Source organism: Schistocerca gregaria, chromosome X (assembly GCF_023897955.1).
Source record: "Schistocerca gregaria isolate iqSchGreg1 chromosome X, iqSchGreg1.2, whole genome shotgun sequence".
NCBI lineage: Eukaryota > Metazoa > Arthropoda > Insecta > Orthoptera > Acrididae > Schistocerca > Schistocerca gregaria.
In genome coordinates, this window is record NC_064931.1 from 512016518 (window position 1) to 512160696 (window position 144179).

Genomic DNA, 144179 nt, shown 5'->3' on the forward strand with positions numbered 1-144179 from the left:
AGCTACTATCACACAGGAGCTGCTCTTTGACAGGATGCATTGCACGCTGATACAAGCAATAATAGTCTTCGAACAGTTTCTCTATCATACACAGAACACAATGCTGTAAAACGTGTTCATCTGTTTCCCCGTTTAGTGTTTACTTGAGCGCAATAAGGGCAACATGCCCTTACTACAAAAAACTCCCCCACATTGCAACACCATCTCTTCTGTACTTAACTGATGGCACTAGACATGGTGGCAGGTAATGTTCTCTAGGAATTCTCAGAAACAAAGCCTACCATCGGATTGCCACAGTGTATAGCGTGATTCATTATTCCAAATCACTCGTTTTCAGTCATCCGCTGTCCAGTGGCGTCGGTCTTTACAACCTATCAACTGTTACTGAGCATTGACAAAATTATGTGGCTTACGTGATGCTACACCACCATTGTACCCCATTCCTTTTAATTTCCTAGGCACAGTCTTTCTGCTTGCTGGACTGCTGGTAGCACTGTGGGACTCACAGGTGGTTCCCACCGTTCATTTCATGCGATTTTTTACAACGACCCCCCACAATGCTCAACGCTGCCTGTTCGTCAGTACATGAGGTCTGCCTGTTGCTGATTTAGCTGTGGTTATTTCTTCGCGTTTCCACTTCACAATCCAGTCATCAACAGCCTATGTGGGTAGCTTTTAAAACGTTGAAACGTTCTAGATGAATTTGTTACTCAGGTTACATCCAATGATTTTGTCACATTCGAAGTCACTGAACCCTCCTGACTGACACATTCTGCTGTTACTGCTTTTCTACTGGCAACAAAATACTCCTCGCCCCCTTTTAAGAGGGGCGTTTGAAAAGTCCGTGCAAAAATAAAAACTTCTTACGTGTTTGAGGTAAACCTTTTTTATTTTTCTACATAGTCTCCTTTTAGACTTATACACTTCGTCCAACGCTGTTGTAATTTGTTGACCCCTTCCGAATAATAGGAATTGTCCAAGTCTGCAAAATAGCTATTAGTTGGTGCAATCACCTCCTCGTTTAAATAAAATCTTTGTCTTGCCAGCCATTTCTTCAAATTGGGGAACAAATAGTAGTCTGAGGGATCCAAGTCTGGAGAATAGGGGGGATGTGAAACGAGTTGCAGTCCTATTTCCAATAATTTTGCGATCACAACTGCTGAGGTGTGTGCTGGTGCATTGTCGTGATGGAAAAGCACTTTTTTGTGGTCCAATCGCCAGCGTTTTTCTTGCAGCTCGATTTTCAAACGGTCAAATAACGATGAATAATATGCACCTGTAATAGTTTTACCCTTTTCCAGATAGTCGATGAGGATTATCCCTTGCGAATCCCATAAGACAGTCGCCACAACCTTTCCGGCGGAAGGAATGGTCTTCACTTTTTTTGGTGCAGATTCTCCCTTGGTAACACACTGTTTAGATTGTTGTTTGGTCTGAGGAGTACACTAATGTATCTATGTTTCATCCACAGTGATGAAACGATGCTTAAAGTCCTGCGGATTCTTCCTGAACAGCTACAAACCATCCTTGCAAACACTTCACACGATTCTGTTTTTGGTCAAGCGTGAGGACTCGCGGAACCCATCTTGCGGATAGCTTTCTCATGTCCAAATGTTTATGCAAAATATTATGTACCCGTTCATTAGAGATGCCTACAGCACTAGCAATCTCATGCAAATTAACTCTTCTGTCATCCATCACCATATCATGGATTTTATCAATGATTTCTGGAGTCGTAACCTCCACAGGGCGTCCAGAACCTTCAGCATCACTTGTGCCCATATGCCCACTCCGCAAATTTTGAAACCACTTATAAACTGTCCTAATCGAAGGTGCAGAGTCACCGTAATGTTCATCAACCTTCTCTTTAGTCAACAGAGCCGTTTTGACTTTCAGAGAGTAATGTTTAATCACCATACGAAATTCTTTTCACCATACGAACTTCTTTTTCGTCCACTTTTTGACAATCACTCGACTTTCTTGATTCACACGAATGCCAAACACGAAGAAATAGACCAATATGGCTGAAACTTGGTGTGCGTTCTTTCCAAAGGTGCTACTAACTAAACATGTCCTCGATACACGCCGGTGGTGCCATCTCTCCGACTCTGCACGGACTTTTCAAACGCCCCTCGTGTAACGGCGGATCCGCCTCCTATGACATCTAATGGTCCTTTCCGCATTACGTAGAGGTCGTGACCAAAATGTTGCAACTTCACTTGCATACAGTGTCGTAAGCAGGTCTTCTCATGCGCAAAGTGCAGAGCAAAGCCGACAATCCAGTAGATGCACCGTGGTCTTTGGTTCTCCGCAGTCACAGTTGGTGGTCTCCACAGGAAGGTGTCATTTTAGGAGGTTACTCCTAGATCTTCTAACTCCAAAACCAAGGCAGTTGAGTGACCTTCGCACAAGCCAGTTCTCTTCATGCCCAGGTGGGAGGGCTGCCTAAGGAAGAGGCCTGGTAAAGTTATTCTCAAGTCGAGAGATCCACAGTTGCTTTCTTGCTGTAGCTGCTGCTGTTTGCAAGACTGAAGTGGTATTGAGGAAGCTTATTCTGGCTCTTAATCTTGGAACTGCGGAAACGTGTCCATGTAGTGGATGGTACTTGTTATAGGCCAGATTTTATCTGTATTTCACGATGAATCAGCGCTCACAACGCAATTCAATCACCAACATGCCCTTTTCAGTCTCAAAACTGGCCATCATCTCAATTAATGTTGAAGGTGTTACCTAACAAAGAATAATTACTTAAGAGTTTCCGGATACTTTCGATCAGATAACATACTTTTCGGAGGAGGGGAGAGGAATGGCTGCTGGTTGTGAGAAACGAGGTGTGCGCGATGTTTTTGGTGAGGTGGGTGAAGGGTAGAGGGAGGAGGTGTGAATATGTAATTAGTGTGGCGATTGATACTGAACTGCTAGAACGCAGAAGTGATGTTGAATATGAAAAAGTAGTTTTAATCAGATGTGCATACCGTTCTGTTCCACTCTGCGTTAACCACAACTCTGAAATCCCACACCTGCACTATGAAGACTGAATAGCAGTGTAACACTATGAGGTCAGTAGAAAAAGTTTGTTGTTCAGTTAGCATAATTATTTTAAGCAGAGGTAATCATAGCGATACAAATCACGATATTCAAATATATGTGTTTTTGGTCGTACTATATTGATTTTTTAGTGCTTCGCGTTACCAATATTTCTCCCTTAGGCCTTGAATAAATGATAATTTAAATGACATTCGGTTTTTGCATGCGAAAGTCTCATACTGCTGTTTTTTGGATGAGTGATTTATATTCTGAGCACATTTTTGCGCGGTTCTGAGCGTTCGATGTGAAGCTTTTTCATTATGATGACCTTATATATTTTATCTACACTTTAGAAATTTCTCCCAAATTTTATCTCCAAACGTCTGCAACTCTTTTTCCCAAATTTGTTTCGAGTTCGAGGCCTGGCGAGCTAAATATTCGTCAACTTCTGATTTCAAGCTTTTGAGCTCACTAGCCAAATTATTTACGCTACCAGACTGTTGATCCGTATTTTGTTCTACATCAGTAAAAGTTTTGTTCATTGTAAACATTAATGCTTTAAGCATTTCTTACATGTATTCCATGTTATACTCCGCTTATAGCACATCCAGTCTAACTGGCTCTACACGAAACAACGCAAATTTAACATCAGATTCCATTGTCTTGTGCTGATTTGTTTCACCGTGGTTATTACACATCAGATCAGAGTAACTAAAGTCATTCAATCGATTATTGCCAAAATTAAAACCGTCAGTCACAGTTGCATTCATCGATGAATTCTGTTACAATTTTACCCCCACAATCTAAGACAACTGCAGGTAATTATCAATCGAAATATCAGTAGTTTCTATTTCCCCTCCCAGTATTTGTTTTGTAGCTCTAGCTTGACTTATGTTCACACTGAAGGGGACTACATCGCTTTCCTTCACTGTCACACGTTTATCGTCCGCCCCGATAGCTGAATGGTCAGCGTGACGGACTACCGTCCTAAGGGCCCCTGGCTCGATTCCCGGCCGTGATTTTATCCGCTCAGGGAATGGATGTTGTATTGTTTTCATCATCAATTTATCCCAATCGACACGCAGGTCGCCAAATGTGGCGTCGAATGTAATAAGATCTGCAACAAGGCGGCCGGACCTGCTCCGAAAGGGGCCTCCCGGCCAATGACGCCAGACGCTCATTTCTGCAGGTTTATCACTCCCTTCAATCCTGCTAATCCTATTAATGCCATCAAGCACCAAACGGAATAATTTACACTTATCTTTCTTTGTCTGCGGTAGACGCGACACGTAGTCACTACGAGTCCGGAGATCGTGCTCGGTTGTCAGTGATGCCGGAGTACGGGCTTTTGCCGGTTACGGAAGCAGTAAACGTTCCCTCCAGTTGCCCAGCCGCTTAGCTGCCTAATCTTCCGCTCCAGTCATGTCCTGCTACTCCTGCCAGAAGTATTAGGATGTAGCGAAAGTATTTCGGCACAACATTCCTCTATTTTTCTTACTTGCTCACTACGGTTGAACAGTCTCATCACAGTCATTTTCTTCCTACTTTTCTGAACTATAACAGCTTTTCTCTGTTCCACATTTGGAATAATTTCACTTCCTAGCACAAGATGCACCACGTGCGATGGCTTCTGTTTCGTCTGAATATTGAAATTGAATCATTTACAAACAACTTTCTGGGGAGCGCAACCGCAGCTCATTAAAATTATAACAATTACAAAGTCAAGAATGAAGAGGTGTTTCCAAAAGCTGCATAGCCGTATGAAGGTGCTTTATTCCCAACTAACGGTTTCACGTCAGTATAGACGCATCTACAGGTTTATAATGGTTGTAGTGTTGTTGAGGTATTCACTCCAAAGATGGATTTGATGCAGCTCTCCACGCTACTCTATCCTGTGCAAGCCTCTTCATCTCCGAGTAACTGCTGCAACCTACATCCTTCCGAATCTGCTTGCTATATTCATCTCTTGGTCTCCCTCTTCGCTTTTTACCCCCCATGATCCCTTCATGCCTCAGAAAGTGTCCTACGAACCTATCCCTTCTTCTAGTCAGGTTGTGCACAAATTTCTCTTCTTCCCACTTCTGTTCAGTACCTCCTCATTAGTTACGTTATCCACCCACCTAATCTTCAGCATTCTTCTGTAGCACCACATTTCAAAGGCTTCTTTTCTCTCCGTGTCTAAACTGTTTATTGTCCATGTTTCACTTCGATACATGGATACACTCCATACAAATACTTCTGGAAACCACTTCCTAACACTTAAATCTATTATATATTCGATGCCAACATCTTTTCCCCAGAAACGCTTTTTTTGCCATTGCCAATCTACATTTTATATCCGCTCTACTTCGTCCATCATCAGTTACTTTGCTGCCCAAATAGCAAAACTCATCTACTTCTTTAAGTGCCTCGTTTCCTAATCCAATTTGCTCAGCATCACCTGACTTCATTCGACTATATTCCTTTATCCTTGTTTTACTTTTGGTGATGTTAAACTAATACCCATCTTTCAAGACACTGTCCATTCCGTTCCACTGCTCTTCCAAGTCCTTCGCCGCTCTAACAGAACTGCAGCGCCATCGGCAAATCTCAGAGTTTTTATTTCTTCTTCCTGGACTTTAATTCCTTCTCCTAATTTTTCTTTGGTTTCCTTTACTGTTTGCTCAATGTATATACTGAATAACATGGGGGATAGGCAACAACCCTGTCTCACTCCCTTCTCAACCATTGCTCCCTTTTCGTGCCTCTCGACTCTTATAACTGCCATCTAGTTTCTGTACAAATTGTAAATAGCCTTCCGCTCTCTGTATTTTACCCCTGCCACATTTAGAACTTGAAAGAAAGCATTCCAGTCAACATTGTCAAAAGCTTTATAATGATTATATTTCCATAGTGTAGATGGGGAATTACGGAGTCCCAGCTTTCGAGAAGTTATCCACGTTAAGAGTAAACCACAATGGTGAGTTGTCATAATAAAATGTGATGTAAGCAGCCCGTGGAGGCTAACAGTGCACTGTTACGTTATGGAAATATAATCATTGTACCGTGGCCTTCCGCCTTGAAGTATACTGCTACCTTTCACGGGCTGCATACACCACATTGACCTATTAGCAATACGGCGGAAGTACGCGTATTATATCGGAATTTAGATCTTACTTCATTGGTTTTATACAGCTGGTATCTACTGGATCTTATATTACATCATAAGGGCCTTACTCATCCGGAAGTCATGCTTCGTACATTTTCACATCCGTCTTTCGTGTGTACTCAATTTTATTATGAAAATCCACCATTGTGGTTTGACTCAACGTGAATAACGTCTCGAAAGCTGGGACTATCTAATTTTCCTCCGGTTGTTGTTGTTGTGGTCTTCAGTCCGAAGATTGGTTTGATGCAGCTCTTCATGATACGCTATCCTGTGCAAGCCTCCTCATCTCCGAGTACCTACTGCAACCTACATCTCTCTGTATCTGCTTAGTGTATTCGTCTCTTGGTCTCCCTCTACGATTTTTACCCCACACGCGTCCTTCCAGTACTAAACTGGTGATCCCTTGATGCCTCAGAATGTGTCCTACCAACCGATCCCTTCATCTAGTCAGGGTGTGCACAAATTTCTCTTCTCCCCAATTCTATTCAGTACTTCCTCATTAGTTACGTGACCTACCTATCTAATCTTGAGCATTCTTCTGTAGCTTTCAAAGGCGTCTTTTCTCTGCTTGTCTAAGCTGTCTGTTGTCCATGTTTCACTTCCATACATGGCTACACTCCATACAAATACTTTCGGAAAAGACTTCCTAACACTTACATCTATATTCGAAATAAACAAATTTCTCATCTTCTGAAACGCTTTTATTGTCATTGCTAGTCTGCGTTTTATATCCTCCCTACTTGGACCATCGTAAGCTATTTTGCTTCCCAAATAGCATACTCATTTACTACTTTAAGTGTATCATTTCCTAATCTAATTTCTTCAGCATCATCTGATTTAATTCGACTACGTTCCATGTTCATCTTATATCCCCCTTTCAAGATATTGTCCATCCCGTTCAACTGCTCTTTAAAGTCCTTTTCTGTCTCTGCCAAAATTGCAATGTCATCGGCAAACCTCAAAGTTTATATTTCTTCTCCCTGGATTTTAATACCTACTCCGAATTTTTCTTTTGTTTCCTTTACTGCTTGCTCCATATACAGATTGAATAACATCGGGGAGAGGCTACAACCCTGTCTCACTCCCTTCTCAACCATTGCTCCCTTTTCGTGCCTCTCGACTCTTATAACTACCCTCTGGTTTCTGCACAAATTGTAAATAGCCTTTTGCTACTTGTAATTTACCTCTGGAACTTTTAGAATTTGAAAGAAAGTATTCCAGTTAACATTGTCAAAAGCTTTCTCGAAGCCTACAAATGCTGTAAACGTACGTTTGCCTTCTTCTATGAGAAGTCGTAGGGTCAGTATTGCCTCGCGTGTTCCTACATTTCTCCGGGATCCTAACTGATCTTCCACGAGGTCGGCTTCTACGAGTTTTTCCATTCTTCTGTTAATGACCTACATTATGGGAACATAAACATTATAAACCTGAAGATGCGTTTATACTGACGTGAAACCGGTAGCTGCGAATAAAGCACGTACAACAGCTATGCGGCTTTTGGAAACACCTCATCATTCTTGACTTTTTAATTGCTATAATTTTTATGATAATTTTAATGATTATTGAGTGTTGACTGTTGCTATTGTTATTCATTAATCATTAACAGTCGTGCGTTTCTCTAGAAGCATGGTCAGCTCTGAAGCGACGTATAATGTGGTTCAACCTGAAAAAATTATTTAAAAGACATGCTGCTCTCTACACGCCAGCAGGATGCCTGAAACGTTCTGCTGCAAAGAGGGCTCTTTATCCTAGGTTTATCTCAAGCTACTGAATGAAACAAGTTCATGGCATCTCCAAAATAAACTCAATATAGCGTTTCTGTAAAACTATCAATCTGACAAAGCAAACCCGTGACCAAGTGTTCAAGCTCTAGTTTCTCTCTCGTTTATCACTTCCATTAATGCAGCTTGATAAGTATTCTAGGTCGGCGAAAAGAACTCAAGGACTGGTCGATCAAGGGTCTTGTAAGCGACCTATTTCATGCGTGAATTACACTTCCATACGATCTCTTGAATAAATATGAATACTGTATCTGCCTTCAGAACTAATATATTTATGCGGTCATCCACCATAAAGCGGTATAAACGGAAACTCTTCGCTAGCTGAAGGTTGTGACAAATTACAGTGACTGATCTCTGATCGCGCAGTTAAAAAACGTCAAATTATTTCGACTGCTTACGTGCAGTGCATCACATTTAACCACTGATTATCTGTAAGTCTCAGCATTGCGTAATCTGTTGCTAAAGAAGTTAACCTTCGCGTACGCGACTGCGTTGTTTGCAAACTGCTTCGTATTGCTACTGACTTTAATCTTCAAGTCATTTATTCAAAATGAGGCATTTAAAACTGTTTTGGGAAATGTGCGGAAAACCACAAATCCGGTAAAGAAAGTTTACGTTTACGTTACTCATTTCTAAGGGAAACAGCCAATGACACCAGGGGTCTAGAGGGGATCAATTTTGAAATCTGATTTAGGACCCCCTTGTTTATAGCGTATTCGCATTCTCCATGAAGAAACACGTAATTGTTATATATAACAATTTTTGTATTTGCGTGACAGAGGGCGCTGTAATCGACAGAAATGAAAATGTGTTAAAAAACCGTTGAAAAATGATAATATCGTAAGCAATACTCATCACATTAGCTTCCTAATAATTTAGGTTGGCAAGACATTTATTCTAAAAAGAGTGGTTTTTGCAGCAAAAAACGCGATTCTGCAGAGCAGAATACATTGCTTTGTCTATGTTATTGGTGTAATCTCTTTCATATATGTCACTGAAATGGAAAGTGTTCGGAAAAATTTATTGGTTTGTTTATCAATGAATTAAAAACTATTTTCTGCGCTATCGAGAAACAACGACGTGGACATAGTAGTATTTTGTTCTCTTCGCGGTGCTTATCTAGTGTGAGTCCCCTTGCCTCCCACCATTGGGGTGCTTCTTTTAGGTGGGTCCCCTTGCCTCTCGTAAATAAAACAAACATCGTCCAGACTAGGGCTGTTGTCAACCTAACGTTATATCGATAATTTTCCGTTAAAAGTTTCGATACAATGCAACGGTTGTATTACCAATATATCGATATTTCGATATCGAAACGGCAATATTTTATATTATATTTTTTCGCAATTTTCGGTAAATATTTGAAATTGTTCTTTTGAAATTGTAGTAGAACATAATTTTACTTTCACTGTGTGAAGGAGTCTTATTACTTTTTGAGCATTCATTATCTCCAGTCTTCGTCTTTGACTGTATGGAGCAAGTATAGGTGGCACAAAGAAGAAGTCGATTGCACTGAGGGGTGGGGTATGAACGGAATAACAAGATTTCCGATGTGAAGAAATAGCACACCAGTTGCGTTAAAAAACAATTTTTAACGCAACTAGTCTATTTCTTCACATCGGCACTCTCCAAGAACAAATGCTGAAAATGACGAGATTGCGGTCGGCGGAGAGTGTGAGGGGGAATGCTGACGTAATCGGCGCTCGGCGCTACCAACAGAAACTGCATCGTTTAACTTCATCACGCAATTTTGACATTGCAGTTGCTGGGTTGCTGGCGTCTGCAGAAAGGGAGAAACAGATAAGTCGACATGAAGTGTTGCACACAAATCCGATATGTGACGAATCCGAACGACTGACCCATCGGACACCTTTTATTTAACCACATACGTGCAGTTATCATTGTGAGCAAAGTGGTTATCGTCAAGCGTTAACGTGCATCGTTTTCCTTTTAGTTCATGTTCTAAGTGGGGTAAGCAGGATGCTAGCTTGTTTATGTATCGAATATCTAATAATAAATCAATGATTAAATATACAGCTATAAAACCGACAGTATATTTACGATGTGCAGCCGATATTTTATAGGTTGTTACGTCGATATCTTCTCCGTCGATATATCAACCCCTCTGTCCGATATATCGACAACCGACAATGATATTTCTCTAAATATCGATATATTTTTAAAAATATACTAGTCCGAACAGTTCTTGAAGGTACAGACCGGCCGTAATATCATCATCAGACCTTACGCGTTACCAGATGGGAATACGGAGGGGCACCGCTCTCTCGGCCGTTGTCAGTTTTCATGACCTGCGCCGCTACTTCTGAATCAAGTAGCTCCTCAATTGGCCTCACAAGGGCCGAATGCACCCCACTTGCCAACAGCACTCGGCAGACCCGGACGGTCACCCACCCAAGTGCTAGCCAAGCCCGACAACGCTTAACTTTACTGATCTGACGGGAACCGGTGTTACAACTGCGGCAAGGCCGCTGTTACGCCTCTCACAAATAAAAGGTTATTAACCCATTTTGATTTTTTTCGATTACGTCGCCATCTATCAAGCAACGAATAAAATGTTAAACACAAAAGTTACGTATTTTTTCCAGAGAATCCGAATCCGCAATAAAAATGGGGGTTCCTATTTACTGTTACAAAGTTGATCCTCTCCCACCCTTTGGGGACGGGGCGAGGAGGTTGGAGTTTCGTGTTATTAGAGGTCCTCCGTCGGGACCAACAATATTTTTTTAAAAATATGATTTGCAGATTTCCAGATACTTTCAAAAACAGTTTTAAATGCCTCACCATGTATACAAGATTATCACCAACGTCGCCAACTAAATTTCTGGGCTTGGTCGGGAATATTTTTTAAGTATTTCGATGTAAGGGACTTGTGGTCTCTGATGGCTACTTACAAAGTCGTACTATCATTTGATTTATACAAGCTTGCCCCATTTATCCGTGTTCCTGTGAAATAACAGTGGCTGGACGAAATTGTTGGAACACCAAAAATAAAACACATTACTACGCAAATACGGTGTAGGAAAACCCTTGGCACTCAAAACAGCTTCATATCGTCTCAGAATCATAAATACACGTCCTGTGTGGTTTAAGAGGGAATCTTTACCATTCTTCTTGCAAAATAGTGGCAAGTTCAGATAATGATAATGGAAGTAGACAGCGATCAGGCACCCTTCTCTCCAAAGTTGGCCACAAAGGCTGAATAACATTGATATCTCATGACTGCGGTGGTCAGGGGAGATGGCACAATTCAACCTCGTGCTCACAAAACCAGTCTCGGACGATGCGAGCTGCGTGAACAGGAGCCCCATCACTCTTAGAATACAGTATTACCATTGGTGTGCAGGCATTGTACCGTGGGATAGACCTCATCAGCCAAAATGGTCGCATAATCTTTGGCCGTCATGTGACCATGCAGAGTAAGCGTGGGGCCAATGGAATACGACGATACAAATGCCCGAATCGTCATACAATCTCCCGCCATGTTCCACTCTTTGGACTTAAACTTAGGAACAAGTTGAAAACAATGTGAAACACGACTCATCCGACCACATAGTACCATAGCCATAGTATGCATACAGGGTGTCTCAAAATAATGTATACACTCTTTGAAACAGATGCCGTGCGGGATTATCCGAGCGGTCTGAGGCGCTGCAGTCATGGACTGTGCGGCTGGTCCCGGCGGAGGTACGAGTCCTCCCTCGGGCATGGATGCGTGTATTTGTCCTTAGGATAATTTAGGTTAAGTAGTGTGTAAGCTTTGGGACTGATGCCCTTAGCAGTTAAGTCCCATAAGATTTCACACACATTTGAACATTTTTTGAAACAGAATATCTCTTTAGTTAAAGGGGACTGAAAAACAATATTTTAGAAGGCGGCGAAAAACATAACAATGCTTTCTTTTGTTTCAGGATTGTCAGCGAACATTACGTTATCGTTTGAACAACGGAAATGGGTGCTAAAGTGTTACTGGAAAACGGAGAATGTGAGTGCGGTACGTCGACGTTGGAGAGCTGAATTTGGTACACCATCACAGGCAAGACTAACAATTACAAAAATCAGAGATAAGTTTGAAGCCGAAGGAACGGTGCACGATATGAAGAAGGGACATAGCGGACGAAAGAGAAGTTCAATGCAGTAATCCAGGCATACACACGATCCCCGAAGAAATCTGTGAGGCAACGGTCTCGTGAGACTGGGATCTGCAGAAGCAGTGTTCATAGAATTTTGCGGTCTCAGAACTTTAAGCCTTACATTCCAAGACTTCTCGATGCTCTTAACGAGGATTATCCTGATAGGCGAAGCGAATTTTGTGAGTGGTTCACTAACAGATGTGAAGAAGGACAACGTTTTCAAGATTGAATTCATTGGTCAGATGAAGCGACGTTAACACTTGATGGAACAATTAACCGCCATAGTTGCATGTACTGGGTCAGAGAGAATCCATACATAACAATGCAAAGGCATATTAATCTACCAGGAGTAACAGTCTGGTGTGGTTTGTCTTCTACAGGGTTAATCGGGTTGTACTTCTTTGACAGCAATGCCACGGGCGACTCGTACTTGGAAATGTTGGAAATGATAACTCCTGGTCTTAGCGTTTTGTTTGGAAATGAAGATTATTACTTTCAACAGGATGGGGCGCCACCTCGCTTTCACCTGCATGTGAGGGCATTTCTCAATCGTACATTCCCTGCCACACGGGTAGGACGAAGAGGGAGTGTGGAGTATCCCGCTCGATCTCCAGATTTCACTCCTCTAGGCTTCTTTCTGTGGGGTACTCTCAAGAGCACAGTTTACGCTGCGAGACGACACACGCTGGATGTTCTTAGAGAGAAAATTGAGCAAGCCTGTGATGCTATTCCGTTGGAAACAATAAAGTTGGGATGTCGCCCAGTCGTAAATGGTTGCCGACGATGCAGTGCGATGGACCGACGCGAGTTTGAACATTTACCACTTTAAATCGGACCACGAGGCACCTAACACCACTAAAATTGTCCTTTCATAAAAGAGATGTTCAAAAAATGGTACAAATGGCTCTGAACACTATGGGACTTAACATCTACGGTCATGAGTCCCCTAGAACTTAGAACTAACTAAACCTAACTAACCTAAGGACAACACACAACACCCAGCCATCACGAGGCAGAGAAAATCCCTGACCCCGCCGGGAATCGAACCAGGGAATCATGGCGCGGGAAGCGAGAACGCTACCGCACGACCACGAGATGCGGGCAAGAGATGTTTAGTTTCAAAGTGTGTACACATTATTTTGGGACAACCCGGTCCATTGTTATAATCGAGAAAGTGGACTGTGATAAATACATAAATCCATACGTACTGTAAAAATTGATGTATGCATGTCCCATGTCTCCTCCTAAGCCACTGGATCTATTTCAACCAAACTTAGTACACATATCACTTACTGTCAGGAAAGATTCACAGTGGCGGTAAGAACCACTTACCTGTCTCAGGGTTGGGGGTGGTGCTGAAAAAGCAGTGTAGTCCACGACGCGGGAACACCCATACATTGTCCATCCACTACTTGACAATGAGAGCACTTAATGACTTGCAACAAATTTTAAACATAATTTTAAACTTTTAAGAAACTTTTCTCGCTGATAACCCTCTCAAAATGGTAAAAGTATAAAAGGTTATCGTTTAATACATTTTCGCTGTATATTTTCGCATCATGCATGAATGTTTAATTTATTACTTCTTTACTACTAACTGTATTCCCAACAAATTTTTCACACAGATTTCACATATAACACTGAATGTACAAGCCACATTATATCATTGCACGACACATAGTTAAGGAGATATGACGTCATAGACACTAAGGTGTGCGAGGAACTGCCACTTCATGAATGATGTTTAAATTTATTACTTCTCTGCTATGGGCTCTGTTCGGAACATATTTGGCACACAGTATCTACATATACCACTGGATGTACATGCAAAATTATATTATTTTATGACACGAATTTCAGATGACATGGCGTCATAAAATACTGACCGGCGTGAAAATGAAACTGCAGGAGGTAGCTGACTTGAGAGACAGGTGAAATGTGTACAAATACGTGTGAAACATGTGAAATATATGTGACACATGCACGTGTGGGCCAGGCCACTTGTAAAAAGCATCTCCTAGGCCCCTGGATCGATTTCAACCAAATTTGGCACGAATATTACTATCTGGAAAGAATTACTGCAGGATTAAGAATCAGCAACCTCCTATTGGGGTGAGGGTGATAACTTGGAAAGAGAGGAGATGGACAGGGAGAAGGGAGAGGTGGTGATAAACTCAGAGTGGGAGGGGGAGGAGGGGTGGAGATGACGGACAGTAGTCAAATCTTCTAACCGCCCACCAGTTCCACATTGACGGTAGTTTATACAGTTGGGAAATAACTTCCCATACAAAATTTTGTAAAGCAGAGTTACAGCAGGTTAAAGCATATAATAATAATTACTTATCAAACACTTTCTGCGAAAATTTAAAAAATGTAATGACGATGGTTTTAAAACACCTATCGCCCGCCAGCCATCATCAAAGCTAGTGGGCTGCAAGGACCAAGTTGACTATCATTGGACTAGTAGAAGACTGGAATAAAGACATAACCAGGCAAAGCAGGGTACATAAAATACAAATAAATAGATGTACTTACTACGCATAAATTTGGTTTCCATATTGAGCACGGATTTCACATAAAGATAAACGAGTTCTCTCGAGTCCAGGTTTTATGGCTTCGGCTCCACGTTTTCCTGGTACGGGGATTTGCGTCACTTATGAGTGATCTTTTGGAAATTTAGAAATTTGTGGTAAGGTCTTATGGGACGGAACTCCTGAGGTCATCGGTCTCTAAGCTTACACACTACTTAATCTAACTTAAACCAACTTACACTCAGGACGACACACACACCCGTGCCCGAGGAAGGACTCGAACCTCCGACGGTGGGAGCCGCACGGACCGTGACAAGACGCCCCAGACCGCTCGGCTATTCCGCGCGGCAGTGATTTTCGCTCGCCCTGTAATTCCATGCTTAGAGACCTCCCTTCGTGTTGTTTTGCTGCTAACAGAGTTCTTATGCACTACATGTAATTCTGCAGTGACTTTTACAGCTGTTGTCCTCTTATTTCTGACCACAATCATCTTCAAAGACGTCCATCGCGACCGCTCAACGCACACTTTCGTCTGCGTTGTGTCTTAGTCGATTATGTTTTTCCGCTTTCTCTGTATGCGGTATAAATCATCGATAAGGTGCCTCTTGAAACATCAAACACCACAACTACCCTGGTTACGGAAGCGTCCACTGTATTTCTATTTACTGAGTCTTATCTGCGCCCTGTATCATCCTGTTATTGTTAGTACTAGCTGCCGCCATAAAATCGGCAATCGGATTCTTGGAAAAATCTACACTGAAGCGCCAAAGAAACTGGTACGAGGGCTATGCCGAAAGTTTTTAGCAGAATGTGTGAAAAAAAATTATTTGCAAAAAAACGTTTACAACTTTTCGAAATACTCTCCATTAGCATGTATACATTTTTTCATTCTCTGAAACAACTTAGAAAATGTGTCAGTCCAAGCTTCTTTTCGGATGTCACTTAGTGCACTCTCATACGCTGCAGTGGCCTCTTCATCTGATGAAAACCGCTGCCCTTGAATCTTTTCCTCAGTCTTAGGGAACAGAAAGAAGTCACAGGGGGACAGGTCAGGTGAATAGGGGGAATGGGGTAACACTCGCACTTTTTCCTTCTCCAGAAAGTCCGTCATTCTGGCAGCCCTGTGAGCAGATGCATTGTCGTGATGCAGCAGAAGGTGCCCACTCTTGGACTTTGGATGCTGTGACTTCCATGTGGCGATGACTTTTGGAAGACAATCGTTCACGTACCATTCAGCATTGACTGTACGAAGTGTGTCCAAGGTCACAGAGGTGAGATGCCCATCTTTGTGAAAAAAGTTGCCACCATCTTTTTTCCAGAGCTCCGACTTCGTCGAACTTTTGTGCGTGGTTCCTCCCCTGGAAAGCACCACAGAGAAGACTGTCTCTTTGTTTCAGGGTCATAATGGTAGATCCACGTTTCATCACCTGTGACGAAATTGTAGGTGTCTTGGGACTTCTCTCCATTGAATTTTTCGAACATGAAACGACATCAGTCCACTCTCGCCTCCTTTTGGCTTTTTGTCAGGGAATGTGGCACCCAACGGGCACATCTCTTAGTAAGGCGTAAATGACTATGAACGATGGTCTGTGCTGCTGTTGATCCAATATTTAGGATCCTTCCAATGTCGCAAAATGTAAGATGTGGATCTTCTTTGATCATTTTCCTCACAGCATCAATGTTTTCAGCAGTCACAGCTGTTGCGGGTGACTGGGACGAGGTTCATCTTCAATTGACTGCCGACCCCTCGAAAACTCGCGAAACCAATTTCCAACTGTGGCCCTAGAAGGGGAAGCTTCACCAAAAACTCGCAGCAAAGAAGAATGGCAGTCTTCAGCACTTAAAATCTTTCTATAATCGTAAAAAGTCATGGCGTGAAAGTCGCGGCGCGACAGCTCCATCCTGCACCGTCTCAGACTCAGCACAGCCTGTTCCTTCTTACCGCGCTGTGGGGGATCACCACTAGCCAGGGGCTTGGCGCGCGCTTCCCAAGGTCAAAAAACATCGCTCTTTCGAATGAAAACAACTCCACTGTCCTCCGCCTTACGGTTTACGGGCTGCTAAAAACTTTCGGCATAGCCCTCGCATAGGCATGAGTATTCAAATAAAGAGATATATAAACAGGCAGAATACAGTGTTGGGGTTGGCAACACAACAAGTGTTTGGCGCAGTTGTTAGATCTGTTACTTCTGCTACAATGGCAGGTTATCAAGATTTAAGTGAGTTTGAACGTGGTGTTATAGTCGGCGCACAAGCGATGGGACGCAGCATCTCCGAGGTAGCGATGACGTGAGGATTTTCCCGTACGACCATTTCACGAGTATACCGCGATTATCAGGAATCCGGTAAAACATCAGATCTCCAACATCGCTGAGGCAGTAAAGAGATCCTGCAATAAGGGGACCAACGACGACTGAAGAGAATCGTTCAGAGTGACAAAAGTGCAATCCTTCCGCAAATTGCTGCAGATTTGAATGCTGGGCCATCAACATGTGTCAGCTTGCAAACCATTCAACAAAACATCATCGATATGGGCATTCTTAGCCGAAGGCCGATTCGTGTATCCTTGATGACTGCACGACACAAAGCTTAAGGCCTTGGATGGGCCCGTCAACACCGGCAGTGGCCTGCTGATGACTGGAAATATCTTGCCTGGTCGGATGAGTCTCGTTTCAGATTGTACCGAATGAATGGATGTGTAAGGGTATGGAGACAACCTCTGGAATCCATGGATCCTGCATGTCTGGAGGGAACTGTTCAACCTGATGGAAGCTCTGTAATGGTGTAGGGCGAGTGCAGCAGGAGTGATTTGCGACCCCTGATACGTCTAGATACGACCCTGACAGGTGACACGTACGTAAGCATCTTGTCTGATCACCTGCATCCATTCATATACATTGTGTATTCCAACTGACGTGGGCAATTCCAGCAGGACAATGCCACACCCCACACGTCCAGACTTGCTACAGAGTGGCTCCAGGAACATTTCTCTGAGTTTAAACACTTTCGCTGGCCACAGACATGCTGTTCAGAAGAGATTTCCACCCCCTCGTACTCTTACGTATGTATGGACTTCCCTGGAGGATTCACGATGTCAGTTCCCTCCAGCACTAGTTCAGACATTAGTCGAGTCCATCCCGCATCGTGTTGTGGCACTTCTGCTTGCTCTCGGGAGCCCTACACGATATTAGGCAGGTGTACCAGTTTCTTTGGCTCTTTAGTGTATATCTGGAGCGAACTAACGTGTAACACTACAAACTGTATGTTAGACTTTGTTACAGTATTTCTTTGCATTGTTCAATGGTGTTCATCTATCTTGAATCTAAGTGTTTCCATTGTTTATTTGTGTAAGACCGATGATAATGTTGTGATATTATTTTATATAGCTACTGAAGACGTTTTTTTAAAGTTTTGTAATGTAGACACACAGACAATGCAAAGGATCTTGCTTTGAATAACGTCAATGGTAAGGTCTGGATGGTAGAAGGATCTGTGGCGTATGAGAGAGAGTCGTGAGTCGGCAGTTAGCTGTAAAAGAGGTTGGGCGCTATGTAGCTGTCGGAAGAAGGCCACGTAAGCGAGTGTGTAAACGTTGACGGAGTGATGGCAATGTACAGTATGTAGCAATGCTTTGTGCGTGTGATGGATCACAGTACAGTATTAATTAACAAGTAGGTTTCAGGAGAACTGTTAAAGGAAGAGTATTGTGTGGCTGAATCACGTTTAAAAGTTATACACAAATGGAAGATGAGTCTTCACCAAAATAACTGTGGTCATCGAACTGTTACGTCGCTGCAGGAGCTTCACACCAAGTAAGACTGTACCATTTCAGACAATCAGAAGCCCAAAAGGCCTGGCAGTGTCACAGAGTTGTTAGTTGGACAATGTATCAAGTGTGTAAAAATCATTCCTAATTCTTTAGAAATTATTTGCTCAAATCATTATTACCATAAGCAGGATTCAAAGCTTATCATCTTAACAACGGAGTATCTCATAACAAAGATGATAAATTCTTAAAGTTAAAAATGATAAATGTGCCAGGAAGTAGTGCTACATTGAAAAAGCCATGCCTGCTAGTTAATCAAAATTATTACGTAATATTGTATTACAACAATTGCAATTATTCTTTCGAAACATAAATTAATTTAATAGTAAAGTCACTGAATCTGGCAAAATATAATAGATTTATATTCTTATTCAAGTATATTATTCAATTTTGTGTGATTAGTGGTTTATGTATTGATCTTCTGGCTTTTGTACTTTAGCATTGCCTTAGTACATTGCTTTTATTTATGAGGTAATTTATGTTGGAACATTGTACTTTTTGATAATAAACTTTTGCTATTTGGAAAGACAGGTTAGTTAAATTCAGTGATAGTGAACACGCTGTTTAATTATTACCCCGTTGCGCGCAGCAAAAGCCAAGCAGTTATGAATTTAAATAATGAAAAAGTGTTGAGTATACTGGTAATTGTAATGATCGTTGTAGCTCATGTACGTATCATTAATTGCTACGAAAGTAAAAATCCAATATAACCTAATCAGTACTGAAACTATTGTCCACTTTTGGTCTGGTGACCGTACTGTTTCACTCAGCAATTAAATTTTCATTAAATTGTATTTACGTAATTCATAACATTCGACTAACTGATCAAAATTAGTCTGTATAATTACGCATGTTTGTAACCGATTGTTATTTGGGCAACGTATTCACGTGTCATAGTATTGATTAGTATTACACCTTCCCGCATCCTTACGGTTTACCATCTTCGAAACTGAAGCCTTTCTTCAGTAGTTACGTGCATTTAATTGCGGTCAATTGCAGGAATACCGAAGGGTGTAGCAGGTTTAGAAACCTATAAGGAAGAACGAAATTCTATGATCCTTCTTCCCAGCCGATCAGGTTGCTTTACTACGCCTGAACACCAAGGCAAATGGACAGAAATATTACAGCGATTTCAATGCAAAAATTCAAGACAGCACCGTGCTGAGGAAGTGGTAATTGCAAACAGTTCAAAAGTCTGGGTGTGGGCAAGCTCCTCGTGGAACTGATTCGCAGTTGGCATCCTGCGACCAGTTTTGAAGTGCCATGTGTACATCGTTACCGTATAGATGTGTGATATTCTGAGTTTTTATGAATGAAAATGGGATTAAGTTAAACCTCATGCTCGTACGTGGCTTACTCCTGTCCAATAGCATCAAAGCTGAACATCACTACCTGAGCAACAAATCACCGAATATGTCGTATCAGTTGAAAATTTGTGCCACACCGGCATTGGAACCATTATTTCAGTCTTTTCGCGAGATGTCGCCTTAATCATTAGAATGTCAGTATACATTGATCAAAGAGAACGTTTTGACCACCTACCTTATAGCCGGTATGTCCAGCGTTGGCACGGATAACAGCGGCGACGCATAGTGGCATGGAAGCAATGAGGCCTTGGAAGGTCACTGGAGGGAGTTGGCAGCAGATCTGCGCGCACAAGTCGCCTGATTCCCGTGAATTCTGGGGAGTGGCACGACGAGCTCTGGCGCCACGTTTAATGACATCTCCGATGTGTTCGATCGGGTTCGGATCTGGCAAGTTGAAGTGCCATCACATCAATTGGAACTCGCCATTGTGTTCCTCGAACCACTCCATCACACTCATGGCCTTGTGACACGGCGCATTATCTTGCTGAAAAATGCCACTGCCGTCGGGAAACATGGTCGTCATGAAGGACTGTACATGGTCCGTAACTAGTGCAGGATACTCCTTGGCCGTCATGGTGCCTTCCACGAACTCCAGTGGACCAACTGACGCCCATGTGAATGTTTCCTAGAGCACGATGGACCCGCCAGTAGCTTGACTCCGTCCCGCAGGACAGGTGTCAAGAAGCTGTTCCCTGGAAGACAACGGATTCGTGCCCTTCCATCGGAATGGTGAAGTAGGTATCGGGATTCATCAGACAATGCAACGCTCTGCCACTGGGCCAAGGGCCAGTGCAGATTGTCACGTGGTGCCCATTTCAGTCGTAGTTGCCGATGTCTTGGTGTTAACATTGGCACATGCGTGGGTCGTCGGCCACGGAGGCACATCGTTAGGAAGGTTCGGTGCCCTGTGTCCAGACACACTTGTGCTCCGCCCCCATTCTACATACGGACGGCAGCCATTCCTCGCCAGGTGACGCTGCTATCGTCTGGACAGGTTTATATCGATAGCAGGTCGATGGTCATAATGTTGTGGCTGAGCAGTGTACCTCCGGGCTTTCCTTAAATTTTTCATCTTTCTACTTATGATTTCCGAACTTTTTCTTAAATATCAACTAACCTCATAGCATATTAATTTATTTAATCCCTATCATTTGCTTCAGTTCATTGCAGAGATTCTATTTCAAACGACACACGCTGTTGAATCAAAATGTTATGACCACTGCCCACCGCGAAGTTGTTCGCAGCTTGTGGTCTAGGGGCTAGTGTTGCTGCCTCTGGATCGCGGGGTCCCGGGTTCGATTCCCGGTCGGGTTAGGGATTTCCTCTACCCGTGGACTGGGTGTTTGTGTTGTCCTCATCATTTCATCATCATTATCATTAGTGACAGTAGCTAGATTGGACTGTGTAAAAATTGGGACTTTGTACGGGCGCCGATGACCGCGCAGTTGAGCGCCCCACAAACCAAGCATCATTCATCACTGCGAGGTTAAATGCCGTTTGGTCACGTTGCGGGCATGCTGCACGGTGAAGGAAGTATGCAGGCTGGTCAAGTCTGAAAAACTTGTAAGTGTGTTGTAGAGTAAGTTGTGGAAAGAAATAATTCTTAAGAAAAAAAAAGGAATTGTTTGCGTCATTTTCGAGTTAATGAGCATTGAAGTTAGCCAGTCAGGTCATTGCGCTCGTAAATTCTAGTGGCCCGTAATACAATCATTAGTATCAGTTATTCTCATAGCGTAGACGATAGCGCACGAGACTTCTCGGCCTTTGGTTGGGTTCGATCCTTACTACCGTCCCATGTCCAGTTTTTGTATCCCCTTCTTGTTCGGTTTTAGGAAACCAAACGGAGACCAAATCTAGCGGCACCGTCTCCGGTGGGTTTCTCGAATTTGCACGCCACGGCGTGATTGGCCAACTTCGACGCTTATTAACTCAGAAATGGGGCAACGTATCGACTTTTTTTCTTAACAATTATTTCTCAACACAAGCTACACTGCAACACCTTTACAAGATTTTGAGACTGTTTCTGATCACCATATATAAGAGGAGACGACAGGGAATTTTTCTAGTGACGATAAGGGTTGAAAATAGGGATGTCCACTGATATAAGTGACAAAGAAAAGATTATTATGGCTCGGCGCCTGGAACGAGCGTCTCGGTATCGGCCAAGCCAGTCAGTTGTTCGCATGCTACTGTCGTGAGCAGCTGAGGAAAGTGATTGAAGGACGGTGAAACCACGAGAAGGCGACGTGGTGTTGGAGGTCCACTCCTCATCACAGAACGTGGAGTTAGGAGGCTTCCCCAATCTGTAAAGCAGGATAGACAGCGATGTGTGACACTCTGACGACAGAGTACACGCACCTTTCAGCGCACATCGCTGAACGTGGGGATTTGCAGCAGACGACCTCTGCTTGTTTCTGTGTTGAGCCAACGACATCGTCAGTTATGACTCCACTAGATTATCAAGACTGGACTGTGGACGAACGGGAACGTATCGCCCAGTTGGACGAATCACGCTTCTTGTTGCACTAGGTAAATTGTCGTGTTGGGATATCCCGTCACCCAGGCGAATGGCTGCTCGACATATACTCGACTCCAAGGAGACAGGCCGATGGAGGCAGTATTATACTACATGGGAAATACACTTGCTCTCCCGCGGGGCCTGGTGTAATCGATAGCAACATGTCAGCTGTGGACTACGTAAACATCGTTGTAAACCGAATGGCGTGATGGTATGATGTGCCATTGGGTGCGTACAACAATGACCTCTGATTTGCGTAGTTGGTTATTTGGGAAGCATCTGTTACATTTCTGACGTGTAAAGGCTGATGGCCGCGCGGGATTAGCCGAGCGGTCTGAGGCGCTGCAGTCATGGTCTGTGCGGCTGATCCCGGCGGAAGTTCGAGTCCTCCCTCGGGCATGGGTGTGTGTGTTTGTCCTTAGGATAATTTAGGTTAAGTAGTGCGTAAGCTTAGGGACTGATGACCTTAGTTAAGTCCCATAAGGTTTCACACACATTTTTTGAAAGGCTGGTGACTGTCCCCTTTCTTCGAGGACTCCATGAAGTTACGCTGCATGTTGCCAGTGCTGTCGTCACCCATCTTGATACAGAGGATGTTCGACTTATGATCTGGTCAACACGCCCTCCAGAAGTCTCACCCACTGAAAACATCTCGTCATGAGTTGTTGAGAGACTGGCACGCCACCCCTCGCCTACCACTTTGACGGACACTGTCATATGGTTAAAGCAGTTTGACGCGATGTCCAGCGGGGTTGGAATCACTGTTACTGTCGGAGGTGGCAGCTCTCCGTACTTTACTTCACTACCTCCCTGCACGCATCTCTCACACAAATTGACTCATATATTCTCTCTCTGTTATACGCCATAGGCAAAATAAGCAAAATTTCGTTATTTGCTATCGTTTCCGTTGTCTCTGTTTTAATGGCAAGCAGTGGACTTCTACGTTGATGTGATATCTACGCTCCTCTGCAAAACTTAAGGACGAGCTACATAAAGTAACATAGCATGTTAACTGATGATGATGGTGATGTTATGAAAATGTAAATATCGTGTGACTAGGGCCTCCTGTCAGATAGACCGTTCGCCGGGTGCAAGTCTTTCTATTTGACGCCACTTCGGCAACTTGAGCGTCGATGGGGATGAAATGATGATGATTAGGACAACACAACACCCAGTCCCTGAGCGGAGAAAATCTCCGATCCAGCTGGGAACCGAACGCTGGCCCTGAGGATTGACATTCTGTCGCGCTGACCACTCAGCTACCGGGAACGGACATGGTGGCGTTGAAGTCCCATACTCCTTGACAGAGCGTAAGGGACGATGCGAGAGACCCGCACCGCCGTACAAGGCAAGGTCCTAGTGGAGGTGGTTTGCCATTGCCTTCGCCGACCGTAATGGCGATGAATGATGATGATGAAGACGATACAACAACGCCCAGTCATCTCGAGGCAGGTGAAAATACCTGACCCCGCCGGAATCGGACTCCGTGCTTCGGAAGCGAGAACGCTATTGCGAGACCACGAGCTGCGGACCAGCATGTTAACTACTCTGTGGAAATGAACGAAAGTGAGAGAGCATTTTTCCAGATGTCTCCCAGTCAGTCACAGATATCTGGCCATGACATGGAGGTGAGGTAAGCGTGACTGTAGCGCCAAATGGGGCTGCCCGCGTACCATGAGGCAATTAAAAGAACTGGAAAAGTCAGTCATCGAGCAGTTACAATACATGACGGTTGTGGTCTCCAGCCGACCGGATTGGCCGTGCTGTTCTAGGCGCTACACTCTGGAACCGAGCGACCGCTACGATCGGAGGTTCGAATCCTGCCTCGGACATGAATGTGTGTGGTATCCTTAGGTTAGTTAGGTTTAATAAGTTCTAAGTTCTAGGCGACTGATGACCTCAGAAGTTAAGTCGCATAGTGTTCAGAGCCATTTGTGGTCTCCGTTACAAAATGGCGCAGAGGCGACTTTTGTTAGACTGCACATCCATAAGTATCCTCAGGCAACTGAAGAAGGACGAAGTGTGGCTATTACAGCCCTTTGGTATTACTCACAGTGTAGTTTCATGTGCATGGGGAGCGTTCTGAACCACAGACGCTGATGCCCGAAGGCGAGGAGGAGGTCGACACTTGTCATCTACAGAAGCAGATGGCAGCTACATTGTGCAACAGGCAAAAAGAGACCCATGGCAATACGCTGGTGGAATTGCAGCATTTAACAGGACTGCAGGATACACAATCTCACACTCCACAGTGGTACGGCGACTTCATTGGGCTGGTCTCTTTGCCGGTGACCATCACGTTGTCTTTCGTTGACACTCGCACTACGACGACACCGTTTGCGATGGTCCCAAGAGCATAGGGATTGGACAACGAGAAGTGGAGTGGGGCCGCGTGCTCTTTTCGGAGGACAACAGGTTGAGCACGAGTACTGATTCTGGACGTGCCCTCATATGGTCAAAGGTGGGAACGCTTAATGTGCCCAGGAACACTGTCGAACATGATCGTTTTGGTGGTCCAGGTGTTATAGTGTGGGGAGACACAATGTTACGTGGGCAGACTGACCTCCATATCTTTGAACACGTTATAGTCACCAGTCAGCGTTTCCATGACACTGTACTCCTTCCTGATGTACGTCTGTTCAGAGATGCATTCGGCCCAGACTTTATATTTGTGGACGAAAATGCGCCACCACATCGAATAGCGCAAGTTGAGGAGCTCCTGGGAAGAGAGGAAATTCGGTGAATGAACTGGCCTGTCAGCGCCCGCATCGAATACGTGTGGGACGCGTTAGGGAGAAGTTTTTCAACGCCTTTATATTCACCTGCGACTACCCAGCAGCTGTCAACCGCGCTGATGGAGGAATGGAACGACCTACCACAAGAGCTCTCTACCAACTTTATGACCAACATGGGAACACCTAGCAGAGCATGCACTGGGGTACATGCTGAACACGCACCTTACTAAGAACCATCTTCCGCCTGTTATATTGTCAAGGGAAGTTTAGTTATTGTCTTTGAATAAAAGTGTCGTTTCTGATCGTCTATTATCGTGTTTCTTTCAGTTATCTTCTGTACTATACCGTAGCAGTTCTTTCCATGTATGGTCCAACCTTCATCGAGCTACGTTACTTGGTAGTGGCACTTAACGCAAAACTTACTTTCGTCCTTCAGTTTTGCACACAGTGTTCTTCTTAGTAGCTAGCTTAGTAGTTCAGTAGCTTAATAAAAATTTATTTTTTTATAAGATTTATTGTTTGTATACAAAGGGTTAGAGGCACTGGGTTCAAGCATTTCGCGAGACTATGGGAGGTCACCTTGAACTAACAGCGGCTGTGAGAGGGTTAAAGCAATAGGCCAGAGACTGTCAGAGGTCACCTTGAGCAAATAGCAGTTATGAGAGGGCTCCTGATATTGTGAGGGCGTCGCTGCTGGATGGGGCAATCAGCCAATCTAGCCAATATCTGCTTTGCCGCCTCTCAAGGAGAAGATTGCATTTGACACCAGTTACCCCATCAGCAGGCGGCCGATGCAAAATACCTAACAACCGCACGCAGCGGGCAGATGCTCGGCGGTCCCAGCCAACGAGGCCGGCGGAGGTGGGAAGGAACGAGGCCGCAGTTTACGACTCGTCCAGAACGAGGTCAGCACGAGTCTCGCTGCTCCTGAGTACACCGTCTCATCTTAAGCCGCCTCCACGCCGGTCGTGGGTGTGGTTTCCGGTTTGGACAGTAAGCGCTTAGAAACGACCACAATGAACTTTTCGACGGTTTTAAGTTGGATCATTATTCGCTAGTTAAAGAAGGATTAGAATAATGGTTGGTCTACGAGAGTTACGGTGCATTTCGTACCCTAACATGAACTGTCACGCACACGATCTCTCTCTATCTGTAACAATAACTTTCCCTCTACAGGTATTACCACTGTGTCCACAGCACTGGTCTTATTTATAACGAAACAGTAGTCGAATCTTAACGCATCAGGAAAGATCGCAAAGTTCTGTAGTTTACACTGAGGTGACAAAACTCATGGGATACCTCCTGATATCGTCTCGGACTCCTTTTGCCCAGCGTAGTGAGCAATTCGACGTGGCATGGACTTGACAAGCCGCTAGAAGTCCCCTGCAAAAATACTGAGCCATACTGCCTCTATAGACGTCCATAACTGCGAAAGTGTTGCAAGTGCAGGATTTTGATCACGAACTGGGCTCTCTATTATGTCCCATAAATGTTCAATGGGATTCATGTGGCAGAGCGGTTCTAGGCACTTCAGTCTAGAACCGCGCGACCGCTCCGGTCGCAGGTTCGAATCCTGCCTGGGGCATGGATGTGTGTGATGTCCTTAGGTTAGTTAGGTTTAAGTAGTTCTAAGTTCTAGGGGACTGATGACCTCAGATGTCAAGTCCCATAGTGCTCAGAGCCATTTCAACCATTTTTTTGAGATTCATGTTGGGCGATCTGGGTAGCCAAATCATTCACTCGAGATGTCCATTATGTTCTTCAAACCAACCGAGAACAATTGTGACCTGGTGATATGACGCATTGTCATCCATAAAAATGAAGTCCAGGAATGGCTGCAAATAGTCTCCAAGTAGCCGAACATAATCATTTCCAGTCAATGGTCGGTTCAGTTGGACCGGAGGACCCATTCCAGTCCAAGCAAACGCAGCCCACACCATTATGGAGCCAGCACCAGCTCGCACAGTGCCTTGTTGACAACATGGGTTCATGGTTTCGTGGGGGTCTGCGCCACACTCTAACCCTGTCATACATTCTTACTAAATGAAATCGGGACAGTTTTCCAGTCGTCTAGTATCCAAATGATGTGGTCTCGAGCCCAGGAGAGGCGCTGCAGGCGATGTCGCGCTGTTAGCAAAGGCACACGCATCGATCGTCTGTTGCCATAGCCCATTAACGCTAAAATTTCGCCGCACTGTTATTTCACGAGACAGTAAAAAGTGAGACCCTCATCCCTCCAGAACCGAACCCTAGATGCGCACTCCTTTTCATCTCATGTAATCCTGGAAAAACGCCCCGAGAAAATCTTGCTCTGTGAACAGCCTGTCAATACTTGTTTTTCTGAGCTAGTCATTCGAATGTAAAGATTTCTAATGTTGTTTAATTTAACATACGTCTAATTTACATGAATTGTAGTTAACTAGTCTGGCGCCCATCTCAATGAATAGTTCGAACCCATTAGCACAAATTAATCCCGTACAAATTAATTACTTCAAAATTTCAAGGTACTATCTGCTGTATTCATCAAATGCTGTTTGTGCCAAATACATAAATGTGGGAGGAAGAGGACCCTTCACCATCGAAAGTGATTGTTGTTATGAGGTGGCCTCGTCACAGTGCCAAACACGATTAGACAACAGCGACAGCAAAATGATGGTGACACAGATTATCAACAATTTATAATTATTTATTAATAGAAACTTTACAAATACTTATCTGTAGTATGCAGATGGTGCGTTACGGTAGTTCATTGATCAACTGCTCTGTTTTATCTTTAACTCTGGTCTAGTCCTGAATCCAGTAAACGACAATTACAGTCATTTGTAAAACAGTTTGGCACACCTTGGTAGTACCGGTACACATGGTTGTAATGCTGTCTTGAGGTACTGTAGCTAATGTGCAGTGCTGAGTGGATACTGACTGAGAGGAGCCGTGTTCCTACTTATGTTTGCGTTGGAGGCTGGATATCCACTTTTGTCTTTGTCCCACAGCGGTGCAGGTTCGGCATGGTCACTAAGGATGTCGCATGATTAATTTAGTGAGCGGTCGGTTGCTACCCCGTCATCCTCTGGGACGGAATTTGTGTACCACCACTGGCTGCATGTTGAAGTGTCTGAAAGTTTTTTTAAATGTGTGCGAATCCTGTAACTGGGTACCAGCTAGGTATTCACCCAGTCGGATGTGGGAAACCGCCTAAAAACCACATCCAGTCTCGCTCGTCGTCCCGAAAGCGGCACTTTAACACGCACGGCTATATGGACGGATCTGGAACTAATTGAGAGACTAGCACCGAGCGAGGTGGGTCGGTGGTTAGCACACTGGTCTCGCATTCAGGAGGACGACGGTTCAAACCCGCGTCCGGTCATCCTGATTTAGGTTTACCGTGGTTTCCCTAAACCTCCTCAGAAAACTGCCGGGATGGGTCCTTTGAAAGGGCACGGCTGACTTCCTTCCCCATCCTTCCATAAATTGATGGGACCGACGACCTCGCTATTTGGCCCCTTCACCCAAGTCAACCAAGAGAATAGGCACAAAACAGTTCCTTCCTGCCGGCAGCTGTGGCCGAGCGGCTCTGGGCGCTACAGTCTGGAACCGCGCGACCGCTACGGTCGCAGGTTAGAATCCTGCCTCGGGCATGGATGTGTGTGATGTCCTTAGGTTAGTTAGGTTTAAGTAGTTCTAAGTTCTAGGGGACTGATGACCTCAGAAGTTAAGTCCCATAGTGCTCAGAGCCATTAGAACCATTTTTAGTTCCTTCCTTGTGCGCCCTCTTTCGGAGGCTAGCCTAAATTCAGCTGCTGCTGAGAACTAGGCACCTCGGCGCTCTTCTGTGTATGGCTCAACGAATGAAATGAGCGTATGGCATTGTTGGCCGGGAGGCCCGATCCGGGGAAGTTCGGCCGCCAAGCGCAAGTCTTATGTCAGTTGACGCCACATTGGGCGACTTTCACGCCGGTGAAGAGGATGAAATGATGACGAGGACAACACAACACCCAGTCCCCGAGCGGAAAAATCCAACCCCGACGGGAATCGAACCCTGGCCCACTTGCATGGGAGGCGAGCACTTTACCGCCCAGCTAAGCAGGCGGAATGTATGGATGAGTTTCATATCTTTATAACAACACAGCACTTTCTACAATATCTCCCAGTAGACAGAACATGGTCACTGACCTTCTCATCACTTAGCAGGAGACTTTTTTAAAGCTGGAAGCTCACTGGCAAGTGACCATTCCGAGGTCATTAACTCGGAAGTACGGCCACCTCAATCCCACTTTCTCCTCAGCCGTCAGCAATCGTAGTTAGATGATGCACTCGACAGACGCCAACAAATATCGCATTAGGCTCTTCGCAATAGTCATCTAGGGTCTCGTTAAAGTTTTACTGTTCATTACTTTGGACACAGCTGCGTGATGATGCCCAAGATAAAGTGCCAACGGTTTAACGCGGGGAGAGCTACTACTTTGCGCAGTTCTTAAGGCTTCGGTCGTACGAAGAGTGTGGCTGCTGCATAATGGTACTCCAGCTCATTGCCCTCTTGTGTGTGGAGCTAAGACACTGATGCAGACAAAGCATTCTCATTTGCCTAGTGTTTTCTCACGTGTGCTTTCAATAACTGAAATCTAAACTATTAAATATCTTTAATCTCCATCTTCACGTGACTGTACCGCTCTTAGCACACATTTCCGGCTATATGGGCTCTTTGGCTCCTCATCCCCTGAGCAATAGTTTCCTATAGTTCATTCCCATTTAACAAAAATCTCCCTGTATACTCGACGCCAAGTAATCTTCCTTCTGCCTGATGTAATGGCATCCGTAAGTATTTGGTATATCCAATGGTTCATCTTAATTATTTTGGAGCATACTATTTATTAGTGTGTAGATGACTAGAAGACGGATGCTTATCCGAAACTCATTGTCGATAAATACAGGGTGACAGTGAAATGAAATGTCGTGTGACAAGCGCCAACCTTCGGGTAGACCGTTCGCCTGGTTCAAGTCTTTCGATTTGACGCCACTTCGGCGACTTGCGCGTCGATGGGGATGAAATTATGATGATTAGGGCAACACAACACCCAGTCCCTGAGTGGAGAAAATCTCCGACCCAGCCAGGAATCGAACCCGGGCCCTTTGGATTGACAGTCTGTCGCGCTGACCACTCAGCTACCGGGGCGCACGGGTGACAATTATTGAACTATATGAAAAAACGTAAATTAGTTACAAACTATGGTGTGTACACACTTTGTTCAACATGTAAACATCACTACAGATATTCGGATTTAGGTTATGACATGTTCGATATGCCTGCCATCATTGGCGATGATGTGGCGCCGACGAATAACGAAATTCTGCGTGACCCGCTAAAGTATTGGAATATCGCTGCTGTCGCTGACCTTTTGAAAGGCTGTTTTCAGCTCAGCAATAGTTTTGGGATTATTTCTGTACACCCCATGAACCATGGACCTTGCCGTTGGTGAGGAGGCTTGCGTGCCTCAGCGATACAGATGGCCGTACCGCAGGTGCAACCACAACGGAGGGGTATCTGTTGAGAGGCCAGACAAACATGTGGTTCCTGAAGAGGGGCAGCAGCCTTTTCAGTAGTTGCAGGGGCAACAGTCTGGATGATTGACTGATCTGGCCTTGCAATATTAACCAAAACGGCCTTGCTGTACTGGTACTGCGAACGGCTGAAAGCAAGGGGAAACTACAGCCGTAATTTTTCCCAGGGACATGCAGCTTTACTGTATGATTAAATGATGATGGCTTCCTCTTCGGTAAACTATTCCGGAGGTAAAATAGTCCCCCATTCGGATCTCCGGTCGGGGACTACTCAGGAGGACGTCGTTATCAGGAGAAAGAAAACTGGCGTTCTACGGATCGGAGCGTGGAATGTCATATCCCTTAATCGGGCAGGTAGGTTAGAAAATTAAAAAAGGGAAATGGGTAGGTTAAAGTTAGATATAGAGGAAATTAGTGAAGTTCGGTGGCAGGAAGAACAAGACTTTTGGTCAGGTGACTACAGGGTTAAAAAACACAATATCAAATAGGGGTAATGCAGGAGTAGGTTTAATAACGAATAAAAAATAGGAGTGCGGGTAAGCTACTACAAACAGCATAGTGAACGCATTATTCTGGCCAATATAGACACAAAGCCCATGTCTACTACAGCAGTACAAGTTTATATGCCAACTAGCTCTGCAGATGATGAAGAAATTGATGAAATGTATGATGAGATAAAAGAAATTATTCAGGTAATGAAGGGAGACGAAAATTTAATAGTCATGGGTGACTGGAATTCAAGCGTAGGAAAAGGGAGAGAAGGAAACATAGTAGGTGAATATGGACTGGGGGTAAGAAATGAAAGAGGAAGCCGTCTGGTAGAATTTTGCACAGAGCATAACTTAATCATAGCTAACACTTGGTTCAAGAATCATAAAAGAAGATTGTATACATGGAAGAATCCTGGAGATACTAAAAGGTATCAGATAGATTATATAATGGTAAGACAGAGATTTAGGAATCAGGTTTTAAATTGTAGGACATTTCCAGGGGCAGATGTGGACTCCGACCACAACAGATTAAAACTGAAGAAACTGCAAAAAGGTGGGAATTTAAGGTCATGGGATCTGGATAAGCTGAAAGAAGCAGAGGTTGTACAGTTTCAAGGAGAGAATAAGGGAACAATTGACAGGAATGGGGGAAAGAAACACAGTAGAAGAGGAATGGGTAGCTTTGAGGGATGAAATAGTGAAGGCAGCAGAGGATAAAGTAGGTAAAAAGACGAGGACTAGTAGAAATCCTTGGGTAACAGAAGAAATATTGAATTTAATTGATGAAAGGATAAAATATAAAAATGCCGTAAATGAAGCAGGCAAAAAGGAATACACACGTCTCAAAACTGAGATCGACAGGAAGTGCAAAATGACTAAGCAGGCATGGCTAGAGGACAAATGTAAGGATGTAGAAGCTTATCTCACTAGAGGTAAGATAGATACTGCCTACAGGAAAATTAAAGAGACCTTTGGAGAGAAGAGAACCACGTGTATGAATATCAAGAGCTCAGATGGAAACCCAGTTCTAAGCAAAGAAGGGAAGGCAGAAAGTGTGGAAGGAGTATATAGAGGGTTTATACAAGGGCGATGTACTTGAGGACAATATTATGGAAATGGAAGAGGATGTAGATGAAGACGAAATGGGAGATACGATACTGCGTGAAGAGTTTGACAGAGCACTGAAAGACTTGAGTCGAAACAAGGCCCCGGGAGAAGACAACATTCCATTAGAACTACTGACGGCCTTGGGAGACCCAGTCATGACAAAACTCTACCAGCTGGTAAGCAAGATGTATGAGACAGGAGAAATACCCTCAGACTTCAAGAAGAATATAATAATTCCAATCCCAAAGAAAGCACGTGTTGACAGATGTGAAAATTACCGAACTATCAGTTTAATAAGTCACAGCTGCAAAATACTAACGCGAATTCTTTACAGACGAATGGAAAAACTGGTAGATGCGGAACTCGGGGAGGATCAGTTTGGATTCCATAGAAATGTTGGATCACGTGAGGCAATACTGACGTTACGACTTGTCTTAGAAGAAAGATTAAGAAAAGGTAAACCTACGTTTCTAGCATTTGTAGACTTGGAGAAAGCTTTTGACAATGTTGACTGGAATACTCTCTTTCAAATTCTGAAGGTGTCAGGGGTAAAATACAGGGAGCGAAAGGCTATTTACAATTTGTACAGAAACCAGATGGCAGTCATAAGAGTCGAGGGGCATGAAAGGGAAGCAGTGGTTGGGAAGGGAGTGAGACAGGGTTGTAGCCTCTCCCCAATGTTATTCAATCTGTATATTGAGCAAGCAGTAAAGGAAACAAAAGAAAAATTTGGAGTAGGTATTAAAATACAGGGAGAAGAGATAAAAACTTTGAGGTTCACCGATGACATTGTAATTCTGTCAGAGACAGAAAAGGACCAGGAAGAGCAGTTGAACGGAATGGACAGTGTCTCGAAAGGAGGATATTAGATGAACATCAACAAAAGCAAAACGAGGATAAATGTAGTCAAATTAAATCGGGTGATGCTGAGGGAGTTAGATTAGGAAATGAGACACTTAAAGTAGTAAAGGAGTTTTGCTATTTAGGAAGTAAAATAACTGATGATGGTCGAAGTAGAGAGGATATCAAATATAGACTGGCAATGGCAAGGAAAGCGTTTCTGAAAAAGAGAAATTTGTTAACATCGAATATAGATTTAGGTATCAGGAAATCGTTTCTGAAAGTATTCGTATGGAGTGTAGCCATGTATGGAAGTGAAACATGGACGATAAGTAGTTTGGACAAGAAGAGAATAGAAGCATTCGAAATGTGGTGCTACAGAAGAATGCTGAAGATAAGGTGGATAGATCACGTAACTAATGAGGAGGTATTGAATAGGATTGGGGAGAAGAGAAGTTTGTGGCACAACTTGACTAGAAGAAGGGATCGGTTGGTAGGACATGTCCTGAGGCATTAAGGGATCACAAATTTAGCATTGGAGGGCAGCGTGGAGGGTAAAAATCGTAGAGGGAGACCAAGAGATGAATACACTAAGCAGATTCAGAAGGATGTAGGTTGCAGTAGGTACTGGGAGATGAAGAAGCTTGCACAGGACAGAGTAGCATGGAGAGCTGCATCAAACCAGTCTCAGGACTGAAGACAACAACAACAACAACAACCTTGTATTTAATACAGCCCCACAAAAAGGAGTCGCATGTGCTCAGATCGCGAGAATATGGTGGCCAATAGAGGCCCATGCCACTGGCCTCTGGCTACCCCAGAGCCAGAATGCGGTCCCCAAAGTGCTCTTCCAGGATATTAAACAATCTGCTGCTTCGATGGGGTCAAGTTCCGTCTTGCATGAACCACATCTTGTCGAAATGGGGGTTACTTTGAATAATGGGGATGAAATTATCTTCCAAAACCTTCACGTACCATTCGGTAGTCACCGTGCCGTCAAGGAATATCGCACCGATTATTTCGTGACTGAACATTGCACACCACACCCGTTGAGGGTGAAGATATTTCTCGATCGCGAAATGTAGATTCTCATTCTCCCAAATGTGCCAGTTTTGCTTACTGACGAACCCATCCAAATAAAATTGGCTTCGTCGCTAAACCAAACCATGCATGCGCATACTAATTCCCATCATGCCTCACGGCCAACCGTGCAGTTTGAACGTCCTGACGTAAACCGTTCAGAAGTTACGTCAATTTTATTTCATATAGTTCAATAATTGTCACTCAGTAAATATACTTTACAACAGCTTCTGACGGTTTCCTGGCGCCGTCCTGTAAATACACTGAAGCTGTGCACCTCTGTTTACAGGAAATATTTGAAATAATTTATGAGTGCAACACACACAACGGACCCTAGCACATGCGATTCCTTTTTGTGGGGCTATATTAAAGACAAATCAATTGCTGAGCTGAAACGAGCCATTCAGGATGCGACAGCATCGATCTTCCGACACTTTAGCAGGTCACGCAGAATTTCGCTATTCAACAATATTTGTTAATTGTTACACAAACGGGTTTTCGGCTGTTACGTCATCATCAGGTGGTACAAAGATTATCATGTGGTGCTGTGAAAATTTTTTGGATCAAAGTTTTTGTACTAGAGCATCTACAGAGTATCTACATTTCCAGAGATGAAAAATTTTAATGTTAGAATTAAGGATAAAACAAGAGAGATGACAGAGATTATTTCAGTGTAAATGCGATGTAAGATTATTATTATTTAAGTAAGATAAAATATGTGACACATTATTAATGAACTCTAGGCAAATTACAACAGTTGTCCACAGAGGAAAATAAGTGAACAATAAACTTTGATGACATATTCAAAAGATGTAGCTGAACAAAATAACCTTGTCGCTAATTGGTTCTAAATTACAAACAGATAAGATATAATAGCGATATTAAGCAGGTGAGTGAAGCAGCTGTGATTATACAAAGTAAAATTTTTGATACGACGAGGGCAATTACAGTAATTGAAGTAAAGGGATATGGGGCACGTGAGTAAGAGTGGTAATTTACAACACAACCTGGATTGGATTATGGGTAGTATATGCAGTTAGAAATAGTGAGTAAGGGAACTGTATCTGGTCATTCAGTACTAAGTTTGAGTTGATAGACATGTGTTTATTAATTTATATTATTTCAAGACAGTTCATCTTCCTTCCTTTATCGATGTGATGTAACGCTTCATGTTCCACCTTGTAACTATGGTCTTTTTTAAGCAGGTGGTCTGCAAAAGTTGAGTCTCCTTTTCTAAGTTTCCAACGTCTGTGGTGTTCCTTATTGCCCTGCCGGACTGACCAATATAGAATTTGCCACAATTACAACTAATTTCATATATTCCACTCTTTTCCAAAGCTGGAGTGCTGTCAATGCATTGTGCGCATAAAATGATATTTTTACGTCCCTGGATTTAAGTTTTTCGGGTACATCCACTGAGACTCTTCCTAAGTATGGAACTGTGCACCATTTATTGCGTTCTTGAGGTTGTGGGTCATGGACAGGGTGAACAACAGAGTACACTTGTTGTTTCTGATTTTTGTGCATTATGACGTCCACTAAGGTAGGAAGATACCCATTGTGTTATTGTATATGTCTGATTGCATTTCATTTCATTTGGAAATTGTCTTCACTCATGGGGATGGATATTAGGGGATGTATCATTGAATGATTGGCGGCTTCTTTGTGGATCACTGGCTGTTGAGAACTGGTCGGTATTACTACATCTGTGGTGGTAAGTTTCCTATAAATCTTGAAAGTATGAATACGGTCACTGGTGTCTACGATAAGATCCAAATAATTTATCTAATTGTCCCCAAACTCCATTGTGATTTTACTGTTGTGTTTTAAATAAATGTACATCTCGTCACGATTTCTTCCCTCAATGTTATTGTTGTCGCTTTGCGAAGAAATATGAAACGTTGTAGTGGTAGATACATTTGTCCTACTCCATCGTTGTTGAAAGTTTGTATCATCGTGAAACGCTCACTACACTCCATAGGTCACTGTGAGGTGCACGGCAGAGACTACTGTTTCTTGTACAGTAGTATAATACAGGATATCTATAAAGTCTCGTTATCCATTGCAAAGAATTCGTAACCTTTTTCTGTTATGCTAGAATTTCAGTGTGTGCCCGACTCGTGGCTCGTAGCACTTACTTACTTGGTTTTTCCAGTGCTAATTATAAGTAGGACATCGAGCTACAATTTTCCTCCAGCGAACTCGATCAGCTACCAGGTTTTCAGGTTCCTCCCAGTTCTTGCCCATACGTTGATGATCCTTTGCAAAAGTTCGTTACCAGCTGTTACGAGGTCTTCCTCTACTTCTAGGCGCGTCAGTCTGGAACCGCGTGACCGCTACGGTCGCAGGGATATTGCTCAGAGCCATTTTGAACCTCTTCTTCTGTCTCCATCCGTTGGTTTCCACAGTAGTGCTGATTTGGAGATTCTTCCTTTTTTTGTGCGTAGTATGTGCCCCCAAGCTTCAGTCTTCTTTCAGCAACGTTTTTGTGCAGACTGCGTCCTTTCAGTACTTCATCAACTGAAACGGCTCGCCCTGATCTTGAAAATTCGTCTCGGGCATCGATGGTGAAAAACATTGCGCTTGTGTGCTGATTCTACAGTCATTTTCAAGGTTGTTGTTGTTGTGGTCTTCAGTCCTGAGACTGGTTTGATGCACCTCTCCATCCTACTCTATCCTGCTGCAACCTACATCCTTCTGAATCTGCTTAGTGTATTCATCTCTTGGTCTCCCTCTACGATTTTTGCCCTCCACGCTGCCCTCCAATACTAAATTGGTGATTCCTTGATACTTTCAGAAACGACTGCCTCACACTTAAATCTATACTCGATGTTAACAAATTTCTCTTCTTCAGAAACGCTTTCCTTCCCATTGCCAGTCTACATTTTATATCCTCTCTACTTCGACCATCATCAGTTGTTTTGCTCCCCAAATAGCAAAACTCCTTTACTACTTTCAGTGTCTCATTTCCTAATCTAATTCCCTCAGCATCACCCGACTTAATTCGACTACATTCCATTATCCTCGTTTTGCTTTTGTTGATTTTCATCTTATATCCTCCTTTCAAGACACTATCCATTCCGTTCAACTGCTCTTCCAAGTCCTTTGATGTCTCTGACAGAATTACATTTTCTAGGCATCACCTTCGTATATGGCCATCGGTAGGACGACAGAGTGGAGCCGAAGCGTTGCCATATGGGTCGCATTCCCATTCGTTGGAAGACTGCAGAAGCTTTCCCAGCTCCGCTGCTGATGTCTGCATCTACGTCCCCGTTATTACAGATAAGGCTGCAGAGATATGGAAATCTATCAGTATCTCGTAGTACCTTCTGTTGTATCGTAATTTGAGTAGGTACATATCCTCTTCTTATACACTCTGTGTTTTCCTTTTGTACCATTTAGTTTTAGCTTTACAGACCTGACCAGTCCGTCTAACTTGGTAGTCATTAGTTGTAAACTTTGTTATGTTTCTGCCAGAAGAATAATGTCATAAGCTAAATACAGATCCGTAAGCCTAGACTGTGCATTCCAACGTGCTGGAACTGTCCATAGTTTTCTACATTATGAAATGTATGAGGGCCTTGACGCAGTGGTTACACCGGTTCCCGTGAGATCACCGAAGTTAAGCGCTGTCGGGCGTGGTCGGCACTTGGATAGGTGACCATCCAGAGCCGGCCGCGGTGGTCTCGCGGTTCTAGGCGCTCAGCAGTCCGGAACCGTGCGACTGCTGCGGTCGCAGGTTCGAATCCTGCCTCGGGCATGGATGTGTGTGATGTCCTTAGGTTAGTTAGGTTTAGGTAGTTCTAAGTTCTAGGAACTAATGACCACAGCAGTTGAATCCCATAGTGCTCAGAGCCATTTGAACCATTTGACTATCCAGGCCGCCATGCGCTGTTGCCATTTTTCGGGGTGCACTTCGCCTCGTGATGCCAATTGAGGAGCTACTCGACCGAATAGTAGCGGCTTCGTTCAAGAATACCATCATAACGGCCGTGCTGACCTCACGCCCCTCCTATCCGTATCCTCCACGGAGGATGACACGGCGGTCGGATGGTCCCGGTAGGCCACTCGTGGCCTGAAGACGGAGTGCATGAAACTATGACTAATAAGAAAATAAATGGTGATAAAATGGGTCAGAATGCTAAAAAAAAGTGTGTTCCCATCATCTGTTCTTATACAGCAACTTCAGTCTTTATACAGTTTTCTGAAAATCTGAGTGAGATGATCAGGGATTCCATACATGCTTGCAATACATCACAGTGATTCTTGGTGTATTCTGTCAAAAGCTTTTCTAAATCAGCGTAGTTTAGGTGCAATGGATAGTTGAATTCCATGCATAGTTCTATTATGTTTCGCACAATGTAGAACGTCAAGGTAATATGGTTGAAATCGCTCTGAGCACTATGAGACTTAACATCTGTGGTTATCAGTCCCCTAGAACTTAGAACTACTTAAACCTAACTAACCTAAGACGTCACACACATCCACGCCCGAGGCAGGATTCGAACCTGCGACCGTAGCGGTCACGCGGTTCCAAACTGAAGAGCCTAGAACCGCACGGCCATACCGGCCGTCCAAGGCGATATGCAAGTTCTGCGCATGTACCAGTCAACATTGCTGTACCAACAGTTCTAATTCATTGATTCATGCACGAAGGGTAGCAATGTCATTGACTGATGATGTGTTCACGTGATCCTTGACGTAACCCCACAGAAGAAAGTCTATTGGTGTGGCACCAGGAGAGAGCGGGTGCCATGCGGTGAGACCATCACGACCCACCCATCTGTCAGGAAATGTGTTTTTCAGCGCAGCCCGCACCTTCATACTCCTATGTAGGGTGCAGAGTGGTACCAGGAATTGTTCGAGCATGTCCAGGTAAACATTCCCCTTGATGGTTTTCTCTGCGAAGAAAACTGGACTTATTACCCTATCGTACATTAATTCTTTGAAGAGCGGGCATCATTGTTACCTACCTCATATGTAGACTCTTTGAAAGGGCGGTGGTCACTGTGGTTAGCCTCTTGTTTTTCCAATTTATCACTCAGCGGGTTAGTTCTCTCAAATAACCAAGTAATTGTTGACTAAAGTTGCACTAGATGGTACGAGATTAACAGTGCAGTACTTTTGCCGCGTGTTTACTACATGAGATGATATTTCATACACTGCTGGTGTTGGTCGTGAAACCGTTGCGCATTTCTCTCTGTAGTTCTTCTTTATACGGCTATTTTTTGTAGTAATTGTTCATATTTGTGTGTTGACTTTCTATAAATTTACGTGTAGTATTTCTTTTTATTTGAATTGAATTTTCTGTACTTCAGAGACGGATTTGTTGTTGGTTAGTGGTGCTACCCACCGTCCTTCTTCTCCATGTAGTACGTCTCGCAAAACAATAACGGAGGAAGAATGTTACCGAATATTATTTGATGAAATTCCTTCTAGTGACAACAGTGTTGACAGCGATGAAACTGATGACAGTGACCCGATATTCACTTTCGTCGAGAGGTGTAAAGAACTTTGTTGCCTCCAAAAATACTTTCAGTTTGCTGCTGCTTCATCCTCTGCATATAAAAATAATGTGCTGTATCATCCAAAATCAAGGCAAACAAGCCATACGAACACGACAATATTCGCCACGAAGGCCGTAAACATCAGGTTATTCACTCATTACCTAGAAGACGTACCCTTATACCTGTGAGCAGGCAAGAACTGTTTCAAGAGATACCAAGAAAATTAAAAGAAAGGTATACCAAAGATGAACTACAAATGCGGTGGCTACATTTAATGCTAATATTTTGTTGCTGCTAAGGTGAATTTTTACAAACTTACTGTAGAAAAGATATGGTAATGATAAAACCAAAGTGTTACAAGTGGAGCAAATTTGAAATCTGTACATTGTCGTTCATACCCCTCTACGGAAAATTTTTTATGGCGTTTACCTGTCCACCAAAGAGTTAAGATTTGGGCTACCACGAATGTGTTCATACGTGTTGTGTGAGTTTTCATAACGCTAAATCCTACTTTTGTCGTGATTCGCATGTCCAGATAGGTAGAAGTTGTTTCGTCTGAAAACGGGCGTTTTCCAGCTAGTCATCATCAGCATCTATGGAGGCCAGAATGGAGCACACCAATGCATACCTTAAAGAAGGATCGTTGAGCTGCAGTGCTTAGACCATTTGCGCCTTGTACGCAAAAACGCGTAACTGTTTATTTGAGACTTTATGGACACGATTTCGCTTCGTGCAATTCGCGTGTTCCACGAGTTGACTTCTGGACGCTGCGTTGAAATACAGCTTCCAGCCTGCCAATACGTGCTTGAGACACGGGGATGTCCACTTCGAGGAAGATTATTGATAATGCTTGTCTCTTTAAATTTTCTGAAGCATCTTATTATGAGTGTTTTTGCCGGTGGTGCCCTACCTCACTGGTGTCGATAATTCCGCAGTAGCGCTGTCACAGATCTGCACTCTGCATATCAGATGACACGCTGCGCCTAGTTCTGGCCTGTCGCCATTTTGATGCGTTCCATGCAAATCTGCATCAAAGGACAAAGGAAAAAATTTCTGAGAGCTACTAAAAGTTTTACAACAAACCACGAATTTCTGCCGCTGATTGTTTTCAAGTTACAATTTTCTGAAATAATAGCGGGACTTTAAGGACTCCTGTATTTCCCTTTATCATTCTCTTTTGGAATGTGTGATGAATGACTGTTTAGAAGCCCCCGTGCGAGCTATTATTTGTCTGATCCTGCCTTCGCGTTCTCTTCAGGAGAAATACGTGGAGCCTGTAGAATGTATATAGATGCTGCCCCCAGAACTGGTTCTTCTAAGTAGGTTCCGTGGGATATTGGACATCTGTCAGTTCAGATTTCACAACATTCCTGTTAAATTCTCGTAACCAAGGTCGTGCTGACCTCCTTTCGTTTATACTCAATGTACCCTGTTAGCCCTACCTGTTACGGACATCAGAAACTTGTACAACTTTACAGCGTAGAGTGTAGAGCTGCTTTATAAGCGTCTCTTTTGCAGAAAATTTACAGTTTGTCATTATCCCATCAAGAAATCAGATTTTTCCGTTAACGTTGCCAACAATTGAGCGTGTGTGTTCTCTTGACCCGTTACCACAGGGATTTATACGAGGGGAATTCAAACTGCAAATTATAAATTATTATGACAGTCCAAGTAACTTCTGTTGAATTCTGGAGTCAGACACACTATTTTTCAACATGCTCGCCAGGTCTCTGGAAACAACGGTCGGAACTTTCTACCCATCGTTAAATTCCTCCAAGATAGAAATCCTCTCTTCGGCCACAGAGCCACTCGAGAACTGCTGTGTGAACGTCCTTATAATTGGAAAATCATTTTCCCTCCAGATGTTATTTCGCTTACCGAAAAGATGGAATTCGTATGGTGCAAGATCTGGATTTCTCGATCAGCATCACCCACGGCCTTGGTCAAATTGTTATCACCATTTCGGCTGCATTGAGTCTATTTACCAATATAATTTCACGACGAATCTGTGTGGAATTTAAACGTTTTGCCCACAATAATAGAACTGACCCGACCACGTCAACTTACAGAGGACGTTTCCAATTGCCGCGCCATTTTGATCGCACACTAGTCTCGGTCTTTAAACCGTACCACAGCAGAACTGTATCTGCAAGAAACGCGGAACATGTACTCTTTTCTGACAATGTGCCACTCCCGTTGTGCAAAGGCCTTAGTGTGGGACGACATGTTAACTTTCCTTCTGAAGTTCCTACGTGACGTTTTGGGCACCCTTTCCAAGAAATTAAAATGGTCTTCGCATCTACTGAAGGTTAAAACTATGGCATCACTGGATCTGTAAATTTTCCACAAATTACTAGTGACTATGGAACTTAACGTGATAAAACGACAAGGGATATCAAATTGATTCATATGACGAACTAGAATTTCTCATTAATGACACAAGATATGGAAACAAGATGTAGAATCACAACTTAGAAATCAAGGACATAATTATTTTTAAAATATTTCTCTACAATAGACTGCCTGTTTCATCGAAAACATAAACAACTGTTAATTTTCTGTACTATTCCTCTAGTAACAACTATCAATATCAATATGTGGTTTGTCTCTGTGATTTCTCTAAGATAAATTCAGTCTCTGTTAACAATTTCAGTAATGTAGTTTTAGAATAACTATATCAGTGTTGAGGTCTAACATTGTAGCAGTACAATTATCTTTGAAAGCTCCAACTACTGCAGGAAACAATGCCATGTGTAAGCTGTTAGTGTTGAGAGATGTATCTCAGATTCCTCTCTCTCTCTCTCTCCCTATCTCTCTTTTCTTCTTTTTTTAGCGTTTCTAAACTGTTCATTTGTTCTTGTCACTTGCTAAATGTTTGCGAATACAACTAACGGCTCGGAAAGCAGTGTTTCGTTGCTTTCTTTAGGATCCATGTTTGATGAATACTAATCTGGGACCTCACTCCTGAAACGTTTCTTAATCCATCTAATATTAAAATCAAATCCAATACCACAGATGACAACGAAGTAAATTAGCAAAGCGAATATAGGAAGATGCTGGCGTATGTCTCACTGTTTGCACCTTGAGCGAGACATCCACCAGGTGTGATTTAAAAGTCGTTTAGGACTGGTTTCTACAAGTGATTTCAATGTGAGCATAAGCAGAGCAGAAGTAATTGCAATCAGCCCGTCTAGTCGTTAGTTCTTTTAAATAGAATGTAGGTAGATAATGAGATACTCCTCTCAACAGGGCAAGGAATAAGAAAGTCAGAACTCTTACTTCAGTCGTGTGCCTCTAAGGGCAGAGTGGCCTTTTGTGTCCGCCAGACAATAGAAACCCTCACACAATGTACACGGGACACTCTGCCTTGGGTGGTAACTTACGAATTCTTTTCAAATCTGCCATGGGTTCGTCACACAAGGATTTTGGTGGAATGTGCTGTGGTGGACAGGCTACACTTCCACACACGCTGGCACCAGCCGCAAGAAGACAGCTTAGAGACTGAAGTTGGGATACGCCGGCGACTCACTTCCCAGCGCCAGCCCAGAGTCGACAGTCTGTTGATTGACTATGAAGTTACGCCCTCACCAGACTAGGCAATGCCAGAGGTGCTTAAGACGACAGTGAGAATTTTTGTGGTGAAGTTAAGATGCTTTCGAAAATAGTCTGAATGGTAGAGGAAGGAGCGAGCATTTTGTGGTGAAGTTAAGATGCTTTCGAAAATAGTCTGAATGGTAGAGGAAGGAGCGAGGATTTGTCCATGTCTCATAGGCTAACACCAAGCCAAGAGTTCTCACAGTCAACGCACAAGCCCGCCCATCTCCCCCCCCCCCTCCCCCCCCACACACAACAAAGCTATTGTTAAACATTGTACTGTCCTGCCACTAAATTTCATTACTTTTATGCTTTACCCCTTTTATATCTTAATGCTTGAATCAAATTCTCTACCGTATTCACAGTAAATTTCATCTCTCTCTGTTATCATACTCCACTAATGATTATATCAAAATATTGTACTGACTCATCATCAGGATATTTAATGTATCACTGTTTATGCCAGATACTGTACCTCTGTCTTTATATTATGTAGAGGTAACTTGCAGTATTTCCAAGTACTTTACAGGATAATCAAGTGTCTGAACGCACTGAATTATTTTATTTTCTCCTATATTCAACGACAATATTACTCAAAGAATGTAACTTGCGATATCTAAAAGTGCTTTACGTGTTGTTAAAAAGTTACAGAACGCTCGGAACGGTTTGTTTTTAGCTATAAAAAACCAAAAAGTTACGTTGAAGGCGTAAATTGCACGGCTGGTCCCGGCGGAGATTCAAGTCGTCCCTCGGGCATGGGTGTGTGTGTTTGTCCTTACGATAATTTAGGTTAGGTAGTGTGTAAGCTTAGGGACTGATGACCTTAGCAGTTAAGTCCCATAAGATTTCACACACATTTGGACTTTTTTTTGTAAATTGCAGTACTTTAAAAACTTTACAGGTTGTATCCGAATGCTCTGAATTACGTTCAGCAGCACTTGAGTACATGCAAAGTTCGAACGGAGCCTCAAATTAATTATTTTCCACTTCTAAATTGCTGTGAAGTGTCACAAGGTAGGCAGACAAACTGGCAAAATCTAATTCGCTGAGTGTTTTGCTTGTTCTGACAATTCACACATCCAGTCAAGTGATACGATACGCAAGCTGCAGTGTAAACCTCACATGCTGATCTAGCTTGTAGCTTTAAGTCCATTTGTCGATGAGAGTAAACAATCTTGTTCTCATGCCAAAGACTTATCTTCATAACTCAGTCATTAACCTTAATTTTGAGCATACCACAGACACTGACCTTACTGTGGAAAAGAACAGGTAAAAGTTGACTGCAAGTAGAAGTTTTCATTCCTGTGTTAATGCCCTAATGTTTGATGCGACAGCATTCAGTACAGGCATTACGCACGTGTTTTAAGTGCAAACGTTTTAGAAAAAGATTTATTGAATAAATTAGATACATGAAACAATTATTGAGGAAAAGGTGAGCTGTAGAAACACAGGTCCAATTACATCAAACAGATAACGTTTCCAAACACTTGGTCCGGATTTGATGATAAACTAGAATTAAATATAAGAACAGACGGACCAAATCGTCTTGCAGAAGCAAAATTTTATGCCCTATCATGCAAGGTAGATAGCAAAAGCTATTTATTGCTTTAAAACGTGTGTGTTCTGTGATGAATTTTAATACTGTAGCCCCATCAGTAACTAATGCTTTACTCGTTTCCACATTTAATGTTTACATCAGATGGTTCAAATGGCTCTCAGCACTGTGGGACTCAACTTCTGAGGTCATCAGCCCCCTAAAACTTAGAACTACTTAAACCTAACTAACCTAAGGACATCGCACACATCCATGCCCGAGGCAGGATTCGATCCTGCGACCGTAGCGGTTTACATCAAATAGTGTGCTGTCTTGTCATAAAATTTCGTCTCACATTTGCCCCATCAGTAAATTTCATGTCACATCTGCCTCATCAGTAAGTTTCATATATATATATATATATACCCCAATGAACCATGGACCTTGCCGTTGGTGGTGAGGCTTGCGTGCCTCAGAGATACAGATAGCCGTACCGTAGGTGCAACCACAACGGAGGGATATCTGATGAGAGGACAGACAAACGTGTGATTCCTGAAGAGGGGCAGCAGCCTTTTCAGTAGTTGCAGGGGCAACAGTCTGAATGATTGACTGATCTGGCCTTCTAACAATAACCAAAACGGCCTTGCTGTGCTGGTACTGCGAACGGCTGAAAGCAAGGGGAAACTACAGCCGTAATTTTTTTCGAGGGCATGCAGCTTTACTGTATGATTAAATGATGATGGCGTCCTCTTGGGTAAGCTATTCCGGAGGTAAAATAGTCCCCCATTCGGATCTCCGGGCGGGGACTACTCAAGAGGACGTCGTTATCAGGAGAAAGAAAACTGGCGTTCTACGAATCGGAGCGTGGAATGTCAGATCCCTTAATCGGGCAGGAAGGTTAGAAAATTTATAAAGGGAAATGGATAGGTTAAAGTTAGATATAGTGGGAATTAGTGAAGTTCGGTGGCAGGAGGAACAAGACTTTTGGTCAGGTGACTACGGGGTTAAAAAACACAATATCAAATAGGGGTAATGCAGGAGTAGGTTTAATAACGAATAAAAAATAGGAGTGCGGGTAAGCTACTACGAACAGCATAGTGAACGCATTGTTGTGGCCACGATAGATACGAAGCCCACACCTACTACAGTAGTAAAAGTTTATATGCCAACTAGCTCTGCAGATGACGAAGAAATTGAAGAAATGTATGATCAAATATGAGAAATTATTCAGATAGTGATGGGTGACGAAAATTTAATAGTCATGGGTGACTGGAATTCGGTATTTAAAAAAAGGAGAGAAGGAAACGTAGTAGGTGAATATGGACTGGGGCAAAGAAATGAAAGAGGAAGCCGCCTGGTAGAATTTTGCACAGAGCACAACTTAATCATAGCTAATACTTGGTTCAAAAATAATAAAAGAAGGCTGTATACATGGAAGAAGCCTGGAGATACTTACAGGTTTCAGATAGATTATATAATGGTAAGACAGAGATCTAGGAATCAGGTTTTAAATTGTAAGACATTTCCAGAGGTAGATGTGGACTCTGACCACAATCTATTGGTTATGACCTGTAGATTAAAACTAAAGAAACGGCAAAAAGGTAGGAATTTGAGGAGATGGGACGTGTATAAACTAAACGAACCAGAGGTTGTACAGTGTTTCAAGGAGAGCATAAGGGAACAATTGACAGGAATGGGGGAAAGAAATACGGTGGAAGTAGAATGGGTAGCTTTGAGGGATGAAGTAGTGAAGGCAGCAGAGGATCAAGTAGGTAAAAAGACGAGGGCTAGTAGAAATCCTTGGGTAACAGAAGAAATATTGAATTTAATTGATGAAAGGATAAAATATAAAAATGCCGTAAATGAAGCAGGCAGAAAGGAATACAGACGTCTCAAAAATGAGATCGACAGGAAGTGCAAAATGGCTAAGTAAGCATGGCTAGAGGCCAAATGTAAGGATGTAGTGGCTTATCTCACTAGGGGTACAGGAAAATTAAAGAGACCTTTGGAGATAAGAGAACCACTTCTATGAACATCAAGACCTCAGATGGAAACCCAGTTCTAAGCAAAGAAGGGAAAGCAGAAAGATGGAAGGAGTATATAGAGGGTCTATACAAGGGCGATGTACTTGAGGACAATATTATGGAAGAGGATCTAGATGAAGATGAAATGGGAGATACGATACTGCGTGAAGAGTTTGACAGAGCACTGAAAGACTTGAGTCGAAACAAGGACCCCGGAGTAGACAACATTCCATTGGAACTACTGACGGCCTTGGGAGAGCCAGTCCTGACAAAACTCTACCATCTGGTGAGCAAGATGAATGAGACAGGCGAAATACCCTCAGACTTCAAGAACAATATAATAATTCCAATCCCAAAGAAAGCACGTGTTGACAGATGTGAAAATTACCGAACTATCAGTTTAATAAGTCACAGCTGCAAAATACTAACGCGAATTCTTTACAGACGAATGGAAAAACTGGTAGCAGCCGACCTCGGGGAGGATCAGTTTGGATTCTGTAGAAATGTTGGAACACGTGAGGCAATACTGTCCCTACGACTTACCTTAGAAGCTAGATTAAGGAAGGGCAAACCTACGTTTCTAGCATTTGTAGAATTAAAGAAAGCTTTTGACAATGTTGATTGGAATACTCTCTTTCAAATTCTGAAGGTAGCAGGGGTAAAATACAGGGAGTGAAAGGCGATTTACAATTTGTACAGAAACCAGATGGCAGTTACAAGAGTCGAGGGACATGAAAGGGAAGCAGTGGTTGGGAAGGGGGTGAGACAGGGTTGTAGTCTCTCCCCGATGTTATTCAATCTGTATATTGAGCAAGCAGTGAAGGAAACAAAAGAAAAATTCGGAGTAGGTATTAAAATCCATGGAGAAGAAATAAAAATGTTGAGGTTCGCCGATGACATCGTAATTCTGTCAGAGACAGCAAAAGGTCTTGGAAGAGCAGTTGAACGGAATGGATAGTGTCTTGAAAGGAGTATATAAGATGAACATCAACAAAAGCAAAACGAGGATCATGGAATGTAGTCGAGTTAAGTCGGGTGATGCTGGGGGAATTAGATTAGGAAATGAGACACTTAAAGTAGTTTTGCTATTTGGGGAGCAAAATAACTGATGACGGTCGAAGTAGAGAGGATATAAAATGTAGACTGGCAATGGCAAGGAAAGCGTTTCTGAAGATGAGAAATTTGTTAACATCGAGTATAGATTTAAGTGTGAGGAAGTCGTTTCTGAAAGTATTTGTAAGGAGTGTAGCCATGTATGGAAGTGAAACATGGACGATAAATAGTTTGGACAAGAAGAGAATAGAAGCCTTTGAAATGTGGTGCTACAGAAGAATGCTGAAGATTAGATGGGTAGATCAAATAACTAATGAGGAAGTATTGAATAGGATTGGGGAGAAGAGAAGTTTGTGGCACAACTTGACCAGAAGAAGGGATCGGTTGGTAGGACATGTTCTGAGGCATCAAGGGATCACCAATTTAGTATTGGAGGGCAGCGTGGAGGGTAAAAATCGTAGAGGGAGACCAAGAGATGACTACAGTAAGCAGATTCAGAAGGATGTAGGTTGCAGTAGGTACTGGGAGATGAAGAAGCTTGCACAAGATGGAGTAGCATGGAGAGCTGCATCAAACCAGTCTCAGGACTGAAGACCTCAACAACAACAACAACAACACACACACACACACACACACACACACACACACACACATACACACACACACACACACACATATATATATATATATATATATATATATATATATATATATATATATATATATATATATTCATTTTCTACTAATGTTTACGTCGAAACACTGTATTCCCTGTCCGCCCCGATAGCTGCGTGGTCAGCGTGACGGATTGCCGTCCTACGGGCCCGGGTTAGATTCCCGGCTGGCTCAGGGACTGGGTGTTGTGTTGTCTGCACCATCATTTCTTCCCCATGCGGACATCAGGTCGCCCAATGTGGCGTCGAATGTAATAAGACCTGCACCAAGGCAGCCTGATCTGCCTCCCGGTTAATGACGCCAAACTCTCATTTCGATTTTTCCACTGTATTCCCTCACTATCACTATTACTATTTTATGTCAACTACTGTATGCATTAGAATTATATATTAATACCTTCAGCTGCTGACGGGCGTTGACATATATCAACGGGGACAGGTGAAAATGTGTGCCTCGACCGGGACTCGAACCCGGGATCTCCTGCTTATATGGCAGACGCTCTTTCGATCTGAGCCACCGGCGGCACAGAGGATAGTGCGACTGCAGGGACTATCTCGCGCACGCCTCCCGCGAGACCCACATTCTGGCCTTATATGTCCACACACTACATTGGCAGTGTCCCTACCCAACATACTCATTACTTGTGGAAGACATTCTTACCAAGTCCCGTAAGAGTTCGGGTAATATGTGTGTATCCGCACAGCGAAGAAGGTCATGGCCGGTATTGCCAGAACTATATACTTATACGGATATGGTGTATGTTCTTCTAATATCGTTCTAGAGGCTGCAGGTCATCAGTGGTGTCTGTCCGAAAGAAAAGACACCATATCCATATAAGTATACTGTATACATTAGACAGAGATGGGGAAGGATAAAACCTCAAACAAAAAATACTCTTCATATAAAATAGAGGAAGATTACAGTACAAAGGAAGTTAGAAACACACTTGGTTGACTGTTACACTCTACCTAAAACAAGGGATATTCAGAGTTTAAATTGTACAATACTTTATTTACGTTTAATAAGTTTTTCACACATTGAAGATGGTTAGTGTTTGAATGATAGAAAAGCTGAACAGTAGCATGGTTGAATGGTGGAACAATTAAAAGCTTGACTGATTGAACAGTAGATTGTGTTGTAAGACAAAGGTTACTGCAATTTTAGTGTCGCTGTGAAAATGTAAAACAGAAAAAAAGGAATGTGATCTATTGTGTGTCGCACACAGGTGATGGAGACCACTTCATATAACTCGCAGCTTGGCGTGATGGGTCAAACATGTTCAAATGGCTCTGAGCACTATGAGACTTAACATCTGAGGTCACCAGTCCCCTAGAACTTAGAACCACTTAAACCTAACTACCCTAAGGACATCACACACATCCATGCCCCAGGCAGGATTCGAACCTGCAACCGTAGCGGTTCCAGACTGAAGCTCCTAGAACCGCTCGGCCACACCGACCGGCGGCAAACATGTTGATTGGGCAAAAGCAAGATTGAATTCATTGATAAGCGTCTTACTTTTTCCAAAAATTCTCATCATCAGCAATCAGAGTAATATGATACACATGTTTATTAGGTGATGGCAAATCTGAACTCACTGGCTACGGATTTTTCAAGCCCCAACTTGTCTGGCTTTGTTGAATCGATGAAATATGAAACTGCATCACTGCGCATGCGCAGACCCTTTTGCTGCTGATTCAGCAAGATGGTTCGGAAGCACTTAGAAGTATTCAGCACTACTTGGCTGACTCAGTTAGAAGGGGGTTGTAAAACTGAGGGAAGACATCTGTAGTAAATGACTAACGCTCAATGATCATAGCTGTCATATCAATACTGTCTTCCCCTCGGAACATGTGAACAACTCTAGAAAAAGAAGTTTAAATATACATATATTACTATTATATTATATCGGTTCTCCTACTGAATCCTTTATGATATTCCCCTTAATTGTACCACAATTTATTTTGGCCAATTTTAAGGTTATATTGGGATGCTGTAGTTAACAGCATAACTCGGTTTGTAAAATGCTACAGCTATAAGTGCCAACGGCCTTGCCGCAGTGGTAACACCGGTTCCCGTCAGATCACCGAAGTTAAGCTCTGTCGGACTGGGCTAGCACTTGGATGGGTGACCATCCGGTTTACCGAGCGCTGTTGGCAAGCGGGGTGCACTCAGCCCTTGTGAGGTAAAGTGAGGAGCTACTTGATTGAGAAGTAGCGGCTCCGGTCTCGGAAACTGACAACGGCCGGGAGAGCGGTGTGCTGACCACATGCCCCTCCATATCCGCACCCAGTGACGCCTATGGCCTGAGGATGACGCGGCGGCCGGACGGTACCGTAGGGCCTTCTTGGTCTGTTTGGAAGGAGTTTATAGCGATAAGTAAGGAGTAGTCCCCAAGTTCAGGTCATAGGCAGCGATAATGGACGCAGCAGCAGGGTGAGGGACTAGAAAGTTGTGAAATCGAATCCTACTCGGAGATTCTGAACGCCAGGGACCCACCAATGTTTAGGGACAAAACTAAGAACTTTTAGTTCTCAAATGTTAGTTATTAAAAGTCACCTCGAGCATATTAAACGCTAGAGGAAGAGTAAGTGCCATGAAAGCTTCGCTGCTACTACGCTAATATGGAATAAACTGTTTATATCAGAAAACAAGTGCAAATAATTACACTACTAACAACACGCAAGCAATTCCAAAGTTTATCAAAGTGTACAACAAATACCTGTTGCCGGCAAAGCTTGTCAATCGGCTTTAGGATGCAATTCAGACCTGATCTCCGTGCAAGCCATGCTCTCAGTTTTACGTAATTCCGAGTTTATGTATATTCAGTAGTGTCTTTGTTAACCGTTTTGCGGCGTGTGCCAATATGTGTACTGTAATGGCATCACAAATTTTGTTCAAAGTGTATCAGCTACGAATACTTCTACAGTTACAACACTATAGATAGACTACTGCTTCTCTGAGAGAATGCAATAGCGCCATAACCCATAGGAACTGCAAGGGACTACATCACAGAGAGAATGGCCCAGAAACAGACAGAAAGGAATTCTAACAGTCAATTCTATAAGTTCACTCAGGAAGCGGTTCTACATCTACATCTACATGGATACTCTGCAAATCACATTTAAGTGCCTGGCAGAGGGTTCATCGAACCACCTTCACAATTCTCTATTATTCAAAACTCGTATAGCGCGCGGAAAGAATGAACACCTATATCTTTCCGTACGAGCTCTTACTTCCCTTATTTTATCGTGGAGGTCGTTCCGCCCTATGTAGGTCGGTATCAACAAAATATTTTTGCATTCGGAGGAGAAAGTTGGTGACTGGAATTTCGTGAGACGATTGCGTCGCAACGAAAAACGCCTTTCTTTTAATGATTTCCAGCGGAAATCCTGTATCATTTCTCTGACACTCTCTCTCATAATACAAAACGTGCTTCCTTTCTTTGAACTTTTTCAATGTACTCCGTCAATCCTATCTGGTAAGGATCCCACAGCGTGCAGTAGTATTCTAAAAGAGGACGGATAAGCGTAGTGTAGGCAGTCTCCTTGTAGGTCTGTTACATTTTCTAAGTGTACTACCAATAAAACGCAGCCTTTGGTTAGCCTTCCCCCAACATTTTCTATGTGTTCTTTCCAATTTAAGTTGTTCGTAATTGTAATATCTAGGTATTCAGTTGAATTTACGGCTTTGAGATTGGACTGATTTATTGTGTAACCGAAGTTTAACGAGTTCCTTTTAACACTCATATGGATGGCCTCACACTTTTCGTTATTTAGCGTCAACTGCCACTTTTCGCACAATTCAGATATTTCTTCTAAATCGTTTTGCAGTTTGTTTTGATCTTCTGATGACTTTATTAGTCGATAAACGACAGCGTCATCTGCAAACAACCCAAGACGGCTGCTCAGATTGTCTCCCAAATCGTTTATATTGATAAGGAACAGCAAAGGGCCTATAACACTACCTCGGGGAACGCCTGAAATCACTTCTGTTTTACTCGATGACTTTCCGTCAATTACTACGAACTGTGACCTCTCTGACAGTAAATCGCAAATCCAGTGTCATAACTGAGACGATATTCCATAAGCACGCAATTTTACTACGAGCCACTTGTGTGGTACAGTGTCAAAAGCCTTCCGGATATCCAGGAATACGGAATCGATCTGAAATCCCTTGTCAATAGCACTCAGCATTTCATGTGAATAAAGAGCTAGTTGTGTTTAACAGGAACGATGTTTTCTAAACCCTTGTTGACTGTGTGTCAATAGACCGTTTCCTTCGAGATAATTCATAATGTTTGAACACAATTTATGTTCTAAAATCCTACAGCATATTGACGTTAATTTAGTGGATTACTGCAACTACCTTTCTTGAACATTGGTGCGACCTGTGCAACTTTCCAGTCCTGTATACGGATCTTTCGTCGAGCGAACTGTTGTATATGATTGTTAAGTATGGAGCTAATGAATCAGCATACTCCGAAAGGAACCTAAGTGGTATACAGTCCGGACCAGAAGACTTGCTTTTATTAAGTGATTTGAGTTGCTTCACTACTCCGAGTATATTTACTTCTACGTTACTCACGTTGACAGCTGTTCTCGATTCGAATTCTGGAATATTTACTTCGTCTTCTTTTGTGAAGGGTCGGCCGCAGTGGTCTAGCGGTTCTAGGCGCGCAGTCCGGAACCGCGCGTGTGCTACGGTCGCAGGTTCGAATCCTGCCTCGGGCATGGATGTGTGTGATGTCCGTAGGTTAGTTAGGTTTAAGTAGTTCTAAGTTCTAGGGTACTGATGACCACAGATGTTAAGTCCCATAGTGCTTAGAACCATTTGAACCATTTTTTGTGAGGCATTTCGGAAGGCTGTGTTTACTAAATCTACTTTTACAGCACTGTCTTCAATAATTAACTTAAATTTTGCAGTCTCGAGTGGAATCAAATTACTATTTCTATTGTACTCGCCTATACTGCTTTCTATGGCTTAAGTGATAACCCTTACGGAGGTTTTAGTACCATGTGGCGATCTTGAAACTTGCTGTAACTAAAGCATACTTTTTTCTCATTCATTGTTGCAGAATCTGCACCGGCTGTCGCCTATAGCACCCGATCATTGGCTGTCATCAAAATACCCGAAAATTCGACACTTCTTGTAACTCTCCAAGAAAAATGTAAGTCTGACATATACATTACTAACAACAAACTTTCATCTTCCACTTACTGATTTTCCTTCAAGAAAAGTTTCTGCGTGTCCACTTCGATCACAAAGACTCTTCCAGTCTTTTCTGTTGTAAGCATGTGCCTTACGATTGCAACTATGCTGTCTTTCCTAAGGCACACTTTTTTCATTCAGTGTTGTAGAATCTGGAACCAGCAGTGACTGTCGATAATACAACTGCCCGGTCGTCAAGCAGTGGAGAGTCTGCAGAAGTTGACAGACTAGTACTTGACTGTGTAAGTAGGCTGTTTAGGTTTTTTTATTGGTAACGCCGCCGCCACGTAGCGCTCTGTATGAAAATCACTGGCTGTGCCGTGTGCAGTCTGTGGCTGGTTTGCGTTGTTGTCTGCCATTATAGTGTTGGGCAGCGGCAGCTGGATGCTAACAGCGCGTAGCGCTGCGCAGTTGGAGGTGAGCCGCCAGCAGTGGTGGACGTGGGGAGAGAGATGGCGGAGTTTTGAAATTTGTAAGACTGGATGTCATGAACTGCTATATATATTATGACTATTAAGGTAAATACATTGTTTGTTCTGTATTAAAATCTTTCATTTGCTAACAATACCTATCAGTAGTTAGTGCCTTCCGTATTTTGAATCTTTTATTTAGCTGGCAGTAGTGGTGCTCGCTGTATTTGCAATAGTTCGAGTAACCAAGATTTTTGTGAGGTAAGTGATATGTGAAACGTATAGGTTAATGTTAGTCAGGGCCATTCTTTTGTAGGGATTTTTGAAAGTCAGATTGCGTTGCGCAAAAAATATTGTGTGTCAGTTTAAGCACATTCGTGTAGAATTGCTCAAAGTGGACGTTACATATGTCGACCCTTAGCCGAGGATACCTCACTGAAATCTTCTGATTTTTTCCTTGTAGTTTGTGTAGTTAGTGTAGCCTTTGTTTATTGCTAGCGCGTAATCATAGAGGGAATTTCCTTTGTAGTTGCAGTCTTTCATTGTTGTACAGTAAAACAGTTGTGTCATGCATGTAGATTTTCACCAAGTATTTCGCAGCGGCGCTTGCAATTAACTAGATATTATTTTCAGTGCTATGTTAATGTGTTCTCTTGTTTTTGCTCTTCGAATTGTGGTTTTCTGTGTTATCGCGTGAAATATTGTGACAATAATGGCGTGTGAAGAACGTAACACTAGGCTCCAAAGTAAACTGAGAAATAATAGTAACGACGAGCGTAGCTTACCAGCACCACTGTGTAGTGAATTAACAGACATTCAAAGTAGTAATTTGGTAACTATGCATAGGGAAATGGAGCGGGATGCGAATAATGGCGTAGGCAGTGAAACAATTAGTGAACAGGGAAGCATTATCATTCGATCGGTCGGCAACAGCTAGCCTCAGGTTATGAAATGACAGGACACAATCTTGCAAATACTGTCGATTCAGATTTTGCGTCCTCACCGTTTTCTCAAATAAGTCAAGACACATTTTCTGCTTTTCAAACTGCAAATATTGCCGGTTCAAATGCACTGCCGAATAGCACTGAGGAACATGTTTCAGACACCAGTGCATTGTTATTACAATTAATGTAGCAAATGGGACAAAAGCTTCAAAAGTTAGACACAATGGAACAAAATCTTCAAACGTTAGACACAATGGAACAAAAATCTTCGTTACTCGAACTACTGCAGTACAGCGAGCGCCACTACTGCCAACTAAATAAAAGATTCAAACTACTGAAGGCACTAACTACTGATAGGCATAGTTAGCAAATGAAAGATTTTAATACAGAACAAACAATGTATTTACCTTAATAGTCATAATATATATAGCAGTTCATGACATCCAGTCTTACAAATTTCAAAACTCCACCATCTCTATCCCCACGTCCACCACTGCTGGCGGCTCACCTCCAACTGTGCAACGCTACGCGCTGTTAGCATCCAGCTGCCGCTGCCCAACACTATAATGGCAGACAACAATGCAAACCAGCCACAGACTGCACACTGCACAGCCAGTGATTTTCATACAGAGCGCTACGTGGCGGCGGCGTTACCAATAAAAAAACCTAAACAGCCTACTTACAACTGACGAGGAAGACCACCAATGAAGAAGTCTCTCGGTAGGTTGAACATCGCTGCCGACTTTGAGACTTTTTTAAATTAGCAATAATGAGTGAACTGTCTCCAAAATGCATTAAACTTGATGATCTTGAATGGGTTGTTGTCAAGTCTGCATTTAGAAGTAAAGCATGTTGAGGTGTGTTAGATAATAGGGTTGAGTTTAAGTAGCCTAGACGTTTCTTGGATGCCTTTTTTCATGTTTGCGAAAACAGAGCTCGTCTAATTCACAAACCTCTTAAAATTACCTTTTCACTAATCTTCAACTTTCTCTTGGCCCAGTCAGAGGAAGAAAAATAAATCTACCTGAGAACAAAGTATGCGAGTTTTATGTCATCGGAAATTAATGATGATTGCTGTTCAATTAATCTTATTAATGAGCTGTTCAAGAAACCTGAAAGACTTTTTAAGAGACAGGTTCCGGCTGGACCTTGCAAGAAACAGTTCAACAGTGTCTTAACGTAAAAGGAAACAAGGGGTTTTATGCAGGATTATAAACAAAAGTGCTCAAGCCGGTAGTAAGTAAACACGCAGTAATAAACGTTACGTCAAAGGATAATGGCCTGTTAAGGAAAATGTGTGTGAAATCTTATGGGATTTAACAGCTAAGGTCATCAGTCCCTAAGCTTACACACTATTTAATCAAAATTATCCTAAGGACAAACACACACAGCCATGCCTGAGGGAGGACTCGAACCTCCGCCGGGATCAGCCGCACAGTCCATGACTGCAGCGCTTCAGACCGCACGGCTAATCCCGCGCGGCTTTGGCCTGTTTTAATTGGTCAGTTCTAGTGGGTTTATATAAGAAAGAATTTTGAGTTATACTGCTGCACATCAGCGGCTCACACAATGGTAACGCCTCTGCTGCTATTTTCAATAACAAAACAATTAGCAATACCAATTAGCAATACCAATTAGCAATACCTATGAGCAGCAGACTATAATACACAAGGAAAAAATTCTACAGAAGTCAGGGTAATGCTTAGATTATAGCCACATTTGACGAGTTAGATGTTTTTAGTGATCCTGATATCTCCAACCAGGATCATGAGTAGACTCTCAATGACACAGATGAATCAGAGGTATGCAGTTTTACAGATCTCTTGTACTTAGTATGTTTCACAAATATAATGGTAAGTACATGTACACTATGTGATCAAAAGTATCCGGACACCCCCAAAATCATACGTTTTTCGTATTAGGTGCATTAAGCTGCCACCTACTGCCAGGTACTCCATATCAGTGACCTCAGTAGTCATTAGACATCGTGAGAGAGCAGAATGGGGCGCTCCTCGGAACTCACGGACTTCCAACGTGGTCAGGTGACTGGGTGTCACTTGTCTCATACCTCTGTACTCGAGACTTCCACGCTCCTAAACATCCCTAGGTCCATTGTTTCCTATGTGATAGCGTACAGGCCGACCCCGTCTGTTAACTGACACAGACCGCCTACAGTTGAAGAGGGTCGTAATGTGTAATTGGCAGACATCTATCCAGAACATTACACAGGAATTCCAAACTGCAACAGGATCCACTGCAAGTACTATGGCAGATAGGCGAGAGGTGAGAAAACTTGGATTTCATGGTCGTGCTGCTGCTCATCAGCCACACATCACGCCGGTAAAAGCCAAACGACGCCCCGATTGGTGTAAGGAGCGTAAACATTGGACCGTGTACAGTAAAAAAAAAACATTGTGTGGAGTGACGAATCACGGTACACAATGTGGCGATTTGATGGCAGGGTGTGAGTAGTGCCAACAGTAAAATTCGGAGGCGGTGGTATTACGGTGTGGTCGTATTTTTCATGGAGGGGGCTTGTACCCATTGTTGTTTTGCGTGGCACTATAACAGCACAGGCCTACATTGATGTTTTAAGCACCTTATTGCTTCCCACTGGCGAAGAGCAATTCGGGGATGGCGATTGCATCTGTCAACACGACCGAGCACCTGTTCATAACGCATGGCCCGTGGAGGGTGGTTAAATGACAATAAAATCCCTGTAATGGACTGGTCTGCGCAGAGTCCTGACCTGAATCCTACAGAACACCTTTGGGATGTTATGGAACGCCGACTTCGTGCCAGGCCTCACCGACCAACATCGATGCCAACATCGATGCCTCTCCTCAGTGCAGCACTCTGTGAAGAATGGGCTGCCATTCCCCAAGAAACCTTCCAGCACCTAATTGAACGTATGCCTGCGAGAGTGGAAGACAAACGGTGGACCGACATCATATTGAATTCCAGCGTTGCCGATGGAAGGCGCCACGAACTTGTAAGTTATTTTCAGCCAGGTGTCCAGATACTTTTCATCACTTAGTGTACGTACCGCCTTAATACCGAGCAGTCTTTCACTGTCTCAGATAGCTGTCATGAAGGGGCGGAACAACAGACGACGAGGTCTTCTGTGAAAATTTTGAGATGCACTTCACAATTAAAGTTTAAGCAGAAGAAGTGTAATACAGGCGTAGAAAATGTATCTCGTTATGGAAAATTTGTACGTAAAATGGATGTAGAATCTAACTGTCACTGTCAACTTAAATTTTTTGAGAAAGATGGTGGGAGCAATGTGAAGCAAACGTTCAAACAATTCTAGGAAATCGGTGACTTTGATGTTCGGAATGCACCTATATGTCAACCTAAGGAATGTATTCAGATGGAAGATGACTTCTAAACACCCATCAGCGAGACATTATGTCATCACATCGGGCGCAAAGTAAGTTTCAGGAAGCGAGGGAGACAAAACCCACTTCTTACTCTTCGATTAAAATACGACCGTCCGAGATTCATTCAAAAGAACGAAATTTCTGACGTGCTGTCCTTCTTAAACTACATGCCTCCAATTCATCATGGATTGTTCTTGTCGCTAAAACCAACACTTTTGGACAATGGACACATCCATGATGAGAGTGATGAGTGATTAAGTACGTTCAAGGAACGAGCTATACAGTTTAATCTTCTAGGAACTCCCTGTAAATGATCTCATATGATTATCTGTCATTATGTTTTGTTGTCAGCGTATGTGATTTGGGAAACCTAATGATACATCCACTGCAGTAATGTGTTTATTTATCTAAATTTCATGTGTTATAATCTGTTTATTGTTCTTTTTGTGTGTGTATGGGAGGATATAGATGTTAAAAGCCATCCAATACAAAATAAATGTTAGAAAAAATATTGAGATTTGTGGAACAACTGCAAACTTTAATCATCTGTATCTCCAAACTATCATTTCGGAGCTTACCGTTTTGTTGCCCAGAACAGCTCATATCACAAAATGCTATCGTGGGGAACATGTAAATGTATTGATGCTGTAAGTTGGTAATACAGATACATACCATTTACATTCCTTAAGAAGTGTCTGTTCCTTCAGACATGCACAAGTAACATTTTTGTGGTTTTGGTCCCTAGGTTTAAGCTTGGATACCTGCCCTTAGATAGAGTGGCTGTAGACCCTGGACTACGCAAGGCACTGATAGATTTCACCGCCGTGAAGAATCGTGATACTATGCGGCGGTAGCCGTTTTAGCAGATGCAGTATCGCAGCAGCTCGTTATGCCTTCAGGTGTCACTTTCATGGCAATTTTGGAAGTTTTTCCTGCATTTTCTTACTTGATAACTGAAAACCTGCGAATTTCACTATCGCGAGTCCTCCTCAAACTTGATAAGCTAGTGCTAAAACTGGCTTAGTATCATCGGTCAGTCCTATTTGGCGTGAATCCCTCACGCTTGAAAAATATTCGAAGGTGGGAAACCCAACTGTTTTGTAGGTAGTCTCCTTTGCAGACGGTGTCTGTAACTGTTCTTGGACCATGCCACATTACAAACCTGAAATTAGTTTCTTCTAAAATCTGGATCTTCCATTTTTTTCAATGTTCGCGTTGTCTACTCTCAAAGTTTGTCTTCATAGTAATACACTGTTACTGACATTGTTACACTGAGATTAAAAACGTCATGGAATATCTTTTAATATCGTTCGGACATCTTTTTTTGTCCGGCGTAGTGTAGCATCTCAACGTGGCATGGCCTCACCAACTCGCAGGAAATCCCCTGCAGAAATATTGAGCCATGCTGCTTCCATAATCGCGAAAGTGTTGCCGGTACTGTATGTCGTAAACGAACTGTACTCTAGATTATGTCCCATAAATATTAGATGGAATTCATGTCTGGCGACCTGAGTGGCCAAATCGTTCGAATTTTCCAGAATGTTCTTCAAACTCATCGCTAACAACTGAGGCCCGGTGACAGGACATCGTTGTTTGGGAACATCAAGTCCACAAATGGCTGCAAATGGTTCCAAGTAGCCGAACATAATCATTTCCAGTTAATGATCGGCTCAGTTGGACTATAGGATCCAGTATATTCCATGTAAACACAGCCCACACCATTATGGAGCCACCACCAGATTGCATAGTGCCTTGCTGACATCTTGGGTCCACGGCTTCGTGGTGCCTGCACCTCACTCGAACTCCCAGGAGAGGCGCTACAGGCGATGTTCTGTTAGAAAAGCCACACCCGTTGGTCGTCTGCTGCCAGATTTCGCCGCAATGTCCTAAAGGATACGTTCGTCATGCATCTCACATTGCTTTCTGCGATTATTTCACGCAGAGCTGTCTGTTTATTAGTACTGACAACTCTACGTAAACGCCGCTGCTTTCGGTCGTTAAGTGAAGCACGTCGGCTACTGCGTTGTGCCCAGTGATGGGTAATGCCTGTAATTTGATACTTTCGGCACACTTTTGACACTATGGATCACGGAATTTTGAATTCCCTAAAGATTTACGAATCTGAATGTCCCACGCGTCTAGCTCCATCTACCAATCTACGTTCAAAGTCTAATTCCCATCGTGTGGCCATTATCACGTCGGAAACCTTTGCACATGAATCACCTGAGAACAAATCACAGCTCTGCCAGTGCACTACCTTTTTATACGTTGTGTACGCGGTACTACCGCCATTTGTACACTCCTGGAAATGGAAAAAAGAACACATTGACACCGGTGTGTCAGACCCACCATACTTGCTCCGGACACTGCGAGAGGGCTGTACAAGCAATGATCACACGCACAGCACAGCGGACACACCAGGAACCGCGGTGTTGGCCGTCGAATGGCGCTAGCTGCGCAGCATTTGTGCACCGCCGCCGTCAGTGTCAGCCAGTTTGCCGTGGCATACGGAGCTCCATCGCAGTCTTTAACACTGGAAGCATGCCGCGACAGCGTGGACGTGAACCGTATGTGCAGTTGACGGACTTTGAGCGAGGGCGTATAGTGGGCATGCGGGAGGCCGGGTGGACGTACCGCCGAATTGCTCAACACGTGGGGCGTGAGGTCTCCACAGTACATCGATGTTGTCGCCAGTGGTCGGCGGAAGGTGCACGTGCCCGTCGACCTGGGACCGGACCGCAGCGACGCACGGATGCACGCCAAGACCGTAGGATCCTACGCAGTGCCGTAGGGGACCGCACCGCCACTTCCCAGCAAATTAGGGACACTGTTGCTCCTGGGGTATCGGCGAGGACCATTCGCAACCATATCCATGAAGCTGGACTACGGTCCCGCACACCGTTAGGCCGTCTTCCGCTCACGCCCCAACATCGTGCAGCCCGCCTCCAGTGGTGTCGCGACAGGCGTGAATGGAGGGACGAATGGAGACGTGTCGTCTTCAGCGATGAGAGTCGCTTCTGCCTTGGTGCCAATGATGGTCGTGTGCGTGTTTGGCGCCTTGCAGGTGAGCGCCACAATCAGGACTGCATACGACCGAGGCACACAGGGCCAACACCCGGCATCATGGTGTGGGGAGCGATCTCCTACACTGGCCGTACACCTCTGGTGATCGTCGAGGGGACACTGAATAGTGCACGGTACATCCAAACCGTCATCGAACCCATCGTTCTACCATTCCTAGACCGGCAAGGGAACTTGCTGTTCCAACAGGACAATGCACGTCCGCATGTATCCCGTGCCACCCAACGTGCTCTAGAAGGTGTAAGTCAACTACCCTGGCCAGCAAGATCTCCGGATCTGTCCTCCATTGAGCATGTTTGGGACTGGATGAAGTGTCGTCTCACGCGGTCTGCACGTCCAGCACGAACGCTGGTCCAACTGAGGCGCCAGGTGGAAATGGCATGGCAAGCCGTTCCACAGGACTACATCCAGCATCTCTACGATCGTCTCCATGGGAGAATAGCAGCCTGCATTGCTGCGAAAGGTGGATATACACTGTACTAGTGCCGACATTGTGCATGCTCTGTTGCCTGTGGTTCTGTCAGTGTGATCATGTAATGTATCTGACCCCAGGAATGTGTCAATAAAGTTTCCCCTTCCTGGGACAATGAATTCACGGTGTTCTTATTTCAATTTCCAGGAGTGTATATGTGCATATCGCTATTCCATGACTTCTGTCACCTCACTGTGTATAGCATTTTTCTCATCTGATTTGCTTCCGCAAACTGGGCGCATCACTTCTTTCACAGGTGTTCTCGTGCACCGAAAAAAACGAGACACTTCAAATAAAATGCATCGCGGAAACTTTTACGACAAATAGCAACGAGAAGCTTTGTGGATCCATGTAGTACGCGAATCACGTGTTTGAAAGCTTATGAAAGTATTTAAATACACCGCCACGAAAAGCAAGTTGAATGTAACTGCGACGAAGGGCCACAGTGACGTGAGCAAACTGCAATCGCTCCAGAAACATCTATCGGTTCGTGCTTAACGACCAGACTACCTTCCTTATAACGTCATGAACGTTGGCCAACCAGCAACATCACCGCAACCCGATACCGACCTGCCCCGACAGACACTTGTATTGAGTCGCTGCTAACGATCGCCGCTCCATCCGCCAAACGAGCTACAAGGCAACTGAAGAGAGGCTGTATCATGCAACGACGACAGGGTGACCTCTAGCGAATCCGAGCCTAAGCTAAATGGGCGTACGTAGCCACAAGCAATCGACAGTCCGCTTGAGAAGTCTGAGAGGATAAGTGTACGCGTCAGCTTCTGTCGTGTGCGCAGCGGTTTCGCGCAGACAGCTAACACACTCTGTCCTGAGTGAGCTCGTCTACCTGTGACACGTGCAGAGGAACGCTCTGACCAGCGGCTGACAAATCACCGATGTAAGCGTAACGAGTCCTGGCTGTCACAGACAACGCACCACACGAATAACGAAGTGTAAAGAGTAAACACAAAACAGGCCATAATTCGCGTATTTTTACGTGGGTAGCACTTGCAATGATTGATGGATGATTAGTGTAATGGGCCAGGCCGTTGATCAGAGTACCGATGCTACTAACAATTGGGAATGCGTACGCCAAACTTCCTACAAGGAAACTGAAGGGAGGTTGTATCATGATGCTACATGATGCTGATTATGCTTAATTCAAAAATGGTTCAAATGACTGTAAGCACTATGTGACTTGTCATCAATCCCCTAGACTTAGAACTACTTAAACCTAACTAACCTAAGGACATCACGCACATCCATGCCCGAGACAGGATTCGAACCTGCGACCGTAGCGGTCACGCGGTTCCAGACTGAAGAGCCTAGAACCGCACGGCCACACCGCCCGGCGTATGCTTAATTATGAGATGATTTATTAGTATGAAATTTAATTATCTAGGTGCAAGGGTGATGAATCATGTGTATCGTCCACACAACCTTGTCACCAGTCTTTGATTTATTTCAGTATGTACAGCGTAAGATACAGTTCAGATATGAAAATATTTACAAGGGTTGGAACTATTTATTTACAACCTATACAAAATAGACACAGTGTTGAGAATTTTACCGTCCTTGAGAGTAGTCACCAGCATTATGTATAGCTCCTCGCCAGCGATGTCGTAGCACACCCTTAGTGCCGCCAGGTATGATTAAAGGAAGACCTCGAAACAGTTCAGAAGCGGACTGCTATGCTTGATACCGGTAGATTCGATCAACACGCGATTATTACGGAGATGATTGGTGAACTCAAATGGAAATCCGTGGACGACACACTTTTCGTAAAGCATTACTGAGAAAATTTAGACAACTGGCATTCATAGCAGACTGCAGAACTATTCTTCTGCCGCTAAAATACATTTCGCGTAATGACTAAGAACATAAAATAAGAGATATTAGGGCTCGCCGACAGGAGTGGCCGTGCGGTTCTAGGCGCTACAGTCTGGAACCGAGCGACCTTTACGGCCGCAGGTTAAAATCCTACCTCGGGCATGGATGTGTGTGATGTCCTTAGGTTAGTTAGGTTTAATTAGTTCTAAGTTCTAGGCGACTGATGACCTCAGAAGTTAAGTGGCATAGTGCTCAGAGCCATTTGAACCATTTTTTATTTGGACTCGCAATGAGGTATATAAACAATCGTTTTTCCCTCGCTCTATTTGCGAGTGGAACAGGAAAGCGAAAGGGTAATAGCGGTATAAGATAGCCTCCTCCCTGCACCATACGGTGACTTGCGGAATGTATATGTAGATGTGGGTGTACCCAGGACAGTAAAATAACTTATTTACTACTTTACAACGTATCTGCAACATGTTTACAGGATATAAGGAACTAAAAGTACACATTATATAAATGTCTGTACCGAGAAGCAGGTGGCCTGGACAGCCTGCGCTGGGGATTAGGGAGGAGGGCTCCTTTGACCAGGCCAGATTAGCATTTCTACATCTACATCTACATTTATACTCCGCAAGCCACCCAACGGTGTGTGGCGGAGGGCACTTTACGTGCCACTGTCATTACCTCCCTTTCCTGTTTCAGTCGCGTATGGTTCGCGGGAAGAACGACTGTCTGAAAGCCTCCGTGCGCGCTCTAATCTCTCTAATTTTACATTCGTGATCTCCTCGGGAGGTATAAGTAGGGGGAAGCAATATATTCGATACATCATCCAGAAACGCACCCTCTCGAAACCTGGCGAGCAAGATATACCGCGATGCAGAGCGCCTCTCTTGCAGAGTCTGCCACTTGAGTTTGTTAAACATCTCCGTAACGCTATCACGCTTACCAAATAACCCTGTGACGAAACGCGCCGCTCTTCTTTGGATCTTCTCTATCTCCTCCGTCAAACCGATCTGGTACGGATCCCACACTGATGAGCAATACTCAAGTATAGGTCGAACGAGTGTTTTGTAAGCCACCTCCTTTGTTGATGGACTACATTTTCTAAGGACTCTCCCAATGAATCTCAACCTGGTACCCGCCTTACCAACAATTAATTTTATATCATCATTCCACTTCAACTCGTTCCGCACGCATACTCCCAGATATTTTACAGAAGTAACTGCTACCAGTGTTTGTTCCGCTATCACATAATCATACAATAAAGGATCCTTCTCTCTATGTATTCGCAATAAATTACATTTGCCTATGTTAAGGGTCAGTTGCCACTCCCTGCACCAAGTGCCTATCCTGCCGGAATCGTTGCTACTCCCAGGTAGCCAGTGCTTCCCTAATACCTCTAAGTCGATGAGACGCTAAAGTCTGCTTTGCATCCTCTAGCCGGCGGTGCCTGGTCAGCCTTTCGCAACGGCACGATCCCGGCTGCCAGCATGGCTTATCAGCGGGCCATTACGCCCGCAGGCCGGTTCCCGTATGCTAATGAGCTGCGGGCTGCCACGCTTTCCCAGCGCGCTCCACCTGCCTGCCGGGCTCCGCGGCGGAGAAGTCTTTACATCTCCCGGCGCCGAGCGACCCGGCCACTACATGAAACGACTCTCGAACTGACCGATAAAATCAGTCAGAATGACGCTTTTCGGTTGAATCCCACAAAGTCGTCCATTCAGTTCGGTACTACCCATATCGAAGCTATTCTGGCTATTGCACAAGATTTGGTACGTAGGATATCCGCAACTGTGAAGCATGATAATTAATTTAATGAGTAGCTACTCAGTGGTGGTTGGCGTACCTACAGCGCGGTTGCTCGGCGGCGGACAGTCTCCGACAACATGCAATGATTGGAGCTCTTGCACTGACTGGCCCGACCGCATGTTATGCTACCAAATACAGTAATTTCATACACCCGACGACGGGATTTTAAAATACGTCGTGGTTTGAATAAATAAGACAAGTGAAGCAGGGCCGGCAGGAGTGGCCGTGCGGTTCTAGGCGCTACAGACTGGAACCGAGGAACCGCTACAGTCGCAGGTTAGAATCCTGCCTCGGGCATCGATGTGTGTGATGTCCTTAGGTTAGTTAGGTTTAAATAGTTCTAAGTTCTAGGTGACTGGTGACCTCAGACGTTAAGTCGCATAGTGCTCAGAGCCATTTGAACCAAGTGAAGCAGGTCTCACTAAATTAATTATTCTGTTACAACTGGGGATCTGCCACATTGACATACATGTACGATGTACAGTGAAGAGCTAAAAGCATTGTAATGATCTGCTTAGTAGCGTGTTAGTCCACCTTTCGAAGGCAATACAGCAGAGTATCTGCAAGGCATAGATCCCACAAGTCCTTGGCAAGCTTGCAGAGATATGCGGCACCAGGTGCCTACGCAGAGGTCTCATAATTCCTGTAAATTACGCGCCGATACTTCTACATCTACATCGTACTCCGCAAGCCACCTAATGGTGTGGGGCCAAGGGTACTTTCAGTACCACTATCTGATCCCTCCAACCCTGTTCCATTAGCGAATAGTGCGTGGGAAGAATGATTGTCAGTAAGCATCTGTATTGGCTCTTATTTCTCGAATTTTCTCCTCATGGTCAATAGGCGAGACATATGTGGGGGTAAATAATATGTTGTCTGACTCCTCCTGAAAAGTGATGTCCCTAAATTTCAACAGTAAATCTCTCCGTGATGCACAACGCCTCTCTTGTAACATCAGCCAGTGGAGTTTGTTTAGCCGAAACGCGCCGCTCTTCGTTGGATCTTCTCTATATCCTCGATCTGTCCTACCTGATAGGGATCCCAGATCGATGAACAATAGGCAAGAATCGGGTGAACAGGCGCCTTATAAGCCACTTCTTTCGTTTTGTGGGAGCGAAGCTTACACCCGATAGCGTCCCAGATGTGTTCCGTCAGGTTCAAATAAGGCGAATTTGGCGGCCAAGACATCAACTTGAGTTTCCTATCATGCTATTCAAATCACTGTAGCACTTTTCTGGCCTTGTGATAATGACAATTATCTTGCTGGAAACGCTATCGGAATTGGTGAAGACATCAACCATGAAGGGGTGCTGGTTCGTGTAGACCACAGCGGTAATGATGCGTTTGAATACTACCATAGAGCCCATGAGAGGCCGTGTGAATGTACCCTATGGCAAACTGCTGCCCCCACCGGTCTGCATCCGTAACGCATTTCATGTCTCAAGTAGATGTTCGCTTGGATGACAGCGTATCCAGTCAGGACAATCGACCTCATATAACGAGAAGCGTTTCTCATTCGACCAAGCGACATTTTACCATTGATCCACAGTCCGATCTCCTCGATCCTGTGCCCAGTGTATTTGTGGTTGATATGCCCCTGGATCAACATAAGAACACATTGCATTCATCTACTGTGGAGCTCATTGATCAACAATGACCGCTGAACGGTGTACTCCGAAACACTTGTATCTACACCAGCAGTGTACCCTGTCACCAGATTTGTCACAAATTGCTGCCTGTCCTTCTGTACAGAACAGGCAAGCACCGACTTCCATGTTCTGTGATGAGGTGTGAAAGTCCAACGGCTTGGCATCTACTCGTTGTTTCACCATTCTTGAACGAAATTTCACAGATGCTCAAAACAGTAGGACGCGAATGGCCAACCAGCTTCGTCTTTCTGAGATGTTCGTTCCCAGGCGCCGGGCTACAATGACCTACTTTTGTCAAAGAGGCTTGTTAATAAAATCTTCTCGGGATTCCAACGGCGTCATGTGGTTAAAATCCCACGAACTTTCGACCAAGCTCTCCTCGGCCATTGTCAAGTGGTACAACCTCTTGAGAAATAAGGCAAAATCATTAAATGTTTGAAAAATAAATGTTGTGTTCGAGTAGATGACATCTCTAATAAAATATTAAAACAATGTGGAGCAGTTACAGCTGATGTTCTGAGTCACTTATGTAATGCATCACTAACTCAAGGCATTTTCCCAGACAGTTTAAAATTTGCCATTGTCAGGCCTCTCTACACAAAAGGGGACACTACAGATGTCAATAACTACAGGCCAGAAACCTTGCTTACAGCACTTTAAAAAATTGTCGAGAAAGTAATGTACTCAAGAGTGGTTAGCCATCTCAACAGTAATGGGATTCTTAGTTAATAACAGTTCGGGTTTCAGAAATGCTGTTCGACTGAGACAGCAATATACAATTTCACTGCCCACATAATAGAGTCTTTAAATAGTAAAATGTCACCAATAGGAATTTTCCGTGACTTATTCAAAGCATTTGATTGTGTGAACCATGACGTTATGTTACAGATATTTCAATTCTATGGTATAAATGGAACAGCATATGAGTAATTTAAGCCATATCTTCAGAACAGGAAGCAAAAAGTTTCTTTATATGGCTTAAGTGATTTAAGGAAATTTGCCAGTACAACTAACTGGGGTGAAATTACATTAGGTGTTCCACAGGGTCTGATCATGGGTCCCCTTTTGTTCTTGATATATGTGATTGACCTCCCTTCTTATCTGAAACAAGAAGCTGGACTGACACTGTTTCCCGGTGATACAAGCATCATTATTAATCCACTGAAAGAAACTCCAGTAGAAAATGATACAAATGATGCCTTAGGAAAAGTTATTAGTTGGTTTTCTGCGAATGGGCTTGCTATGAACTTTGAAAAAACACAGTACACCTAATTTTCTGCTGCAAGAAATACAGTTCCTTCAATAAATATAAGGCATCAGCAGACGTCAGTAGCCAGTGCAGAGCATATTAAATACTTGGATGTACATATAGATGAGAATCTTAATTGGAAAATTCATATTTGGATCTCCTAAAGTGACTACGTTCAGCAACTTCTGCAACCAGCGTAATTGCCAACTTTGTGGATATAGAAATTAATAAGCTAACACACTTTGCATAATCTCTTTCTCTGATGTCATACTGAATAATATTTTGGGGTAACTCAACACTTAGGTAAAAGGTATTCACTGCTCAAAAGAGAGTGGTTAGTATAATGTGTGGGGTTCACAGTCGCACATCTTGTAGGCATCTGTTTAAATGGCTAGGAATTCTTATAACAGCCTCACAGTACATTTACTCAGTAATCAAATTTGTTTTCAACAACATGCACCAGTTTAAAAACAACAGTGACATTCATGATTATAATACCACAAGACAGGAAGACTTACAATATACTTAAACTATCTTTGGCATAGAGAGGAGTAGAATATGTTGGTGTAAAACTTTTCGATAAATTACCAGATGAAATAAAATGTCTGGCATACAGCAGTAGAGAGTTTCAAAAATAAATTGAAATCACATCTCCTTGCAACTCCTTCTATACCATAGAAAATTCTTGAATAGGAATAAGTAAATCTATAGTGTAAGGGACTACGGATTTACACATTGTTGTACATTTATTTTATTTATTCATTTCAATAACAGTACAGAGTAACCCACCGCCTTGAAATGTAAGGTGGGTTGGATGCTTCTGAATCTAATAGCAAAGACTTCTCATTGTTACAATCTTATTGGTACACATTGCTTTTTTAATAACATAAAGAACGTAATATATAAAGATTTCCCTGAGGTTACAGCGATTTGAATGCTTAACAATCGTTAAAATGATTCCATATAATTTGTTACTACCTAGTTGATGAGAATATAATTTATATAATGCAAATGTCAAAGAAAAATAAAAAAATAAAATGTAACACGATGAGCGTGGTGAAAATGTAGAGCGAAGTGATATGCTGTATGTGGATGTGTAATACAGTCTAAGTAGCATGTTGGTTAATAATGGCCTGTTTCTACCTATTTCAGATGAGAAGGTCTCGGTACAAGGCCGAGGTATTCTCACCTGAAATGGTTTGTGCTAATGTATGTTTACGCAGCCGTACAGTACATAACACGCGCTCGCCAGCCGACATATCGTGGAATGCTGACAGTTTGCTTGGTCGGGAGACGGGCGTCCGGCCGCACTGCGCCGCAGGAGAGTAACCAGTGGCCGCCGTCCGCCGCGAATATCTCTCTTTTCTTAGCTCACCATGGAGCCTCTCGTAATTAGCCGGTGTTAGGATGTCAGACACAGTGATTATGGGTGCGAGTAGTGTGCGTGTTTTACAATCATTCTTTTGTTAATAAACTGTTTAGACTTACTTACCGGTGTTCGTGTATTCTGTACCTCAGGGATCAACTGCTTACCAATCCTGATAAATCTTTCGTATAATTATCATCCGGACGTAACAACACAAACAACCTCCTTATAAAAGGTATAATATATGCATTTTTTGCCATTCAAGGGAATGGGGTTCGTATATAAAATTTTAAGCTTAAAAAAAAGGGACCTTGATTTATGTGTGCATTTCTTATGCACTTCACACGTCCCACATCATAACCGTTACCGTAAGATTGATCAATGGAGCTCGTAACTAACTAACTAGCTGCCGCGTCCTCGCCGTTATAGGGTCGCGCTGCTGACTGTGACGTCACAGGCGTATGACACCAGTGACACCCAATCACCTGACCACGTTCGAAGTCCGTGAGTTCCGCGGGGCGCCCCATTCTGCTCTCTCGCGATGTCTAATGACTACTGAGGTCCCTGATATGGAGTACCTGGCAGTACGTGGCAGCACAATGCACCTGCACTAACAGCCATTAAAATTACTACACCACGAATAAATGCAGATGATAAACGGGTATTCATTGGACAAATATCTTATACTAGAACTGACATGTGATTACATTTTCACGCAATTTGGGTGCATAGATCCTGAGAAATCAGTACCCAAAACAACTTCCTCTGGCCGTAACAACGGCCTTGATACGCCTAGGCATTGAGTCAAACATAGCTTGGATGGTGTGTACAGGTACAGCTGCCCATGCAGTTTCAACACGGATCATCAAGAGTAGTGACTGGCGTATTGTGACGAGCCAGTTGCTCGGCCACCATTGACCAGACGTTTTCAATTGGTGAGAGATCTGGGGAATGTGCTGGCCAGGGCAGCAGTCGAACATTTCCTGTATCCAGAAAGGCCCGTACAGGACCTACAACATGCGGTCGTGCATTATACTGCTGAAATATAGGGTTTCGCAGGGATCGAATGAAGGGTAGAGCTACGGGTCGTAACACATCTGAAATGTAGCGTCCACTGTTCAAAGTGCCGTAAATGTGAACAAGAGGTGACCGAAACGTGTAACCAATGGCACCCCATACCATCACGCCGGGTGATACGCTAATACGGCGATGAAGAATACACGCTTCCATTGTGCGTTCACCGCGATGTCGCCAAACACGGATACGACCATCATGATGCTGTAAACAGAACCTGGATTCATCCGAAAAAATGACGTTTTGCCATTCGTCACCCAGGTTCGTCACTGAGTACACCATCGTAGGCGCTCCTGTCTGTGACGGAGCGTCAAGGGTAACTGCAGCCATGGTCTCCGAGTTGATAGTCCATGCTGCTGCAAACATCGTCGAAGTGTTCGTGCAGATGGTTGTTGTCTTGCAAACGTCCCCATCTGCTGACTCAGGAATCGAGACGTGGCTGCACGATCCGTTACAGCCATGCGGATAAGATGCTTGTCATCTCGACTGCTAGTGATACGAGGCCATTGGGATCCAGAACGGCGCTCCGTATAACCCTCCTGAAACCATCGATTCCATATTCTGCTAACAGTCATTGGATCTCGACCAACGCGAGCAGCAATGTCACGATATGATAAACCGCAATCGCGATAGGCTACAATCCGACCTTTATCGAAGTCGGAAACGTGATGGTACGCATTTCTCCCCCTTACACGAGGCATCACAACAACGTTTCACCAGGCAACGCCAGTCAACTGCTGTTTGTGTATGAGAAATCGGTTGGAAACTTTGTTCATGTCAGCACTTTGTAGGTGTCGCCACCGGCGCCAACCTTGTGTGAACGCTATGTAAAGCTAATCATTTGCATATGACAGCATCTTCTTCCTGTCTGTTAAATTTCGTGTCTGTAGCACCTCATCTTCGTGGTGTAACAATTTTAATGGCCAGTCTGCACTCTTGTTTCATGCATCGCTGGGTGGTTAATACACTGAAGTGACGACCGTCATGGAATACCTCCTGACATCGTGTCAGATCTTTTTTTGCCGGCATTGTGCAGCAACTCGACGTGTCATGGACTCAACAAGTCGCTGGAAGTCTTCTGCAGAAATATTGAGCCATGCTGCTTCCATAGCCGTCCATAATTGCGGAGGTGTCGCCAGTGCAGGATTTTGTTCATTAACTGACCACCCGATTACGTCTCATAAATGTCCGATGGGACTCATGTCGGACGATCTCGGTGACCAAATCATTCGCTCGAAACGTCCATTATGTTCCGCAAACCAGCCGCGAACATTTGTGCCTGGTGACATGGCGCATTGTCATCCGGAACATGAAGTCCATGAATTGCTGCAAATGGTCACCAAGTGGCCGACCATAACCGTTTCCAGTCAATGACTGATTGAGTTGGACCAGAGAGCCCAGTCCATTCCATGTAAATACAGCCCTAACCATTATTTAGACTCCACCTTCTTGCACAGTGCCTTGTTAACAAATTGGGTCCATGGCATCGCGGGGTCTGCGCCATACTCGAAACCTACGATTAGCTCTTTCCAACTGAAATCGAAACTCATCTTACCAGCCCACGATTTTCCAGTCGTCTGGCATCCAACCGATATGATCATGAGCTCAAGAGAGGTGCTGCAAGCGATCTCGTGCTGTTAGCAAAGGCACTCGCGTGGGTCATCTATTGCCATAGTCCAGTGGTCGGCAAACCGCTGCTCACAAACCACATGCGGCTCTTTGACACCTTGAGTGTGGCTCTTATGTTGTTGTTGTTGTTGTTGTGGTCTTCGGTCCTGAGACTGGTTTGATGCAGATCTCCATGCTACTCGATCCTGTGCAAGCTCCTTCATCTCCCAGTACCTACTGCAACCTACATCCTTCTGAATCTGCTTAGTGCTGCAACCTACATCCTTCTGAATGTGCTTAATGTATTCAACTCTTGGTCTCCCTCTACGATTTTTACCCTCCACACTGCCCCCCAATGCTAAATTTCTGATCCCTTGATGCCCTACCAACCGATCCCTTCTTCTAGTCAAGTTGTGCCACAAACTCCTCTTCTCCCCAATCCTATTCAACACCTCCTAATTAGTTACGTGAGCTAACCACCTAATCTTCAACATTCTTCTGTAGCACCACAATTCAAAAGCTTCTATTCTCTTCTTGTCCAAACTATTTATTGTCCATGTTTCACTTCCATACATGGCTACACTCCATACAAATACTTTCAGAAACGACTTCCTAACACTTAAATCCATACTCAATGTTAACAAATTTCTCTTCTGCAGAAACGCTTTCCTTGCCATTTCCAGTCTACGTTTTTATCCTCTCTACTTCTAACATCATCAGTTATTTTGCTCCCCAAATAGCAAAACTCCATTACTATTTTAAGTGTCTCATTTCCTAATCTAATTCCCTCAGCATCACCTGACTTAATTTGATTACATTCCATTATCCTCGTTTTGCTTTTGTTGATGTTCATCTTATATCCTCCTTTCAAGACACTGACCATTCCGTTCAACTGCTCTTCCAAGTCCTTTGCTGTCTCTGACAGAATTACAATGTCATCGGTGAACCTCAAAGTTCTTATTTCTTCTCCCTGTATTTTAATACTTACTCCAAATTTTTCTTTTGTTTCCTTTACTGCTTGCTCAATATACAGATTGAATAACATCGGGGAGAGGCTACAACCGTGTCTCACTCCCTTCCCAACCACTGCTTCCCCTTTCATGCCCCTCGCCTCTTATAACTGCCATCTGGTTACTGTACAAATTGTAAATAGCCATTCGCTCCCTGTATTTTACCCCTGCCACCTTTAGAATTTGAAAGAGAGTATTCCAGTCAATATTGTCAAAAGCTTTCTCTAAGTCTACAAATACTAGGAACGTAGGTTTGCCTTTCCTTAATCTTCCTTCTGAGATACGTCGTAAGGTCAGTATTGCCTCACGTGTTCCAACATTTCTATGGAATCCAAACTGATCTTCCCCGTGGTCGGCTTCTACCAGTTTTTCCATTCGTCTGTAAATAATTCGCATTAGTATTTTGCAGCTGACTTATTAAACTGATAGTTCGGTATTTTTCACATCTGTCAACACCTCCTTTCTTTGAGATTGGAATTATTATATTATTCTTGAAGTCTGAGGGTATTTCGCCTGTCTCATACATCTTGCTTACCCGATGGTAGAGTTTTGTCAGGACTGGCTCTCCGAAGGCCGTCAGTAGTTCTAATGGAATGTTGTCTACTCCCGGGGCCTTATTTCGACTCAGGTCTTCCAGTGCTCTGTCAAACTCTTCACGCAGTATCGTATCTCCCATTTCATCTTCATCTACATCCTCCTCCATTCTCATAATATTGTCCTCAAGAACAGCGCCCTTGTATAGACGCTCTATTTACTCCCACCTTTCTGCTTTCCCCTCTTTGCTTAGAACTTGATTTCCATCTGAGCTCTTAATATTCATACAAGTGGCTCTCTTTTCTCCAAAGGTCTCTTTAATTTTCCTGTAGGCTGTATCTATCTTACCCCTAGTGAGATAAGCCTCTACATCCTTGCTTTTGTCCTCTAGCCATGCTTGCTTAGCCATTTTGCACTTCCTGTCGATCTCATTTTTGTGACGTTTGTATTCCTTTTTGCCTGCTTCATTTACTGCATTTTCATCAATTAAATTCAATATTTCTTCTGTTACTCAAGGATTTCTACTAGCCCTCGTCCTTTTATCTACGTGATCCTCTGCTGTCTTCACTACTTCATCCCTCAGAGCTACCCATTCGTCTTCTACTGTATTTCTTTCCCCCATTCCTGTCAATTAATACCCTTACGCTCTCCTTGAAACTCTGTACAACCTCTGGTTCTTTCAGGTTATCCAGGTCCCATCTCCTTAAATTCCCACCTTTTTGCAATTTCTTCAGTTTTAATCTACAGTTCATAACCAATAGATTGTGGTCAGAGTTCACATCTGCCCCTGGAAATGTCCTACAATTTAAAACATGGTTCCTAAATCTCTGTCTTACCATTATATAACCTATCTGATACCTTTTAGTATCTCCAGGATTCTTCCATGTATACAACCTTCTTTTATGATTCTTGAACCAAGTGTTAGCTATGATTAAGTTATGCTCTGTGCAAAATTCTAACAGACGGCTTCCTCTTTCATTTCTTACCCCCAGTCCATATTCATCTACTATGTTTCCTTCTCTCCCTTTTCCTTCTGTCGAATTCCAGTCACCCATGACTATTAAATTTTCGTCCCCCTTCATCATACATTTATTCAATCTCTTCATCATCTGCAGAGCTAGTTGGCATATAAGCTTGTACTACTGTAGTAGGCATGGGCTTCGTGTCTATCTTGGCCACAATAATGCGTTCACTATGCTGTTTGTAGTAGATTACCCGCACTCCTATTTTTTAATTCATTATTAAACCTACTCCTGCATTACCCCTATTTGATTTTGTATTTATAACCCTGTATTCACCGGACCAGAAGTCTTGTTCCTCCTGCCACCGTACTTCACTAATTCCGACTATATCTGACTTTAACCTATCCATTTCCTTTTTTAAATTTTCTAATCTACCTGCCGGATTAAGGGATCTGACATTCCACGCTCCGATCCGTAGAATGCCAGTTTTCTTTCTCCTGATAACGACATCCTCCTGAGTAGTCCCCGCCCGCAGATCCGAATGGGGGACTATTTTACCTCCGGAATATTTTAACCAAGAGGACACCATCATCATTTAACCATACAGTAAAGCTGCACGACTTCGGGAAAAATTACGGCTGTAGTTACCCCTTGCTTTCAGCCGTTCGCAGTACCAAACAGCAAGGGCCATTTTGGTTAATGTTGCAAAGCCAGGTCAGTCAGTCATCCAGATTGTTGCCTCCGTTGTGGTTGCACCTACGGTACGGCTATCTGTATCGTTGAGGCACGCAAGCCTCCCCACCAACGGCAAGGTCCATGGTTCACCGGGGGGGTGTGGCTGTTATACAAAACAGAAAGTCCGGGCGCGCACGTACAGTGTGAATGAAGCTTCGTGGCCTACACACATAAGTTGGTTTTCGGCTTGGGCGAGTCTGTCTGGAACAAGAGGCGTTAGGCGGTGGTGAACGTGACTCAGACCACTTCCACTCGCTGCCACCCACATCGCTTTTTCTGCTTGTGACAGTATCTTCGAAAGTGGGGGACAAATAATGCTTCTGATTCCGGCACGTGAGATAATTTGCAACGTGCTGAATTTCCTGCATTGCAACGTAGTGGAATAAATACCTATTGTGATGAATATTGTGGAACTATTTCTTATGAAGTGTAGAGAAATAGGTACGATCGGGAGAAAGAGGATAATTATATTAACAATGAATCATTCGAAAGTGATTTAATCATAACGACTAATTGGAGATATGTTCAACAGACGATGATGGGGACAAATATATACAAGTTTGTGCAATAATAAATAAAAATATTTGTAGATACTAGCTGGCTGGGGTGGCCGAACGGTTCTAGGTACTTCAGTCTGGAACCGCGCGACCGCTACGGTTGCAGGTTCGAATCCTGCCTCCGGCATGGATGTGTGTGATGTCCTTATGTTAGTTAGGTTTAAGTAGTTCTAAGTTCTAGGGGACTGATAACCTTAGAAGTTAAGTCCCATTGTGCTCAGAGTCATTTGAACCATTTGTTATTTCCTTATTCGGATCTACATACTCATGCAAACAATCATTTTCAAGCATGACCTTGTGAAGAATAAAGGGAGATATTGTCTTATTGCTGAGTATCTGGAATCTTGCCTAAAATTACCCAAACTTTCCAAGGAGATGCAAGGTCATTGTTCACATTAGTATTTGTCAGTTACTGTCGGAATTTAATTTTGTGGATACCATACTGTATTATTTTATCAATAAATAATATCGTGATTAAGTATCAGAGCAAGTTCTATTCAATATTCCTAGAGATTAACTAAGACCTAAAACTTAATTTTAAGTTTCTCAACTTAATTTTAGGGATCATTGTGGAGTGAAAGAAGATATAGTGCTGAGTGCTGGAAAAGGTAAGGTGAGACTGTTTGGCGGGCCGGGGTGGCCAAGCGGTTCTAGGCGCTACAGTCTGGAACCGCGCGACCGCTACGGTCGCAGGTTCGAATCCTGCCTCGGGCATAGATGTGTGTGATGTCCTTAGGTTAGCTAGGTTAAGTAGTTCTAAGTCTAGTTGACTGACGACCTCAGATGTTAAGTCCTATAGTGCTTAGAGCCATTTTTTGAAAAGTGGGCCAGAAACGGCTTTGCCCTGCTACTGACACGTTTACCTTACTCCTCAGGCCACCAGACTCCACGGATTTCAACCCAATCAAGAATCTGTGCAACCACCTCGATGGGCTGTTCGCGCCATGGATTCTGAACCAATAAATGTAGCGCAACTGGCCACAGCACTGGTTTTGATGTCCACATCCCTGTTGGCACCAACCAGAACCACATCGACTTTTCCTGCATGTCTGCAAATGGTGGTTATGACGACTTTTGACAGGTGATCACGTTCATGTGACTGGACAGAGTATAAGCTGTGGTCACGATTATGTTCAAATACGATAGCTTCTTTCTACCGGAGTCTCCACGTCGTCCCATCTTATGGTGCTGATTCCATACAAATGGCTGACACGTACCCACCCCTTTAAGGGAGGAAAAAAGAGGGAAGATTGGGTTTAACGTCCCGTCGACATCGAAACCATTACAGATGGAGCACAGGCTCGGGTTATGTCAAGGCTGGGGAAGAAATATGGCCATGCCCTTTTCAAAGGAATCATCATGACATTTGCCTGAAGCTATTTAGGGAAATCACGGAGAACCTATATCTGGGTGGCCGGACACGGGTTTGAACCGTCGTCCTCCCGAATGCAAGTCCAGTGTACTAAACACTACGTCACCTCGCTCGGTCCCACCTCCTTATTGTCATTAGTGGAGGAACACATAACCATCTGGTAGCAGTTCTGCCCCATTTAGTGCACTGCAGCCGCGCTGCGTGGCCGCGTGGTTTCAGGCGCCAAATGGCTCTGAGCACTACGGGACTTAACATCTGAGGTCATCAGTCCCCTAGAACTTAGAACTACTTAAACCTAACTAACCTAAGGACATCACACACATCCATGCCCGAGGCAGGATTCGAACCTGCGACCGTAGCAGTCACGCGGTTCCGGACAGAGCGCCTAGAACCGCACGGCCACCGCGGCCGGCGTTTCAGGTGCCATGGACGGATTGCACGGCCCCTCTCGCCGGAGGTTCGAGTCTTCCCTCGGGCATGAGTGTGTGTGTTGTTAGTTTAAGTAGTGTGTAAGTCTAGGGCCGGATGACCTGACCAGTTTGGTCCCTTAGAAATTCACACATATTTCAACATCTGAACTGCACTGCAACGCGAACAGTGGGCTCCCTTAGGGAATGAATAATATTTTGTCCGGTGAGTAAATGTTAATCTGCGAGACGTGTTTCGTATTTTCCTGTATCAGGAAAAGTGTATAACAAAGCACTTCGTACACCTGCACTCAAGGTTCATTATATTGGGTCGGTACACAAGTTCGCAGCGTTTTTGTTTTGCATGCTGGTTTCCAGGTTGCTATGGGAATATTTATCGAGTGTCACTTTTTAGTTGTAGTTGACTGTGGCTGTTTGAGTTTACATGTTGTCGTTTTGTCATCTGGAGATAGTGACCGGAGCTGTGGACACTAGAAAATGGAGTGCCAAGTGGAGAAATCGGAATATTTCCTACGTCTTCTTCTGAGTTCAATAGAGATGTCATAGCAGCAGAGGCAGCAAGAAACATTTGCTCCGTGTATAGGGATAGTCATTGGAGAGAGCACTGCAAAAAATTGCTTTTCTGGTTTTAAGGAGGATCATTTTGACATCAGCGACTCTCCACGATCAGGAAGACCTTCGGGGTTTGACGAAGATCGTTTAAACTCATTAACCCGCAATTATCACGTCACTGTACTCAGGAACTTCCAAATGCGATGAACTGTGATCATTCTACCTTCGTGCGACATTTGCATGCAATGGGAAAGGTTCAAAAATCTGGTGTGTGGGTACCGCATGCTCTGAGCCAAAATCACAAAAATCTGTCGGTGCATCTCTATATGTTCATGCACAACCCCGACCATTCCTGTCCTGTATCGTTACTGGTGACGAAAAGCGATGTCTTTATGTTACCATAAGGAAAAGAAAGAAATGGTTGAGTCCAAACAAAGCAGCAACTCCTTGTACAAAGAACTGCATCCACGAAAGATAATGTTTTGCATTGGTGGAACAGCGACATTCTCTGGTGTCCTATGAATTGTTTCCTCAGGGTTTAACCATCACTGCTGGAATTATAGACAACAACTGAGATGCGTTGCAGACGCAATCCAAGAACAACGACCAGGAAGACTGCGTGAGGTGACGCTATTCCGCGTTAACTCCAGCCCGCACTCTGCTGGACTGACGAAAAACACTGTACAGGAGATGGGATCTTGAGCCCTCAGATTTTCACCTTGTCCACGCTCTAGCGAATAACCTTCATGAAACTTCCTCTCCGCATGGAAATGCGCTCCGAACATGGTTCGACGAGTTCTTCGCCTCAAAACCACGTGATTTCTACCGTCGCGGAATAGAAAAGTCGCCACAGCGTTGGCAGACTGTTGTAAATAGTGAAGGAGAATATATTATTGACGACAAAAGTCTCTGTTATGTGTATCTGTTTTGTTTTTTTAAACTTATGGAAAAACGCTACGAACTTATGCATCAGCATAACAGAATCTTCATATAAGCATGACACGTAGCTGTGACGAATCGATTACGCCCACGATATGTTACTAAACGTATACGAGAAGAAATGACGCTCGAAGTTCTTTATACAATCCTTTAGGCATCTAATTTTCCGCCGTAACCGCGGGTAACAGCCGACCGTCTTATGTCATCAATCATACGCGTGCAGCGGACCAGAGGATCAAACAATACGGCGACGGCACCGTAATCCGAGTGAGACGATTAAATAACAAAAAGCGTAAGCACGACTTAGGCAACATCGTACACGGTTATCTATAACCACGTGTGTTACGCAACGGAGGTTGAACTACACGTTACATATAACTGCCGCTTACCTAACTGCGCTAACTGCTTACATCAATATAGTTGATGATTGACTTGATGTATATATTGAAAATGAAACTTACTCTGCCTGCTAGAGGTATGTTTCCTGTTTCGGCTCACTGTGTAAGAGAGAGTTGGGTAATTGTGCGCAGTGGATAATCGCACGCATTCCATATATGAAGCTTGTAATAAACTTGTGTGCCTACTGCTGCCTTCTTCTTATTTCTGTAAGTAACAAAAAGGAACAAGAAGACAGGCGCCATTGTAGCTGCAAGCGCCTGAGTGTGAAGTCAATAAAACAGGCAAGTCTCTTTTTATTTCCTGCCGATAGAAAATAAAAAGGTAAGTTAAAAGCCAATGCTGATTTACTTTTATCTGGATATGTTATTAAAACGTCTAGTCCACAGTATCATAGCAATAATTTACTTTCTAGATATAACAATTTAAATTACAGAATCCCGCGTCCGGTCATCCTGATTTAGGTTTTCCGTGATTTCCCTAAATCGCTCCAGGCAAATGCCGGGATGGTCCTTTGAAAGGGCACGGCTAACTTCCTTCCCTGTCCTTCCCTAATCCGATGAGACCGATGACCTTGCTGCCTGGTCTCCTACCCCCCCCCCCCCCCCCAAAAAAAAAATATATACAGACGTTAACGTCGTCACTATGTAACGGCAGACTGGGATAATTGGGTGTGGAAAGAGAACAGATGCACACTCCCGTGAAAAAGAAACTGGAAGAAGCTGAAATGAAGATGAGAGTAAAGAATAAAAAGAAACAACAGTGTGAATTGAAGAACAACAATGGGAAAGATGTACGTAGTTGCGTTGCTTAGCAGCCGTGAAAGAAGAAAAGAACACCAGAAGTAAGAAGGAAAGACTAGAGTGATCGAAGCTATCGTATCCCCCCAGCATTTGTGATGACGACGATGACGATTATTACGGAAACCTGTTTATTACTGGTGCATTGAAATTGTTAGCTATGCCCAGTAAAGAACCCAAAATGAGTTTTGTTGCATCTGTGGAGAAGCAGATAAAGGCAGAGAATTGTGGTACAGATGTTGGGTGCTCTGCTTGGAATCATGCTGCATGTACTGGGGAAGACTCCAAAGACTATGATGTTTGTGATGGCTGCATGTCAGACAAATGAACGTTCTAAAAATTGTGATTACACATCCCATGCTACTGTTCAAGTATAGGGCGTCTAGTGAAGGAGTCGCTGATTACAAAATTAAATACCTCGAAAAATAAGCTAGATAGACGATTGTAACAAATACAATGTTTATTGTGAAACCTGTAGGAAAATTTATACGAAAGTTATACAAAAGCATCGAAATAGTTCGAAAAGCTGCTAACGGATGACACTGTAATCGCAATACGCAGCGTGTATAAATACTGTGCTGCAGCTCAGCGCGATCAGTTACACTGTCGAAACATAAAGAGAAGTTCGCGTACCGAATGCAGAGGTTGAAATCACACATCTCATTGAATAACGTATTTTTCTGGTAGTGCAATAACACAGATTGGAACAATTATTTCTACAGGGTGGTCCATTGATCGTGAACGGGCCAAATATCTCACGAAATAACCGTCAAACGAAAAAACTACAAAGAACGAAACGTGTCTAGCTTGAAGGGGGAAACCAGATGGCGCTATGGTTGGCCTCGGTAGATGGCGCTGCCACAAGTCAAACGGATATCAAATGCTTTTTTTTTTAGATGTAGTACGTAAAGAAATATGAATGTTTTAGTTGGACCATTTTTGTCGCTTTGTGATAGATGGCGCTCTAATATTCACAAACATATGGCTCACAATTTCAGACGAACAGTTGGTAACAGGTAGGTTTTTTAAATTAAAATACAGAACGTAGGTACGTTTGAACATTTTATTTCGGTTGTTCCATTGTGATGTATGTAGCTCTGTGAACTTATCATCTCTGAGAACGCACGCTGTTACAGTGTGATTACATGTAAATACCACATTAATGCAATAAATGCTCAAAATTATGTCCGTCAACCTCAATGCATTTGGCAATACATGTAAGGACATTCCTCGCAACAGCGAGTAGTTCGCCTTCCGCAGTGTTCGCACATGCATTGACAATGCGCTCACGCATGTTGCCAGGTGTTGTCGGTGGATCACGATGGCAAATATCCTTCAACTTTCCCCACAGAAAGAAATCTGGGGACGTCAGATGCGGTGAACGTGCGGGCCATGGTATGGTACTTCGACGACCAATCCACTTGTCATGAAATATGCTATTCAATACCGCTTCAACCGCACACGAGCTAGGTGCCGGACAGCCATCATGTTGGAAGAACATCTCCATTCTGTCATGCAGTGAAACATCTTGTAGTAGGCCTAACACTGGTAGAACATTACGTAGGAAATCAGCATACATTTCATCAATTAGATTGCGATCGATAAAATGGGGGCCAATTATCCTTCCTCCCATAATGCTGCACCATACATTAAACCACCAAGGTCCTTGATGTTCCACTTGTCTCAGCCATTGTGGATTTTCCGTTGCCCAATAGTTCATATTATGCCGGTTTACGTTACCTCTGTTGGTGAATGACGCTTCGTCGCTAAATAGAACGCGTGCAAAAAATCTGTCATCGTCTTGTAATTTTTCTTGTGCCCAGTGGCAGAACTGTACACGACGTTCAAAGTCGTCGCCATCCAATTCCTGGTGCATAGAAATCTGATACGGGTGCAGTCGATGTTGAAGGAGCATTCTCAAAACCGACGTTTTTGAGCTCCCGATTCTTGCGCAATTTGTCTGCTACTGATATGCGGATTTTCAGCCGCGACAGTAGCTAAAACACCTACTTGGGCATCATCATTTGTTGCAGGTTGTGGTTGACGTTTTACATGTGGCTGAACACTTTTTGTTTCCTTAAATAACGTAACCATCCGCCGAACGGTCCGCACACTTGGATGATGTCGTCCAGGATAACGAGCAGCATACATAGGACACGCCCGTTGTGCATTTTGATCACAATAGCCATACATCAACACGATATCGACCTTTTACGCAATTGCTAAACGGTCCATTTTAACACGGGTAATGTATCACGAAGCAAATACCGTCCGCACTGACGGAATGTTACGTGATACCACGTACTTATACGTTTGTGATTATTACAGCGCCATCTATCACAAAGCGAAAAACGTGGTCCAGCTAGAACGTTCATATTTCTTTACATACTAAACGAATATGTAATTAAAAAATGGAGGTTCCTATTTAAAAAAAAACCAGTTGATATCCGTTTGAAATATGGCAGCGCCATGTAGCGGGCCAGCCATAGTGCCATCTGGTTTACCCCTTCAAGCTAGACGAGTTTCGTTCTTTGTAGTTTTATCGTTTGATGCTTATTTCGTGAGATATTTGGCCCGGTCACTACCTTTGGACCACCCTGTATATTTGCTATTTTCTTTTAGTCATTTGTTTATCTACAAGAACAGATCGAAAGTTGCACATGAAGTGGCATGAATGTAGCACAACTATTTTAACATACCTGCCCCCATGAACCGCGGACCTTGCCGTTGGTGTGGAGGCTTGCGTGCCTCAGCGGTACAGGTTGCCGTACCATAGGTGCAACTACAACGGAGGGGTATCGGTTCAGAGGCCAGACAAACGTGTGGATCCTGAAGAGGGGCAGCAGCCTTTTCAGTAGTTGCAGGGATGATTGGATGATTGACTGGTCTGGCCTTGTAACATTAACGAAAACGCCTTTGCTATGACAGCAAGGGGAAACTACAGCCGTAATTTTTCCTGAGGGCATGCAGCTTTATTGTATGTGTAAATAAGGATGGCGTCCTCTTGGGTAAAATATTCCGGAGGTAAAATAGTCCCCCATTCGGGTCTCCGGGAGGGGACTACTCAGGAGGACGTCGTTATCGGGAAAAACAAAACTGGCGTTCTGCGGTTCGGAGCGTGGAATGTCAGATCCCTTAATCGGGCAGGTAGGTTCGAAAATTTAAAAAGGGAAATGGATAGGTTAAAGTTAGATATAGTGGAAATTAGTGAAATTCGGTGGCAGGAGGAACAAGACTTCTGGTCATGTGAATACAGGGTTATAATTACAAAATCAGATAGGAGTAATGCAGGAGTAGGTTTAATATTGAATAAAAACATAGGGGCGCGGATAAGCTACTACGAACATCATAGTGAACGCATCATTGTAGCGAAGATAGACCCGAGGCTCACACCTTCCACAGTAGTACAAGTATATACGCCGACTAGCTCCGCATGTGGCGAAGAGACTGAGGAAATGTATGAGTAGATAAAAGAAATTACTCAGATAGTGAAGGGAGACGAAAATTTAATGCTCGTGGGGGACTGGAATTTATTAACAGGAAATGGAAGAGAAGGAAAAGTAGTAGGCGAATATGGAATGGGGTTAAGGAATGAAAGACGAAGCCGCATGGTAGAATTTGGCAAAGAGCGTAACTTAATCATAGCTAACATTTGGTTTAAGAATCATGAAAGAAGGTTGCATACGTGGAAGAGGCTTGGAGACACTTCAGGTTTCAGATAGATTATATAATGGTAAGACAAAGATTTAGGAACCAGGTTTTAAATTGTTAAGACATTTCCAGGGGCAGATGTGGACTCTGTCCACAAAGTATTGGTTATGAGCTGTAGATTAAAACTGAAGAAACTGCCAAAAGGCGGGAATTTAAGAAGATGGGACCTGTATAAACAGAAAGAACCAGAAGTTGTAGAGAGTTTCAGAGACAGCATTAGGGAACGATTAACAAGGACGAGGGAAAGAAATACCGTAGGAGAAGAATGGGTAGCTTTGAGAAATGAAATAGTGAAGGCAGCAGAAGATCAAGTAGGTAAGAAGACGAGGGCTACTATAAATCCTTGGGTAACAGAAGACACATTGAATTTAATTGATGAAAGGAGAAAATATAAAAATGCAGTGAATAGAAAAAATGTCGTGTGGCTAGGGCCTCCCGTCAGGCAGACTTTTCGCCGGGTGCAGGTCTTTCGAGTTGACGCCACTTCGGCGACCCGCGCGTCGATGGGGATGAAATGATGATGATTAGGACAACACAACACCCAGTCCCTGAGCGGAGAAAATTTCCAACCCAGCCGGGAATCGAAGCCGGGCCCTTAGGATTGACATTCTGCCGCGGTGTCCACTCGGCTACCGTGGGCAGCTTAATGCAGTAAATGAACCAGGCAAAAAGGAATACAAACGTCTCAAAAATGAGATCGACAGGAAGTGCAAATTGGCTAAGCAGGGATAGCCAAAGGATAAATGTAAGGATGTAGAGGCGTAGATACCGCCTAAAGGAAAATTAAAGAGTCCTTTGGAGAAAAGAGAACCACTTGTTTGAATATCAAGAGCTCAGATGAAAAACCAGTACTAAGCAAAGAAGGGAAAGCAGAAAGGTGGAAGGAGTATATAGGGGGTCTATACAAGGGCGATGTACTTGATGACAATATTATGGAAATGGAAGTGGATGTAGATGAAGAAGAAATGGGAGATACGATACTGTGTGAAGAGTTTGACAGAGCACTGAAAGACCTGAGTCGAAACAAGACCCCGGGAGTAGACAACATTCCATTAGAACTACTGACGGCCTTGGGAGAGCCAGTCCTGACAAAACTCTACCATTTGATAAGCAAGATGAATGAGACTGGTGAAATACCGTCAGATTTCAAGAAGACTATAATAATTGCAATCCCAAGGGAAGCAGGTGTTGACAGATGTGAAAATTATCGAACTATCAGTTTAATAAGTCACGGCTGCAAAATACTACCACAAATTCTTTACAGACGAATGGAAACACTGGTAGATGCCGTCCTTGGGGAAGATCAATTTGTATTCCGTAGAAATGTTAGAACACATGAGGCAATACTGACCCTACAATTTATGTTAGGGGATAGATTAAGGAAAGGCAAGCCGGCCTGGGTGGCCGAGCGGTTCTAGGCGCTACAGTCTGGAACCGTGCGACCGCTATGGTCGCAAGTTCGAATCCTGCCTCGGGCATGGGTGTGTGTGACGTCCTTACGTTAGTTAGGTTTAAGTAGTTCTAAGTTCTAGGGGACTGATGACCTTAGAAGTTAAGTCCGATAGAGCTCAGAGCCATTTGAACCATTTTGAAGGATAGGCAAACCTACGTTTCTGGCATTTGTAGACTTAGAGAAAGCTTTTGACAATGTTGACTGGAATACTATTTCTCAAATTTTGAAGGTGTCAGGGGTGAAATACAGGGAGCGAAAGGCTATTTACAATTTGTACAGAAACCAGATGGCAGTTATAAGCGTCGAGGTGCATGAAAGGGAAGCAGTGGTTAGGAAGGCAGTGAGACAGGGTTTTACGCTATCCCCGATGTTATTCAATCTTTATATTGAGCAAGCAGTAAAAGAAGAAAAGAAAAACTTGGAGTAGGAATTAAAATCCATGGAGAAGAAATAAAAACTTCGAGGTTTGCCGATGACATCGTAATTCTGTCAGAGACTGCAAAGGACCTGGCAGAGCAATTGAACGGAATTGACAGAATCTTGAAAGGAGGATATAAGATGAACATCAACAAAAGCAAAACAATGATAATGGAATGTAGTAGTATTAAATCAAGTGATGCTGAGGGATTTAGATTAGGCAATGAGACACTTCAAGTAGTAAAGGAGTTTTGCTATTTAGGGAGCAAAGTAACTGATGATGGTCGAAGTAGAGAGGATATGGAATGTAGACTGGCAATGGCAAGGAAATTGTCTCTGAAGAAGAGAAGTTTGTTAACATCGAGTATAGATTTAAATGTCAGGAAGTCTATTCTGAAAGTATTTGTATGGAGTGTAGCCATGTATGGAAGTGGAACATGGACGATAAATAGTTTAGACAAGAAGAGAATAGAAGCTTTAGAAATGTGGTGCTACAGAAGAATACTGAATTTTAGATGAGTAGATCACTAATGAGGAGGTACTGAACAGAATTGGGGAGAAGAGGAATTTGTGGCACAGCTTGACTATAAGAAGATCTCTGTTGGTAGGACATGTTCTGAGGCATCAAGGGATCACCAGTTTAGTACTGGAGGGCAGCGTGGAGGGTAAAAATCATAGAGGATGACGAGGAGGTGCATACAGTAAGCAGATGCAGAAGGATGTCGGTTGCAGTAGGTACTTGGTGATGAACTTTGTACAGGATAGAGTAGCATGGAGAGCTGCATAAAACCAGTCTCTGGACTGAGGACCGCAACAACAATAACATTTTAACATAATTTCAAATATGTTATAATTGTCCAGTTACACGTAAGAACACAGTCCTGCGACAACAAAGTACAGTTTTCAAACACGATTTGATGTTCTAAAAGGACCAGATGCCGAAACCATTCGCAAGCTCTTCGCTAAATCCCAACGGACAGGCAACACCTCAGTGTAACGCCAGAAATGTTCAACTAGCCTTTCGAACCAATAACAAACTTTCAATAAAATTACGTTCTGCCACCACTAGAGCATCCCATCAGACACATACAAATTCACATGTAGGAACTGTAATAACTTCTACATTGACGAAAAAGGAAGAAATTTCAACGGCAGATATAAAGAATACATTGTAAACAGCAAAAATAATCAGTAGAGCTTCTTTCTACATTTGAAAAATCGAAACTACACTGCGGATACAATCGAAATTACACTCCATATCCTGTGAAGTACACCAGAAGATCTAGCAATAAACAACATTCCTGAAGAATTGAAAATCTGTATACGCAACAGAAAATACCCGCAAGAAATAGTAAACGAGCATATAGAATTTAGATGGAAATACTGACTCACATACTTTATTGGACTTTTAGAACACGAAAAAATCGTGAATCGGAACAAAGTGAACAACCAGAGACAATCGTGGCAAAATTTAATAAAATAATATCGCTGTTCATGTTCACAATTCTGTAAATAAGTAACGTCGTAAGAGTAGAAATGTCAAACAACTGCGAAAAAATAATTATTATATTATTTTCAATATATTTACGTCATTTAACATCTAATCAAAACATTGACAGTTATAAGATAGTTCACTACCGACGTAATATGGACGTCACATCATCCTAGACGTGAGTACAATAAATACTGTTCAGCCAGAACATTATGACCACCTACCCAATAGTCGGTATGTCGACCTTTGAGACGGATAACAGCCGCAATGCATAGTGGCATGGAAGCAGTGAGGCCTTGGTACGTCGCTGGAGGGAGTTGCCACCACATCTGCACACAGAAGTCTCCTAATTGCCGTAAATTCCGGGGAGGGGGGCGATGAGCTCTAACGCCACGTTTAGTCACATCCGAGATGTGTTCGATCGGGTTCAGATCTGGCGAGTTGGAGGGCACTATATCAATTGGAACTCTCGCCACTGTGTTCCTCGAACCACTCCATCACACTCCTGGCCTTGTGACATGGCGCATTACCTTGCTGAAAAATACCACTGCCGTCGGGATACAAGATCTTCATGAAGGGGTGTACGTGGTCTGCAACCAGTGTACTACACTCCTTCGCCTTCATGTGGCCTTGCACGAGCTCAATTAGACCAATGGATGCCCACGTGAATGTTCACCAGAGCATAATGGAGTCCCCGTCAGCTTGCATCCTTCCCGCGGTACAGGCGTCAAGAGCTGTTCCCCTGGAAGACGACGGATCGGCGCCCTCCCATCGGAATGATGAAGAAGGTATCGGGATTCATCAGACCATGAAACACACTGCCACTGTGCCTACACCCAGTTCCGATAGTCTCGTGCCCATTTCAGTCGCAGTTGCCGAGGTCGTTGTGTTAACATTGCCACATGCTGCGGAGACCCATCGTTAGTAGTTTTCGGTGCACTGTGCGTTCAGACACTCTTGTACTTTGCCCAGCATTGAAGTCTGATGTTAGTTCCGCCACAGTTCACCACCTGTCCAGTTTCAGTCTGCCCAGCCTACGACATAATGCGGCGTGACCGTCCAAATGGCTCAAATGGCTCTGAGCATTATTGGACTTAACTTCTGAGGTCATCAGTCCCCTAGAACTTAGAACTATTTAAACCTAACTAACCTAAGGACATCACACACATCCATGCCCGAAGCAGGATTCGAACCTGCAACTGTAGCGCCTAGAACCGCTCGGCCACCCCGGCCGGCGTGGCCGTCCAACCCCACGACGTCTGTATGTGGTTTCACCATGGTTTTCCACGTGTTGAAGGCACTCGCCACGGCAGTCCTCCGACACCCGACAAGTTGTGCAGTTTCCGAAATGCTCGTGCCGAGCCTCTGGGCCATCACAATCTGCCCTCGGTCAAAGTCAGATAGATCGCGCGCCTTCCCCATTTTACTCGCGGACAGCAAGCTGACGGATACTACATGCTCGCCAGATGACGCTGCTATCGCTTGGACTGGTTTATATCGATAGTAGGCCGGTGGTCATAGTGTTCTGGCTAATCAGTGTAGTCCCAAAATTGTGTTCGCACGTACTTGACAATGGCGATAAATGCCGAAACAGCCTAATAGAGATTAATTATTAGAAACAGCTACTCTGTTGCATCTTTTTAATAATAATGTCATTATCTGATGCATATGTTAGTGTGAATTGCAGAGTAGTCGTGTAAATGTGGATGAAATGTTACAGAATGTCAGTAGACGAGGCGTGATTATAACTCAGACAGCGAGTGTTCCAATTAAATTTGTTTTATTTGGCTTTGCAAATTGACGTGGATTCAGTATCAGTGAACAGCTGCGGTATTGCCTTAAGTTTTTTAGAAATGGTGATAGCACCTGTCAATAGTTTTGTTTTCTAATTCCGAGTACTGTTGGACGCAAACAGCAGACAAATTGCGTGCGATTAGCCTATATTTGAATGAAAGCAATTTTTTAAAGGCTGTCCTGCCCTTCGCTTCCTGCGTGAAATAAGTCTACCGCAAGGACGATGAATGCACGTGACAGCGGCACGCGATTCTCGGGCAGGTGGTGCCATTAAATTAATGAAGCCACACCTAAGTCTGCGTGCTACGTCACGTCGCCACATCCGGGAGAGACACATGGCTTCCGCCAACTCAGCAGACAGGGGCACCACCTATCTGAAAATTTCGGAAAACAGACTAGTTCTGAAAGAGTATAACTGAGTGAAGGGTGTGTCTCGCGAGTCGTCAGAGGCTATTTTCTTTAGTGCTTCTGCAGATATGAGCAGTTTCATTTTCTAAATGTCTAAGTAGAGTCAGTTTAAAGAAGTACTGCTTATCACTTTTTTCACGCGATGCCCAGCGTCAACGGAAAAGGTTGCTTTATTTATCACTACAAATGAAACGTTTTACACGTAAATACCACACATGGATTAAGCATAAGGTCTATACCGACAGTCCGGCTCCTACAAGATTGTCTGAGGAGCGATCTCAAAAAAAAAAAAAGTGTGTGAATTCCTGAGGGACCAAACTGCTTAGGTCATCGGTCCCTAGACTTACTCACTACTTAAACTAACTTAAACTAACTTATGCTAAGAACAACACATACAAACCTATGCCCGATGAAGAGCGATCTATGATTGTGAGACATGTGATGAGCATGTCGCGAATCTCTCCAACCGTTATTGCCAGTAGATTAATGCTGATAATGGCGCTGCTTCTTTATTCAAGCAGCTTATCATTTGGCCTCACGAGGCTCAGTGACGTCGTTCCAGACCGGGAATCGAACCAGTGTCCTTAGATGCCGAAGGCAAAACTTTAACCATTCCTTTTCGTTATTACCTATCTCTTTCTTTATCATTTTTCGCTAGCAGCTCTTTTCAGATATCGTATGAGCCCTTTTTCATTCTATCAATGAAAACTTCACCTGATTTTTAGGGTTCATAAGTCGGCAGAAACGAAGCCATCATAGGATCAATTTGCTGTCTGTCCGTCCGACTGTTAAGAGTCCTATTTCTCAGGAACGGATAGGCGTATCAAGTTCTAATTTATGTCACCTACTAAAGTCTACGGTCTCTTAGCGCTGTATAAAGTTTAAACTTCTAAGTCAGTGATGCTCAACGTTTTTAGACTTGGGATCTATTACATGCAATTTAGTCCATTTAGAGATTTACTGACTTAAAAAATCAGAAAGGTTTAAGCACAAAACAACGCCGTAGCCAACATTAACCTTTTAACTACACAAAATACATAAGAGGTAATTTCCCTTCCGTCAAAAGTAGTAGACTTACTACTTAGTTTTCAAGATATTAGTCGTGTGAAAAAAAATTCGGTAGTTCTGACTGTATTTCAGGAACGTGTTTCACATTTAATTTCTATAACCGTGCTTTGAGAAGGCCAAGTTTTTGCGTGAAACACTTTATAGAAGACCCAAGATTTACGACAGTTAGGTTTTTTCCTCGAAGTTCTTTGTTTAACCCATTACAAATGTTACTAATGTCAGATCCAACAACCAGAACAAATCATACAGTTGGGAGACATCTTCCTCTCTTTCAGACGTAAAAGATTTTATAGCTGGCAGAGGCTCACTAAATCTGTTTAGAATCATACCTCTACTGAGCCATCGAACTTCGTCTGCAAATCAGGCCTCTATACAGGCATGTTTTCCTGTTTTTAGCTGCACTCATTTTTCTCAGACATATGCAAGAGGAAAGACTGCTTCTTGGTGCGAGCGTTGAAGGTGATGAAATTTAGATTGAGGCGAAAGAGGTGAAGATAGTTATGTCAGATTTACAGCCTACAATTACCGTGCGAAACACTCATTGTAAAGAAACTGAAATTTTACGAAATACAGCTTATTTAAACATACTTCTGGCAAAGCTATTGAATGATCGACTCATAGAGCCATGGCGACCGATAGGTCTAAATCACTGCACTCAAAAGATAAGACCATTTATGTCACATATTTTAGTACTCGCAAACTCACTCATCAAAATCCATACAGTGCTTTCCATTCACCAAGAATCATAAAATTTGGCAAGAAGCGATTTAACACAGAACAAGAATAGGAAAAAATCCACAAAAATATTAACTCGTAATTATATCACATGCAAAAAATAATTTTTTGCCATTTGTCATCCGACTGCCTGCCTGTCCATCCCTTAACACCCACTTATCTCAAGAACGGGTAAAAGTATCAAGCTGAGGTTTATGTCACATATCAAGGTCTCTGGTTCCTTGGCAGTGTAAAAATGTAAGCTTCTAAGTCTATGCAGTCAAAAGATAGGGCCATTAATGTCACATATTTTGATACTCATAAACTCACACGTCAAAACCTAAATCCCGTTGACCTAGAATCATGAAATTTGCCAAGAAGCAAAATTTCACAATAGAAGCAAAGGGGAAAAATCGGAAAATTGTTAATTTGTAATTAAATCAGAAATTTGTTAATTTGCAGTTATACCATATGAAAAAACATTTTTTGTCCTTTATTATCCGATTGTCTGTTAAGACCCCTTTTTCTCAGGAACGGGTAAACATTTGAAGTTCAAATTTATGTCACATACAAAGATCTACGATCACTTGGCGTTGCAAAAAATTTGGGCTTCGAAGCCAACGAAATCATGTATGTCACATATTTTGATACTCGTAAACTCACTCTCCGTTGACCCAGAATCTGCTGTGACAGTTCTAGAGTCATTCAAAGAAAGTCTGGTTATTATTCCACAACACCTCGACGAAGGAACGCACCTGGACTGCCTGCTGAATACTCTGCTTGGGCTGCTGAGAATATGTCTTTGGCAATACGACAGGTTATGTGGTTTCTGCATGACTGAGCAAACCCCATTTCCGCATTACAGTTCGCTGACACCTCAACATAGCCTTCCCTGGAGACTGAATAGGACGCGAAGACCCTGTAGCATGGCCTGCTAGATCACCGGACTTAAAGCCCCTGGATTTTTACCTCTGGAAGCATCTCAAAGCGTTGTGCGTGCTGAATCAATTACTGACGTGCAGATCTTTCAACAGCTTGTTCACGATGCCTGCTATTCGGAGAGAAGCCGTAACGTGCAAAAGATTGCAGCAATCCATGGTGCGACGTGTGAACTCCTGCATTGCATCCAATGGAGGCCACTTTGAACATTTGTTGTGACGTGGATGCGATGCAGCTCTGTACTGTGTTCCGGGACGATTTGTTGTTGTTGCACGCACACCGTCCCTTTCGGGACACATGTTTATGGCACCTTTCTTCCTTCATTTCTAGTCGGGAATCCGTCCCTGGAGTTTATCGGTTTTATTAATGTTCACCCCAAATACACACATTAACAGGCGCCGGCGCCTATAACTTTGACGCTCTATTTTGTCAAATGTATATTTGTGAAAATGTTATTTCCTGACAGTATCAGGGTCGAGATAAGCGATCTATGATAATAATAATGTACTATGTGAGACACTGCTAGACTCTGCACTACGAACTGTCCATTGACCGAAAGCGGTTTTGTTTTATGGATGGTTGCAGTTGTTTTCTCCTTGACGTAACAACAAACAATATGCACCTTAAGATTAATCCTCGCTTTAAGTCAACTTTCTTTTTTGTATTTTTCGGTATTAATGGAGCATTTTGCTGTTTGGATTTCATCCTCAACGAGAAGTTTTATCTATATAATCAAATTCTCATAAACTTCAAGTAAACTCTGAGTTGCGTACACTTGTGTGGCATCTACCGGCATCACCTTACAAAATAAGTTCTTAATATCCTTAAGTCGTCTGTGGCTCGTGGACTCGCGGTAGCGTTCTCGCTTCCCGAGAATGTGGTACCGGGTTCCATTCCCGACGGGGTCAGAGATTTTCACCTGCCCGGGATGACTGGGTGTTGTGTCGCCTTCATCATCATCATTGATCTCCATTACGGTCGGAGAAAGGCATCGGCAAACCACCTCCATTAGGAACTTACCTAATACGGCAGAGTCGGTCTCCCGCATCGTTCCCCTACGCTCTGTCAAAAAGCATGGGACTTCATTTCATTTCCATCCTGAAGTTGGTTCACTGTTTTAATTAAGAGGTATTTGATTCCTAGTTTCACCTGTTATTACTGTATTCCACTTAACTGCACTTAATATTTGTATTATAAACATAATACATTTTTCTGTGTGGTACCTTTCGTTCAGATGTGTGTTAAAGAACAGACACCAATTTGATCCTGCAGACACTATGAATCAAGATATAATGGAATTAAAGACTCCTACTTGCTGGGTAGATGTCCTGACCACTACACCATCTGGACACAGTAAATAGCACAACCTCATGGATTACCCTAGCACGCCCCCGGTGAGATCCAGTTTATCCAAACACTGCTGATATAGTGACCCTGCTCAGTAGTCTTATTACGTGTAGGATCTCGCCGATTCACGTAAGAGTCTGAATTTGATGTCATCTGCACTGAAGGGATCACTGGCCGTCTTCTCCTTCGTTATATACATATATGTGGTGTCTGTTCTTTCAGACATATTAAATTAAGGCGGGGACGGACATGTCCAAAAGAACAAACACCACAGATATACAATTGAGGCCAATGATCCCGTAAGTGCAGATGACATCAAATTCAGACTCTTACGTGAATCGGCGAGATCCTACACGTAATAAGACTACTGAGCAGGGTCACTATATCAGCAGTGTTTGGATAAACTGGATCTCACCGGGGGCGTGCTAGGGTAATCCATGAGGTTGTGCTATTTACTGTGTCCAGATGGTGTAGTGGTCAGGACATCTACCCAGCAAGTAGGAGACCCGGGTTAGGATCCTGGTGCTGCACAAATTTTCAACGTGACATATTGATATAAATCAATGCCCACTGGCAGCTAATGTCTTTAACTCCTTTGTGTCATAATACGCTTTATTTAAAATCCGGTTACAGTAGTGCCACATATCGGCATCTAGTTATCCTGTGAATCATAACACGTAAGACCAGTCAGTGTGCTCGTTGTTCTGAAATGAGCCCACACCTCTGTTGTTGACTGATCCAACGTTACAGCTGCCAGTTTGTTCACTGGTCTGTATAGGAAACGTAACACCTGTTGTTATTAAATGGTACAACGTTAGTGTGAAGTGTGTATGACGTTTTTACATGTTTCATTAAGAAAGATTTATCTTCTTAAACTTACACTGGAGTAAAGATGCATTGTGTAGTGTTTGTTATACTTAGTTTATTTACATTTTTTAAGTATTCCTTACGTAATGTTTCATCGATTTATAACGTGCAAAACTGTCCTGTGGTCGCTTTCGTGAACAAGCATATATTTCTTTAATTTGTTCTAATGAAAGAAAACTTAATTCGTGTCCTCCGGCATACCTGCTCGTAATTGATACACGAAAATCTATCCCACAGATTTTCTTTTCTACGCAGAATCAACAGTCACTAGTTTTGCATGGTTCAACTGAGTTAAGCTTTCCATTTGTTGTTATTGTTTCATTCGCTACGTGATGCCAAATTTGACCGCTTAGTTAAGTGCTTGTCGAATATGTTTACCCATATTGACATCCAGTTTCTGTCGGTATATTTCCTTCGGATGTTGTTCATTTCGGATTTGTGGAGCATCTCTTTATACACATTCGCAGCTTTCGTGAAAGTTTTGTATCGTATCCGGTCCATTATGCAATATAGGCTGACACTTACAACGGAACCAAACACTTCGTGTACTACGTATTCAGGCTTTGTGGCCAGCGGCATAGAGTGTAAAATGCCTCTCACGTCGACACTGCGGCCCCAAATCGAACCTCCCGCGGCACCGCACGTTCGCCTTGGCAAGCGCGCCTAACTGTATCGCGCAGTTCGCCGCAACTGTTGCCTCTGGTTCGGACCAGAATAACAGACACTATAGATGTGCAGACCATGGGTTGCCAAGTTATGCCGGCAGTTCTAATTATCATCTTCTTGCTTTGCGAAATCCCTGTAGCTTTTGTTTCGGAGTTGCTTAATATACGAGGCGTGTTTTTTAAGTAAGTACCATTTTGAAATTTAAAAAAAAGACGTGCTAATATATCTCAATAGTTTTATTTACATGAAAGCCTGTACCTTAATCTACTTTTCTACATAATTTACGTCAATATTGAGGCACTTGTCACAACGTTGTACCAGTTTTTGAATACGCTCCTCATAGAAGTCTGCCGCCTGACTTGTTAACCACTGCGTCACCCCTGTTTGGACTTCGTCAGCGTCTTGAAGACGCTGACAACCCTGGTGTTTCTTCAAGTGCAGGAACAGATGGTAGTCACTGGGCGCAAGATCGGGGCTGCGCGGAGGATGATCTAGAAATTCCCATCGAAAAGATGTGATGAGATCTTTGGTCTGATTCGCCACATGCGGACGAGCATTGTCTTGCAGCAAAACGATGCCCTTGCTCAACTTCCATGAACTGTTGCTTTGATTCTGGTGTGGCGTAGGCCCGTAACAATTTGGCTTAAGAAATCATAGACGTCGTTGTGGTACCGCTCAAGCAAAGTCAATGCACTGTCTAAACGTTTGGTTTTGTGCACATCCGTCAACATTTTCGGTACCCAACGTGCGCACAATTTTCGGTAATTCCAGTGCTCGGTCACAATGCCATACAAAACACTACGAGAAACATTAGAAAAGTCATCCCGCAAGGAGGAAATCGTAAAGTGCCTGCTTTCTCTCACCTTATTGTCCACTTCCTGCACCAAGCTTTCATTAACGACCGAAGGACGCCCACTCCCGTTGCTCATCATGCACATTTGTGCGGCCATCTTTAAATCCTCTCACCTACTTTCTTCCCATTCCATCACTCATAATGTTTTCTCCGTAAACTGCACAGATCTCACGATGAATAACGCTCGCTTTTAGGCCTTTAGCACTAAGAAATCTTATAACAGCCAGTACTTCACAGTCGGCGGAACTCACGATTATTGGAGGCATCTTAAACCCTCAGTTCTATCTATCTATCGCTTGAGCCTCGTCCCGCAGTTACGCAGGGTCAGCCATCGTTAATCGGGTTTGTCATGTTAATGTTCAAGGGGTGCCTGGATGCTCTTCCTGCCGTTATCCTGTGCCGCCCAGGACGGAATTAGTGTACCCTAACTGTCTGTGTCGAGTGTAATCCATGGAATAGTGCGAAAGTGTTCAGATGTCTGCGAGCCGTGTAACTGAAGCGGAACATTGGGACCAGCCCGGTATTCACCTAGCGGGATGTGGAAAACTGCCTAAAAACCACATCCAGGCAGGCCGGCACATCGGCTTTCGTCGTTAATCCACCGGGCGGACTCGATCCGGGGCCGGCGCGCCTACCCGAGTCCAGGAAGCAGCGCGTTAGCGCTCTCGGCTACCCTGACGAGTTGCAACTTAAACACTCAGTACACAATGTACACCAGGAAGAATCAGACTAATCAGACTGTAATGGTGTCAGTACGTAGATTAAGGTACAGGCTTTCATGTAAAATAAAATTATTGAGATATCTTAGCACGTCTTTTTTGAACTTCAAAACGGTACTTACTTAAAAAAACACGCCTCGTACAAGACGAGTCGTACAAAACAAGACACACGGTTTATTTTATGAACAGTTCAAGAATTGAAACGATTTTGGAAAATTCGTGATTTCGCGCAATAGCTGTGTGTCACTGTTAAAACCATCAGTTTTGGTCAAATTACAGACTATTCTTAGGTGATCATAGGCGATCAAAAAGACCATAATTATGCACAATGATCACAAACAAATGCAATCATCATACGTCCAAGAAACAGCCGTCACAACGAACACAAAAGTATGTTAGTGCCCTTGGGGGTCAGAACAAGATTTAAGTTTAGAACCCGTTATGTGATGAATATCTGCACAAGTAGGATGAATATTGGCCTGTTGCTCCATGGCAGGGCTGGCCACGCGTGTTACAGTTCCCACGTGCAGGGAGTGCGCGCCGCGTGCAGATCAAAGCCCGGCCTCTCAGTCGGCTTTGCCCGGTCCTTCTAGGAAGTACCCGGAATAGCATTGCGGTGCCGCATATTTCGTTCGGCACAACCCTCTGAGTTCGGCAGAATCGCGATGTCAGCGCTGTCTACTCTTCGCTGTTTGTTCGTGGTATGAAGGACATTCACAGACCTAGAGGCTGCTCAAAAACAGGCAGCTAACGATGTGTCGAATTCTTTAAAATAAACAGGAGTGGAAAAGAGAGGGATAAGAACTGTCAGTTCGCATAAGCGATAGGTACTTCATATCTGCAACGAATCAACATTAGAATACCGCGAAGAAAGAATTTAAAGATTTAGTTGACAATGAAAGAGCAAAAAATTACAACGATCGACAGACGGGATTCATTGTTCTGTATATCAAGAAACACTTTGTGCTATATTTGCAGGCGTGAAGCACGTGGGGAAATTGGCGGTACGAATAGTAAAATTTCTGAAGCTGCACGTACTATTCCATTGTCGGTTGCAACAGTTTTCATTGGAACCGAACGATGAGTATGGAAACTATATGTTACTGCAAAGTACGTTGGTAAAGGCAATGGGCATGCCTGTAACTATTTTTCGATTTCAAACTCGCTATTGTTGAATTTGTGAAGGAAAAAGTGGTGCAGGAACGAAAATTAGAAGATGCGGAATAGATTTCAGACTTCGCATTTTAAGTGGACTTTATTGCACATTGTCCACAGTAAGGTAACTTTCTCTCATCTGATGGGGCTCCATTAAAAAAGAAAATCGTACTGTAGAAGGAACACATTCTGACAAAGAGAATCCAGTTCCCTAAACTCACTGACATTAAAGAAAACGCTAGGTTCAAAGGATTCATTGTGGCCTTCAAAGAATTACTGTGATAGTTTTATAAAGTTTTTTTTAGGGCACAGTCAATCTTACATCTGTTTTCGAACTGTTTCGAGATTGTTTGCCGTTTCAGTTGAAAGCGTCCCTGTGCACGTGCAGATCTGACTGATACGCAAGGTACTTCCAACTATAATGACAAATCTTTTTACGTTAAAACTGTCCAGGACGTCTACTATGCCTTTCTCCGGTAGAGTTTCCAAGTCTCCATATTGTGGTTGCAAAAATGCTACAATACTTCGTTCGACGAATTTGTGTGAAAGACCTTTTCTTGAGGATGAGGTCCCATACTCCGGGGAGCGTAGGGTACGATGTGGAAGACCCGCGCCGCTGTACTAGCAAGGTCCGAGTGGAGGTGGTTTGCTATTGCCTTCCTCAGACCGTAATGGGGATAAATGAGTATGATAAAGACGACACAACAACACCCATTAACCTCGAGGCAGGAGAAATCCCTGACCCCGCCGGGAATCGAACCCGGGACCCCGTGGGCAGGAAGCGAGAACGCTACCGCAAGACCACGAGCTGCAGGGAACTAAATAAGTCACGATTACGTGACAACTTGAGAGAGAGAATTTGTGAAATTATCTGCCTCTGATGGGATGCCAATAGTGTGTACCAGACAAAAATTATAGTATAGGATGTCAAATTAAACACCTTTCAGCCGTCTAGTTTCCAAATTCGTTTTATTTGGCTACCAGTTTGAGTGTTTTACTACGCCATCTTCAGGCCCCTGACCGACGTGTAGGAAGATTCTACCTCGGTTCTTATCAAAACAGGGGCCAGTAATACTGGTATTAGTAGATTTTTGCTATAGCGATCATTTCAACCATCATCTGCCTACCGTTAGATAAACATTCAAACCAAACCACTCAAAGCTGAAAACCAGTCATTTCCAAAAACCGGAAATCACTAATAAGGACGTAAAAGGATAATATTTTAATCGAAATTGCTGCCAAAACCATCGTAACGACCGGAGAGCGGTGTGCTTACCACACGCCCCTCCTATCCGCATCCTCAACTAAGGATGACACGGCGGTCGGATGGTCCCGATGGGCCACTTGTGGCTTGAAGACGGAGTGCTTTTTTTGGTGCCAAAGTAAAAAAAGGAAATGTCTTCTGTTGATGAAGAAAAATAGATTAGGGTGTTATATTATCTAATCGGAAGTCTCCGGACACTTAATAGTTGATATTAAAATGGTAGGTCTCCACCTTTTGCTTTTATGACAACCTGAACTCCGCTGGAAGCACTTTCGATAAGTTGTTTGAATAACTGTGGATGAATGGCAGCCCATTCTTCCTCAAGAGCCGAAAACAGAGAAGGTAATGATGTTTGACGCTGTGGTCTAGAGCGAACTCAACTTCCTAAATCAATCCAAAGATATTCCATTGGGTTCAGAGCGAGACTGTGGGCAAGCTAGTCCATTTCAGGACTGTTGTTGACTACAAACCATTTCCTCACAGATGCTGCTTTATTACAGGGCTATCGTCATGGTGCCACAAACAATCATCGTCTCCGAACTATGCTTTTACTATACGCAGTAAACAATGCTGCGAAATGGGCTCATATGCATCAGCGTTTAAGGCTTTCTTAACAACGATATCGAAGCCACATGCTAACTACAAAAAAACCCATACCATACACCACCTCCTTCATACTTCACTGTTCGTACTACATATGACTGGTAACGTTCTCTAGTCATTCGCCAAGCACAAACACTTCCATCGGATTGGCACAGAGTGTAGCGAGATTCATCATTTCACATCACTTGTTTCCAGTCATCCACTGCCCAAAACCGTCGCTTAACACCGACTACAGAAATGGACCGCTGATAAGGAGCTGATCTATCATCTTACCCCATGCTTTTTAACCCCTACGCACAATCATTCTGGTAACTGCATTGCTAGTAGCAGCACTGAACTCCCGTCATTCATTCCGCTGATTTCAAGAAATTTGTTACACCCCCTCTCCCCTCCTGCCCCACTCCCCCTTCTCTCTCTCTCTCTCTCTATCTCTCTCTCTCTCTCTCTCTCTCTCTCTCTCTCTCTTCCCGCGCCCCGCCATATTCAACGGTCCCTGTCCGTACAGCAGATCTACTTGGTGTTGGTTTAGCTGTGGTTGTTTCTTCGCGTTTCCACTTCACAATCACGGCACCGACAGTCGACTTGTGCACCTTAGGAGGGGTGGAACGTCGCGATAGATTTGTTGCTCAGGTGACATCCAATGGCTAATCCACGTTCCAAGTCAATGAGCTCTCCTGATCGATCCATTCTGCTGTTACTCCTTCTCTACTAACAACATTCTACTACTGGCCTCTTTACCCGCATTACATATGGGCGTCCGGATACTGACGATCAGATAGTGTGTTTGGCACTTAGAAAGACAACAAGGCACAGAGGATAAAGCAAAGAGGCGCCACATAGTACCTTCTTAATATCGTCTGATGGGTTTGGATATACACTATGTGATATAAAGTATCCGGACACCTGGCTGAAAATGACTTACAAGTTCGTGGCGCCCTCCATCGGTAATGCTCGAATTCGATACGTTGTTGGCCCACTCTTAGCCTTGATGACAGCTTCCACTCTCGCAGGCATACGTTCAATCAGGTACTGGAAGGTTTCTTGAGTAATGGGAGCCCATTTCTCACGGAGTGCTGCACTGAGGAGAGGTATCGATGTCGGTCGGTGAGGCCTGGCACGAATTAGGCGCTCCAAAATATCCCAAAGGTGTTCTGTAAGATTCAGGTCAGGGCTCTGTGCAGGTCAGTCCATTACAGGGAGGATACTGTCATGTAACCGCTCCACCACAGGCCGTGCATTATGAACAGCTGCTCGATCGTGATGGAAGATGCAATCGCCATCCCCGAATTGCTCTTCACCAGTGCGAAGCAAGAAGGTGCTTAAAACATCAGTGTAGGCCTGTGCTGTGATAGTGCCACGCGAAACAACAAGGGGTGCAAGCCCCCTCCATGAAAAACGCGACCACACCATAACAAAACCGCCTCCAAATTTTACTGTTGGCACTACACACGCTGGGAGATGACGTTCACCGGGCATTCGGCACACCCACACCCTGCCATCGGATCGCCACATTGTGTACCGTGATCCGTCGCTTCACACAACGTTTTTCCCCTGTTCAATCGTAGAATGTTTACGCTCCTTATAACAAGCGAGGCGTCGTTTGGCATTTACCGGCGTGATGTATGGCTTATGAGCAGCCGCTCGACCATGAAATCCAAGTTTTCTCATCTCCCGTCTAGCTGTCATAGTACTTGCAGTGGATCCTGATGCAGGTTTGAATTCCTGTGTGATGGTGTGGATAGATGTCTGCCTATTACACATTACGACCCTCTTCAACTGTCGGCGGTCTGTGTCAGTCAACAGACGAGGTCGGCCTGTACGTTTTTATGCTGTACGCGTCCCTTATGCTTCCACTTCACTATCACATCGAAAACAGTGGACCTAGGGATGTTTAGGAGTGGGGAATCTCATGTACACGTATGACACTAGTGATCCCCAATCACCTGACTACGTTCGAAGTCCGTGAGTTCCGCGGAGCGCCCCATTCTGTTCTCTCACGATGTCTAATGACGACTGAGGTCACTGATCTCGCAGTAGGTGGCAGCGCAATGCATCCAATATGAAAAATGTATGTTTTGAGGGGTGTCCGGATACTTTTGATCACATAGTGTATTTTATAGATCAGACAAGTGTTTTAGTTTTTAAATGTTCGGGCAATAAATTTTCTATTCTTTCTGTTCTCGGCAGTGCGGAGAATTTCCATCAGGAATTTTGCGTTTGCCATTAATAAACTCTATTGTCATTCCTAGTTCGTTAAGTCTGTTGCTATATCTCGACATTCTGTAAGGACAGTGTCTCACAACTTCACTTTCAGCAAAGTGCGAAACTGCACTGGCGACAGCACAACATACACGGTCCGTGCGGCTCCTTATGGTTCAAATGGCTCTGAGCACTATGGGACTTAACATCTGAGATCATCAGTCCCCTAGACTTAGAACTACTTAAACCTAGCCAACCTAAGGACATCACACACATCCATACCTGAGGCAGGATTAGAACCTGCGACCGAAGCAGCAGCGCGGTTCGGGACTGAAGCGCCTAGAACTGCTCGGTCACAACGGCCGGCCGTACGGCTCCCCACGTCGGAGATTCAAGTCCTCCCTCGGGCATGGGTGTGTGTGTTGTCCATAGCATAAATTAGTTTAAGTTAGATTAAGTAGTGTGTAGGCTTAGGGACCGATGACCTCATCAGTTTGGTCCCATAAGACCTTACCATAAATTTCCAAATTTCCAGCACAACATACGCGCTTTTTGTGCCGACGTTTAAACGAAAAGAGCACTTGCAACGTCGTGACTACTTTGTGCTCGTCCTGCAGAAATACTGTTCACTCACCTCGCGGTGATTTCTTCTTTTGCAATCTGATCCCCATGCCTTCCCTGTTAAAAACCAATGCCGTTACTCTATTGTAAAATCTGTGGTAGAACCAGTAACGTTATACGAATCCAATTGGTGCTACAAATGCCTTTCAGTATCAGGACGACTAAAGGACTGATTGGAAGGTAGTTTATGAGTGAAAACTTCCATTTATTTGCACACGTTGGTACAAAACAATGCTAAGCCTGTGCTAATCTTAAGTTCCAGTTTCAACACTCACACGCAATCACACTCACTCGGATTATCTGTGACAGAATGCTCGTCAACTATTACACAATTTGACCACTACGAATGTTCAGTTTGCGGTCCCTTCTTGTATAATCTGCATGCTGATTTAGTTTACATACTAAAATCGAAATTTCACTTGTTCGTTTTCCTCAGACGTTCGCAACCACTTTACGGCACTCCACAGTCAAGTTTTAGTGATCATTGTGCAAAATTATCACGCCTATTCAGAGTCCCTTATATCCACATCCGAACGTGATGATGGCTGAGCTCCGAACTGAATTTTTAGACTTCACAAAGCAGTTCATTAGCCCAGAAAATAAGCGCGAACGTACTCTCCTCTGACTGGCTGATACACATCATAGCCAATCCGATATTAGCATGAAACGGCGATATCCCACGTCTTTTATATTTGACCAGTCATAATTTAATAGCTTTAATGAACAATTAACTACATTAACAGATAGCAAAATAACTCCCTCTTTAGATTGCAGAATCATCGTAAAATGTTTCTTGTTTTCCTAGTCCCATAAACTGGCTAGTTGAACTTTATAAAATTACTCTGAAAGCATAATTGGCTTTCTCTGTACAATCACAGTTCTCACGCTTACGTATTCTTAGTTAATAGATATAAAAATATTAATTTAATATCTTACTTTCCATTCAAAGTAACATCTACATTAATAAGCAAATTAGCAATAATTAATGACAGTCTTGATAGTCGCAATAGCTACAGTTTTGCATCCAAGATATTTTTTTAACTTCTCGATATTTTCGTAGACTGTAAATGACACCTTTCGGCCGCTGTCGCAACTACTTGCAGCTAGCTACTGGATCAGAGCGCATCTGTCACGCGATAATCATGACTCATTGTCTGAATCTGTCTGCCCGCTACCTTACTTAACATAGGCGCCTCACACTCCTGAGAGGTGCGTCGTAGTACAGGAATAACACTGACAAGGAAAACTCCCATCGCACCCCCCTCCCCTCCCTCCCCTCCCTTGAGATTTAGTGGTAAGATGGCCCAGTGGATTAGCCCGTCAAAAGCTGTACACAGATCAAGCTTGAAAACAGGAAGAAGGTCTACTGAACTGTGAAAAAAGCAAAATAGAAACAGTGAACGGTCCCAGAACAGGAAGTGTAATAAAGAGCACCCTCAAGCAGCAGCGCCGTCGTGGGTCGTGATAAGCTAAATCATTATGGTTTGAGGGGGGCAGTGCACAAATGGTTTAATTCATACTTAACTGGAAGAATGCAGAAAGTTGAAATAAGTGATTCATGTAATGTTAAAACAACAGCTGATTCCTCAGACTGGGGGCCTATCAAGTACGGGGTCCCACAGGGTTCGGTCTTAGGTCCTTGACTGTTCTTGATATATATTAATGACTTACCATTCCACACTGATGAAGATGCAAAGTTAGTTCTTTTTGCTGATGATACAAGTATAGTAATAACATCCGAAAACCAAGAACTAAGTGATGTAATTGTAAATGATGTCTTTCACTAAATTATTAAGTGGTTCTCAGCAAACGGACTCTCTTTAAATTTTGATAAAACACAGTATATACAGTTCCGTACAGTAAATGGCACAACTCCAGTAATAAATATGGACTTTGAACAGAAGTCTGTAGCTAAGGTAGAATTTTCAAAATTTTTAGCTGTGGCCATTGATGAGAGGTGAAACTGGAAGCAACACATTAATGGTCTGCTGAAACGTCTGAGTTCAGCTACGTATGCTATTAAGGTTATTGCAAATTTTGGTGACAAGAATCTCAGTAAATTAGCTTACTATGCCTACTTTCATTCACTGCTTTCGTATGGCATCATATTCTGGGGTAATTCATCGTTGAGTAGAAAAGTATTCATTGCTCAAAAACGTGTAATCAGAATAATTGCTGGAGCCCACCCACGGTCATCCTGCAGACATCTATTTAAGGATCTAGGGATCCTCACAGTAACCTCACAGTATATATATTCACTTATGAAATTTGTTGTTGATAATCCTACAGAGTTCAAAAGTAATAGCAGTGTGCATAGCTACAACACCAGGAGAAAGGATGATCTTCACTATGCAGGGTTAAATCTGACTTTGGCACAGAAAGGGGTAATATATGCTGCCACAAAAGTCTTTGGTCACCTACCAAACAGCATCAAAAGCCTGACAGATAGTCAACCAACATTTAAAAATAAATTAAAAGAATTTCTAGATGACAACTCCTTCTACTCACTGGCAGAATTTTTAGATATAAATTAAGGTAAAAATAACTAGCTTAAACATTAGTGTCATGCAATATTTTGTGTAATGCAATACCTTGTGCAGACATATTTTATTAACCTGACACGTTCCACATCATTACGAAGTGTCGTATTCATGATCTATGGAACAAGTGTTAATCTAATCTAATCTAATCTAGTCATTTTGCTGGACTGGCAGCCGGGCGAGCCGTGTTCACAACTCCCTCGTGCCGTTTTTTTTGTTTTTTTTTGTTTTTCTTTTTTCCTCCTCAACATTATGAACTGTCCGTCCGGTCATTGAAATATTTGTTCTCTTACCGTAGTCTTAGCAGTTGTCATACTATCCATTGGTTATAGAATATCAGTCATGTGGTAAGAATACATTACTGTGGCAATTAAATCTGATGAATAGTGAGAGCAGGCGAGATACCACATAGACGCCTCACAGAAATGAAAACGACAAATAAAACGGGTGTGAACTATGTTGCAACAAAGGAATTGAAGAGTCAAGACTTCCAAAGCGGAACTCAACTTCAAAAACGTTAAAAACATGTTTTGACAGAGTACGGAGAAACTGTGTCATTGTAAAACTGCTGCGTTCATTTGTTGCAGCTGTTACAGCGTAAAGTGACGCGCCGGCACGACAGTCGGGAACGAGAGGGCTGTGAAGAAGAAGACGTCAGCCACTGCACGCTGACTCATCCCTTTCCACGACGACAACGCAACAGCAGCGGCCTCCAAGCGAAGAGAACATAAGCGCTGCGGCCGACCGGCCAGGTCAAGTTTTACAGTAGCTTCAACTCTAGTCATTTCGCTTGTACTATGTAGCATTGTCCACACTGAAGAAACTTGCTTATTTTGTCTGTCGGTCTTTGCTTGCGACACATTATGTAATTCTCAAAGTTTGGTATTGTCATGTACTTTTCGTAATAAAATTCATAATACGATTTGTTTGAATTGTTTGTCTAGTGATCCGAGAAAGCAGATTTCCTACACACTCCATTCCACGACGAGGCAGGATTCAACAGCAGCTTATGTGACACTTTTTTTTCATCATTTCTTTGGGTGTGGTCACCTTCACATTCATACGAACATCTATATCGGCCAAGGAGGCTTATCTCACTCAATCACCAGTCGTACAAATTAGGTGCGTCTATAAGAGATTCCTATCATATGACACACGTACTGTGACTAGCGCCGTGTATGATACACCATACGTGTTTTCTGGTGGAGGATTCAGTTGACTTGTCGCCTTGTCATCAAACGTTTGTGGTTCCATTCGAAAGCCACTTCGTTTCGGCTGCTAGTAGAGTACTTGTGCAGAATCAATTGTCATTATTGGTCGCTATCTTACATCTCGCTGTTGCAAACGAACGATGTACGTATTGTATGTTAACCAGGGACCTAGAAACGACGGAGAGGCTCCGTCCCCGCCGCAGCCGCAGTGGTCCACAACCCCACGACGACCACCGCAGTCCACTTCACCCCTCCGCCGCCCCACACCGAACCCAGGGTTATTGTGCGGTTCGGCCCCCGGTGGACCCATTACCCCCCCCCCCCCCCCCCCCCCGGGAACGTCTCACACCAGACAAGTGTAACCCCTATGTTTGCGTGCTAGAGCAATGGTGGTGTACGCGTACTTGGAGAACTTGTTTGCGCAGCAATCGCCGACATAGTGTAGCCGAGGCGGAATAAGGGGAACCAGCCCGCATTCGCCGAGGCAGATGGAAAACCGCCTAAAAACCATCCACAGACTGGCCGGCTCACCGGACCTCGACACAAGTCCGCCGGGCGGATTCGTGCTGGGGACCAGGCGCTCCTTCCCACTCCGGAAAGCCGTGCGTTAGACCGCTCGGCTAACCAAACGAACGTTACTCCACGACACAGACACAAATTTGAATAAAGCGAACAGCGAAAAACAAATGACGCGAGGGGGGCTTGATCCCGCCTCGCTTGCTTGGTAGTCCAACCCGGTCACAACGCCACCACGACGCCAATTGCTCGTTCCTGGTGCTCTATATTGCTCTTCTTGTTGTTGGACCGTTCACTGTTTCTATTTTGCTTTTTTTCACAGTCCAGCACACCTGTTTTCATGTTCGATCTGTGTTCCGTTTTTGACGGGCTGTCCACTGGACCTGGCCGCTACGGGGAGTTTCCCTTATGAGACAAGAAAGTGGCTGGTGTAAAACGGCCCGAGTGCAGATGCGGGTCCTCGGAGCGTGTACGAGGAAGTGTGAGCAGTGCGCAGGGACGCGGGAACCGGTTGCGTGCTGGCCCTAGGCCAATCTCTCCTCCCGTCCCGGACACGACGCCACCTCCTCCTCCTCCGCGATTAAATGCCAGCGCGCAACCCGAGCTCCGCGACTGCATTCTGCTCGCGAGCAGCGGGCAGCGAGGAGCCGCTTGCGTGCCTCCTGCTGAAACAGGCTGGCAGCGTGTCTGCTTAATCGGGAACGTCCGTGGAATGTAAATTTACTGGAAAAGTCAGGGAACTGGCCATTTATGTAGGTACCATATACAACCAGTCGCTTTTTGAATTTGACACGATTTATTGTGCATTTACCACATGAGAGGAGTTACAAAAACATTATTTTCTTAACCGTGTGCAAGTCGACGTTAGTGTTGTGTTGCTGGCGGAAATACCGTACATTTAGGCATAGGCCTAAGTTAACAAAAGGCTTACGAAACGAAAAGATTGTTAGGTTTTTACATCCCACGGTCCCCTCAGGGATTCCGCGACTAATTCATCCCGATAAGGTGTACTTTAGGCAGCTTACACACAGACACACACACACACACACACACACACACACACACACACACACACACACACACACTATTTACTTGAACTTCGGTTCACTGTAAGCAAACACTGAATGTAAGCCAAAAGGATTGAATTTGTTTATAAAATATTATTTTCTGCTACGAGTCACGATTTTCTTTTTATTTATGTTTTGTACGACTTGCTTCGAGAAATGATCCCATTTTGAAAGTGTTATTCGTGTGTTATGCCAGTTATTTCGATGTGTGACGTTCAAATGGCTCTGAGCACTATGGGACTTAACATCTGTGGTCATCAGTCCCCTAGAACTTATAACTACTTAAACCTAACTAACCTAAGGACATCACATACATCCATACCCGAGGCAGGATTCGAACCTGCGACCGTAGCAGTCGCGCGGTTACGGACTGAGCGCCTAGAACCGCTAGACCACCGCGGCCGGCATGTGTGACGTGCTGCAGCTTTCTGTTCCCTTTACCGTAATATATAAACACGCACAACTTTTTAGTTAAGTATCGATCTTTACATAGAATGGCGAATTTGGAGAAAACTTCTCCTTATGGGTTTCTTGTAGTCCAGTTATCCAAAAACTCACACATATTAAAAATCACACACAATTTACTACGGATGGTACCAATGTGTACTGTATACAGTACATTTCGTGTGATGTTTACCATTTGTGAATTTCTGCGGTGTGGCCGAGCGGTTCTAGGAACTTCAGTCTGGAGCCGCGCAACCGTTACGGTCGCAGGTTCGAATCCTGCTTCGGGCACGGATGTGTGTGACGTCCTTAGGTTAGTTAGGTTTAAGTAGTTCTAAGTTCTAGGGGACTGATGACTGATGACATTTCATTTCATCAAGTCCTATAGTGCTCAGAACCATTTGAAACATTTTTTTTAAATTTCTGCATTGTTTTCACAGTCGTAGGCTTCCATCAACCATTTCTAATGGGTAAAATCAAAGAATATGAAGATGCTATGTATACCACTTGAATTACATAGCTGTCTTTGCCATGGTATGCATAAAGAACAAAATATTCACAGCAATAGGCAAAGAAAGGAAGTGAACACTGCAGCCTGCAGGTGTTTCCATATGTTGATAATACACATGTATTATGGATCACAAACGTTACATATAAACATACAGAGCGAGCTATTTACTGTAGAATTAAAGAGTGAAGGAGTTCTGCGCGATATACATCCAAGAAGAGATTTTAATTAAGTTTTGACAAAAAGCCGCGCGAAGTGGCCGCGCGGTTAGAGGCGCCATGTCACTGACTGCGCGGCCCTCCCGTTGGAGGTTCGAGTCCTCCCTCGGGTATGGGTTTGTGTGTTGTTCTTAGCATAAGTTAGTTTAAGTAGTGTCTAAGTCTAGGGACCGATGACCTCAGCAGTTTGGTCCCTTAGGAATCCACAAACATTTGAATATTTTTTTGACAAAATGTTTTTACTTTCCCACAAGTTAGTTCTGGATAGCAATCTTGAACTTCAAGAGACTTTCACGAAGATGTTAATTCTAAAGATAAATTTTGTTTGCCAAGAAAAATTTGTTTAAAAATAAAAAATGTAACGGAAGAATGCTCTGTCAGTAAGGGCTTTGTCTGTGAAAAGCAAGATCCTTTGTTCGAGTACCAGTCTGAACGCAATATGCCATGAACTTCACCTTCAGTGTCGTGTTTTATGATGGAATGATTTCCACATCGACCAGAGCGCCCGACACGTTGGCCAGGCTGAACACGACACGCGGGCCAGAGCCGGCAACGCAGCTCAATTACCGAGGGCTCTCCAGACTGCAACGCCCAGACCACGCTTAATCACAACCTATTGCCCCTTCCCTTCCGGCACTTTTCCTATGCACAAGCGATGCTAAGCAGCTTCATCAACTGAATTCCGGCCGCTCTGATACAATTTAGATTTAATGGAAATTAATAAAGCGCCCTGAAATTTCACATAGACATTCTGAAACCCTTGGATGAAGGCAGGCAGGAACCTTGATTTCCAAAAAGCATCTCACTCAGTACGACACCTGCGCTTATAGTCAAAAGTACGATCATATAGGGTATCAAGTAAAATTTGTGACTGGATTGAAGACTTTTTGGTACGGAGGACGCTTTATGTTATCTTCTACATCTACATATATGTGATTACTCTGCTATTCACAATAAAGTGCCTGGCAGAGGGTTCAATGAACCATCTTCAAACTGTCTCTCTACCGGTCCACTCTCGAACGGCACGCGGGAAAAAGGAGCACTTAAATTTTTCTGTGCGAGCCCTGATTTCTCTTATTTTATCGTGATGATCATTTCTCCCTATGTAGGTGGGCGCCAACAGAATGTTTTCGAAATCGGAGGAGAAAACTGGTGATTGAAATTTCATGAGAAGATCCCGTCGCAAAAAAAGCCTTTGTTTTAATGATTGCCACTCCGATTCACGTATCATGTCTGTGACACTATGTCCCCTATTTCGCGATAATACAAAACGAGCTGCCCTTCTTTGTACTTTTGCGATGTCATCCGTAAGTCCCATCTGATGCGGATCCCACGCCGCACAGCAATACTCCAGAATATGGCGGACAAGCGTCGTGTAAGCAGTCTCTTTAGTAGACCTGTTGCACCTTCTAAGTATTCTGCCAATGAATCGCAGTCTTTGGTTTGCTCTACCCACAATATTATCTATGTGATCGTTCCAATTTAGGTTATTTGTAATTGTAGTCCCTAAGTATGTAGCTGAATTTACAGCCTTCAGATTTGTGTGACTTATCGCGTAATCGAAATTTAGCTGATTTCTTTTAGTACCCATGTGAATAACTTCACATTTTTCCTTATTCTGGGTCAATTGCCACTTTTCACACCGTACAGATATCTTATCTAAATCATTTTGCAAGTCGTTTTGATTATCTGATGACTTTACAAGACGGTAAATGAGAGCATCATCTGCAAACAATCTAAGACGGCTACTCAGATTGTCTCCTATGTCGTCAATATAGATCAGGAACAATAGAGGGCCTATAACACTTCCTTGGGGAACGCCTGACATTACTTCTGTTTTACTCGATTGTTTTCCGTCTATTACTACGAACTGTGACCTTTCTGAAAGGAAATCACGAATCCAGTCGCGCAACTGAGGCGATACTCCGTAGGCACGCAGTTTGATTAGAAGACGCTTATGAGGAACAGTGTCCAAATCCTTCAAATGGTTCAAATGGCTCTGAGCACTATGGGACTCAACTGCTGTGGTCATCAGTCCCCTAGAACTTAGAACTACTTAAACCTAACTAACCTAAGGACATCACACACATCCATACCCGAGGCAGGACTCGAAGCCGCGACCGTAGCAGTCCCACGGTTCCGGACTGCGCGCCTAGAACCGCGAGACCACCGCGGCCGGCTCCAAAGCCTTCTGGAAATCTAAAACTATGGACTCAATTTGACATCGCCTGTCGGTAGCACTTATTACTTCATGAAAATAAAGAACTAGTTGTGTTTCACAAGAACGATATTTTCTGAATGCGTGCTGACTATATGTCAATAAATAGTTTTCTTCGAGGTACTTCATAATATTCGAATGCAGTATATGTTCCAAAACCCTACTGCAAATCGACGTTCGTGATATAGGCCTGTAATTCAGCGGACACTCCTGCTTCCCTTTTTGGGTATTGGTGTGACGAGCAACTTTCTTTAGGTACGGATCTTTCTGTGAGCGAGTGGTTGCACATAACTGCTAAATATGGAGCTATTTTATCAGAATGCTCTCAGAGGAACCTGGCCGGTATACAGTCTGGTGCGGAGGCCTTGCCTTTATTAAGCGATTTAAGCTGCTTTGTTACACCGAGGATATCTGCTTCTATTTTCTAATCTTGCCAGTTGTTCTTGATTGGAATTCAGGAATATTTACTTCGCCTTCTTTGGTGAAGGAGTTTTGGAAAACCGAGTTTAATAACTCTGCTTTAGTGGCCCTGTGATCATTGACTTCACCGTTGTTATCGCGCAGTGAAGGCATTGATTGCGTCTTGCCTCTGGTGTGCTTTATGTATGACCAGAATCTCTTTGGGTTTTCTGCCAGATTTCGAGACAGAATTTCGTTGTGGAAATTATTAAAATCATCTCGCATTGAGGTACGCGCTATATTTCGAACTTCTGTAAAACTTTGCCAATCTTGGGAATTTTGCGTTCTTTTAAATTCGGTATGATGTTTTCGTTGCTTCTGCGGCAACCATCTGACCCGTTTTGTGTACCATGGGGCATCAGTACCATCACTTGTTAATTTATGTGGTACATATCTCTCAATTGCTGTCGATACTATCTCTTTGAAAACATTCCACAACTTCTCTACACTTAATTGATCAGATTGGTAGGAGTGAAGATTGTCTCTTAAAAAGGTATTAAGAGCATTTTTATCATCTTTTTTTAAATAGATATACTTTGCGTTTCTTTTTTATGGTTGTAGGTGTTACGGTATTCAGCCTAGAATCAACTGCCTTGTGATCGCTAATCGCTGTATTCGTCACAATGCTCACTATTTATCCAGGATTATTTGTTACTAAAAGGTCAACTATGCTTTCTTGGCTGGAGCGTCACCGTCAGGCGTAGGAGTAACTTCGGTTGTGCCTCAGGGAAGTGTCTTGGGACCTCTGCTGTTCATATTGTACGTTAATGACCTTGCAGATAATACACTCCTGGAAATGGAAAAAAGAACACATTGACACCGGTGTGTCAGACCCACCATACTTGCTCCGGACACTGCGAGAGGGCTGTACAAGCAATGATCACACGCACGGCACAGCGGACACACCAGGAACCGCGGTGTTGGCCGTCGAATGGCGCTAGCTGCGCAGCATTTGTGCACCGCCGCCGTCAGTGTCAGCCAGTTTGCCGTGGCATACGGAGCTCCATCGCAGTCTTTAACACTGGTAGCATGCCGCGACTACGTGGACGTGAACCGTATGTGCAGTTGACGGACTTTGAGCGAGGGCGTATAGTGGGCATGCGGGAGGCCGGGTGGACGTACCGCCGAATTGCTCAACACGTGGGGCGTGAGATCTCCACAGTACATCGATGTTGTCCCCAGTGGTCGGCGGAAGGTGCACGTGCCCGTCGATCTGGGACCGGACCGCAGCGGCGCACGGATGCACGCCAAGACCGTCGGATCCTACGCAGTGCCGTAGGGGACCGCACCGCCACTTACCAGCAAATTAGGGACACTGTTGCTCCTGGGGTATCGGCGAGGACCATTCGCAACCGTCTCCATGAAGCTGGGCTACGGTCCCACACACCGTTAGGCCGTCTTCCGCTCACGCCCCAACATCGTGCAGCCCGCCTCCAGTGGTGTCGCGACAGGCGTGAATGGAGGGACGAATGGAGACGTGTCGTCTTCAGCGATGAGAGTCGCTTCTGCCTTGGTGCCAATGATGGTCGTATGCGTATTTGGCGCCGTGCAGGTGAGCGCCACAATCAGGACTGCATACGACCGAGGCACACAGGGCCAACACCCGGCATCATGGTGTGGGGAGCGACCTCCTACACTGGCCGTACACCTCTGGTGATCGTCGAGGGGACACTGAATAGTGCACGGTACATCCAAACCGTCATCGAACCCATCGTTCTACCATTCCTAGACTGGCAAGGGAACTTGCTGTTCCAACAGGACAATGCACGTCCGCATGTATCCCGTGCCACCCAACGTGCTCTAGAAGGTGTAAGTCAACTACCCTGGCCAGCAAGATCTCCGGATCTGTCCCCCATTGAGCATGTTTGGGACTGGATGAAGCGTCGTCTCACGCGGTCTGCACGTCCAGCACGAACGCTGGTCCAACTGAGGCGCCAGGTGGAAATGGCATGGCAAGCCGTTCCACAGGACTACATCCAGCATCTCTACGATCGTCTCCATGGGAGAATAGCAGCCTGCATTGCTGCGAAAGGTGGATATACACTGTACTAGTGCCGACATTGTGCATGCTCTGTTGCCTGTGTCTATGTGCCTGTGGTTCTGTCAGTGTGATCATGTGATGTATCTGACCCCAGGAATGTGTCAATAAAGTTTCCCCTTCCTGGGACAATGAATTCACGGTGTTCTTATTTCAATTTCCAGGAGTGTATTAGTAGTTATCTCAGACCCTTTGCAGATAATGTTCAAATGGCTCTGAGAACTACGGGACTTAACTTCTCAGGTCATCAGTCCCCTAGAACTTAGAACTACTTAAACCTAACTAACCTAAGGACATCACACACATCCATGCCCGAGGCAGGATTCGAACATGCGCCGTAGCGGTCACGCGGTTCCAGAGTGTAGTGCCTTGAACCGCTCGACCACACTGGCCGGTACAGATAATGTAGTTACGTCTCAGAGAAGCTGTATAAATATTCATTCGGACCTCAATAAGATTTCAAAGTGGGGCACAGACTGGCAACTTGCTTTAAATGTTCAGAAACGTAAAATTGTGCACTTCACAAAACGGAAAAAAGTCTCCTATGACCATAACAACAATGAGTCACTGTTGGAATAGGGTAACTCACACAAATAGTTGGGTGTAACATTTTATAGGGATATGAAACGGAATGTATTTAATCGTATGGCTTGGGCCTCCCGTCGCGCAGACCGTTCGCCGGGTGCCGGTCTTTCAGTTTGACGCCACTTCGGCGACCTGCAGTCGATGATGATGATGATGAGGACATCACAACACCCACACCCTGGGCGGAGAAAATTCCCCGACCCAGTCGGGAATCGAACCAGCGCGCAGAGGATTGACAATTCGTCACGCTGACCATTCAGCTACCGGGGGCGGACGTTAAGTGGAATGATCACATAGTCTCAGTCGTGGGTGAAGTGGGTAGAATACTGCGTAAGTGCAATCAGCCTACAAAGGAGATTGCTTACAAATCACTTGTGCGCCCGGTTCTAGAATATTGCTCAAGTGGGTGGGACCCTTACCAAATACGAATAACAGGGAATACTGAACGTATACAGAGAAGGGCAGCACAAATGGTCACACGGTTGTCTGATCCGTGGGAGAGTGTCACAGAGACACTAGAGAAACGAAACTGGCAGACTCTTGTAGATAGACGTAAACTATCTCGAGAAAGTCTCCTAACAAAGTGTCAGCAACCGGCTTTAAATGATGACTCTGGGAATGTACTACAACCCCTTACATATCGCTCTCATAGGGATTTTGAGGATAACATTAGAAGAATTACAGCACGCATTAAGGCATTCAGACAATCATTCTTCCCGCACTCCATACGTGAATGGAACGGGAAGAAACATTAATACCAGGTACAACGGGACGTACCCTCTGCCGGTGGTTTGTAGAGTATAGATGTAGATGTAAATGTAGAATTCATCATCGTTGCTGTAATACGCAGCAAGTCATATTTACTAGTAAGACTACAACCCGCCGCTGACCATTCAAACTACAACAAAAGGAAATACAGCAAACAACGAAATTTTGCTTATCGTGCGTATTCGGCATAGCACGAATCATACATGATTAAATTTATAGATGATTTGGAAGTGCACAGGGTGCGAAATTTAGCTCACAGAGCTGCCACCTCTGGCAGCGACAGTGACTCTAGCCCGGCTGAGAGTCAAGTCTAATTGAGCTTGGATGATAAATACGAGTACATCAGTCCGTGTTGTTTCAACCCTGAGCCGGAAGTCATCAATTGTAATGGCTGGCAAGCGGTGTTGTGCCAGTATGTTGGCAACACATAACCAGGTGTTTTAAGTGGGAGAAAGATCTGAAGAATCAACAGTCGAACACCCTCTGTGTCAAGGTAGATCAGGACAGCATGGGCAACATGTGGTCTTGCGTTAATTTGTTGAAAGTTGACGAGACAGAGACCTCGAATATAAGGCATATCCACTTAACATGTCTGAAATGTAATTCCTGTTGTCCAGTTACCAGCTATGTGAACTAGAGATGATCGTGTAGTGTATCCAAAGGCACAACACACGATCACACCAGTTGTGGGGGCCCGTACAGCGATCATCAAGTCAATCTGGGACAGTTCATTCTCCTCAGAGCCTGCACGTGTGGATACATCAGTCGTGATGCTGAATGTCGCACTGAGGCTCCTTTGCTCTTTTGCAAAGATGATGTAGTGCCACTTCTGTGTCGTCAGGTGTACCACTGCCAGTGCACCTTTCCCTGCTGCCATGTCACGGGAAGCTGCAGACATCGCCGCCCAGCTAACACTCTATGGTGTTGCAGACGTCCCCTCTACAGTCTGGAGCCGCGTGACAGCCACGGTCGCAGGTTCGAATCCTGCCTCGGGCATGGATGTGTGTGATGTCCTCATGTTAGTTAGGTTTAAGTAGTTGTAAGTTCTAGGGCACTGATGAGCACAGCAGTTAAGTCCCATAGTGCTCAGAGCCATTTGAACCATTTTTTGCAGACGTCGCCTCAGTGCCTGTGTGGGCATTTGTCTTGCTGCAAACAAGCTCTGGTCCTGCACGGTCGAGGTGGGCAATATGTTTGTCCTCTCAGGCGCTAGTCGATAGGAGCCGCTGAGACCCAGGTCTTGCACTGATTACGATAAACTGTCTTCTCGATAGGCCAGGATACTGCTACTTTCCAATTCAACACATGCATTTCTCTGATTTTTTCGACGTGTACTATGAGGCCTGCTTGATGAAGTTTTGAAATGGTGGAGTGCTCTAGAATCGTGTGCTGTTCCCGTTAAAGACGCTCTCCGCTTTCCCAGAACAAATTCAACAAATATAAGTCTTTTGAAACTTCCTGGCAGATTGAAACTGTGTGCCGGACCGAGACTCGAACTCGGGACCTTTGCCTTTCGCGGGCAAGTGCTCTACCAACTGAGTCTCTTGGTTGCCTTTGGTTCTTAGTAATACCGTAAATATGAGTGTGTGCTGAAACGTAATGTCTCCGATTTTTTTTTATCTGAAAACTCTAAAAGCTTTTTAAATAAAAAAAACTTTATTAGATTACTACCTCTTTGTTTTTCATGTCTACATATTTATTTCTCAACATAGTCACCCTTGCGAAGAACAGATTCATCACAACGAGAGACCAGTTTGCTAAAAGCGTCGCTGTAGAATGTCTGACTTTGATGACACAGCCACAACCTCACCTCTGCTTGCACCGTTTCATCAAATGGTTCAAATGGCTCTGAGCACTATGGGACTCAAATGCTGAGGTCATAAGTCCCCTAGAACTTAGAACTACTTAAACCTAACTAACCTAAGGACATCACATACATCCATGCCCAAGGCAGGTTTCGAACCTGCGACTGTAGCGGTCCCGCGGTTCCAGACCTTAGGGCGTAGAACCGCTCGGCCACCCCGGCCGGCCAACTTAAGTCCTCCAAGCCGTACCTTAGGTTTTTAAACAGATGAAAATGTGATGGGGACAATTCGGTACTGTATAGACGATGATCGATTAGAGTGAACCCAAGGCGTCCGATTGTTGCAGGTGTCACGTCGTCCGTACATGGTCTGACATTGTCATGCTGAAGGAGACGGTGTTCTATGTGTGAACGAACTCTTTGAATTGGAAATTCGATTACAGCACATACTTACGTTACACACCGCCATGTTACGCGCTACAAATCGGAGTCCTCTAGCGGGAGAGGGTTGTAGCTTGGATAAGCGAAGCAGGAAAGTTGATCTTGTAATACGTGTGACATGTAATATGTCAATCAATTTTGACAACACAATAAAAAAATTCGTAGGCATTACTTGTCAGCACGCCATCATAATTAACTGATGTGACTGTCTTCATAAGCTTACCATTAATCTTTAAATCGAATTCTACCGGTTTATTCCTCTATGTTACAGGCTATTCATCATACCAAATGGAAATTCTGTCGCTGTCATTCCGTATTTCTTTATTTACCTGTAGACAACGTCATTGTTAGTGAACAGTTTGGCAGTGCTGTTGGTCCTCCCCGAAAAATTGTTTATGTTTACTGAGAACGTCAGGCGTCCCATTCCCCTCCTTTCGGGAAGATCTAAATATGTGAAAGTATGCATATAGAAGATGCATTTCGACACTTCAAATGGTTCAAATGGCTGTGAAAACTGCGGTGATTAGTCCCCTAGAATTTAGAACTACTTAAACCTAACTAACCTAAGGACATCACACACATCCATGCCCGAGGCAGGATTCGAACCTGCGCCAGTAGCGGTCGCTCGGTTCCAGACAGAACCGCTCGGCCACACCGGCCGGCACTTAGACACTACAAACCTTTATTTTTATGATGGTTGTCCACGATGACTGACTAAGATCACTGTGGTTACGTTCATTCAATTAAATTATCGTGTAATTGTTCTAGCAGGCAATTATAATTAACAAAATGCAAAGTTACAAAGACACTGAAACGCTGTGCGCTATCACTGAGTTATATTCATCTTTAAGCGAAAATTTATTGAACTATTACATTTGTTCTTAGACTTGAGCTCATCCAACTTACGGTCTGTATCGAGTAATGTATTGCTTCCGGGTGCCAGTACAAGATCATCGACATTTTGGATTCTACCGTTCCATCCTGGGACCGTGCTCGTTTGTCCTGTCATTTTTGTCGCTTGACTGGTTTTTATTTTAGTTATATCACACGCCACGTTAGAGAGATATCCGTTGATGCCGTGGCGTTATATCTAATATGGCGTAGGTTAATGTTACACACTTCTCGGGCATTAACGTTACACACTTCTCGCATACTCACATTGAAAGCTTAAATATAGTGCACTATATTCTCATAGGGTGGCCATCTTGGAACACTGACGCTAAATATGATGTTTACCCATTTATCTGTTTGAGTTAAGCTTACGTAATTTTGTGATTTTGCAGTTTGATTATTATTCTGTATGCAGCGTGGAAGTCTTTGAAACGAATCAACTGCGAACCTGAAATTTTATCTTCGTGGTAGATATTAGAGACTGAGGGACGCTCGTAAAGTAACGAAATAAATGGATTTCGTTACTTTACTGCGATTACCTTTATAATGTAACGCGGTTCGAAGGCCGACCAGCGCGCGGTGCGGTGACCACTTCACTCAGCGGCATTGCGCTAACTGTTTATGACTGCGTCGAGCTGACACGGCGGGACGTTATGTAGGCAGCTCTGTGTTTATCGTAGACTTGTGTTTACCATAGCCTTGTGCTTACACCGCATCCAAACGAAAGCGCCAGTTGGGGACGCTTATCGGCCGAGTTTATGCTGCCTCTAATTCTGTGTTTAGATGCGCCAATTGCTGCTACGCACTGCAGTCACCATACCTTTACATGTATTTGTTTATTTTATTGCAAACTGGATTTGATCAGTAGCTCAGACATCCAAGTACGTTCTCTTTGATATAAAATAATACACTGAAGAAACAAAGAAACTGGTACACCTGCCTCACATCATGAAGGGCCCACCGCGAGCACGCAAAAGTGCCGCAACGCGATGGGGAACGGACTCGACTAATGTCTGAAGTAGTGTTGGAAGGAACTGACACCATGAATCCTGCAGGACTGTCCATACATCCGTAAGAGTACGAGGGGCTGAAGATCTCTTCTGAACAGCACGTTGCAAGGCATCCCAGATATGCTCAATAATGCTCATGTCTGGGGAGTATGGTGCCCAGCGGAAGTGCTTCAACTCAGAAGAGTGTTTCTGCAGCCACTCTGCAGCAATTCTGAACGTGTGGTGTGTCGCATTGTCCTGCTGGAGTGGCCCAAGTCCTTCGGAATGCACAATGGAAATGAATGGATGCAGGTGATGCGACAGGATGCTCACATACGTGTCACCCGTCAGAGTCGTATCTAGACGCATCAGGGGTTCCATATCACTCCAACTGCACACGCCCCACACCATTACAGAGCATCTACCAGCTTGAACAGTCCCATGCTGACATGCAGGGTCCATGGATTCATGAGGTTGTGTCCATACCCGTACACGTCCATCCACTAGATACAATTTGAAACGAGACTCCTCCGACCAGGCAACATGTTTCCAGTCATCAACAGTTCGGTGTTGACGGGCCCAGGCGAGGCGTCAAGCTTTGTGCCGCACAATCATCAACACGAGTGGGCCTTCGGCTCCGAAAGTCCATATCGATGATGTTTCGTTGAATGGTTCGCACGCTGACACTTGTCGATGGCCCAACGCTGCAATCTGCAACAATTGCACTTCTGTCACGTTGAACGATTCTCTTCAGTCGTCGTTGGTCCCCTTCTTGCAGAGTCTTTCTCCGGCCGCATCGGTTTTTGGAGATTTGATGTTTTACCGAATTTCTGATATTCACGATACATTCGTGAAACGGTCGTACGGGAAAATCCCCACTTCATCGCTACCTCAGAGATGCTGTATCGCATCACTCGTGCGCCGACTATCACACCACGTTCAAACTCACTTAAATCTTGATAACTTGATATTACAGCAGCAGTAATCGTTCTATCAATTGCGACAGACTCTTGTCTTATATAGGCGTCGTCGACCTCTGCGCCGTCTTCTGCCTGTTTACAGATCTCTGTATTTGAATATGCGTGCCTATAAAAGTTTCTTTGGCGCTTCAGTGCATTAGGCGCTAAAAGTGTGGTGTGCGTACTGTAAGACCTTTGGTACACACACCATCAGATTGTTTGACTTGTCGCTCTAACGTAGTAGGCGAGTGTCAGCAATATGTCTCGTGGTCTTATCGTGGCGTGTTTATCTTCTGCCGTTAGGTCAGACGCTAGAAATGCCACTTGCACGCTTAGAGTAGCAGACTGACAGTGACCAAAATTGACAATCTGAAGTTCCTTTGGTCTTGGTACGTTAATCTTATTCTCACATATCTCTGATACTTGACAAAGTGTCTATACATTTATCTTCATGGCTATGTACAGGAATATGATAATCTTCTTAGGTGCAGACTGAAACTTGACTACACACTGATACAGACTAATGCAGACTGGTACAGACTGGTGCAGACAAATGCAGACTGACCAGTCGGAGGTCTGTACACTCGTTATAATACCTCGCGCGTTCAGGTATCACTGTGTGAGTGTGATCCGCGAGGAGAAAATGTTCTACGTTAGCAGCAATCTCATTGGCTGCGTTACATATTAATACACGGATCGGCGGAAGCAGAATTTGGTCCGTCTCTAAGGCAGCGCCATCTCGTAGTGGGGCGCGCTCTAGTGGGAAAGTTGTGTACACGCTGACTACACGGAACTATGTACACAACAAAAAGTCACGATTGTCTTTCATTTATTTTCTGCACTGCACGTTTTGTGAAATTACTCCCATTCGCAAGTGCGTGTTTCGCGTACTATGACATTTTTAAACGTGATGTTTTCTGTGCATGCGCTGCTGCATTATTCTGTTGTCTTTACCGTAATACACAGGGTGATTCAGCTGTTTCTATCGCTGTCGTTTTAGGCCAACCACGATGTTGTATCTGGTCTTCAAAAACCACGCATGAAATTTTCATATTCTCTCGCTCGCTACATGCAAACTATTTGTCCAACAGAAAAAATGAACGGCACCTTTTCTGTGGGAAATGTTATATAATTAAACCCTGTACTGGGATACGTTTTCGCTAGAGACCACGATTTGCGAGTTATTCACGAAAAACGCAATAAAGTGACCTTCAAACGCACCTCCACCCCCAAGTTCATTCCTCATCAGACAGGATTTCTAGTAAGTTGTTCGTGGCATTCCCTCCTACCACTGTACAAAAATCTCTGACTACATGAACTATTTCCGATATTCTCTTTTGAATGGACTACTACGTCATCAGCACGGTCTGCTATTTCATTCACATTATTAATTTAAAGGTGGCCGTGAGGATTGTGAAAGAAAAATGACTTTTGTAAAAGTTGCGCTTAAAGTAATTACGTTGACAATTCGACCCAAACTTAACCCTTCCAATTACAGTAGTTTCGTAGTCAGAACGCTTGGCGGATGCAACGATGTAATTGTTTATTTTATGCTGTTCAAATTCACAGGATTTTTAGGTAAAATTAACACAGACGTCAGTTTTTCAATTTGTAAAGTGCTCGACTGAGCCGGGGGCGTAAAAAGGCCAATCAGTGAAGACGAAAACGGTCGAATGTGGGAAATAATTCGAGCAGACGCCAATTTTTGGACAGTAATTGGAGGGAGTGCCACGAACAACATGCTGAAAATCCTAACCGGTGAGGAAAGAATGTGGGAGTGTGAAGGTCACTTTTCTACGTTTTCCTGGATAACTCGAAAGCCATGGCCCGCAGCGAAAACGTATCCAGTACAAAATTTAACTGCATTAAATCTCCTACAAAAAGGGTGCTCTTCGTTTTTGCTGCAGGGCTAGTTGTTTGCGCGTAGCAAGCGAGAGAATGTGAAATACTAGTATGTGGTTTTTGAAGATCGGCTTATAACATTGCGGACTGCATAAGGCGACAGCGGTAGGGTCAACTGAAACACCTTGTATAAATAAGTGCTATTTTGTGACTACTGGTGAATCTTTGTATATTGTTTATGGCGAATCTGGAAATAATTGTTGCTCATGGATTTCTTGCGCCGCGTGGGGTAGCCGCGTGATCTCCTGCGCGGTCTTAGGCGCCTTGTCACGGTTCGCGCGGCCCCCTCTGTTGGAGGTTCGAGTCCTCCCTCGGGCATGGCTGTGTGTGTTGTCCTTAGCGCAAGTTAGTTTAAGTTAGATTAAGTAGTGTGTAATCCTAGGGACCGACCGATGACCTCAGCAGTTTGGTCCCATAGGAACATACCACAAGTTCGCATGGATTTCTTGTAGTCTATTTATGCAAAAATCACACATATTTAAGATCATTTACGCAATTCACTTTGCACAGCACAAGTTTAAAACAAACATACAATAACAGTCACAAATATATTTCACATACTGGTTCCTAGGTTCCTTACTGTCAAAAACGCAACAATATATATATTTCCCGAAATGCATCGTGCTGGAAATAAATAACAAAAAATCATGACTAGCAGCGTAAATGTTATTTTATAACTAACAAAACCATTGTTTTTACAGTCTCAGACTTTCACTATCAATTTCTAATGGGTAAAATAAACGAAAAGTTTCAGAAACGTAAGGCAAACACAAAGTGAATGTTTGGGGCAGCCTGTCACGGGCCGGTACTTCCTTCCCACTACTTTAGTCTACAATGTCACATTATATTAACTGCGAGTTTGGAAAAGTTATTTATCCTTACAGATGACTTGGTAGGAGACAGACTCTCTTTGCCTGTAAGTCTTGAATTTATGGAGCAGTTTTCATATCTAATAGGACATGCACATTTTAAATGAAGGGCTGCGGTTCGTTGGCTCAGTTTTTGTCAGACTCTGCTAAAATTTAGGTTCCCACAAACATGCTGTCAAAGCCTGAGCCTGGCGTTGATCCATCAGTAACATCTTTTAGGACACATTCCACCCATTCATTCACAAAGAAAGCCTGGGCCAGCGTTCCTGGCCAACAATTTTCACTCCTGGAAAAGCCATCGCGGCATCTTGGAGTGTAATCCAGCACCTGCCATTGTCTCCTTAGATGTGTATTCCATTCCATAACAACCAATGCTTCTTTTTCTTCTTTGTATATAGACTAAAGCGGTGAATGAAAATTTGTACCAAGGTCGGGACTCGAACCCCGGCCTCCTGCTTACTAGGCAGGTGCGTTAGCCACTGAGTACCTGCATCTGGGTTTCAGACTGGACCCCCAACTTACGTTCGATGCTGAGGTGCTATTCCAGAATATGGAGAGCCTCGGCAATTCTTTTGGTGTGTAAGGGGGAATTTAAAGTAGACTGAGGCAGTAGTGAAAACTTGGATCGAGGAGGGAGCGTGCCAGGCTAATCTGTGCACGTATGTGAACCGCTCTGCCAAGTTGGCTTAGCGGATAACGCACCTGTCTAGTAAGGGGGAGACTCGGGTTCGACTCCCGGCCTCAGTACAAATTTTCACTCGATCTTCTGGGTGTGCAAAATGAAGGTGGTTATGTAAGTAACATATCAAATAATCAATTTGACTGCAATTCTTTTCAGTAATCGTGCAGTTTTATTCACAATTGTGACTCGTTGCAAATATGACGATTCGCAAATATTGTAATTTATTATATATCAAATGTTTTCCTCTCTCTCTCCTCTCTCTCTCTCTCTCTCTCTCTCTCTCTCCCACACACACACACACACACACACAAACACACTCTCTCTTTGTCTCCTCTCTCTTCTCTCTCTCTCTCTCTCTCTCTCTCTCTCTCCCAATCACAATCTCGACATCCACCTCTCACTAAAACCAATATCCTTATGTATACCCATTGTCCTCACTAAATGTCATCAGTTTTTGAAAAGATAGCACTAATAATCGCATACAGGACTAGACCTAAGAACAAGAAGACCACAGTACCGCCATAAATCAGACTTGACAACAAACAAAATATAACAAAGTAGATAATTGGAAACAAAATTTGCTTATCAGATAACGAACCACAGAAAAAAGAAAACACAAGAAAAAGACTCTCGATAAAGATATGAAAATTATATGTATGAAACATAAAGGTATCTTTGATCGAAGCAATGTAATTGTGAACTTGTAAATAAAAGTTTATTAGGTTAAAAAATTGTGTCATGTAATTTCTATTTTATTTTCTTCTATACTGTGTTTGCCCGTCAGGGCCTAAAGATGATGGACAACCTCTCATTCACAATTTGGCTTTCTAAAAAGTTATATTTCAATGGCTGGATACACTTCCTAAAGACGTAAGAGCAGGCTACTCGTTTTGATTTCAAGTAATCAGGATAGGCACTGCCAAGTAAAAACCTTCTACTTCCTTCTCCCATTATATCCTCTACCAGTTTGTCTAATTTTCCATTACCTTAAAAGATACACTTTTGCCATATAACTATGGACATTCTATTCACCTTGGACTCGAAATTGGAGGAAGGTAATAGTTTACCAATTTCTTGCACACCACACTTGATTGCCTTGTGTGTAATGTTGTCTATTCCTGATAGCACACATTCTTTACTAAGTCCTGAATTTAGATTACATAGCAGAGAGAAGCTATGGATATTCTACAGGTACACAGATACGGAATATGCATAAAAACCGGTTTTATTCAAAATGGAGGTAATCCACCACGTTATCTCTTGAGAAGCATCGATTGTTGACTATCTGGAAGATTTTGTAGGACATGGAAAAAGTCTCTAATTAGTTTGAAAATCTGCAAATCAATTTCAACTAAAACACGAGTTTATTACAATAATTTGAAAGATCACACAGAATACATCAAACACTAACGAATCAATATTACAAGAAAAATTGTCCCTTAATGTGCATAATGACTGTACTCTGCCATGGCGGGTAAGACTACACATATGGATACGAAGACAAGTGTGAATATTGCTAACCGAAATGCTGGGTAGGCGCTGTGGTGATCAGAACAATAGTGGGACAGATAACTGATCCATCCAACAAGACGTGTGGAGATTCTACAACAGATGGCAGCATTGTGATGTCGCCCCGAGGCAACAGTTGCAAGCATACCTAGTGTGCAATCGTGGATTGGATCAATGAGTTTCAGGCCGTATGCGTATCCTGCTTGAGTGTTATGTAATTGAGCAAGTCCAGTGTGTCAATAGCAACATGATCTTCGCGTGCATTTTGCACCCATTCAGAATATAAAGACATGTTTTTTCTTCTATAGGTTCTGTAATGGCAGTGCCTGTGCCGCTGTGACAGAATACGAGAGACGTTTCTCTGATCAACGAAACCCCTGTGTCAATTTCCTAGGGTTTCTCAAACGTTACATGAATCCGGAACATTATCCAGTGTACACGTAATATCAGAATCTGGGACCGTCCAGTCAGTTGAGGACGGGAATGGCATTATTGCAATGTTACAACAGAGTCCCACCACCAGTACACGGCGCGTTAGCTGTCAGTTCGATATTCCACAAATGCGAGTGTGGCGTACGTTACATTCAGAGGGGTTTTGCCGATTCCATGTGCAGAATATGCAACATCTGTATCCAGGTGACTCAGTAAGCGCAGTGGTATCTCATAACACCTGCAGTTCTCATACATGGGCGATAGGGAACGCACATGACACTAGGAAAACAAGATTCCATATTAGGCTCTCAGTGAACGTCTAGTGCGTTACGATTGATGAACTGGTGACAGGGACTGTGTTCCTGCCAAATCGCATGGCAGACACAGCATACGCACATTTCCTGAGAGAAGACCAACCTGCACTTTTGGAAGATGTGACATTAGAGCAACGATGGCAAATGTACCTAAAACATAATGGATCACCGATTCATTGTACCAGACGTATATCTCCGTATCTGAATAACAAAATCCCTCAACGGTGGATTGGCCGTGGCAGACCCATTAACTGGACTGCCAGTCACCCATCCTAACCCCATTATACTTCTCTTTATGAGCCTGGTTAAAAGGTGAATGTTTACACTACGAAGGTGGATACACGTGAAGGACTTTTCGCTCACATCACCGACGTTGTTGCGTGCATTAAAGCCCGCAGAGATGACGTTCTATGTACAACACAACACACCCTCCAACACGGTGACAAGTGCGTTGAGATGGGTGGGGGACTTTTTGAATACCTCTTTTAGGATGGATCAGTCATCTGTCCCACCATTATTATGTCCACCACAGCGCCTACACAGCATTTCGGTATGTAATACACTTGTCTTCACAATTATTCATGGTTGTGTGATGTCTTCAACCCGCCCCTCTCCTGTAACGATCGAAAATCGGACACATGTTCTCAGAATCTTTAGGTTTATTTTAACATTTAGAATCATCTCACAAATTATGTGACATGCCTCCTGAATCACCCTGTATGTACCAGAATGAAAAATGCTACGATCATAACACAAAAAAGCGAATATGTTGTGGGCAGAGAAAGAGATGTAAAAGAAGGGAACTAGCATTTCGACTTGTATGGCAGCTTCAAAGACATTTAAATCAAAACATCTCGACAAATTCGTGCTTTTTTTACATGTTATTCCCTCAGACTTCAAGAAGAATATAATAATTCCAATCCCAAAGATAGCAGGTGTTGACAGATGTGAAAATTAGCGAACTATCAGTTTAATACGTCACAGCTGCAAAATACTAACGCCAATTCTTCTGGTAGAAGTCGACCTCGGGGAAGATCAGTTTGGCTTCCGTAGAAATGTTGGAACACGTGAGGCAATACTGACCTTACGACTTATCTTAGAAGATAGACTAAGGAAAGGCAAACCTACGTTTCTAGCGTTTGTAGACTTGGAGAAAGCTTTTGACAATGTTGACTGGAATACTCTCTTTCAAATTCTGAAGGTGGCAGTGGTAAAATACAGGGAGCAAAAGGCTATTTACAATTTGTACAGAAACCAGATGGCAGTTATAAGAGTCGAGGGGCATGAAAGGGAAGCAGTGGTTGGGAAGGGAGTGAGACAGGGTTGTAACCTCTCCCCCGTGTTATTCAATCTGTATATTGAGCAAGCAGTAAAGGAAACAAAAGAAAAATTTGGAGTAGGTATTAAAATCCAGGGAGAAGAAATAAAAACTATGAAGTTCGCCGATGACATTGTAACTCTGTCAGAGAAAGCAAAGGACTTGGAAGAGCAGTTGAACGGCATAGACAGTGTTTTGAAAGGAGGATATAAGATGAACATCAACAAAAGCAAAACGAGGATAATGGAATGTCGTCGAAGTAAGTCGGGTGATGCTGAGGGAATTACATTAGGAAATGAGACACTTAAAATAGTAAAGGAGTTTTGCTATTTGGAAAGCAAAATAACTGATGATGGTCGACGTAGAGAGGATATAAAATATAGACCGGCAATGGCAAGGAAAGCGTTTCTGAAGAAGAGAAATTTGTTAACATCGAGTATAGATTTAAGTGTCAGGAAGTCCTTTCTGAAAGTATTTGTATGGAGTGTAGCCATGTATGGAAGTGAAACATGGACGATAAATAGTTCGGAGAAGAAGAGAATAGAAGCTTTCGAAATGTGGTGCTACAGAAGAATGCTGAAAATTAGATGGTTAGATCACGTAACTAATGAGGAAGTATTGAATAGCATAGGGGAGAAGAGGAGTTTGTAGAACAACTTGACAAGAAGAAGGGACCGGTTGGTAGGACATGTTCTGAGGCATCAAGGGATCACCAATTTAGTATTTGAGGGCAGCGTGGAGGGTAAAAATCGTAGAGGGAAACCAAGAGATGAATACACTAAGCAGATTCAGAAGGATGTAGGTTGCAGTAAGTACTGGGAGATGAAGAAGCTTGCACAGGATAGAGTAGCATGGAGAGCTGCATCAAACCAGTCTCAGGACTGAAGACCACACCAACAACAACAGTATTATTACCCATGTCATGCAGTATAATGCAGTGTGTCAAGTAAAGTAACACGATAAGTGGTGTCATGTCATCCAACTTGGCATTTGTCATATCGTGCAGTATCCCACAAGATGTTATTGAAGTTTAGGATGCATGCCTCCCCCCTCCCGCTAATCTGGGATACGTCTCATTGTAGATGCACCTCCGCTCTCAGATACTTCCTATTGGAGCTGCACCCACTTTCTAGAAGCACATAAATTTGTGTCCGTTTCTCTTACAGCCCTGATCATATATGTAACAGGGGTTGGATTTGCGGGAGAAATGGTTCCCTTGGGGAAAGAACTCAAAAAAAGTTTAACGTCCCCCTCCCCAGAAATTTGGTCTCTCCAGAAGAACTTGTTTAGCTACTACATGCATGCTCTTCAGCCATGTGATACAATAATATATTATTAACTATGGCTTGTGAATCTTTTGGATTTTGGGCGCAGGATCAAGGGCTTAGTCTATAAACTGCAAGATACAGGTGTCCAGCACTTTTCAGCTAAGAGAGCTCATTGCATTGGGGAAGTTCGGTTAACTCGTAAAAAAGTGCGAATATGTACGGAAGTTTTGATTTAAATGTCTTTGAAGCTGCCAGATAAGTCTAAAAGCCAGCTGCCTTCGTTTACATCCGTAACTCTGCCCAGCAACTTTTTGTGCTGTAATAGCAGCGTTTTTCATTCCATTTACCAACTTTTACTCTACCACAATTTTGACTTTAAACCCCTTGGCAGCCGATGTAGATTGTTGTACATTGAGGAGACGACTGATCCGGTATAGGTTTTTTATTGTCCCTCATGTTGCTTATATTGTGGCAACACATAAAGCTTTTACAGCACAACATGACGACCTTTAACTACAAGTATTTGTTTACCTCCTTCAAAATCTGTACCGATTCGCACAAGTTTGAAACACAGAAGTGGCGAGCGTAAAAAAAACTCACAAAAAACATGTCTTTTTGCACGAAAAATCTGAATGAAGATGGAGTTTTGAAGGCGAGCTTTGAATTATATTGTAAGAATACATTTATTTATTTATTTGATACTTTAAAATGTTTTCTCCCATTCGACCCACTCAAGAATGAATTTTACTTGCTACATTGAGCTCGAATTTAAACCACCGTATCTCGACAATGTATAAAGATTATTGGATAAAAGAAATTCGTTTTGACTTTCATCCGTTTATCTATCTTGGACCGATTCTTACAAGTTCGAAGTATAGAAGTGGAGTGCTTCAAAAACGTCCCAGAAAAACGCTTTTTTGCACGTAAAAACCGACTGAAGCAAGATTTTTCTAAACTGGTTAGAACTTATCTCAGACTAAGGTCCGATATACAGGTGGACCAAATTTGAACCGTCAGTCTTGCCCCACTCCGGAGTTATTCAAGGCTAACTGTTTTTGCACATAAAATCCGAATGAGGGTGACGGTAAAAGGCGAATGGTGCGCATACAAATGGTGCCAATAGCTGAGCATTAATTTCAGTCCAATTAAAATCTTTTGCAAAAGTAATTAATCGATTCGCTCGGTTTGGCTGGGCGCCAGCTCCAGTTCGCTTTCAAACGTTGCTTAATATTCTGTAACACAGCTACAGTAAGATAGTTGTTCGAATGGCTATACAAATCGCCCCTGGTCCAGGCTAAACCAAAAACTTTTTACCTTATGTCCCTAGCTCAAGTAGGAACCGAGCACCAAGACTCCCCCAAACCGCAACTCTGCGCGCGGCCTTTTCAGACATATTTGTTACAGCGCTTCTGCGCTCTAACGACATATATCTTTAGCTTACATTTCTTGTATCTGTTGCTCTTCTGTGCCCCGAGCCTCTCGGAAGGAAGTGCGTCGTTGCTTTCTTTATTATGTTACCAATAACTGAGCACCTGAATCATTTCCATATATTTGTTCCATCATTTAACTTGTGCTTCATTGAAATGAGTGAATGTGAGCTTTCGTGAGAGCAGCCAGTGGCTGTCCGTCTGCTACTGCAGTTTCATCTGATGCTGCTATAGTGGAAGTAGATAGAGAGAGAGAGAGAGGTCTAGTAGGTCGTCAGAGCTGGTACAATAGCGGGTAAAACAGTTAGGTTGGCAGGTAACGACGTTCGCATCTTTGGTGGCTTCCCCAAAGAGGAGCGGAAGCGGTGAGGCTTTCGCGTGAGGAGAGCACGTATTGTTATGCGCCGGGTGGTGAGTGCGGACTGATCTGTGAGCAGTCCACGGATGGTGGAATCTGAATTATTTAGTCCAGTGGTTCGCAACCTGAGGGTAAAACGTAATTTTCTCAAGGGTAAAAAGAAAAGTTTAAAAGGAATTCAGATGTGTGTTGGTCACGAAAATTAACATAATTACTATTATCCCTATTTTGGAAGACTGACATACTGAATATGTTGGTTAATAATAATTACATTTCTTTAATACTAGCATTAACACATTGCCCAGTATGGTGGAGGTTACAGCTTGCGAAACGAATATATGAACATCTTCCTCACACAGTCCACTCACTGCACACATACTTTGTACCATGCATAAATGACTGTAAAATTGAGACATATACATCACTTATGCTTAAATATCTCATAAAAAAGCCCTCCGAGTTGTAAGTAGTTCCCGCAATAGACCAGAAATTGATTGTTAATTCACTTCGTCTCAATAAACGAGTTAACTGGCAACACAACAGTAAATATACCGTGTGTTCCAAAATAATTACGCAGATTTCAGAAAAGGGGATAGGTATGACACAGATGACAGGGGGTCCCCATCTGGGAAAGTTCGGGCGCCGAGTTTCAAGTTTTTCCAATTGACGTCACAATGGGAACTTGCGTGTCAATGATGATGAAATGTTCATGAGGACAACACAACACCCAGTCTTCGAGCAGACGCCGGACCCGCTGCATGCTGGTCAGATGCCCTGCCCACTCAGCTAATGGGGCACACAGTGCGGACAAGTCAAAAGGTGCGGTTTGCGACATAATCTTCACAAATACTTAAAGTTTTTTTCGGTTAGATATTGACGAAAACAGCTACCCCCTCCTCCCCCAACAGATTGCAGTTCGTGGGATGATTTGAAAGAGACCAGATCTGACACTCGGTCCATCAAAACTTTCGGACATGTTATAGAAGCTCATCACCATTATGTACGCTCCTCAGACAGTGGTGGATTGGCTTCAAGGTATTCGAAAGTGTCATGAAGAGGACAAATTCTGGCGTCTAAGCACGAGTGATACAGATGTGGAACAGGTTCAACAGGCATTTATCCAGAGCCAAACCAAGTCAATCCGTCGAGCGTCTTGACAGTTGCAGCTACCACCATCCGCAGTGCACAGGATGCTACGCAAGAGACTGGAGCTTCATGTCTTCATGGTGCGGCTGATGCATGTGCATCAACCTGATGACAGGCCAAAGCGCAAAATATTTGAAATTGAGATTCGGAGTCGTATCAACGATGATGTGTGGAACTTATGCCCCAGACTGCACCTTTCTACCTATCCCCGTTTCTGAAATATACGTGAGCAAATTTGTAAAGATCATTTTGGAACGCACTGTAAAATGGCTACTACACTACTATTATAGGGCCTACATTGTAAAATAATAATAATAATTATTATTATTATTAGCGAATTTCCCTAGTAAATGTAAAAAGTTAAGCAAATAATTCAATCAACTTTTCTTTGGTATTTCTTGTTGTTGCAGTAGGCTATCATTCTTTTCGAAAAGGCTTGTTTACGTTCTTCCAACCCTTTGGTCTGTACTGTTTTTGTTTTAGTTGCTCTGATGTAACTTCCCATTTGTCTACTTTGTGTCTGGAGGTGTCCCTTTCCAAAATGTCGGTTGATCTTATGTCTGCCTTTTTGAGGTCCTTTCGAATTCCGTTCAGTCAACGTGTTGAGTTCTTAGGTGATGTGAAATAGCCTGTTACCCTTTATGTCAATAGCTTTTCTGGTAGTCTATTGAGATGACCAAGGAATTTCATTCGCCTTTTCTTAATGTCAGTTTTGATGTTTGTACACTTTTCTGTTGTCTTGATTGATTGTAGCCCGTAACCGTCTTGGGTATGCCTTGTACTTAAAATTTTCCTAATGATCTTTCTCCTTTCTTTTTTGATTTCTTCAAGTTCAGTGTTTCGCTTGCGCAGAGAACCGTTGGTTTTAAGACTATGTTTATATTTCTCTTGACTTTGTTGTGCAGGTTTTGGACTAACCCTAATGGTTTTCTTGCAAGATTTTTTCAAAGCTTGTCGGTTTGAACAATGCTCCGATGTATTTAAAGTACGGGACCCTGTTGACTTAACAATATTTTATTTTCGCGCTATTGATTTCTGTCTTTGAACTTAATAATTCCGTTTTTACGAATGAGATTTGTAAGTCCACTCTTTCTGCACATTCTGTAAGTGTCTCGAGCTGTTTGACGACAGTCTCTTCGTGCTGTGCAAGTATCGCCAGGTCGTCCGCAAGCGCAAGGTGTGGTATGTGGAGGCTGTTTTTGGAAAAGCGCGGTATGATTGGCTACCAAAACCCACTTTGCTTAACTTCTTCCTCCCATTCTTCCATAACTTCGCCTAAGACAAAGTTGAACAGAATAGGACGGACTCCATCAACATGTCTCATACCCCTCTGGTTGTCAAAGGAGCCTGACATTTCCCCCATAAATTTCACTTCAGATTTTGAGTCAGTTGCTGTTTGTTTTAGGAGTTCTCGTGTTTTGAGATCTATACCCCCTCTTCCAAAACCAGGAACAATGAGGGCCTGTCTACCGAGTCGTACACCTTTTTGAAATTTATAAATGTGCATACTAGAGGTTTTAGTCTGAGGGCTCGCATTCTGAGTATGGTTTTAAGGTTAAAAATTTGTTCTAGGCATGACCTGTTCGGTCTGAATCCTGCTTGATATTCTAATTTGGGATCTAATTGGCCGCTGCAGTCGTGGACTGTGCGGCTGGTCCCGGCGGAGGTTCGAGTCCTCCCTCGGGCTGTGTGTGTGTGTTTGTCCTTAGGATAATTTAGATTAAGTAGTGTGTAAGCTTAGGGACTGATGACCTTAGCAGTTAAGTCCCATAAGATTTCACAAACATTTGAACATTTTTTGGATCTAATTGTTTTTGTGTTCTGTTCAGGAGACACGCTGATAGGATTTTGTAGGCGACCAGTAAGAGGGAGATCCCTCTATAGTTGTTTAAATCTGACCTGTTGCTTTTTTTATGTAGTGGAAGGATTAAAACAATCTTCCAGCCATCCGGGATTTCTTCGGTTTGCCATATGTTTCGGATTATTTGTGTATTTTCTTTGAGTGAGTTTAGGACTCAATTTTTCAAGAGTTCAACTACAATTCCGCCCTCCTTTGATGCTTTGTTCTGTTTAAGTTTCTTGTTATGTGAATAAACTTCATCTTGTGTCGGTGGTGCCGAACTTTATGGTATGATGCCTAGATCGATTTTCGGGATTTTATCGTAGGATTCAGGACAATTTAAAAGCTGTGAAAATTATATGGCTAGTTCTTGGCAATTTTCATTATTTGTCAAGGCTAATTTACAATGTTGTTTCTGAAAGCAGAGGTTGTGTCGTAAGTACCCTATCATTTGGTTCGCAAAGGTCTTGTAGAAATAGTGTGTGTAGTAATTTTTCAAACTGCCTTATTATTATTATTAATAGTAGTAGTATGAGGATGAGGAGAAGTAACAGTGGTTAGAAACGTTGGCAGCCTTAAGTCTTACAGTTCTTGTCAGTACAGAAAATCAGGAGTCCAGCACTCAAATAATTTATAAATGGTAGTCCTAAGTATAGTGTACATATTTTAATTTGATTCATTTTAAGTGGGATGTAGCGTTTGTGGCGCTATGGAGAGGACTGGCGCAGAGGAAGCACGTTCTGTAGCGAGTGTCTACCCTCATTGTGAGTAGTTAGTTTTCTTTTCTCAGAAAGGGTTATATTTAGCGCTAACGATGCACTGAGAATTGTTTCGTCATTGCATGAAAAATGTTATTAGCAAGAAGCGGAACCAGTTGTCTCACCGACCCATCTGTTCTCGATTTTAAATAAACACCTACAAAATCTAAATATCATTTATCTTTCGCGATTTTAAAAATGAAAGTGTTTAGAGAAAATTCTTTTTAATTCTGAACCTTAGTTAGACGCTAATGTTAATGAACAGTTTTAATACTAACATTTTTTATTGTCTTTTCTGCCGGGCCCGCAGCGTAGAATATGACATTGTACACTGAATTATTCCAGGTAAGCTGCAGATAGTTTAAACAGTAATACCTCTTCCATACTGCAAGCTTGTTTCGGCTATAACGTCGTCCTCAAGTAAACCTGTAAATGTTACACTTGGTGCGTTTACTTACGTTTATAAAAGTTGTACACTAAGGTCAAGTACTTGCGTCTAGTTGAAATATATGCTCATACTCCATCCGTTTGAGTAAGCTCTCGACTGTCTATTTATTGCTAGACTGTTATAAATCACAAAAATACTATTTGTGTAGAATTTTTTCGTGAAACAATTTAGACAGCTTGATTGACAGATTATTCTCATTGATGCTTCATGTTTACAGTGTAATCTTTGGTAGTCAGTGATGTTCATTGATATTATGATTTTGTTATGATACGTATCTATGGTAATTTTTGAATGATTTTTCTTGTGCGTATATATTTCTGATTCTTCCAGAATGTTCATAGCATGTCCTTTTGGTATAGAAGTTGTAATGCATTTTCGATGGGCTTTGCTTTGTGATTTTCGTTTTTGAGATGTAAGTAATAGCTTGATTTCAGTCGCAATTTGTTGTATGGTCCTTAAATCTAATGCTGAAACTTCGTCCCGTTGGCCCGATATCTAATTTGTAATATATATGAAACACAACGAACATAGCTGACTAGAAAAGTTTTCACTGTGAATATAAGCATCAACGAGAAAAAATTTTCAATGTGTCAAAAGTAAAGCACTAACAGTCTACACAGATAGAAATTACTTGCTTATAACAGTCTAGCAATAAACAGACAGTCAACAGTTTACTCACTGATGTAATATGGGCGTCTATATATCCAACTAGACGTAAGTATATAAATAAACTGACCTTTATAGACAACTTTTATAAACGTAAGTAGACTCACCAATTGTAACATCTACAGGTTTACTCGAGAATTGTGTTATAGCCGAGATAAGCTTTTAGTAAGGGAGAAGCACTACTAATTAAACTATTTGCAACTTGCCTGGAATAATTCATTGTAAAATGACATTTTTAATTCACAAGTTGCACTTTCAGTAATTTGTTTTCTGCATTTGAAGGGCAGACCTTTGCAACAGTCACTGCATCATTAGTGGACGTCTACAGAAGCAGTGGACCAATATATGACATACTGGTTGGGTGGCACAGATAATTCCAGTATTCTCAAACAAGTCTGAATGACGAAGAATAAATTGTCAGACCATCTCTCTGTGAAAAACTAGGAACCGTAAAAGTAGTTAAGTCCTTGGTGTTCGAACACTGGCGTATCACGATCAAGACCATAGTGGGAAATATTTAAAATGATAAAGATCATCGCCCTCTGGGTTCCGCGACTGCTCACGCCCATTCAAAAAGCGAGCCGAACCGACGCAACGGCGGAGTCGTAGAAGTTATGTCAGGCCAGTGCAAATGACTTCTTTAGCTGCCTAGTTGCCATGGACGAGTGCTGGCTGTATCACTGTCATCCCAAGACAAAGGAGCAAAGCAAGCATCGAAAACATGTAGATTCACCATAGTCATAATCGGGCGATCTGGAGCACATTGTTCTTTGAGATTACCATGGTATGGTGCTAATAGATTACTCTCGTAAGGGACAAACCACCAGGGGAACACACACAACCGAAATCTTCTGGCGAAGTTACGGAGTCTGTCCAATTGGTGTGTCGTGCTTCACTACATCGCCCCTGCGCATACTGTACAGGACACAGTCGCACATGCTGATTCTCTGGGCTATACAGTTTTTCCACAGCCCAGCTCCCATTGACCTGTTCCTCTTTCCTCGGATGAAGGGACCATTGCGTGGAAGACATTTGAAGGGTCAGAACCAAACACCAGGTAATTCATTTTCTTTCGAAATTAGGTAATTGCTACAGCTCGATTCAGAATGATCATACTCTGCTGCTGAGAGGCTAAAACTATGAAAAAACCATCTGAGTCCAGATATATTAGTATTCAAAGTTTTGTTGCAAGGGGAAGGAACCAGGTAAGTCAAATTTTCAGGGCAAGGAAGCAAGCAAGTCAGTGGTGACTCATTCGACAACGATACTCTCCGCTTTCTCTCTCTCTCTCTCTGTCCGAACAGGCTTCAGAAGGTCCAACCGTACCGTCCGAACGCCGGGCCATCCTCAGCAGAAAGGAGTCATTGGATGCGGCTTGAAGGGGCCTGTGGTCAGCATACCGCTCTCCCAGCCTTTGTCAGTTTTCGTGACCAGAGCCGCGACTTCTCAGTCAAGTAGATCCGCAATTGTCCTCACAAGCGCTAAGTGCACCCTGCTGGACGACTGCGCTCTGCAGATCCTGGCGGTACCCATCCAAGTGCTAGCCAAGCCCGACACCGCTTAATTTCGGTGATAGGACTGGAACCTGTGTGGCCACTGCGGCAAAGCCTTTGGCCACGAGAGGGCAGAGCAAACAGAAATCTGATGCAATATGTTCCTCCAGTAAATTGGAGGCAAGAAAAAACAAAAAGAAGGTGGCTACCTGCATAGATTTTGCAATAAACGTATATCAGCCAATAACATTTACTTTAAGCGCCAACTTTGGATGTATTCGTTCAGTATCCATGGACGCAAATGAACTGACGTCGTTCCTTTTTCACTCCATTACCCATGCCTTGGATGTGAAGGAAAAAGGTTAAGTAAAGATGGGCTCCAAAATGCATATTTTAAATGTTATGAGTCCTTCTTCATCTTCGAGACTGTGAAACAAATCTCTTCTACTATAAGCTCTTTGCTTTTGGAGGAAATAATATAGACCAAAACAAGAAAAAAATTCTAGTAAACATGGGCTCTAAAATGTATATTGGTACTTAAAGACTATGAGCACTTGCTCAGTAGAAGAGATGTGTTTCACAGTAGCGAAGATGAACAGGTGCTCATAGCTCTGAACGTATGCACTTTAGAGCCCGCGACGACGACGGCGAAGGCTATGGTTGTACTAATTTGTATATGATGTACTACTGGGTTGTGCCCATCTGACTTCAGAATGAGTTACGGGATTTCGTGAGGAAAAAGATTTGGAGTTATGTGGTTGTTTTCAGTGTGTACGCTTCGGCTTGCTGTTTTGTGTGTGTGTGTGTGTGTGTGTGTGTGTGTTTGTTTGTTTGTTTATTTTATTGGTCCCTAAAGTGACACGTGAGGGTTAATTTTGGGCGTTTGTGAGCAGCTTGTGGTGGGTCTTATCCCAAATTTTGAATGAGAATGTGAGACGAAATTTTTGTTGTTTCGTAAAATTTTGTGAAATATTAGAGTCCATGCTTAATAGACCTTTTTGCTTCGAATGATCGTTACTATCATATCTCTGAATACTGACCATTCCTCCTGAAACACCCTGTATATTAGTGATCGAAATAAAAACTTCACAATGTATCCCTACATTTATTATGTAACTCTTAATCAAATTAGTGGCCTGAAGAAAATGAAAATTACATTTCCTGTGCATGGCCCTAGAAACTCGTGAAGTTTTCAAGAAAATGATGAAAACATGCAGATGTATTTCATCTCTTTTGACTGTGGTCAGCATAAATCAAGAAATACAAAACACCGTTAGACTCAAAGTACGCTGCGAAACGCCCTTACAAAACTCGGTCTATTATGATGATATCTTCTGAACCCAACCACTGTCGTACGCTGAAATATCAAACGACTTTTCATGGAGGAATGCCAAATGACATCATAAGTATGCTGTGACAATTTCAACCAATGGCTGGGCTGTTTGAACTGCCATCTTCTTATAATGGTATCTTTAATTACAGAATTACGAGGGCTGTTCGTAAAGTAAGGTCCGATCGGTTGCGAAATGAAAACCACAGTGAAAACCAAAATTTTTTTATTTGCAACACTTAGCCACATCTTCCAGCTACCTCTGTAAATAGTCGCCGTTCCGACTTAGATATCTGTCGTGGCGTTGTACAAACTTTCCATTACCCTCGTCATAGAAAACAGCCGCCTGTGCTTTCCATCAATTGTCTATGTTGGTCTGCCTATCGTTGGTTGTGCCAAAATGTCGTCTTCATAGCCAGCGGTTTATGTGAGCAGAGATGAACATCGGAGGGAGCCAATTAAGTGCTATAATGTGGGTGATCAAACACTTCCCATCGAAAACGCCTGCAGGAGCGTCTTCATTGCCCCTGCAGAATGCGGCTGAAAATTATCTTGTAGAAAGAAACGCATGGCATTTAGGTTATGTGGGCTGCATAGCTTCAGCCGAAATCGCTCACGGGCTCCACAAACTCGGTGGGAGACACTGTTGTTTTAGGCATTTCTATGTGATCACTTTGCGCTTTGAACTGAAAAGAGCGACGTGAAGGAATCGACATTCACACTAAAGACACTGTACAACACATCTGTGGAGAGTTCCACTGGATTTTCACAGTGGCTTCCATTTCGCGCCTAATCAGATCTTACTTTCCGATTATGGCTAATACTTACTTGTCAAGTGCACAATAACTTTGCAGTTGTCTTCTGTTCGCTGTAATCTAACTCGAACACCTCTGTTCTTTATTTACGATCGTCTTCCAATTTGCAGGCTAAAATATAAAAAATTGCAAAGCCTGATTAAGTTTGCGCATGCTGGTGCTGTGAAGTTCTTCTGTCAGCTGCCCCACAGCTAAACATACGTTATATGAGTACTATCGCTGTATTATCACAAAGAGAAAATTTTTTTAGTCGTGATTATTATTGAATTATTGCGCCTGTTTCCCTTGACTTATTTGTTTCTATCTCGTTACAGAGTGACATTCGACTGCATTTTGGGAAACTGCTTCATTCTGAGAGCACTTCGCATGTCAATAACGCTATTTTCACGTTCGATACACCCAGTATGTTTAATTTATGAAATAAAAGCATTGTATGTTCCTGTATGTTGATTTAACCACAGTTCAAACAGTAAAATTACTTTTTCTCGAGTTTCATGAAAATTGACCTACCTGGTTGTTTCCTCTGGCCGTTCATTTCCGGTGTGACCACGACTTGATTTTCGAAGTGGAACAGCCAGCATGCCTCTAAAACAAAGGTTATCTCCAAGTCATTCGTGCTTCGGAAAACTGTGTCACATTGAAGGGTGAATATTTAGAGAAAGACAGACACCAGAACCATGTTTCACAGTTGCAGCGTGATTTTTCGAGGTGATAATTAAAACATTACGACGACCCCTCGTAACGTAATAGTGGCGTGCGATGCAGCATTCAATTGCAGACTATACATACGCTTATCTGGGCAGCCGCTCCATATTTGTGCCTGCCTTGTTCGGAATGTGTGCCTTGTCTGATGTGGCACAGAGTCGGAGGGCGCTTGCAGCCGGTTGGGTGCTTCAAGCAAGCGGCCGCACCTTGCAGGAGGGACAGTTTCAGGAATAGCCGACAGTCCCCTGGAGTGCTCTACCTAAGTTTACCTTCCAGACGCCACATGCGGAGCTGGTGCCAACGGACGGACACCGTTTATCTTCTGCAGTTCGACAACGCAACAGTTGCATACAAATCGTGAATACTCCCCAGAAGAGTAGTGTATGTTAAAAAAAAAGTTTTCTCCTTTATTCACGCTGAGACATCAATACTGAGTTTGGTACGACGAGTTTCGGAGGCTTGCTGCGAAAATCAAGTGCCCATCTTCTAATAATACGTTATTCTGTGTAATTGCAGCTGCCACAAGCGCCACGTTTTTGTTTCTGTTGGATGTGGAAGCGATGTTCAGTCGCAAAATTGAGTTACTTTAGTCCAGGATCATTACTACACCTCGGATTTTAGGTAAAAAACTTTTCTGTTCCTCATCAAAAAAAGGCAATAAAAGTTATACATACACGAATTACGCCAGTTTATGATCGAAAACGCAAGTTTTATAGCACCTAAAAATACTTAATTTCAGGTTAGTATCTGATTGTACCTAAATTTTAAAAATCCAATTAAATAATAATGCCGGCCGGAGTGGCCGAGCGTTTCTAGGCGCTACAGCCTGTAGCCGCGCGACCGCTACGGTGGCAGGTTCAAATCCTGCCTCGGGCATGGATGTGTGTGATGTCCTTAGGTTAGTTACGTTTAAGTAGCTCTAAGTTCTAGGGGACTGGTGACCTCAGAAGTTAAGTCCCATAGTGCTCAGAGCCATTTGAACAATTTTTAATAAAACATTTTATGACTAACATTCTCTCTTGGTGTTCCCAGCTTTGAACAACGCAAATATTTTATCTAAAATTGTAATTTTACCTAATTTCATGTTGGAACCTGATTGCATCTCATTTTAAAAATCCTAAAAATAACCTAATTTCATGTTAGAACCTGACTATTTAATTTTGAAAAATCCGGTCAAATAAAATTTCTATGACTAAAACTGCTCTTCTGGTCTTCTCGAACACTTAAAAAACAGTAACTTAATGACAGAGAGGTTCTGGGCGCTTCAGTGCGGAACCGCGCTGCTGCTACGGTCGCAGGTTCGAATCCTGCCTCGGCCATGGATGTGCGTGATGTTCTTAAGTTAGTCTAGGGGACTGATGACCTCAGATATTATGTCCCACAGTGTTTAGAGCCATTTGAACCATTTGAATTGAATGATAACTGGCTTGTTTGCATGCGTGACGTCAATTGTGAGTCAGGCGACGACAGCATACGCCAGGCTGTTCCAGCTCGCCCTGCTCCGCAGAGCTTTGCCACTCGCTGTGAACCGTGAAATGGGCCGGCAGGGCACTGAGGAGCCTTGTGATCTGCCTTCTGTGCTTTCCTGCCCTGTCAGAACAGCCTGTTTAAAACACCTGCACAGTCTTCATTCAATCGGTCAGCGAGCTGCTTGGATGTGGTGAAACATTTCACAGCGACAGTACATTTGTGGAAAGTCAAGCATGCCGAAAGTATCCAGCTCCAAATTATCTCTGATTCGTCAGTGATTACAAGAATTTCCTAATTTCTCTACAGACGGAAGAGTTATTCACTGCAGTGTGTGCAGCAAAGACTTAAGTCAAATGTTAACCTTTTATCTGCTACGCCCACTCATAGAACAGTGATGCCACTTTTTTCCGAGTTGACTTGGACTAGACACATGCGAATGCAAAAATATTGTTTGTAAACCTATAATGTAGGTTAATTTTACCCGCCAGGTAAGCCGAGAGCGCTGACGCGCTGCTGCCTGGACTCGGGTAGGCGCGCGGCCCCTGATCGAACCCGCCCGGCGGATTAACGACGATGGTCCGTGTGCCGGCCAGCCTGGATGTGGTTTTAGGCGGTTTTCCACATCCCCTAGGTGAATACCGGGCTGGTCCCCATGTCCCGCCTCAGTTATACAGCTCGCAGACATCTGAACACCTTCGCACTAGTCCATGGATTACACTAGTCGCAGGCAGTTGGGGTACACTAATTCTTCCCAGGGGGTACGGGGTGGGGGCATGAAGGGCATCTGGCCACCCCTTCAACTAACATTGCCACATCCGATTAACCATGCTGACTCTGCGTATCTGCGGGAAAATGGCACAAGCAAAAGAAAGAAAGAATGTAGGTTAATTTTGCTAATTAGACCTCGTACGTAAATTCTTACACAAAGTATCTCTCGTTTCTTTTTGTTTTTAGGTACATTCTGAACAGAGGTTGCATTTAAGTCAGCATGCTGCAGGGATTAAACACAAGGCAAATTTAAAAAATAAATCAAACTTGAAACAAACTTTTGTAACTAAACCAAATGCAACAAAGAAAAACCAATTTCATATTGACCTGTGCCGAGCCATTGTTGAAGCAAAATGCCATTCAGTGCAGTTGAAAATATCCAGTTGAAAAGTTTTCTAGAGCAGGATAAGGGAAGATATAGGCGGTTCACACATGTGGACCTCTGTCGATGAGACAACTGACAGACAAGGTCGATATGTGGCTAATTTGATTGTTGGAAAGTTAGATCCTGATACTCTGTACCTCATCTGATCTGCTGCAAGGAGCTAAAAAAAGACTAACCACGAAAAAATTGCTCACTTTGTTAATAAAGCCCTCAAATTACTTTTTCACAACAGTCTAGATGAAAATAAAGTACTTGTAATCTGCACTGACGCAGCCGCATTCGTGATTGCTGCTGTTAAATTGTGGAAAGCATTTTACACAGCCTTGCTCCATATCACATGTCTTGCCCATGCCATGAATCGTGTAGCTGAGACGATACGTCTCGAATTTCCACATGTAAATAATCTAATTTCAACTATGAAAAAGGTTTTATTAAAGCATCTACAAGAATCCAGTTATTTCGAGAGGAACTTCCCAACGTACCACTTCCACCATAACCCATACTTACTCGCTGAGGAATGTGGCTAGAGGTCGTGGATTATTGCAGCTAGCATTTGGAAAACTTTAAGAACATTCCAGAATGAGATTTTCACTCTGCAGCGGAGTGTGCGCTGATATGAAACTTCCTGGCAGATTAAAACTGTGTGCCCGACTGAGACTCGAACTCGGGACCTTTGCCTTTCGCGGGCAAGTGCTCTACCATCTGAGCTACCGAAGCCCGACTCACGCCCGGTACTCACACCTTTACTTCTGCCAGTACCTCGTCTCCTACCTTCCAAACTTTACAGAAGCTCTTCTGCGAACCATGCAGAACTAGCACTCCTGAAAGAAAGGATATTGCGGAGACATGGCTTAACCACAGCCTTGGGGATGTTTCCAGAGTGAGATTTTCACTCTGCAGCGGAGTGTGCGCTGATATGAAACTTCCTGGCAGATTAAAACTGTGTGCCCAACCGAGACTCGAACTCGGGACCTTTGCCTTCCGCGGGCAAGTGTGGTAGAAAACATCAACCACTTATTCTCGAGCAGTATCGTCCATCAATACGAATTCTGGGCGCACAGCACCTCGAAACAACCGTACATAAGGTTCCAAGACCTCATCACGATACCTGACAGTAGTTAAACCTTTCCTGTTTACCAGTACAATTTCATGAAGATGTGTTCGAGTGGTCAAAATAATCCCTGCCCACTCCATTAGTGATCCTCGACGATATCGGTCTCTTTCGGTCTCGATATCGCTTCAGATGCGAATCCGTCGAGAATCACTCTCCAGACCAAATCTGGATTCATCTGTGAAAAGAACATTGGCCTACTCTTCGACTGTCCAGGTGGCGTGTTGACGACTCCACTCTACACTTCCTTCTGTGGTTGGCAGGAGAGCCAACCGTATGGTTAAAGGAGGCCGATATGCACGC

General features: G+C 43.4%; 1 long non-coding RNA gene and 1 pseudogene across 1 annotated transcript; both read left to right on the forward strand.

Annotated features, from left to right (window-relative positions):
• Nucleotides 1-18270: 18270 nt before the first annotated feature.
• Nucleotides 18271-106595, forward strand: LOC126297686 (uncharacterized). Its single transcript, XR_007552565.1, has 3 exons — nt 18271-18447; nt 53620-53712; nt 106334-106595. It is a non-coding gene; the product is annotated as an uncharacterized LOC126297686 (long non-coding RNA).
• On the forward strand, nt 50584-50701 carry LOC126299657 (5S ribosomal RNA; annotated as a pseudogene).
• Nucleotides 106596-144179: the final 37584 nt, after the last annotated feature.